A 104,971-nucleotide genomic window follows, 5' to 3' on the forward strand; every position below is an offset into this window, starting at 1 on the left:
GCCAATCTGAAAAGCTGGGTCTCGACTTCTGGCTGGGTTTGTGTCAAAATCCAACTGGAACGCAGCACCGTCACATGAAATTACTCAGCGTCCACATCCACCACAAAGTCCTCGCCACGCTGATCCCAGCAGGCATGGAGGAAGGACAGAACTCCCCCTTCCCCACCTTCCTACAGGCTAGGAGCCTCATGAACCCAGGCAAAGCAAGAAAGAGAGCAGTCTAGGGAAGGACTCTGCAGCCCTCTCCTGCTTGTAGAGGACAAGCCAGTTTTTGTGTCATTGGCCATGCTAGAATCAGGCTGCTGAAGCAATATTCCCAAAACCACAACATGTGCTGACGGGTGGCTCTGACTGAACGGGGAGACTTGCTTCTTGCCTCCAGGAAGACAACAAGGTGGCCCATCATAGGCACATACTTCAGCCTATGAGGATAAGAAAAAAGAAGGATGCATAAGGAGGCACCAGCTTGCCCAGAATTCAGGATAAAGGTCACTCTCATGGTATTACTCCAGGTGCAGAGAAACCTGCTCCCACAAGACTTGTTTTCCACTCCCTTGGTGACCTCAGGTGTGTTAGATGGCTTGGAGAAGTTTCCAAAGTTCGCATCCTTATTCCCATACCAAACAGCAGTAGTCCATTTGCCTCTCTTTCCTCCAGACCCCAGCTCCATCCGAGGCCTCTACAGCCAGTGACTAATGTCTTCCACATATCACAGTTCACATCTGAGGGGAGAAGAGCACAAGCAACATAAGTGGCTTCTTTAGACACAGGAGGCACCAGCAACTCTTTGCAGTGCTGTGAAGCCTGAGAAAGTTTCATCGAGCCAAGATGCTAATCAGTACTACAGCAAACTGCTGAGTCAGGAAAACAGAAGCACAGGATTGATTTGCAGGAAGCAAACTGCCAGATGCCTTCACATGTGCTCCACTTCCACCCAGCCCAACAGGTTTCATGACTGTTGTGACACATTCCTCTGGGGTCCCTGAGCTCCGGCACCATCCCATGGCAGCCTCATTCCCCCGGGGCTTGGGTCCATTCAATTAGTCAGCCCTGCAAGCTCTCCATGCAAGTCTTCATGATAGACCTGTATCGATCTGCCCCAGCTCTTAGGTTTCTATCTCCATTTATCAGGCCTTCAGGTTCTTTTAATCCCATCTCAGCCCTCCCCAAAGTAATGAGATAAGAGGCAGGCTGGAAAGGCTGATAAAAGCGAACTGAACAAATCCATTAATGCTGTTTCTGTGCCAGGAATTACAAATCCCAGCCCTTGTTAATTATGCTTGCCAGCCCAAGACAGCAAGGCCAAAGAAGAAAGTCAGGCTCACTAATAACTTGTCCTGAGAAAAAAGCAACACCTGGAAGCCCAGAACTCTTTGGTTCTTATGCCATGTGTGGCATTGATTTGTTGTTTGGGCACAGAGGTAGGTCAAAGCAGGGTGCTCAAACCTGAGCAGCTACAGCATCGATTCCACAGAAGCCTAAACCAGTGCAACTGCTGGCTGCCCCAGTCCTGCCCTCTTGGCTGGACATCCGCCCTGGCCCACGCCCTCATCACACCCTGTGCCGAACCATTTCAGCAAGCTAAACCGGCAAAACAATTCACTTTGGCTTCCGTGCAGTTCAGCAAAAACTTTATTCCAAAAAGGGTATATTCTGCAGAGCCTGCATAGACCTGCTCAGTAACACGGTACATGCATCAGGGTACGAGCCTTGGCCAGGAGGTGATGGTGATGAACGAGAGCCGCAAGACATAGGATCTGACGCACACCGGGAAAATGTGCAGAGACCCTAACAATACCGAGCTACTACATGTCCTCTCGTGAAGGGACACAATTGTTACCCTGCAAGATGTTTCAAGACCTCTGATGTAAACCACCAAATCAACTCACCAAACTCCAAATCACAGGAAAAGTCAAACCCAGGACATTTTTTCAAGGTACTAAATCAGAGAGTGGAGGACAACTTACCAGCTCAACTGGAACATGTTTTAATTGTGACCTTTGGAAAAAAATTTCCTTGTATAAATGGAGATGAATGGATATTTCAAAAGAGACAGTTGCTTTAGCCTAACCCCTCCCCTCCACATTTTCCTTGGTATGTGGCCTAAAGGATGCGTCAATAATGCAAAAACCAACAAAAACTAATAAAATAAATAAATAGAGACACTCATCCAACCAACACCCTCTCTGGAACACATTCAAATTCTGTTTTAATTTATATCTTCTAAAAAACAAATCCTTTCTCAGGAAAAATAAACCATAGCTGCTTCAGGGAAAAACATTCTAAGATTTGCCCAGGATCCCCCAGTTTATGGGAGGCAGAGGCAGGAATCCAAGTCACTGGTCAGGACCACAACACTGAGCACGCTGACACAGAAATGCACAAAGCATTGGTGAGTACCCGATTTCATCCTGACCCTGAAGGTTTTCATCACTTGGGGCTTTCCTCCTTTTTGAGCAGATATTTGGGCTCCTGATGTTTGTTGGTCCAGCAGCTGGGATTTTGCAACCTGCCCTGGAGCCAGCCCCAGCACCGTGGAAGAGGCTGTTGGTTCTTCTCTTTCCTGGAAGCGATGCCCGTTGACAAGGCGCTCTGTCTTCCTCTCAGCTCCCACTTGAGCAGTCCAAAGGGTCGTCAGGAAATGGACCTAATTATGTTTGATGGATGGCGACTGGGGACTATTACTCATCTCTGTGCAGCAGACAGACCATAAAGGATACTTCACAGAAGAATTCAACTGCAAATGCTGCAACTGCACAGCATGTACCCAGCCTGACTCCACAGACCCAGAACCTCTACTGTTCCCAAGGCTTCAAATCCTGAGCAAAAGGCCATGGAGTGGGGAGGGCAAATATCAAATCAGTGTCCTGACATCCAAAATGAGACCAGGACCTTGCTGTGGCAGGAACTGCAGGGCCACAGAGTAAGACATTGTTGAAGGCAACGTAGGCTCTGGAGCAGGAGCAAATTAAACACACCAGGAGCCAAAAGAACACAGAGGCTGCAGAACAGAGGAGGGAAACACAGGTCTTTGAATAAAAGCAAGGACGCCCAACTCCTGTTCCACTGTGAATACTTAAAAAGCCTCTATGGGTTCTTCACAGCTGTTGGAGCATCTCATGCCCTCAGTACAACTGCCTGTGATGCTGCCTGATGACCAAGGCCGGGCACTGTCAGGGCTAATAATCCCTGTCTGGCGGCAGGTTTCTTTTTCTTCTGAACCAGTCCAGTTCACTTTGTAGCCTCCAAACACTTAATGCTTTATTGGGGCCATTAGCAGTGGCCTCGGGGCAGAAATAGGAGGTTTAATAGGGAACTGTTGCAAAATGAGAAGTTCATGGGCTAGGCTGGTTTTTGATCCCATTGATACTCCTCCCTGGACTAGCCCTTGCTTTAAGGTGGTTTGTTGGCTGAAAAATCTTTGGGCTCACAAAGGCACATAACAGGTGTAGATCACAGGAAATCGCAAAACTGAGTCCAAAATTTTAAGTCCACTGAACATTAAGTATTTTCCCCTCAAAGAAAGAAAAGGGTTTCCTAATTAGTGTCCTTTTCTGTGTTCTCCATCCCACCTTCTCTGATGGTGGGAGAGAATATCCCATGCAGGAAGATATTCAAACATCCAAGCCCTTGCTCAAGCATTTTAGTCTCTGCATGTGGGCATGCAGGTTGCAAAATAGTGGAAGAAAGCAACAGAGAAAGCCCAGAAAACACCACAATAAACCCCACGCCTCTCAACTCCCATTCAGTATTCAAACAACTTCTCTAAGCTCTTTGTACACGTATCTACCTCAACGACTTGCAGATCACCTAGCACGAGAAATTAGGGCTTTTTATATTACAGCAGAGAGGTACAACAGAATACGCTAGGATAATTTAGTTTCAGTTCTATTGGCTGCAGGTAGATTAGCTCAGACCCCAGAATACAACATGCTCAAGCAACACCTGTGAAGGAAATACTCCTGTCCTGGGAAAGGGGGAAAAAAATAAATAGGATCAGCCAGATCAGTTTCTTAAACTGGTTTTCTGCAATCACACAAATAGTTGCATCAGCGCAAAGAAAAGAACGGTACGGGGCAGTGGAGGCAGCTCACGGGGAAAATACGTTCAAGGAAAGTGATGCTTAACCAGACTAGAAGAGGAGGGAGGGTGTGCGAAGCATTCCTTACCCAGATTGCAGTCAGGAAAATCACCTTCTGCTTTAGCTTTCCCACACTAGGTCATCTGGGAGCAAGACTCTGTGGGTAAACAAGAAGGACTGAGCTCCTCCCTGCCAAAAGTGCTTCAGTCTCACCATTTGCCTTGCGGCAGGTGCCACAATTCCTGCTAAACACCATCCCACTTAACCATCCATCAGCACTTATCAGGCCTTATCACATTTTAATCCACTGTCATCCCATCCTTCACAGGGAAAATGGGATGAAGCTGCAGCGAAGTCTGCAGAGCGAGATAAAGGCGCCTTCTGCAACCCATCCCCACGGCAAGACTGCACACCGGGGTGGCCCCAGCAGGCTGAAGCACACAACAAAGCTGCTCGGTGCAGCTGGAGGGTGATGCCCATTCCAGCAGGACCTGTCAGTGCACCCTGCCCTGAGCCATAGCACCCTCAGCACCCATTCCTCCTGGGCTCTCGCAGGCTCATAACCCCCTCTCGTGGCAAACACACAGCCCGCTGCTCCCTGACCCCACGTAGGAAAGACTTTTCCAGCAGTGGATCCCGCTCCGGATTTCCAGGGCCCTTTAGAGGCTCTGCTGATGAAGCACATGAATATTGATGATTTGCAGAGATGCAGCAGAAAAAGCAGCTGCAGGGAGACAGACTCTCCAGAGCCACGTTCAGCAAATGCTGCCTGGTGCAGAACACCTCCTGGGGCAGGAGAAAGGAGGGGGAAACACAGAGCTTTTGTGGAGAGAGACGGATCGAGCTTTTCAATAGCACTTAGGGGACCATGATTCTAGCCTTAAAGGGCACCCCATTCCTTAAATTAAAGCTTTGGCAAAAGCTTCACCTGTTCTTAAAACTGAATGACTCGATGGAATAGCAGTTTTACAGCTGGACAGACTTGCATTGCTTGTGTTAGCAATCCTGCTTGTAGGTCAAAACCAGCAGGAACAGGCTCTGGCTACTTATCCCTGACTCACTTTAGGTTGGCTTTCGGGGATTTATTTAAAGCAAGGTTATATTCTTAGTTTTGCCATAGACCCATTCGCACATTTTAACATGGAACCTGTCCTCTACTGCTTTACTGAGCAGGGGCTGTACTGGGAGTGGGAGAAGCCCTTATGGGCTGATGTCCTATAGCTCCTGTATCTCTCCCCACACATCAATAATCACAGCTCCTTCCCAAACCCATTAGAGCCCCTGTGCTGCTGTAACATCAGATTTCAACACACATACACCCTTCCAACATCGATACTCCCCCCAGGTATCCCCTGCTCTTCCCTGCAGTGTCCCCCATCACCCTATACCTGTTCCTCACCTTGCCGCCCAGGAACTGGAGTACGCTGCAGCTGGCTTTGGAGCTGTATGTGCCGACTGGCTACTGAGCTCCCACTCTGTCAGCTGGCCAACCGCCCAAGACCTCCCTTAGAGGGGGCACAAATTTGGGTACTAAACCAAACCACCCACCTCTAAGAAACTTGCAGGAATTCAGTGCTTTTGAGACATCTCCTCTCTGCCAAACGCTGCTGAAATTAGCCAAGGGATTCAACCGTCATTAGCAGGGGGAGGCTGCAGGGGGAGGGAGCACACATACTGATACACACAGATGCAATCTTGTGTCAGCACTAAGCCAGCCTAGAAAGCAAGTGTATTAGTCCCTGCTGAGAAGGGATACGGGGGTAGAGGGGAAAAGACAAATGGGCAGGAAGTTTTCCAGTTCAGGAAGGGGAGTGTCAATGCTGATTGCAAACATTGCAATCTCCTCACTACCCTACCAGTACAGTGAGTTCTGGTAGTGCAGCTCACGTTCAGGCTCCAAGACTCCAGCCAAAGCCCATTTGCTTTCTTCTGGACTTTTCACATCCCAGGGATTGCCAAGGTCTACTTGGAGAAAGCTAATGGCTGCTCTCAGTGCTGCTCTTCCTTCACCCTCCAACAGCATGAGCAGAGCTGCCAGCAGCTGTTCGAGTGCAGCAAAAAGCCAGAAGGGATAGTTTGTCCTGTATAAGCACCCTAAAGCTCACATATGATATTTATTAGGACTGCTAAACCAAGGCTGGTTCACTCTCTCTCCCTTGTGCTGTGAGAAGGAAGAGTGAAGTGACAGCTTTCCATCTCAAAAGCAATAAAATTTTCTGGGGACAATACCGCCTGTTCCTTTGCCTCTTTTCCCACTCATTTGCATGGGACCATGTCCACAGTATAGGGACGGCTGCCTCTTTTTCACGAAAGGGCTGAGCTAGCCTTTAAGTTACAGTGATGCTGGCCAAACGCATGCTCTGCAGTTGAGCTGAGTGCAAGCGACCGGTGCAGGAACGCTGCAGTCACTGCTCTAGTGTGATCCCTCCGAGGCACCTCTGAGCAGCCTGGAGTGGCACAGCTATGCAGGGCACAGAAATGAAACCATCCGGCTACAAACCCCTTAAGGCAAAGGGGACCCCCCATCAGCTGGGCAAGGTCCTTGACACAGACAGGAACATCTCTCACTCAAGGCAGGCAGGGGCAACTGCCTCCAATACTCGTTTTTTAAGGCATATGGTGAGTCTTCAAGAACAAAGACAGGATGAAAAACTGGCACACCATCATACCAAGACACAGGGGAAAACTGGGGGGATGGTTCTAATTTTGCAAAACCTCATCAGCTGCTGCAGCATAGGCTGCTCCAAGTTTAGATGACATTGCATCAGTCCTCTACCTTTTAGTCAGGAGCAGGAAGAAGAAAATACATCTACCCTAGTCTGCAAAAACTCAGACACTAGGAAGGGCTTTAGATAAAACTAGCACTGTGATTTTATTTTTCCAAAACTAGATGAAATTGCAGGCTTTTTTCTTGTAAATCCATATTGCCAGCAGGATGCTGAAGAGGACTAAGTGAGTGAAGTGGCATGAGTGACCTACCCTGCTTATCTTTAGCAGCATCTGCTCGTCCCGCAGTTACAGGCTCAACAACCAACTCATACGTAGAAGGGGTCAGGAGAGAGGCGATTCAAAGCAGTCCCTTCATTCAGGTGCCCCAGGAAGAAAGGTGAACAAAAGGGTACAAAAGGATGCTAAGAAACAACTGACTCAAAAATTCAATATAAGGGAGCTCTGAAAAGCACTGTACTTTTAGACAGTGCTGCAGAGCCCTCCTCCTGAGGCTGAGCAGTGCACAAGCGCGAGGAGAGAGACAGGGCTCTGCCACCTCTCCACTAGCCCTGGGACAACATCCGTCCTTGAGCAGGGCAATTCCCTGGGCCACTGCATGGAGTGAACCACGGTTGAGGCGAGGGAAAGTCCAAAACTGACCAACAGAAGAACATGCTTTAGCCTTTTATTTCTGACCCTCAGTACCCACCACTGAAAGCAGCCATGTGTCAGTCACAGGCCATGCTATCACAATTAACAAGCTAAACAAAGCCATCTGTGACCCTAAAAATCAACAGATGTTGTTCCTCTGACTCATGCAGGCAGAGCAGGCACGAGGACAAACAGAGGCAACAGCAAAGATCCCAGCTTGTTCACCATTCCTCAGTTTGCAAGCTCCCCAGCTCATCTCCAGGACTGCTGCTGAGCTGCAGAGGCAACATGCTCATAGCAGCCAGGTTTTGGGGAGAAAAACGTTGCTCACCTGGAATCCAACAAACATGTTGTGCCAGCGACTGGGAGGAACTTGGCACAGAGGATCAGCCCAGGTATGTCATGGGGTGCAACTGCTAGGACAGCATGGGATCGGTCTTGCGAAAAAGATGCTGCTCCAACACCATGCAGCACCGAGGCTCCATCCACATGTAAGAAAGACACACAGATAAGCAAGAGTCTTATGGCCTGAGCACGCAAGAACACCCAACATGCACACATGTGCATTTCGACATGCATCCAGCGTGGGAAAGGGTAGAGGCAGCCCCAGTCTGCCTGGGGGAAGGCAGGCAGCTGTGCAGCCACGCAGCTGCTGGAGTCACGGTGCTGGGGTGCCAAAGCAGGTCCCAGTAGCAAACCTGAAAGGAAAACGCCTAGGGGTGAATGGGAACATGCACGGCGCTGGCGAGCAGGGCAGACATCAAACTGTTATTCATCAATGACGGGAAAAGTCACCAAAATAGGAGTTTTAGAAGGTTCCAAAACTATTTGTGAAGTGGGGCCAAATTTGACTAATAGCTTCAGCCAAAATGGAGAAAATAATTAGAAAAACATTGAAACGTGTAATTTTTAGTTGTTCTTCTTTTCTTATTTTTTTTTTTAACTGAAACATTTCACTTCGGAAATGATGAAACATTTTAGTCACAGCAGGATCTTGGAGTCTTTGTCCCAGTGAAACAGGAATGTTTATTCGGTTTGTCACTTACTGACTGAGTTAAATGTCAGGAGGAAATCTCAGTGTTGCTTTTTCACGTAAAAATAAAAATAAAAAACATACAAAAGATTTTATCTTGTGGTACAGGGCATTAGAAGAGGCCAGCTAAAGGGCTGAGGGCAAGCACCTTTCCTGTCCAGATTCTCAACTCCCCTGAGGTCACAACAGAGGACGGAGCCAGGAGCCAACCTGCATGGAAAAGTGACAGGGTGACCTCAGGTGACAGGGGATGTCAGAAAAGAAGGGTCCCTTCTGAGGAGCCTCTCCCCCGACCAACCCAAGGAGCTGCCCCAAAATGTCCCCAGGAACGGCGAGGTTGAGGGTGATGAAGGCTGGGAGGGACATCAAAGGCTGGTGTGAAAAGCACCCCACAGCTCCCGGAATGGGAGAACTGGGGCCTTCCCCTGTTCCCGTGCCCAGGGGCACTGGGGAAAGCCACATCCTGCCTCTTCCGTCACGCAGAGAGCCCTCTGCCAAGAAATCAGCCTCTCCCGTGACTGGTGCCTTGGCTTCGTCTTTTTTTAGGGTCTGATGAAAAGACTTGGGGTCTTCTCCAAGCTTTACTAATGAAGGGCTGAGTGCCACAGCCAAGAGACTCAGGATCCCACACTGCTCCCTCGCTCCCACCACTCCCACATGAGCCCAGATGTCCTGTGTCTTTCCTTCCCTCGCTCCCTCCTCTGTTAGAAATCCCTGCCCACACACCATGTAGATTTTGCAGATCCAAGGGCTCGCCATCATGGTTCATTATCGCAGTTTCAGGAACAATTGTTCCTGCCATAGGTGATACAATGTCCACAACAGACCCCGAACTCCAGTCCACTTTCAGTGCATTGACAGCTTGTCCCAAAACCACAGGCCTTGCCCAGATAATAACCTTTAACTGCTCCATCCATGGGCCAAACGCTAAGTCAGCGCTCTGAACAGCTCCTAAACTAGTCAAGAGGGAACTACGGCAAGGGATATTTTTCTAAACGCCATTACAAATTGCCTGGCCAAAGCCTGGCTCGGCCATTTACAAGCATTTGAGGAGCACCTTCCATTTCCAAAGTGTCCCACCACAGGTCTTCTTGGGGCAGACACAGCATGGTGGCTTTTGGGGTCTTGGTGTGGGGTATGGAGACCCCAGCATGTGTCCCCACAAACCAGCTGCTGGGAGGAGGCTGAGACCTGGCGATTACGGCAGGGAGGGAATTGGGAGCTGGGGCATGAAACTAGAGAGGGGAAACATTTAAGCTTTAATCTTGGAAACAGCTTCCTGATAGTAGATTTATGAGCAATGGGAATAGTCTCCTTTGCAGAAGGCTGAAGGCGCTGTTGCCCGGGGCTTTAAAAACAAGACCGGATAAAAGAGTAGACAATAGACATGAGGAATGGATTTTGCTTTGACCAGAAGATGGATAGGACCCGATGGTTCACTTCCAGTTCTAGCTACCCTGCTCGTATATCAGCGGCAAATCTCACACCTGCTTTCTGTGGCATTTGCCCATTTACACGATTAACCAGCAAAGGTTGTCAGAACATTACTGCACTGCTATGAAAGGCATCCAAACAAATGTAACTAGCCCAAATTTCTATCCCTGCTCTCACCCCGCTGCAGCTGTGGAGGTGACCTCTTGGGGCTGCTACAGAACCTCATTTTTCAGCTAACGCCTGGGTGTAGTAGCCAGAACCAGGGGCTTGACACATCCGACTTTTGTGCGGGAGCCTGTGGAAGGGGTATTTTCATTAATACATGTGTCTTGTTTAACTTGGACGTTGAAGTAGCTGAACTTTTTCTGACTTAGTTCTCCCTGTATATATCTCACACTTTCCTGTAATCAACCTTTCCTTTTTTTCCTGAGTTGGCCTTTCCCAGTGAGTTCGCGGGTATTGATTTTCTTAAAAGTTGCTTTAGTGCTGCTGAAGGATGTTGAAGTGACAGCTCTAGCGATCCAAGCACTATACTCACCCACGAAAGCCACCCAGCTCAGGCAGCCACAATGCAGGCTTCACAGCTCCTCGCTCCCCTGGCCCCGCTTCCAACCTCAGCATGACCTGATTACAGCAAGGGGTGAAAAAGCTAAAGCAGCCGACAAGAGCAGCACCTCTCCACACCTAGCAGAGATTCCCCTGACTTCCTTCGTATACATCCTCTAGCAACCACGGGTGAACATCAATCTGCTCAGCTGCATGCAGCTAAGCCCCATCACATCGGGCAGGAGCAGCTGTGCGGATGCACAACACACAGACTGCAGCTGGCTCCGATTCTGTGCCCAAGAGGCTGTGGCAGAGCTGACAATCCCAGGGGCTTCGTGCTCCGCTCTCAGACCCTTCACCAGGGTCTGTTGGGAAGCTTGCCCAAGGCTCAGCCTCAAAAAACTGCCGAGCCAGTGCCCTGAGAAGGGACTAGATGTGAAAGTCTGTGACCTCAGCTGAGTACAGCAAGTCAAAAGCACACTGACTTCAGGCTTATTGCCCCACAAAAACATCAGTGAAATCATTTCATTAATCCCCAGGGCCTCGTTTCCTTCCTTCCTTCCCTCAGCCAAGCTGAAGCTTAAAATAGTATTTTGCATTCCTCATATTTCACTCCAAAACTAATTAATACCCAATCAGCCAAAAGCTCTTCTCACAGCAGCCTGGCTTGATCATGCAACCTGCCCACCCTTGGCAACAGCAAAAGCACCCTACCAGGCTCCCAGCTCCTCCCAAAAGACATTTCTGATGGAGCGTCCAGAGAGAACTGCACTAAGGCAATAGAAAACAGGAAAACAGTGAAATTAAAGCCCCACGTGTGGTCTTACCTCTGTCCCACGTGCACATACAACTCTTACGTGCCCATAAACAAACTCATGCTGTGGTAATTCCCTGATGCCGCAAGCACAGCTGCTCTTCACCAGCTTCTAGCAGCCCCTAAAGGCAAAAACACAAGTTACTTTCTGCCTCCTCTTGTTGGTACCTGCGATACAACATGGGGCTGAAATTGCACTCCAGCCTGCTTTCCTGGGCTCATGGAAACAAAGCGGCAATGTTTTATTCGGATAAAGGCAAAGCCCTCAGACTCACTGCAGGGCAGGGGACAGGAAAGAAGATGGAGCACGGGTCTTTCTTCATTTGGGCTTCACAGCTACTTCTCACCCTCTTGGTAGCCCAGGCCAAGCATGAGTCAAACAAGGCTGTGCAGATGACGGAGCACAACTGCGAAGGAAGGGATGTGAGCCCAAGCTGGAAATGAAACCTCATCCAGGAGAGCTCTGAACACGTTACCCCATGAGACATCAAGCCCCCTCACTACAAGATCTTTCTTGCTGGAGACCCACGCGCACCAGGCACGGGCTCAGAGGATCACAGACGAGGTGCTGGCTGCTTCTGGCGTGCAGGGACTATGGACCAGGAAAGGCTGTAACAAGCGTCCCAAAAACATGGAGAAGACGTGGCAGCTACAGAGGAGGGAACGGAGGTCACTGTGTGCAGTCTCACACTGAACACCCCACACTTCACACGTCAGTTTGTTTTTCAGCCTGAACTTCCACCCACAGACCAAACGCAAGGGCAGACTTTGTGCTCCCGCCAGTCTCACGAGCGCCAGCCCTCGCTCCCTGCGTTAGCAGGGCGGCCTCATCAAAGCAGCCATCAGGAATGTGTGGCAGCACCTCAGATCTGGAGTTAGTTTTGTGTTGGCTACAGCCCATGCCAGAGGACAACCTCAGTCCCCAGAAACAAGGTGGCCTTGTCTCATGGCCCCTCCATCCATCCTGCAGCCTGTGCACGGCAGGAGGACGGTGTGACGGCACACAGCCTGCTGCGAGGGGCACAGACTGGTTCTTCCCGTGGGCCATCAGCGGTGGAAAGACGAAGCCCTCCCGTGCCTCAGCTGGGTTAGGCTTGAAAATGTTTCCAAAGGGTAATATGGAAAATCCTGTTGCCGGAGCAGCCGCAACAAAATTCTGCCCGTGGGACAGCTCCAAGGCAGATTTATAGCTCCGTGCAACGGGAGCTGGCTCATCCCCTCAGTTTAGACCGAGCACCTAGCAACCGGGCCTTGCATTGACTGCTTCAATAAAAACCCCAAACATACAAAAAACCCACACCAAGAGCCCTGCATCTCTGCAGAAAGCTCCAGCTGACAGCTATGAAGAGGCAGAAGAGCCAGGCCCTCTCCCCCAAATCACAGAACACCTCAGAAGCCATGAGACAAAAGCCCATGGATGTTTTTTTTCCCGTCCCTCAAGCCCTGACTAGCCCTGCTCCCACTCAAGAGCGAGGCCTGGGACAGCAGCTGGTGTTAATCCCTGTAAACCCTGGATCCCTCACAGGATGCCACCCAGGAGGTGCCCAAAAGCAGAGAGAAGAGCCACAACAAGGGATGACACCTCTCCCGGGCACAAGGGCCGCACACTGGCCTCTTCTCCCCACTCGGGTAGCCCCAACACAGGGGGCTGCAGGCAGCCCCTCAACCGGCCCCGAGCTCTGGTGCTCCCCCCGCAGACAGGTCCCAGTCCCCCCAGCAAGCCCAGAGGGCTCAGGGCCTCCCTCAGACGCACAGACACGACCCTCAGCGGCGCTGCGGCCCCTCACAGAGCCCGGCTCGACCCTGGCGCCACACCCACGGCCCCAGCCCGCCCCGCCCGCCCGCCCGCCCGCCGCTCTGAGGCGGCCGGGCTTCAGCCGGGCCTTTTATACCCGCCCCGCCAGCCTCGCGCCCCCGTCACGTGGTCCCTCCCCGCCCCCGCGTCATCGCCGCGTGCGGCAGCATGGCGGCAGCGGCTGTGGCGGCGGGGGTGGCGCCGGTCCGCGCCCGGTGAGTGCGGGCCCAGGGCCGCCCCGCCCCGCCCCTGCCCCTCCATAACCCCCTGTACGTGCCCGGCCCGGCCATAAGCCCCCGGTACGTGCCCGGCCCCTCCATAACCCCCCGGTACCTGCCCGGCCCCTCCATAACCCCCCGGTATGTGCCCGGCCCCTCCATAACCCCCGATACCTGCCCGGCCCCGCCATAACCCCTCGGTACCTGCCCGGCCCCTTCATAACCCCCCGGTACGTGCCCGGCCCCTCCATAACCCCCCGGTACGTGCCCGGCCCCGCCATAACCCCCCGGTACGTGCCCGGCCCCTCCATAACCCCCCGGTACGTGCCCGGCCCCTCCATAACCCCCCGGTATGTGCCCGGCCCCTCCATAACCCCCCGGTGCCTGCCCGGCCCCTCCATAACCCCCCGGTACCTGCCCGGCCCCTCCATAACCCCCCGGTGCCTGCCCGGCCCCTCCATAACCCCCCGGTATGTGCCCGATACCTCCATAACCCCCCGGTACCTGCCCGGCCCCTCCATAACCCCCCCAGTACCTGTCCGGCCCCTCCATAACCCCCCGCTACGTGCCCGGCCCCTCCATAACCCCCCCAGTACCTGTCCGGCCCCGTGCCCAGCCCCACCACCCCCCCGGCAGCCCCCCCTCCCCGCAGGCAGCCCCCTCTCCCCCATCTCCCCGGGCACCCCGCTCCCCGCTGGGCGCAGGGGTCTCACGGGTGCCGTGTCTCCGCAGGTTCCTGGCCTCCAAGGAGCAGTTCCACGCCTACCTGCGGGCCAGGGGCGAGCCCAGCGGCCAGGCGGGCGGTGGGGGTGAGGAGGAGGAGGAGGTCGAGGAGAAGAAGGAGGAGGTCGGCAGCTGCCAGAGCGAGCCCCCTGCCAAACGGGTGAGGTCGGAGGACCTCGCTCAGGACGGGGAAAGCCGAGAAGATGCTGGAGCAGCGGAGAAGGAGCCCGCGGAGCGGAAGCGGGCCCGGGGGCAGAACAAGAGCAGGCCGTGTATGAAACCCAACCACTACGAGCAGAGCAGGCTGTGCCCGTCGGTCACGCAGGTAGGGTGCGGGGGGCCCTGCTTCGCTGCTGCGGGGAATTTGGGACCCCGGTGGGTTCTTCCTGCTCAAGGGCTGCATTTATTTTTAAGTCTAGGAAAGCACGTTGAAGATAGAGCCGCACCAGGGCAAACTCCCAGCAGGGAGAGCGTAGCAGGGGGCTGTGCTGGCAAAACCACCTTCGTTGGCTGGCTGGGAGAGGGTGAGGCGGGATGAGCTGAGTGGGACGCGAAAAGTGGCAGCTTCCCTGAAGCAGTAGTGCTAAAATGTCCCCTCAAGTGGGTACGTCGCTGCCCTTCTGCGGCACATTCCAGCAGTCTGGGAGCGTTTCTTGGGGTGCCCGACGTCACCCGGGGAGCGATGGGTGCTCAGAGCAGTTCTGGCCCGTCTCTGAGCCGGGGCAGACCCAGGCTCACCTCGCTTGTGCTGGCAGGTGCCGGCCGGGCAGGCAAGTGGAGGGCAGAGGTTTTAACCTCCTCTCTATTTTTTTTAGGGGTGTGCAGAGAAGTGCTATTTCGGTGCACGGTGCCGCTTTCTGCACGATGTTGGCGAGTACATGGCCGCGAAGCCGGCTGACCTGGGGCACAGCTGCGTGCTCTTCGAAACCTTTGGCAAGTGCATTTACGGCGTCACCTGCCGCTTTGCCCAGGCCCACCTCGGGGATGGCTACCAGAACATCGTCAACACGGACTTGGCTAAGCAGTGGGAAGGGAAGTCGCTGGTGAGGAACAACCTCTCCAAGGACCTCCAGCACCAGCTGCGCAAGAGGAAGTTTATCTTCAAGAAGGCTGACGAGTACCTCCGTGGTCTAGCCAAGCCCCACGGCAACGGTGGGAAGGGAGGCAATGCCACGGGGCGCTCCATAGAGGAGCAAGAGGTGTCCAACTGCAGAACACACCAGGAGGCTCTGGGAGACAGCTCTGAATGTCCTGTGCTACCAGAGCAGGGAGAAGATCCTAAACCAGACGCCTTGCAGAATCCCAGCCCCACAGGTGGCGAGGAGGCTTCCTCCGTCAAAACAGCGGGCCCAGTGACAGATGAAGACATGATAAAGCTGCGGTCATGTGAGAAGAGGAAGGTGAGAGCTTGGTCGAGGGTTACCGTCTCTCGTGTACCTGTCAAGGGGTTAAGATTGTGCTTGGGAAGACAGAAGAGACCTCTCAGCTGGGTGAGAGGCAGGCAGAGGACAGAGCTGCCTGGCGACCACGTTACTGTCATGAAGGGAAGGATGCAGGAAGGTGAGCTCTTGGGGCCATGGTGTTGACTGTGGAGGGGTGAGAACCAAGAGAAGCTGCGGCCCCGTGCACGTGAAGGAGGGTAGGGGCTGAGCTGTCGGTGAGGGTGGATCTGCAAGGAGAGCCGAGGCTGGGGCTGTTGGTTTGTGTGTACTGCACGGTGCTCTCCTGGGGCGAGAGCATTGCCTCCTTCCTCTCCTCCTCGTCACCTCCATCCTTGCATCCATTAGCCAGTCTTGCATCCCTCTATATCTGTAACTGCTTTGAGTTTTCTCCAAGCTAAGCAGTGAAAACAAATTGAGCAGTTCAAGTCTCTGGTTCTTTTATCCAAACAATATGTTCTCAGGGAATAGTTAAGGTTCTTGAACAAAACCAGTGATTTTCTGGGTTTCCCACTGAGTTTTACCCGAGGCAAATGATAAAATTCCTAACTGGAATATCTTCCTCTTTAACCACTGCTGGTTCAGCTCTGCTAACATGCTTCTCCATCCTTGTTGTTTTCCAGCTGGAAATCCAAGGAAAGCTCTACTTGGCTCCACTGACCACGGTAGGTAGATAATTCTCTCCTTTTGTCAAAATTTGCCATTGCCAGATTTGGAACAGAGCAAATCTCCTGACAAACCATCTCTCTGCTGTCTCTTTCAGTGCGGTAACCTCCCTTTCCGAAGGATATGCAAGCGCTTCGGGGCAGACGTCACCTGTGGAGAGATGGCTGTGTGCACAAACCTGCTTCAGGGCCAGTCCTCCGAGTGGGCTCTCCTCAAACGGCATCACACCGAAGATATTTTTGGGGTGCAGGTGAGTGCTATCATCTTGATAACCAAACAAATGATAACTCACTTCTGAGGAGAAAAGCTGCTGCTTGAACTTACGCAACCTGTCCCCCCTTGGTAGCTGGAGGGAGCATTTCCAGACACGATGACCAAATGTGCAGAGCTCCTGAACCAGACAATTGAAGTGGACTTTGTAGACATCAATGTCGGGTGTCCCATTGACCTGGTCTACAAGAAGGTACGAAGACGTTCTGCAGCGCGTTTTGCTTCCTTCAATAGATGCTTGTCTTTTGCCTCATCCCCTGCTACCTGATCTGCTCCTGCCAGTCTGATCCAGAGCTCCCAGTTCATTTGTGGGCGCTAGACTTCAGCGAGAAGGCAAATAAGCTGTTCAAAGAGCAGGGAATGGTTAGCTGTCTCTGCCTGGCAGCAGGCAGAAGTTGGGAGGGAAAAGGGCTGTGGGGTTTTTTTTGTTGAAGAGTCCCAGGTTGTTTCTCCAAGTCTTGAGATGCTCCAAGTCTTACCTGCATCCCCTGAGTAGAGGGCTGCTGTTGAGCAGCTCCACGGAGGCTCTTCACTATGCAAGGAAGCAGAAAGTCTTGACTGCCACCTTTTGTCCCCCAGGGAGGAGGCTGTGCTCTGATGACTCGGTCCAACAAGTTTGAACAGATCGTCCGAGGGATGAACTCGGTGAGTCAGAGCACCCGCCAGCAGCGGGAGATGAGCTGATGGAGCCGGCTCCTGCCTCAGCCTGGCCTCACTCTCCCATTTCTGCAGGTGCTGGACGTCCCACTGACTGTGAAGATACGGACGGGAGTGCAAGAAAAGATTAATGTGGCTCATAAAATAATCCCCAAGATCCGGGAGTGGGGAGCATCCATGGTCACGGTACAGGGATACTTGCTGTGGTGTGAGATTGCTGGCTGGTGTCTGAGGAACTCTGCTTGCATGTCAGCCTAGAGCACGATGTGGGGGTGACCTTACCCTTCTCTGCAGCTGGGCAGCTCTTTCAAACACCTTTGACCAGCTGCGTACTACCTTTTAGTGTTTTCTGCTAATAACAGAGAAAAATTCAGATGCAGAGAGCATTTTCCTAGGTGCTCCTGAGCCTTGTATCCATTACAAAGGGAGATGGTTCCTGCGGTGCTCTGAAACAGAGGTTTCAGCCAAGTAAGCCTCATTATAGCGGGGCTGGGGAAGCGATGGGACCATCTCATTTGCATGGGGATGAGTAGTTCCTGCCTACAGTGAATATTCTCCTTCGCTGTGAACAGTCACTTCTTGCTCTGGCTCGCAAATAGCCGAACCATCACTCAGAAAGCATCCAGCCCTTTCTCAGCTCCGCTAACCATTTCCGCAGCCTGGTCTGTTAGCACCTGGCTGGGCTGTAGATCCAGAGGGATCCTTTACCCCAGCCTGGTGTCGTTGCCTTTGCTGAAGCACCTTCCTCCAGCCTTCCCGTTCTACCCTGCCTCCTCTGGTGCATTCGGTGAGGTCTCACTGCGATTTTCTTCCCCAGCTTCACGGCCGATCCAGAGAACAGCGGTACACGAGGGGTGCTGACTGGGACTACATAGCAGAATGTGCTAAAATAGCAAGCCCCATGCCTCTTTTTGGTAGGTGTTTTGGTTGTTTTGTCATATGGACTGAAAGTACCGCACGTTTGATTTGAAATATCTTTAAAAAAGAAAAAAAAAGGCTCCCAAGGACATTCAGCCTGGGGGAAAGGTTAGGGTATCCCTCGTGCTGCTGGTGACTCGACGGAGTGAGTTACCAGCAGCTCTTGTGCAGCCCAGATTTGCCCGTGTGCTTGGGGCCAGGCGTGACGAGCACTGAGCAGAGTAGGAGGGGAAGGGACAGGCAGGACACAAAAGACTTCGTTTTCAGCAGGTGCTTTCTCCCTTGGGCACCATGGCACAGACAGTCCCAGCTAAACCTTCAGAGTAGGAGTTGGGAGTGGAGAAGAAGAGAGAAGGCTCTCCTTTTCCTTGTAAGGGGAACATTAATCAGAAGCATCCCTGGGAATCTCCAAACAGGAGCCCCAGAGCCTCTTTGGACAATCTGGCTCTTAGACCCTCTGTCCATTTTGAATTTTATCCCATGCCTGGATTAACTCATTTTGACTTGCCCTCATGTATCACTTTGACCTCTGGCTTCTGCCTTCCTTCTGGACAGGAAACGGTGATATTTTGTCTTACGAAGATGCTAATCGAGCCATGCAGATGGGCGTTTCGGGAATTATGATTGCAAGGCAAGTGCCTGTGTTTCCCCTTTGCTTCTGAGCTCTATTGGTGCAAGAGTAAAAAAGGAATTAAAAAAGACCTAAACAAACTGAAAACACGAGAAGTTTCCTCTTGGTGAAACTACTCTTTGAAACTTGGTAAAATCAGTTTGCATCCGTGGGAACTTACTGCAGCTTCCTGTTGAAATTGAAAAAAAAAATTAAAGCAGCATTGGCTGGCAAGTTAGTGCTGTGAAGTCTCTTAAATTAGTTGGCATCTTCAGAAGCATCAGTCATGGGAATAACAATGCACCTTTTTTTGGGCTACAGAGGGGCACTCATCAAACCGTGGCTTTTCACTGAAATTAAGGAACAGAGACACTGGGATATCTCCTCCAGCGAGAGATTTGATATCCTCAAAGACTTCACCAACTATGGCCTTGAGCACTGGGGGTCAGATACTCAGGGAGTGGAGAAGACCAGGAAGTTCCTGCTGGAATGGCTCTCGTTCCTGTGCAGGTAATTCTCCCCAGCTGAGAGGAACGCAGCAAGCCTGTACCACGCGAACAATGCGCACACTGCCGTTACATTTCATTGCAGGTATATTCCAGTTGGCTTATTAGAACACCTACCTCAGAAAATTAACGAGCGGCCGCCTTACTACATGGGGAGAGACTATCTGGAGACGCTGATGGCAAGCCAAAATGTAGACGATTGGATTAAAATAAGGTAATAAAGCATTGAATTTCATTTAAATTGTTAGGAAGGGACATCGCAGAGCCCCACAAAGTCACTGTGCCTGCATACATCCTCCAAAGAGGGGGTGATGCCTCTTTCCCATCAGTTTAAGATGTTGTAAGAAAGCAGCAAGAGTTAACCAGTGCTTTACTTCGAGGTTTTAACTGAGCTTGAAGAGCTCTCTCAATCCCTGTATCTGCTTCAGCAGGTCATCCAGTACCCGCTGCAAATCTAGAATAGCTGACCTCTCTCATGACACGCTGTTCATCCCAGGACGGTCGTAGGAACCAAGAGGGGAGAGCGCAACGATGGGACGTCTCAGGCTTTCAGCGTCAGATCCCTCCGTGCTCTGCCTGGACGGTCCCACCCTGCCAGGCCCATACAGACACCAAGCAGGAAGGCAGTCCCCATCCCCAAGATAGGAGAGCTGAGCATTTTCCCCATTTTTTGTTATCTGATTTCTGAGTTTATGCAACAAAGTGCAGGAAACTGTTTTTCCCCACATCTACGAGTCCTCAGGCCCTGGCTTGAAATGACTTTGCAAGCTCAAAGCCAGCTAAAATGAGAGCTGGAGCGGCCAGCTGCTATTTCCCATCTCATGGAAACAGAGATTAGCAAAAATAGAGCATGGCTACAGCCTTCTCTGATTTTGCTAATCCTCATCCATTTTGTTAGTACTGGGAACAGCTGCCTAAAACCCTGTTACAAGTACATCAAGTTTTGATCAGAATTTTTAAATGCCATTTTTCAAGCGGAACCTGCCCACATTAGGCCGCACAAAGCTTTGTAACCTGTGGTCTTTACATGCCATGTAATAGCCATTTATAGCCGTAAGAACTCAAAATTTTAAAGCAATTTAGTTTTATTCATTAAAGCTCATTTGGAGGAGACGCTAACCAGAAGCAGGGTTCTCTCAGCACACGCTATTTCTGCTTTTGTGCTGTAGATTCAGGCTCTTGCTATGCAGTTCTGTGCCCTGCTGGGATACTCTCTCTGACATGTCTTATGGAAAGTTTTAGTGATGCTGTATTGAACTAGCATCCAGGAAATAAGTTAAACCTCCTTGACTATAAAGAAAATTACTCTGCACTGAAAATACAATGTGTGTTCCAAAGCGTGAAATAGTTGAAGTCTTAAGCTAGGATAAATCTGATCGCAATAGAACTGGCTTACATCATTTTAGGATCTGACCTTAATACTTTTTGGCACTAACAGGGTTTTGGCTCTGCACAAGCACAGCGAGAGGTGGGGAGGAGCTTTTCAGAGGCTCGTGTTGATTTTAGGCATGTCATTGCCAGCGGTGAGGCTGGTGTTCAAGTCACCAAACTTAGGAACCCATTTTGGCATCGACTCTCGGTGACTCCCCAACAAGAAGGACATTGCCCTTATCTGGAGGCTGCGTCCCTCCAGTACTGTGGTTCAGGGTTAAAGCTCAGCACCAGAGGTGGTTTTGTGCAGCAGCCCTGAATTTTTGGGAGCATAACGGCTTGATTTGACACATCTGACTGCAGTCACCATCGCTATAGAGCCACAGGGCCATGCCACAGCCGGGTACCGGTGGCTCTGTTGTACTGAACACAAACCTCTCCTTGTTTTTTTGTTTTGGTTTGGTTTTGTTCTTTTCTTTCACTCTTCCAGTGAGCTGCTTCTGGGACCTGTACCTACCAGCTTCACCTTCCTGCCTAAACACAAGGCAAATTCCTACAGATAGGGCTGCTGAGGCCCTTTCCCCTGGCATCGAGTCAAGAGGAGGCGTTAGGACGGTGTGTGTCGAGGAGCAGGGTTGCTCAGCTGTGCTCTGAAATGAAATAAAGTTTTATGTTTTTAGAAGCGCGGTTGCCTTCACGCCCACAGCATCGGTCCCTGCAACCAGTTACGCAGCAGATGGCCTTGCACAGTCTTGCAGCCAGAGGTGCCTCACTAACAGAGAGCAATCTGTTTAATTAACAGGATACAGGCCAGGAGAGATCTTTGGCCTCCAGTTCACGGCAGGAGTTGTCCCGACTCCCCCACGCCACACACTGTTCACATAGCGGGAACGAGGGGCCTCTGTTCCTACCAGGATGTCCTTGGTAGTGCCAAATCCTCCAAGTATGAGGAGGGGATGTACTAACCCAGTCCCTGGGGTCCTGTAGAGCACAAACAGCCCCAGCGTCTCATCATCGGATGTTGTGCAGAATCCAGTCCTTTTCTGGGAGCACGCAGCGGCGGGTACCGTCTCCTCCTGGATGTCACGCACCCGGGGAAAGCGCAGCCGCCTCCGAGGGGAATCCAGAGCTGCTTGTTTCCCGATGGAGACCAAAAGACCTGACAGCGCTACTTGAGCGAGGGCTGGGGGAAAGCATGCCACCGAGTGACACTGCATGACCTTCCCTTGACACTCCAGGTCCTTTTTCCTATCTCTGCGTCACTCCGGTTGATGCGGCATGCAGAACCACAGGCAACAGTCACAAACTCATCTGCCGTGTGGCACGAGGAGGCTGCGGATGCAGCTTGGTCCCCACACAGCTCGGCTGGATCAACTTGTTCTTTTCCCTCTTGAAAAATACTGTTTAAAGCAAAAAGCATTTGCACCCATAGCCCCCGATAACTACCTGTAAGGGCAGGGGGCACCCCAGCCCCCCTTAACGCTTTCCCTCCCCAGGAGGAGCTGGGAGGCTGTTGGGGCGGGGCGGAACACGGGGAGCCCCCACATTCCCTCCTGGGAGACGCCGGAGAGTCCTTAGCAGCCAACAGCCAGAAGGGACCATGGCGCAGCCACCGCTGCGGCTCCCACTGCGCGGCCCCCGGGCCCCCCGGCTCCTTCAGCCTTTTCTGCTCCCCGAAACCTTCTACCCCCAAGGTAGGGACCGACCCCGACCCCTGCAGCCCGGGGACGCTCTTGGGGCAAGGAGCGGAGGTGACCGCCGGCCATGGCTCCTCTCTCTCTTTCAGGCTCCCCCAACCTGTGCCCACTGCCCGGGCAGGAGCAGCCCTTCCCCGCAGGCTGGGCACCCCCGGTGAGGGGGGCACCGCTGGCACCCCAGGCACCCCCAGCAGGTATGGCACCCTGTCTGCTCTGGCACCCCGACCCCCGGGCACTCCCAGCATCCCCACCACCCCTGTGTCCCCACCAGTTTTGGCATGGGGGTTCAGCAAGCCCGGGCGAACGTCCCTGCCCTCGCCTGGGTGATGCACGCTCAGTAAATCCAATTTCCAGAGAATTTCCCCAATACCTGGGGCCACCTCTCCTAGGAGCGAGTCTCCTCGCCGAGCTGTCCCGCTGGCACAGCAGCTCACCCCGCGGGGAGCGCCCCGGCCACAAGCTCCCCATGTGCCTGGCGCAGAGCCGGGGGCTGTTGGTGATGGGGGCTGGCTCGGTGGGTGCCCCTGGAGGGTCCCCCCCCACCACCCTCGCAGGGCTGCAGCGGCTGCTGCTTCAACCCCCGGGTCTTCCACATCGAGTGGACGAGCACCACCCTGCCACCACCGGCCACCGCCACGCTCGGCCAAGGCGCCGCTTCTTTGCTGGGTGCTGCCTGGTGGGGCTTCGGGACCCCTCTGGGCGGCCCTTGGGGCCCCCCAGGGCCCGACGCAACACCTCCTGCCCTACAATCATCAGGGGAGACCGATGGCCCCAGCGCCCACGGTGTTGCTGATGTCCGTCCCCGGCCACCAGGACATCGAGGGGCAGTTGGCATGGATCAACATCTCCAGCACGGCCACCCCCGGGCACCAACATCCCCCCGGGCAGCGACGCCCCCCCAGCCCCTGTGCTGCCCCCCACAGCCAAGGCCCTGGGGACCCGGCAGGTGACCTTCTGTGTCCGAGGAGGTGCCTCTGGAAGAGGCCCTCAGGCTCTTTGGTTGCTCCCTGGACACGGTGGGGGTCAGCCAGGACAGTCCCGGCAGCGGCCCCGTGCCTGGGGACTCCGGTGGCACCGGTGCACCCATCCCCCACTGCGACTTCACCTCGCTCTCGCTGCCGGAGGAGCTGCTCACCCCCGACTACAGCGTCCCCAAGACCATCAACACCATCCCGAGCCTAGAAGAATTCACCTCGAATTGCACCTCGAATCCTGTGTTCAGTTCTGGGCCCCTCACCACAAGAAGGACATGGAGGTGCTGGAGCGTGTCCAGAGGAGGGCAACGAAGCTGGTGGAGGGCCTGGAGCCCAAGTCTGATGGGGAGCGGCTGAGGGAACTGGGGGTGTTCAGCCTGGAGAAGAGGAGGCTGAGGGGAGACCTCATCGCTCTACAACTCCCTGAAAGGAGGGTGTAGCAAGGTGGGGGTCGGTCTCTTCTCCCAAGGAACAGCAGTAGGACGAGAGGAAATGGCCTCAAGTTGCACCAAGGGAGGTTTAGATTGGACATTAGGAGAAATTTCTTTACTGAAAGAGTGGTCAGGCCTTGGAACAGGCTGCCCAGGGACGTGGTGGAGTCCCCATCCCTGGAGGTATCTAAAAGCCGTGTAGATGAGGCCCTTAGGGACATGGTTTGGTGGGCATGATGTGTTGGGTTGAGGGTTGGACTCGATGATCTTAGAGGTCTTTTCCAACCTTAATGATTCTAAGGGCATGGGGATGGAGCCCCAGGAGCCATGGGGGGGACCCGCCACCGTCCCAGCCTGCCATGGCGGAACAGCGGGGGAAGAGGCAGAAGAGCACCTTGTCAGGGCCACCCGGCGAGCGCAGGGCAGCATCGGGGGGGGATCAGACCCGACACAGGGATGAGATGGAGGTGGGGGAAGTGCGGGAGGAGGGGTGGTGTATTTTGGGGGGAGGGGAGGGTTAGAGTAGCTTTGCTGGGACCTTTGCTCTTGTTCTTTTTCAACTAAAAGCTGTTTCTCAGAACCGCTCCGTGCCCGTGTGGGAGGGAGCGCAGGGGGCACCGGGAAATGGCACCTAAGGGGTGCCAAAGCCCCGCTGAGCCCCAAATCGGAGCTGGCGAGCGCCGAAGGGCACCGAGCCACCCCCAGGGCTGAGTCACCGCCAGCAGGGCAGGCAATGGAGGAGGGGACTCCCCTGTCCCCTTCCCCGGGGGAAGCAGCCCTTTGGCGGGGGAGCCAGGACAGACGGGTCCCTGCAGGACTCACGGACACGGCCCCACGCAGAAAGCAGCACCGAGCCCCTGGGACAAGGGCAGATGGACCCACACAGACAGCAAGGGCTGCAACGCCTTCGTCCTGAACACAAGCAGCGGCCCCTCCAGCGGGGACAGGGCTCCGTGCAAAGCCCTTCAGAGCCTCAAGACAATCGCGCCCTTCCTCGGGTCCCACCGCGCTCGGCTCCAGAGCCCGGCTTTGCCTCACTGCCGCAGCAAAAGAACCCCAAATCACCCCAAGAACGGCAAGGGAAGGAGCTGCAGCCCAGGCAGGGACCCTCTCCCCTTGTCTGGGTGCACCCTGGGCAGCTGCAAGACCAGGAAGGGGGAAAAAATAATAATAGAAAACGACTGCACCTGCCAGAAAGTGCCTGGAAACTTCATCTCTCTTTATTGCCCATTTCCCATTGGAGCTCCACAACTGGGGCCAACGCAGCCAACGGCACCGTCGGGAAGCGGCCTCACCTTTCCGCATCGGGCTCGCAGGAGGTGCGGGGTGAGGTCCCCGTCAGGACAGTCCCCCAGCACCGGGGGTCGGCGGGGATCAGCCCCTTCCTTAGGGCAGTCCCAGTGACGCCGCTGGGGCGGTGGGAGCCGTTCTGGACCCCGGGCAGGCGCAGTCCCGTTGCCGTCGGCACGGCGCAGCTCCCGGTGCCGCTGCTGCTCAGCGTCTCGCCTTGCACGCTGACCGCCCCGAGCATCGTCCTTGCCCCAAACCTCCTGTCCCCTGGAGCAGCTGCACCGCCGCCACCCGCAGCTCGCGGGGGCCGCAGAGTTATTCTGCTCGAGAGAAGGAGGAAAAAGAAAAAAAAAAGAAAAAAAAAAAAAGAAAAAATCCCCAAACCCAAAGGTAAAGGAGCCTCAGTGCCGGAGGACGAGCTCTCCTCTCCTGATGCTGCTGCAGAAGCCCTTGGTGCCATCGGGGCCGTGGGGCAGGCGGAGCACCCCGTCCCGCAGACCGAGGGGCTCGGTCACCCGCTTCGCTGTCAGGGGATCGCCAGGAGGAGGTTTGGCGTCCGGAGAGGGGCTGCTGCGCCAGGGCACCCAGACACCCGCCCCGCTCCCCCAGCCGCAGCCGCGGGGGCTCGCGGTGCTGCAGCAGCGGCCATAGCAGCTGCCGCTGCCCAGGCCTGTCCCGAGCGGAGGGAAGACTCTGCTGGTGAGGAGCGACCCGGTGAAGGCGTTGCCGAAGTCGTCGGGCTTGAAGTCGCTGCCGGGCCAGGCGGGTGCCGAGGGGTCCTTGTTCAGGAGGAGGGGGGGTGACGCCGGGGCACCATCTGACTCCAGAGGGCTGCAGAGCAGGGAGTCCCCAGGGCCGTAGGGGAAGGTCGCGGCTGCCGCCTGCTCCTTCCAACCCAGCTGGTCCACCAGCTCCTCCGCCACCTCCTTCTCAGCCCCGGGTTTCTTCTTGGGGCCCTTCCCGCACAGCCGGACCACCCTGATGCTTTCGCCGCCCGGGTGGCTTTGGCGGCCGAGGTCCTCGAAGGCCCTGCGGGCGCTCTCCAGGCTCTCGTACTCCACCAGCGCGCAGCACTTGCTCAGCAGCTCGGGGAAGCGCGACGTGTATTTCCGTACATCCGAGGGCAGCTTGCGGCCCGGCCGCAGGATGCGGATGGAGGCGATGGCGCCGAAGGGGCTGAAGGTCCTCGTGATGGTCTCAAGGAAGTTCTTCTGGAGCGGTGGCAGCATGTCCTGCGCCTGGGGCAGCAGCTGCCAGGCCAGCAGCAGTTTGCTGGGGGGGATGCTCAGCAGGGACTGGGGGACAGGGACCCGCCGCCTCACTTTGGTGCCCTCCTCGTTCACCTCCAGCAACTCCGAGAACCGCAGGGCATAGAGCGTGAGCCGCCAGTCACGCGTCAGGTATTTCACCTGCGGGACAGAGGGGGCCACGGCGTCCCCGTGAGTCTCTCCAGGCAGGGACCACCCTAAACCCGTCATCCAGGCTGCAACCCGATCAACCCAAAGTCATGGCAAGGCAATATACCCCTTTCACGGGAGCATCTTCGGGGTTTGCAGAAGGTCCCCAGTGCCCTCTGGACTGTAGCAACAAGCTACAGCTTCCCTGTACGTCACACCACCAGCGCTTCCCGCAGGTTTTTGGTTAAGGGATGATCTCTCCCAGAGCAGCCTGGGGGGGACCATGGGCAGAAGAGGTGAATCCAGCCCTGGGGGTGGTTTGAGGACTCTTCACCGCTTCCCCAGCCACCCTCCCTGGTTGGAGAACGGCTGCAGCACATTGAAGGTCAAGAGCAGAGCCCAGTTCTGCACCACCAGCGCTTCGCCAGGACACAGACAGCCTGAGCAAAGCCTGGACCTCCCAGTACACCCCACTGGAGACAGCCAGAGAACACCCAGACGCACAGACATCCTCCACACGAAGGCCACGTCCCACCCGGCACCATGGGCTGCCTACCTTCTTGAAGGACGTCAGCAGTTTGATGCTGACAAAGCCCATCTTGTTCTTCTGGACATGTTTCAGGAGGAAAGCATCCTTAGCCAGGTTCTCATCGGAGAGGTAGAACTCCACCTGGGACACGATCCTCCGGACCAGCTGCGGGTCGGGGACGGAGCAATTGCAGTCCAACAGATCAGCCCCCAAAGCATCGCTCACGTCACTGAAGCTCCTGGCAGAGCAGCAGGGACACAGGCGTGAGGTGGTGGCCTTTGGGATGTGCAGCCCTGCCTGGTCTCAGCCGCAACGGTGCGGACAGCAGAGGCACCGGGGAGACCCAGGGCTATCAGCTTTGCCCTGCCTACAGGGGAGCAACGCCAGCCCACACGCTGCGAGCCTCCTGGTGCCGGGAGCACCAGTGCCAGACCATGAAGCTAAACCCATCCCAGGCAAGGGACACGTTCCCTCGGGGACAAACACAAGGCAAGACCAGGGCTCAGCCCCCACGCACGTGCCAGCAGCCACGTACCCGTCGAAGCTCTCGAAGAAGTCTTCCTGGCTGAGCAGGGCGAGCGAGCGGCTCCGCGGTGGGAGGAGATGCAGCGCCGGGAAGGAATTTCGTTGCACGGGCAGAGGGGTGCTGCAGCTGGGCTGGGAACCGAGCCCTAAGGCCACCCCAGAGCTACGTGATGACATCGTCCTTCATCTGGGACATTACATAGGAGAAGGAGAGTGCTGGGACGCTTCCTGACTGCAGCCAGCCCCAGGGCAGAGCCCTGCTCTGGGCTGCAGCCCCCAGCCCCTGCCCAGGGAGGGGGGAGCGGAGGCAGCTCCTTGCTGTGCCCTTACCTGCTTGGCACTGCTGGGAAGGGTGGAAAGTCCTGGCACTACATCCTAGAGACCTGCAGGCAGCAGACCTCAACCCTCCCCACCTCCAAACTAAGGCTCCTAAAAGACAAAGGGAAAAGAAAGGAAAAGAAAGAAGGAAAAAGCCCCTGGGACAAGCAGGCTGCTGGTTTATAAGAGCGGCCACCCAGGAAGGGCCCCAGCGAGACCCACCAGGCTCCAGCTGAAACCTGTCGGCAGGTTAAACGGCCCCAGCTGAGCCCCGGGAGCAGCCCGGCTCCTCCTGCCGGGACTGCCGAGCCAGAGGGGCAGGGGCCGTGGGGAACCGCTGCCATGAGGCATCTCGGTCTGTGCCTCAGTTTCTCTGACTTGCAAAGGGACAGTAACAGTCACATGGAGGTGGAGGGAGGGGTCAGTCCATCTGGGCTCTTGGTGCTACCAGAGTGACAGGCAAAGGTCCTTCTTCCTGCAGAAATACCCCCCACCCCGATGACAGGGAGCAGAAGAGCCCCAAGAATGGGGTGAGGCCCAGGCAGGGCATGGGTCCCCTGGGAGGGGGTGATGCTGTGGGGCAGGACGGCCCATAGCTTCACTGCGAGATGGGGAAGGAGGCCCGGGACGATGCTTGAGCCCCCAGTTGGGCAGCAGCGGGAGGGCAACGTGGCGGTGGGGACGCGGCTGTCAGAGCAGCAGGGGGCTAGGGCAGGCGGGGGCGGCTCTGCCGGGCTGGGGGCGATGCCAGGGCACGGGGGGGCTGCGGAGGTGGCCGAGAACCAGAGCTGATGTCTGGAGAGATCGATCCGGGAAGCCTGACCCAGCTGACCCTCAGCCCATCTGTCCAGGCATGGGGTTTAGCTGATGTTTTGTGCCCCGTGGCCACAAGGACCGGCCAAGGGCTCGTCACACGTCCACCCCGAGCTCCCCAAACAACCCGGCACCGGACGGGCAGCATCTCCCACAGGGGCAGGCCGGTCCCCGGCTGCAGCTCTGCAGGCAGCACTGCAGTGTCCCCTGTCCCAACACCTTGCCCCAGGGCTGCTCCCGATGAATCCCCGGGCTGTGCCGCGCGGTCCAGCTTGGAGCTCATCCTTCCGGGACGAGTCACAGGGACCGGCAATGCCAAACCGCTTCTGGGACGTTGCACTCCCCTGGTTTCCCTGGGGTTGGTGCACTCGGTGTCACCCCCCTGCCACCTCCCCGCTTTCTCTGCTGGTTGGAACTGCGTGGCAGTGCGATGGTGGGTGGAAGAGAAAGTCCTGGGATGAGAGAGGTGGCCAAGAGCCGCCCGGCAGGGGAGCTGGGAACAGCCACGGTCCCTGAAGGGTGGTGGCACTTGGTGGCAGGTGACAACGAGGACACACCCCACCTGTATTTGCAGTGGGAGGCAGACACCAGTCAGGACACTACAGGGCTGCCCCCCCCCCCAGTATTCCCATCTAAGTTGTCTCTCGACTGGAAGTACACACGTTGACGCTGCTGCAAAGCACCCTTTGCCCACGCACGGGCACTGCCTGTCCCTGCAGGCAGCAAGGGGCCGCGCAGGCAGCCCACCTTCCCCGGGCTCCCGTCGCCCGAGCCCGGCAGCTCTCCAGCCTGCCAGCCCAGCCCCGCAGCGACGCTCGCGCCGAAACCTCTGCAGGGATTTGCCCGTCTAGGAAGGGCGATGGAGCCAGCGGCAAGCCAAAGCTGGGCTGCGCGTGTGTTTTAATGGGAGCATCTTGGGCTGTGCTTTGCTCTCCGCTCGCAGCCGGGTATGCTCGGGGTCAGGAGGTGCTGCTCAGCTCCCCAGGGAGCCGGGGGGAAATAACCCCCTTGTTCCAGCCCCGAGACTCAGCATCCGAAGGAAGCGGCTCAGGCTGGTCCAGCCATCCCCGTAAGACTGGGCATAACCCAGAGGGAGAGTGAAGTGAGCAAGAAGGACACAGAGGAAGAGAGGCTGAAGCTAAACCTTCCCCTTCCCGAGGGGTCAGAGCAGGAATGATCTGTCACTTGTCACATCCCTGTCTCACTGCTCCCATCCTCCACAATTAGTCTGGAAGCATAATTAGAAAATGCTTCTTACAGCCCCGTGCTTAGCAGCAGCCTGATCTTTCAGCCTCTTCTCCCCTCCGTGAACTCTGGTGTAATGGGCGTATTACCCCTACAGACCGGTCGCTGTTTCGTGGTGAATCTGCCGCCCTGCAGACAGCGGGTCCCTGGCCAAAACTGCTTTAATTGGACCGCACTGGGCAGATCCTGCATCTCCCCCCGACGCTGCAAGGCTGCAGCATCTGCCTGACATCTCCTTTCAGCGATTAAAGAAGAAATGGGACCAAAACAATTATTGTACAGGCCTGAGCATTTGATATATGTTTATTGCTATTCAGGTTTAGCTAGGAATTTTGTGCATATCGGGTTTAGGTGGTTATCCAGACTCCTCGCACAGTGCTGCAGAGCTCCAGAGCATCTTGTTTGCACGTCCGTGGTAAGCAGAAGGTGGCTGGGTTCGGTCGGTAGCGGCTGCAAAGAAGAGCCAATGCACCAGCTGAAGTTAATATCACACTCAGTGGGAGCAGGGGAGTTTAAGACTTGGTTGCTCAGTTGTTTTTTTAGACCATCGTATCTCATCAGCAGGATCTGAAGTGCGGACTCTGACCCAGGGAGTATTCCTTGTCATTATTTACAAAAAAATCCAGCTTTCTCACTTGTCTCCTGCTAGTTTGATATGAGACATTTACAGACAAACATCACCCTGACAGACAACAGCACAGGACAGTAAGAGGGAAAGATGTGCCACTATACACACTTTCTTTTTACTTTCCATTAGCAATATTTTTCCAAGTGTCACAGCTACCTTAGTACCATTCGGAATGCGTAAGTAATATATTTGGATAGAATATACTCTGATATGCAAATGTACACGAGGCCCCTGGAAAAGCTCACATCAAATACTGTATCATTAGAAATAATAATAATAAAAGCTATTTATGACACGGCCTTTATTCACAGAAAGATTTGCCCCGGGGCTTTGTTTTTGCAGTTTGGCTTGATGACAGATTCCCCCCCCACCTCTGCCCTGCAGTCCACATCAGCCCAGATCCCCACAGGACACAGACAGGGAGAATAAAACCCCGCCGGGGCAGAAGCTCCCCCAGCTCACCACCGCAACGACGCCGCAGGAGAAGGCGAAGCGATACAGCAAGGGGAAACGCCACCGTAGCGTTGAGCATACCCGGGGCCCGTGAGAGCCCCTCGCTGCTACACGGGACGGGCTGTTTTATCAGAGTCTGAGCTGCGCCGGCTCGCCCAGAGCCGGGGGGAAGCGGGCACGCCGGGCCCACCCTAAGGCACTGCAGTCACACACCCTCGCCCATGCTCCCGATGCAGCCCCCCGGGCAGCTGCACCCTACCTTCCATGTTTTAGCAGGACATCAAACGAGAATTTTACAAAACCCAGGACGCGGGACCAGTTCCCCCTTGCCTGGGTACCCTGGTGAGGATGGGGATTTGTCCGGGCAATGGGATTGCCCGAGGGATTGCCCATGGGCATCAGAGCGCAGGGGGCAACGAACACGCTTTGCGACCAGCTGCCGCTTCCTCAGAGTCCTTTGGTATCTTGAGTTGGCCCGACAGCGTCCCAGGAGCATTTGCTGATCAGCGATGAAAAAACCCAGCTGGGGAGCCACGGGAGCAGGTGGGAACGCTTGTCCCGTAGTCCCAGAGCGAGCACGTATCAGTCCCAGAGCACGGATGTGTCAGTCCCAGAGCGTGCACGTGCACCACTCCGCCAGGACCAGATGGATGTGCAGCCCGGAGCTCGCTCTCCAGGCTGGTGCAAGAGAGACGAACTGTCCGGCACGAATGATTTGGCAAAGTCAGAGCCAGGACAGCTTGTCTTGAAAGGCTGGAGGAGAAGGGTCAGGTATTTTTCCTTCTTCTTGGGCACTGATTGGTTCAAGTTTGTATCACAGTGAAGTCTGAGAAGTGGGGAAGAAACCCAAACCACCTTCCCTGAAAGAGAAAGCCTCGTTTGCCCGCCTGGCTCAGGCTGGAGAGGACAGCCTCTCCCAGCCAGGCACGTCCGATCCGCTGCTGAGGGAGGCTTCCATCGCTCGGTAGCAGACTTGGGACCTTCGCCCTCCAGCCAGCAGTCGCGCCGGAGGAAAGCAGGCGGACAAACCAGCCCTGTCCCACCGCCCGCCCAGGCTCACCCCCGAAGCCCATCCTCAAACACGAGTAAACGTAAAGAGAAACTAAGAGGCACTAATAACACAGATACGGGGAGACTCAGGCTTGCGACTGTCAAACCTGGCTCCGGGTGTCTTCGTCCAGCTGGAGAAAAGCCGAGTCCCCGTTTCAGATCTCCTGCAGCGAGTGGCCGGGGTCGCTGCGTTCCCGTTTCACCAGCGGCTCCCCCACGCTCCGGGAGTCCGTGTCCACCTCGCTGCCCAGGTCACTAATGTCATCTGCAAAGGACAGGTCTCAGCATGAGAGCAGCGACCGGAGGGGAAGAGGTCCTTTTTCCCAACAAAGCAGGGTGGAAGAGCCAGCAGGAGGTTCCCCCTCCCACAGCGATTCAACCCTGACCCAGTGGGACTTCCCTTGAGGGAGAGGAGATACCTTTGTCCAGCAGTGTTGGGGACAGGGATGTAAGGTCACCGAACTGAAAGAAAAAGGAATTACAAGGTAAGTGAGGCTCATGGAGACCCGAGGCGCTAGACCTGCAAGTTGGCATCTATTTCCAAGCAATTCTAACAAGAGCTTAAGGGCTCAGAAGAAACCACAAGCATCAGTAGTGCCGCTGGTGAAGAGCAGAAAGCAAAACCAAACCACATGTTTTGAGGAAAAGTCTGCCGCTGGCATTTAAACCTCTGGGCAAACACCGCACAATCCAGGGCAGGGTTGAGCTCTGGAACGAAGGGAGAAATTTTTCTGTCTCCCAAGTCACGACCACGTGCTGTCACAGACCAAAGGATGGTGCCTTTTCTCCAGCCCCCTGCTGTCGGGCAGCTGCTCGGACATGCCAGCTATTCACCTCTCCTGGGACTCTACCATCAATCCACCTCTGTGCAACTCTCGGCAAAGCCTTTGCATTCACGTCAGGAAAGTACTTTGGCTTGCAAGGCCACGGTGCCAAGTGTAACCAGAGAACTGGTTCTGGAGATGCGTTGTCTCCCGCTGTGACAAGGTCTGAAACACTAAATTGCTATAACAATGATGCTGAAAAGTCACGCAAAGTTGGGCAGCAGAAAGAACTGAGGAGAGCAGGAGTTATAAAGCACGCAATGGAAATGGAAGGACACGATTCATCCTCTTTTGCTGGGAAGAATCAGCCTCCTCCTGGAGAACAGAAATATTGCAAGAGTTTGAAGAAGGAAAGGCAAAACCTGAAGGATGAAAGCCTCCCACAGCTAGGTTTTGCTGGAAGCCACTCTCTGCCTTTCATGTTCCTTTAATATCAATAAAGACAGAGGTTTTGCAGGGAATAGCGGGAACTTGCAGCGCTGCTGACTTGGGGCAATAGCATGGGTCTAATGGGAGGGGAAGGGAAAGCAAAAGGCATGCAATTGATTTGTCTGGCTCCCCTACATGAGCTCCAGGGAAGGAAGAAAAGCTACGAGCTTCAAGGAGCAAATGAGATCAGTTTTAATCTAGCAGTAGTTTCTATATTGCTGTCATCGGTTGATCTGGGCCTTTTAAATTTGGGCATTTCAGAGTGAAAAATTGGAATTAGCTTCAGCTAGGCACCAGATTTACTGTCTGATTTCTTAAAAAAAAAAAACCAATCCCCTCCACCCCAACACAAACAACCCATCATTTCTCTTCTTCAAGTCAAAACCAGAGAGAGTGGCTGACTCTGCATGTAACTCTGGAGCTTGCAGAGGCCTGAAGAAGTTCAATGAACGGTACCACTGAAAGTTGCAGGGAAAGTAACTTTTGGACCTTTTTATGCTTGGTTTAATTTTGTGTTTGATGGGACTTTGCCCCAGCGGGAACCCCAAAGTCAGGGTTGGTACCCACAGGTTATGGAGAGAAGTGGGGAGATCCTTTTCCTCCCTCCTCCAGGCCTCCGAAGCCCAGCTGATGCTCAACTGCCCCAAAACCCACCAGCTCAGGTATTAGCGAGCCAGGACGGAAGACGCTTAAGGAGCTGGATCCTCCTGCCAGGCACTCAAAAAACTCAGTAAATCCTTTGGCAAAGATGGTTATAAAAACACGTTCAGGACACAGTGTGGTTTGTGAACCACTCGTGTCTTTTCAAGCGCAGCTTAGTTTGGGTTTGTTTCTAGGGAATAAACAATTCTCACCTCTCCCATTACAGCAATCGGCGTCTCCCCTGTTGCCTGGGCAACACGATGCTCTACCAGATAAAACATGTATTCATCATAGAGCAGGCGAATCAGGTGGAAGGAACCAAAGCTGGCAGCACTGCGCAAGGTGAGGTCACGGATCACCATGGAGCTGGAAAATGGCCGGGAAACAAAATATTTGGGTTGTGTTTTACACTTGCATCACGGCTGATGTGAATCCTTGACCCTGAAGGTACCTTGGGACACAGTGCTCTGTTGCTACCTCTAACCCAAGAGGATCAAAGCACTTTAAGAAATTAGTTGATGGAGTATCCTATCCCCATCCTGAAGGGATACAGGAGACACAACACTCCCTTCCGTACCAGGGCGGAGCAACAGTTAACCAGAGTTGCATGGGAGTAAAGAACTTGGCCTTGGCTTTTCAAGGAGCTATTTAGGCAGAAATATCTCCAAAATGAGAAAGAAAATGTACCTATAGAAAGACCATTTCAACAGGAACTGCCTGGCTGCCTTGGGGAAGCTGGGACTGCCCTCGTGATGCTTCAGGACTTGAGTAACAACATTATCCAGCCAACTAGCCCACTGGTCCAGAGAACTCTGCTGCTGCAGAGTGAGCTTGAAATCTTGCTCCAGCTTCTGTACCATGCCTTCCTCGCACTGGCACACCCACGAGGCTTGCTCCTGCTCAGGAAAAAGGGTTGAGAGTTACTCACGCCAAGTCCGCATGGTTGTTGCATCCCAACCCAGGAATTCAACTTCATTTCTAGTAGACAAGGACTCCAAACCAGCTCTGAATCACGGCTCCTCCGATCAGCCCAGGCCACAGTACAATATTATTATTAGAACTATATTATTGCTGGTAGCAGTACTTCTTACAGAAGTTCCTTAGTACCTTCTCCACTATTCACAGTGAGATGGCAGACTTACCTGGAAAAGTAACACCAAACCCGTTAAATTGTTCATTTAATTGCTTCTTAGTATTGGAAATAAGATGCTGATTACCAGCAGACAACCTCATTATAGAGGTCCTGTTCTAGACACCACGACCTAGGAAAAGATACCATAAATTACCTGCACATTGGCGAAGTCGACCCGATTGAGATCGCTGAGCATCTGGTTTATCTGGGAAGTGTTCTGCAGCACCGCACGGGCAGCCTGAGCCAGGTGGTTCAGGGACGTGTATCTCCGTAACGTCTGCGCAAAGGCACTCACTACCCCGACCTGCAACACAGCACGCAGGGCTCCGCGAGCAGGAGGCCACGGGGCTGGAAGGCAAATCCTTCCCACTGCTGAGCTCAAACACGCAGCACACGTCAGCTGGGGTAACCTGCACAGTCCCACCCGTGCTGCTGTCCAAAGCATACACGAGCGCTCCAGAGCAGCACTTTTGCAGCATATGTTGCATCTTACAAACCAGCTTCTGCATTTCTTTTCTTTAAACTAACAGGTTTTCACACTTTGCAGAGTCCAGCAAGGTGAGAACAGGCTGCAAGAATTCATGGCTTTAGGAAAGGGGAGTAGGAGCCTTAGGTTCCATCTCTGCAATGCCATTCAGTCCATGAGCTGTCCTGCACTTTCTAGCAGGACAGCTTCATCCCAGTGCAGAGATTTTCTTCCAGAAAGCTTTATCTGCAATTTCAGGACATGGGAATGGCTTACTGGACAGAGCACCATCAGGTTCTGGTACAAAGGAATCGCCCTACCTGTCCTCCCACTCCTTGCTGATTTTGGTTCATAATTATTCATTACATCCTGTTAGTCTGGAGTACACGTGGCCAAACCCCAGCAGTCATTTCCAGTCTCTGTGGAACACTGCGACACGCACACACGCACTCAGTTCATACCCCGACCTGCACTGTGCTTACCTTGGTCTGGACAATCTGGGGGGGAAATTCACTCATGGCGTTCATCAGCCACCCTTCCAAACTCTTGGCAAAATTACGAATTGCCTGTGTAAGTGTGCCTGCAAAGAAGTCTGCAGAGTTAGAAAGGCTGCTCCGAATCATCTTTGGACACCACTTTCTAGCTGAGGATTGCTGTGGAAAGCACAGCCTCTGATCTGGTTAGCTGTGATCTCGATTTAGCATCAAGGAAACCAGCTGGGTCCTGAGATGCACTCAAACTAATTCTTATTCTTATTCTTATTCTTATTCTTATTCTTATTCTTATTCTTATTCTTATTCTTATTCTTATTCTTTCTTATCCTTTTCTTATTCATGGACCTTCTGAGCATTTTCCAAACGTTGAAATATGCTCTTTAAAGACACACATGTGCCCCAACATGTAGACTGACAACAGCAGCTCAGCGGGACATGGCTTTCCAGTACTGCTCAGCCCAGTCTATGGCTGAGTTGAGGCCTCCAGGAGACTGACGCACGCACTTCATTGAGGAGCCAAATCAGAGAGAAAACCCTCGATATCCCATCACTGATCTCCCAAATGAAAGTTGACCCCAAATTCTCAGGAGGTGTAGTAGGGGACAGGATGGGCCTACATAAATAAAGATACGATCTCCGAGGAAACATCTCACAAGGATTAGCTGTACTTATTTGTGCATTAAGCTTATGCTTTCACCTTGGCTCCTAGCCAAAGTCAGGAGATGTGATATGTAATAAACCAAATTTTAAAAAGCATGGGAATTTCCAGGGGCCACAAAGTACCGTCGACGCAGAGCAATGCTGCAGGAGAAATATTGCTATTGCCATAATTTAGCTTGTATTCAAAACAAAAACCTCTAAATCAGCTTTTACCATGGAAATCTTTGTGGCAAGTGGTAGCCAGACCAAGGGAGTCATGGATCGCTGTTTGTCAGACACAACATCCCGTGACTCAGCCCAGCGAGGAGCAGGAGCTGAGCAGGAGTTGGGACCACCCGTGTCCTCCTGACCACGCCGCAGGATACTCACTGGGCACCGGTCTGAGCACGTCTGGGATGAGAATCTCCACCAGGGCCTGGTACAAGATGTGATCGCAGCTTCTCATCCATTTGAGGATGGGTTCGTATTTGCACAGAGTGATCAGCTTATCTTTTGGGAGAGTCCCTTCGTGTTCTTCATCGCTGTGGGAGGAGGAGGAGGGAGGCAGCGTTAGCAGCAGGTTTGCATTCAGTGTGTTCACCCTTCCTCTCGACTTCTAAGCCCGGCTTTCAGCAGAAAAAAGTCATTCATGTTTCTTTCAAAAGGAAATGTTTAATTGTTTATACAAGTCTTTGCTGACCCTGCAAGCACCTCTCTCTCTGTGGGGTCAGTCTTCCCTCAAATCCGTATCTCCCGGCGTTTGGCCTTCGCTTCTTCTGTCTTTAGGCTCAGTTGCCTTTCACAGACTCACGTTCACGTGTATGTGGGAACTGTGCTTCAATACAGCCATTTCAGCAAGCAAAGGCTTACCTGGTGCCTCCTTACAGACCCAGCTATTTCCAAAACCTTCACACCTCTCTCCTCTGCTCTAAACCTCCTCAGCTGTAGCAGTAGGGACAAAATGTTTGCAGCAAATGTTTTTTGAGCAGATTAGTCGGTATTGACAGATCCTACAAATGGTTTCGAGGTGTTTAACACCTTCAAATGCCGAATGTTTTCAGAAGGAAAAAGATTTGGTGTTTTGATGAGAAGAGAGCATATTGTCTCTTAACTGAATCAATCAAGCTTGCATTATTTTCTTTTTTACTACTTTATCTACTTTATAGATGTATGGGAACTTTTTCTGCTTGATTAAGGCATAAGATATTTGGTTAAACAGCAAGCAGAGAAAACCAAAGCCTTAATGCACTGCCAGAGCATCAAAGCGGAGCTGCTAAGACACTACGCTGGGAACTGGGAATTTGCAAGGGACTCTCCCCATGCATTACATCAAAGCCAAGCCTTGGACATACCATGAAGAGGTACTTATAGCCTCTGCCTGAGCGGTTTTTGTAAATGAACTCTACAGGCATACTCCTGGAACACTCACATGGAGAAACTGGCCATCAAGTACCTAAACTTTCTGTTAAGTGGAACTATATTCTGCATTTTATCATGCTTTCAAACAGTTTTCCACTTTGATAACATTTTGGTTTTCTTTGTGTATATATAAAGCAGGGGGAAGGAGTGCTTTATTTACTTATCTTGATTATTAGCAGTGGTATGGAGGGTTACTAGAGCGCACAGCCTTAGCAAGATACGCTAGTTTAGACAGAGCCCTGCAGAAATGCTGCCTCCAGTACCCAGTGAGCCTATTTGTACCTAGCACCGCTCTCTCTGTGGTGTTGCAATACGCCTTGGAGATATACCCTTAACTAAAAGAGATTTTGAAACAATCAAACAAAGCTACAGTGATTCTTTGTGGGAAAACATCCATTGGGTAACATCTACTGAGGATAACAGGGCCGTATTCTACCGATTATTATGGGGTATTTGCTTATTAATCAAACTTTTATCATTTTTCTTCTGAATATAAAATGTCAGTATCGGAAGTCCTTATATAATCTGTAGAAGTGGACAGGACAGACTTTTAATACAAATTTTTAACAAGAAACCTTCACCTTTTCAATTTTCTCTGTTTTCATTTATTTCCATTCCCCTGTCTCTTGGCAGCAGACCACCAACGCATAAAGGATGAAGAAAAGGCAATAACAACGAGCCAGGCAGCAGTACAAAGATCAGAGCAGCTTCATTTGCCATCATCTGCCTCAAAACACGAGGCACTTAAAGATCTGGATAGCCATCCAAAGCAGCGAGTCAGTCTAGATGTCACTCAAACCTCAGAGCCTGAGATGTCACTCAAGACCGATACCTAAGGACATGGAATCGTTACTGTCTGCTCCTGCTGACCATTTACGAAAGCATCATCCCATTCTCATCCATCCAAACGCTCTCTGCAGTTTGGATTAGCACTTGTTACAGGAGGTACAAGGCACATAGATGTACATAATCAGAGCAGATGCTTTCCTTGGAGGTCTGAACTTTGTGCAGTCATTACGATATCAAACACTTCTGACACTCTTTGTAACGATTCTGCAGGGAAGTAAATACTTTCAAGTCCCACGAAGCACTCAAAATGCCTAATGAAGCTGAAAACGCTTCATGCATTTTTAAAAGAGAAAATACCACTAAAAAATGGAGCATTCAGAAAGAATCAAAGCACAGCAGTGTACCTGGACGGCAGGGCAGTAGAGCCATCACTAGATGGTGTTTTAGGACTCCAGAAGGATTGCCACAGTTTCTCAATATAATGAAATTGAAGATTCATAACAACATCCAAAGTCGCCTAACAACAAAGAGTACAACTCATTAGCTGCTCTGCTAGCGTCTTGTCACGCAGTGTAAGCATAAATTTCATGTGCTGCCATTTAGATTAAATAATTTACAAGAAAAATAATGGAAAGGGCATTGTTTTAATAACCAAGATAACATAAAACAGGTCACACAATGAAAAAATAACATAAAGCGCAATATTTGAGTTGCAATACCTAGCAAATCAAGCATCCCCTATTATATTCTAGCTTTTCCTAAGAGCATGCTATGAGATGAGCGCATGAATTATGTCCCACATCAATCAATAAATCAATTAAAAATATTCCAAATAATCACCTCGCAGTGTCGCCTGTAAAGAAGCTGCAGAGTTTTCACATCATTCATGGTGACCCCTTCGTGTAAGAGGACATTACCTAGATCAGGGGCTGGGAACTCGGGAAAGACATGGGTTACATCTAGGGAAAAAAAAGATAGGGAAAGATGGTGAGAGTCAGGAGCACTGAGTTACGCAGGACTGCAAATGGGTGCAAGGTGCTGCTGTCGCTGGTGGCTATCTTTCATGTCTCAATGGGGGAAGAAACAGGAGAAATGAGACCGATAATCTAGGACGTTCCTATTCATGCTGCTATACTGGGCAAAAAGCGAACAACCGCAGCCCGTTTTATTCAGTGCGGAAAGGAAAACGTTTTCTTTCTCTCTGTAATAAAAGAAACAAGAATACATTGTCCTCATCTACTGCGCTTCCCATTAGATTTTCTCCGAAGCCTGAAAAATGTCCTTCTGGTATTTTGAGAGTACAATGGAAAATATAATTGGACAGCAGACGCATCAGGAGCAATTGTATTTCAGAGAAGGCTCAGAGCTGGCCAGGATTTGGCATCCCTACTGGAGGTGACGGAGACACGTAGATCCACGACCAGCAAAGCCAGAAAGCTTGTCTCCCAAGGGGAAGGTCCGTATGGATCGTCTGCATCGGATACATATTGCTGCCTTTGCAATGAAGAGAATTGCTCTTCTCCCTCCAGCTGCCCGTCTTAGCAAGGCTCTTCAGGACCTCCACTCCTTCCATCCAATTTGGATAAAATCAGACGGATTAAAAACATACTTAGAGGGAACCAACAGACCTGACGGTACAAGGGAAAAACCTTCCTGTGGGTTTAGGAGTTAGCAAATAAACTTAGCAAGTGTGATGTTACAAGAGCTTATTAGCTTATTACTATATATTTTATATACAGTATATATAATACTGTAGACTATTATATATATTATATATATATAATATATATATAATACTGTAGACTTATTAGAAAAGCACACAAATGCAGAACAGATGGGGCTTGCTGGACAAGACCTTCCTTCCTCTTAAAGTTATAAGCCTAGACGTGAGATATCTAACACATTAAAGAAGTCTCCTCACCTATGAATTGCTGATGATGTTGACTTTGAGCGGCAACCGATTGCTCCGGCGTAGCGTGCGGGTTACTATTGGACCCACTCTCTGCCATGCCATCCATCTTCTGCGCTGGTCTATACCTAAATGTAGAGCGTGGCTTGGGATTTACACAGGCATGAGCAAACACGTATTTGTAACCCAGTCACGCAGACTTTTGTGTTACATGTAATACATGAGGTTACACTGAAGGCCAGCATTTTCAGGGTTGACCATTTATATCACCTACTCAAGTGGAGGGGGAAAATGGGAACCTCCTTTTGAAAAGCACTCCCCAAGACAGAATTAAAGGGGTTAAGAAGTTTGCCCAAGGTGACATAAAAGAAGAAAACCAGAAGCAGAGCTGGAGGGGGTGCCAGAGTGCAGACTCTGTTTCAGGAGCTGACTTTGGCATTTACTTTCTGTTTGCAAACTGAAGAAATAAATTCTTCTGCTCCTTCTTCACTCCAGCAAGAACCGTGTGTGTCCGTGCTTCCAGGAGACAATTCCAAATTTCTTTGCGCGTTGTGTTTTATATTCAAAATTACTCAGATACAAGACTAACCCCAGCGCTATTTAACTTGCACTGTTGCACAAAAAAAACAACAAACAAACAAAACCCCAAACCGACCCAAGCACAACACAAGCCCCCAAGTCCTTTGCACTGATTTGACACAAATAACTCCATAGGTGAGGTCCTAAAACAGTTCGGTCAGAGGGAGGCAGTCAAAAGCAGCACATACAGTGGCATTCTCCGTAGCAGCAGGCTGAATCGAGCCGCTCGCAAACAGAATAGGCAGATAAATGCCATTTCATAAAATCATAGAATCATGGAATCATAGAATGGTTGGGGTTGGAAGGGACCTTTAAAGGTCACCTAGTCCAACCCCCTGCCATGGGCAGGGACATCTTCAACCAGATCAGGTTGCTCAGAGCCCCGTCCAACCTGACCTTGAATGTTCCCAGGGATGGGGCATCCACCAGAAGTGGTTTTGGACCCTTCCACCACTCAGAGTGGCCAGTGACTTGCAGCCCCCCTCTTCCACAGCTCAGCTCTGGCACTTCAGCAACCCTTGGGTTTGAACTGTCCCAACACGCTCCCTTTGCTCCCAAGCGAGGCCAAGTCCCAAGATGGGGTCTGCCGCGTTCTTTGGGAAAGGAGCACCTTTCGGGGGCACCGCTAGTGAGCCCCAAGATGCTGGGAGCACCTACCTTTGCTTCTGGTGGATGGGCTGCTGCCTCATTGCCATGTACTGGGTGTCCTCCTGCAAACGGTTCAGCGGAGACTCCGGTTTTAGACGGATCCCATAATAATGATATTTGGAGTTTCCCCTGGAAGTAGCAGCATTGAAATCGCTCAGTGTAAGCTAGTCAATGGAAGGGACATCGTAGCCCTGCAATTTTACTCTTAGGCTTGTTTTGACAATACACCCTACTTCTGACAGCACACATCGGTTTGCTGCCAAGTGCTATTTGAATGGCTGAACTAATGAATGCCATCATCCCCTATAAAATTTAAAACCACATGTCGCAAAGTTCAGTGACATCCACATTTAAAACCCAGCAAGGTTTGTTCCAAGTAACCCATGGTAACTGGAGAAGAGGAGACAAGTGTTACAATACAAAGTGTTATTAAACAGAATGACAGAAAGACCTCAGGGGACACTCTGCTATTTGATTAGGGTTTAAGGATTTGTTTTTTCCATAAAAACAAACTTCCATCTTTATCTAGACTTGGATAAAACAAGCCTGACTGAATAGCCAACTATGATAAGAAAAATGTCTTTCTGTTGCCAGCACTTTCACAGCAATGGCAACAGACTTTGATGTGGCTTTGTTCTTGGAGTTGCTTATTTTTGTAGTTTTGTAAAAACTGAAAGCTTTTTGCAAGCAAAAGATGCTGTAATTCTTTTTCCTTTGCTGGTCAGTGAAGCTGCTGTGATGCTCCTCAGGCGAATGTCTTTCCATCACATTAGACAGAAGTGTCAGTTAAAGTTTTTCCACCAAACTGGAATTTTTCAACCCCCAAGCGTCTGCTTTTGGGAGCGAGAAGGACAATTATGCAGCCATGGATACATGACGACAGTATGTCCAGCTTGGCTTTAGCCAATTGTCGCGAACAACGGTTGAGCCGAGTCCTCAGTGGGCGAGGAGACCGAGCCAGGGGAGCAGCAGCAGGGTCTCCAGAGCCCTCTTATTGGGGATGCTTAAAATTCATTTGCTGTGTCACTACGACAGGGTTTGGAGGCACCTTAAATCCAACGATGCTTCCCGTTGGAAAATTACATAGAGAAATTTAAAAGAGGAATATTTGTCAAAGAATTAACTCTTTCTTCCTTGTTGGGGGAATTTTCCCTTTTGAAGGGGAAGGTTGAATCCTTCAGTCTTTGTCACTGTACCAAAGGGCTTTACACACACTGAGTGCCCAGGTACGAAGTATGCTTCAGCCATGTCTTAAGTGATTTTAAGTGCCTGCAAATTAAATAACAGCTGCATTTATAATCTAAATGAATGAATAAAAAAATAATGGTGGACAGCGATTTCCATATTTATTGAGGTTTACTGTATCCTTCCCAGCCTGCACATTTGCAATTTTAAGTGGGTTTTTTGCTTGTTTGTTTTTTCTTTAATCCTTGATTGGATTAAAGAATTTCTCTCCTCTAACGAAATTATTTCAGAGCTCTTGCACTTGAACCAATCTACAGAAATCCAAACTCTCCCCTGCTCTTCCTACGGCTGTTGCCTCCACATTCCAGCTGTGGAATGCCCTGGACACATCTGGTTTTGTTCTTGTTTTGAAGCTCAAATATCTAAGCTTGAATTTTATTATAAAATGTTACACAATCAGAGCAACCACTGTTTCTCTAGTGTATTAGCTATTTTTTTTTAAATTAGAAGCTGGGATAAAATGCAAACTCAGCTGTGCAAGCTGTGCAGATACTTTGGATGCTCCCTTGAAGGACACATATGTAATTACAGCAAGTATACTTTCTTATGTTACGCTTTTGTGGTAACATCATATGGATCTTTGATGTCTTAAAAGAAAAAGATCTGTCACAAGATTCAGCCTGCCGCTTTGGGAATTTAAGAAATAAGCCATTTACATCTGTACAGCTTGTCTACATCAAAGATGCGGGCACAGGTTCTGTTCTCATTTGTGATGGAGGAACTTCACTGGACCCAAAGGGAGAAACTGTTTCACTGCACCAGAATTTTGGGCTCTGCAGCTGACAGCAGCAAGACGAGTTACTTCATCTTTTTGAGCCAGTAATGGAATGAGAAGAAGCCTGGGTTCAAATAAAATATTCTTAGACTCCTTAGGAAATAGCCTTAGACCAAATTCCAGCGTGGCTGGACAAGACACCGTCACCAGAGACCTGGAGTGTGTCTGAAATTAACTGTATTGTCAAGCCTCTCACACTGCTGATTCACGGTGAGAAAGCAGCTTTGCCTCACAACACACGGAAATTACTTCTGTGCCTCAGAACAGCAATTTTTTTTCCCCACAAGATCATGGTTGGTTGTTTCTGGAGATCTCAGAAGAAAGACCTGTGTCTGCTAAATGATGCTCAGTAGGTTCTCAGTATGCGTGAGAGAAGTTGTAGGAGCTTTGTGGTTTTTTTTTTAAACGTAGATTCATACCAACCTGGTTCCCAGGCGGCGAGTCCTCAGCCCCATGAACACTGACCGGATCAGTTTTCCAAAGGAAGCGGCGTTTACTGGATCCAGTTTGTGCTCCTGGCAGTGCCGCAGGTAATGGTTGTAGAGAGAGCTCCTGGGAAGGCTGACGCCTTCCGCCGTCTCGTAGTTGTCCAACAACCACTGGAGCTTTATGTATGGAAAACATAAATAAATAAAGAACACATGAAAGTCTAAAGAGGGCTGGAACGGGCTGTGTAAAACCGTGTCAATGCTTAAATGTCAGGAGAGCCCATCTGACATTAAGAGTTCAAGAGAACTTAATGCTGGGTAGTTAATTTATATAAGTTAATTTATGTAATTTATGCCAGTTGCATTTTTATAAAAGTAAAAGGACCCCCAGCCCAAAGCTAATAACCCAACAAAAATGCTGCCAGATTTTGCAAAAGCATTAAAACATATTCCACCTGCCATCTCAGTGTCCACCTCGGATTCGGATTAATTTCTGCAGAGCCAAAATAAAGCTGTAAGAACTCATGTTTTCCAAGAATAAAGATGTTAAGATACTGCCTAAGAGGAATCAATTTTAGGGGAACCAAATATGCTGCAAAGTCTTTATTAATTTGAAGATTGGCATGTCTGCAACTGTTCACTTAACAATAAAATTAATAGTTACCAAAGCAACCTTAAAAATTGGAGGGGTTCCATCTATTTTTCAAAATTTACTGTCTGAACTTCTTCTGACATTTTTGTTGATTTAAGTTTGCAATTCGATATAAATTATTTATACCCAGCCAGTCTGAAAGGGCAGGCCCGGCACACAATGTCAGCACAGGAATTAAAAGACAAAAGCAAAAAGACAAAAACCCCAATCTCCTTTAATCAGCTAAATGACTTCAGCATCAATAAAATAAGTGTTACATTACGTGAATTTTTGAAGGAACTAGATGTACAAATGGACTAAAATCAATAGCTTTGGTAAGAGCCCTTTCATTGTCGTTAGGGACATTTGGGATTAACATTTCCAAGACTTCCCTCTCCACCCAGCCCTCCGTCCCTGCATGCACAGGAGGCACCGCTCTGCCAGCAGCAGCTGCGTTCGCACCGGATCAGTGGCAAAACAGACTCAGGTTATGGATGCCAAAACATTAGCCGCGTCATCTCCTTACCACAAACAGCTCAAGCACAAATTGTAATTAAGCACAAACTTAGTCTAGAAATCAGCGGGGTTTAACCATGCCCATGGATGTACAAGTTGGCCTACGCTTAAGTCCTCTCCACTCGTACTCCAGTATCTGGCTCTTTTCTACCATTTTCTCTTGGTGAAACTTTGGGGTCCCAATTCACCACTATGCTCGAGTTTTATATCAATAGCTCTGTGAAAATACAACTGAAATGTGCAATGACATCTCTGACACCTCCCTCCATTGAGTTATTTTCAGTTTATGTATTTCATATCCAACTTTGCTCTTACACAAAGGCTTTTCAGCACCTACGAATGTATGTTCCGTGGTTATCATTCACATATGCAAATTCAAACTTCTGCTACATAAAATGAGCTGAATCCAAAGCTGTATAGTTAAAACTATTTCATTCATTAGTTGGGTTTGATCCAAAGCAACCACAAGTTCAAATGACTGGATCCATCAGTTTTGGTGGCCTTTAGAGCAGACCAGGGGCTGCCACAGCTGGAAGAAGAAAAACCTCTTGGCCATTTTCCTCTCCGTCCTGCTTTTCACAGAGCTGCTTGTCACCTTCCCACCTTCCTCCAGTCACACTAAGACACTCTTCGATGTGTTCTTCTGCCGACGAAGACCTTTCTGACCTCCAGACCCTGCAATCCTAAGAGGTGGTGTTTGCTAATGATCCGCGTCCCCTCATGCTCTCGTCTGCAGAAGAGACATCCCTGGGAAGCCCCAAAAAGCCGTTCTATAGCCCTGAGCCTCCCCCACCCATTAAGCTATCTCTAACAAAAGTGGACCCCAGTGTTTTTGACATAAAAGACCAACAGGAGCTCAGTTTTTAAGTACTCCACATCTGTGCTTATTTTGGCCCATCCCCTGTATTTAAAAAATTAATAATTAAGAAGGTTCTCTTTTTTTTAATCATTTATTTTATTTATCCTATGGAAGATACGGAATGTGGATCAGCTATTTATTTTCTAAACCTGTTCTAATTCCAAGTCTTCAAAAAAAGAAAAAAAGTTGCATGTTACTATGGAAAGTTCAGATATAGGTAAAACCCTCTCATTTAAATTTGATCCTGGACATTTTCAGTCTAATGCCAGATATTTCTAGAATATTCCCTTCATCTTCCAGCTTTCTTTTTCTGCAAGTGTCTTTTTATATTCCTTTGAACATTACAGAGTTTCACAATATGAACTCCCACTATTGAATTCGAAATCTATTACGAAACGCACAAAAGAGCTTAAAAAAGAAATCTGTCAGAATATAAATAATTTTCAAAACATGATTTTTGCTCTTCCTGCATTAGTAATAACAGACTGGGCACTTAAAATGAGAACATTAAAGATTCTTTCCATTTGTATCCATTAATCCATTTACTTTTTGAATTTTGCTCAGTTGTGACAATGACAAAATATTCTACAGTTTCATTTCTGTTTATACTACGATCAGGTTCCAATAAAATCACTATGCAGCCGTATGCTGTTTTGTTTGTTATAGGCACTACAGGGGACCATTTCCATTTCATTTCTACTTTAACTTTATTTCTATTGACTGTTTTGATTTAAAAAAAAAATAATCTTCAGCAAAAACCTTGTCCTTGTTCGATTCAAGGATGCCTCTTTAAGGATGGAAAAAGCCATACACGGGGCTGTCTGAGAAAAGAAAAAAACCTTTTTTTTCTGAAGGTCCAAGTTTGGAGAGGTTTTCTTATGGACACTTCCATGAAAAAGAAACCAATGAAGACACACATTTGTGGTTCATATTTAAGGTGTTTTATCTGAGACTAAGAGGAGCAGGTTCATAAGTCCCTGCTCAGCCCAGCTCAGAGGTAGGACCGACCCTGGACCACCTGCATGAGCATCCCGAGCTCAGCGACGGGGAGAAACGCTTCCCTTGCACCAGGAGTTCCCTGCTCAACCCCACCGATCTTTTGCAATTAAAGTTTCATCAAAACCTATATATTTTCTTGAAAAGTCTCTTTTCTAGAATAAGTGCCTGTCAGCTCCGGTCCCGGGCATAGCTAAGCCCCGAGCCATCCGTGTACGTGAGCACAAGCTCCAGCATCACCCGCCCTTCAGGAGGTTCATCCTTCATTAAGTCATTACATTCCTCCCCCGGCCAAGGGAGAATTATTCCCTTTCACCGTTTCCCTACTTCTCTGTTCAGTCTCATTTTAGGTGTTTCCACCTAAATACCATTTGGGGGCAGGATCTGTTCCTCGGGGGAAGAACTCCATCAGCACCTACCTAAGAGCCATTCACCCCCAAGAAGTCCGATGGGTTTTGGGGGTTTCTTTTGGGTTTTTTTTTGTTTTTTGTTTTACAGGCAGTGAGGAAAAAATACATTTTCCCCCTACTCCATGAGTGCTATGGACATCTAGGAGCCACAGGGCCTCAGGCAGGTAGGCTACGGCATCCAACTACTTCCTTGTGTGCCTAGCTTTAGGCACTCGTGTACAAAAATGGCAGTCATTTTTCTCAAATTTCTTTGCATCATCTGCAAGCTCATAATTGGCAAAGAAGTAATCCTCTGACCCAGTGACTCTGGAGTGCACTTGTGAGCAGAGCTTTTTCAGTAACAGTGACATGATTTCATTAGAAACATCATGTGTCACTGGGGTATTAACATTAGCTTAGGCTTCCAAATTTGATATTTCAAGTGCACTTAAATAACCTCTCAGAGAGTTTTTGAAGCTAAATTAAGTTATCAAGTGTGGCTCCATTTCACATTGACTTTGTTTAAACAGCATTATGTAAAAAATTCCCTCTTGACTGAGATACCTTTAGTTTTCCTTTTTTTTTTTAAAAAAAAAACCAAAGATTCCTGCCACGAAACATCTGCTGACGGCAAAAAAATAAACCATTATCGACGAATTTACAGATTTGCAAAACATGAAATTTAAAATGAGGGAAAGAACACAATGAAAAACACTACAACCTTAAGACTAAAAGCAATTAAGTCACAACTAATAGTGCAATTAGCATTATCTCACAACTTCCTCGGCTACTAGCTTTTGTCAAGCTCACATTTTGCTTTCAGCCTTGACAAATCAGAGTCACCTGCTGCTTCACTTTCTGGTTCTCTTCCGCAAGCCTAACAATATCGTGTGTCAGTCACACAGGCATTTAGGATAGGTAATCCTCTGGGTTTTTGTTTGTTTTTTTCTAACATAAAGAGGTGGGAACAGCAACATCCCTTGTAGCACGGCACATGCCAGGGAACATGTGCAGAGAGGTTCAGCGCTCATCATCATGTCCCATACGTTGTGGTTGGGAGCAACCTCTGGCAGTCTCCAGGTGGTGGACGCCCCATCCCTGGAAACATTCAAGGTCAGGTTGGATGGGGCTCTGGTTGAAGATGTCCCTGCCCATGGCAGGGGGTTGGACTAGATGGCCTTTAAAGGTCCCTTCCAACCCAAACCATTCTATGATGATTGTGTGATTCCAGTCCAACTTCCTACTCAAAGCAGGGTTCACTTCCAAGGGCGGTCAGGTCCCTCAGTCCAGTTAAATGGCTTCAGTCCAGTCCTGAAAACCTCCCCAGGCAGAGGCTGCGCAACCGCCCCAGGCAATGGCACCGACCTTCCTACAGCTCTGGAAAGAAATTGCCTGCTCCAGTTCTGCAACGTGCTGTGTTTCCTATGGGCGCTGCTCGTACCATCGCCTCCTCGTTATTCCCACATGTCCACAGACACCGCTCCGTGCTCTGGGAAGGCAGAGCAAGGACACTGGAGGTGCACGGGGCAGCAAAGGCCCCGTAGGTTTCCTTGGCTCAGGCTCTGTGCCTCGGCAGAGGGAATGGCCCCTGGAGCTGCCCGGGGCAGCATGTTGCTTGTGTCTGGGCTGACATCCTCAGCGGAGAGCTGATGTGTACACACATGCTCAGGAAGTAGTTTATTTGCTTTAGAATTTGTAAAAGAACTTAAGCCTTATGCCAAACTATGAACCATGACCTCAGAAGAGAGACGTTATGTTCTTTACTTCTACCCTGCAAGACAGGTGTGGGGAAGATCTGATCAGAGGCTGGATCGGGCCCCAACTCCATCCTGCACAGCCTGCGGTCAGATGAAATCTCTTTTTGATCTTTGCTTTCTTTCCTCTGCCCTTTTCCTGCTTCTTTCCAAACCTCCTTCAATACCACACCATGACCCACCCTGGTCTGTTCTGCTCTGTCCCTTTCTGCACTGGGACGAACAAGAAAAATTCCGCGGAGCAACGTTATCCTTAGACAAATCTGCGCGGCACTCGGGGCACAGCACGGGCGTGTGAGCACGGCCACAGCCTGGGACAGGGAGGATGCACAGAGATGCTCAGAACAGGAACTACCAGCCTGATTCTGCAGGTTTATGTTTCCCCAACTACAACAAGGAACCTTCAATTTCTAGAAGCTGAAATAAGGATCGAGCTCATCTAGGAGCCCTGGCTTGGAGTTCGACATCAGCTTAAGAGAATCAGACCGTTAGGCTTAACGTTCCTTTCATTTTCTCAGGCTATTTCTCCAGGGTGAAGAGGGCAAAAATTTTTTTTGCAGGACCTAAGAATGACAACAGATCTGCCCCCAAATACAAAGCAAAAGGAAATCTGTTAGAATAAAGAAGTATCACTTTGTACACTGCGATTTATCAGTGCAGAACATGCTTCAGCCTAATCCAAAACACAATGAAGTCAAGGCAAGTTCAACGACTTCAACAGGACTTGAATTTGACCCTTCAAATCTCACACAAGCATGTGCTCACTGTTAAGCATTACTGCACGGGAGCCATAAACCATGATGCAGAAGGCCCAGTAGAATAGTGGGAACTGCACACAAAGCAGGGAAATCATTGGCATAGTGAGAAGAGAGAGGTCTAGCAAATGGATTTAGCATAGCATTGTAACAGTAATGATCTTCCTGAGGCACGGAAAGAGGCAATAAAGGCATTCACAGGAGTAGGCTTTTGATACGTGCGATCTAAGGGATATCTGTCATGATTCACGCCAAGTTATTGCTGTAGAATTGCAAGTTATTTTCCAGCCATCTTTCAATTGCAGTGAAAGGAAAGAACTTCCTCAAATGTGTTTATCTAATTGCCAGCAATTTCCATTGCAAGGCAGATGAAATAAATAAACACAGGGTAGAGGCAGTTAACAGAATCCAGAGTATTTCATAAACAAACATTAACATCATGGTACTTCTTGCAGATTCTTATTTCTTGGGAATGGGCTGCTTTGGGCAGCACAGCTGAATCACAGAATGCTTTGAGTGGCTCGTGCTGTTGAATACACCAAAGGGCTACAAATAATGCTCCTACCAAAGCAGGAAAAAGGTTGTAAATTCCGATTATAACTTACATGGCTGTTGAGCAAACTGCTTTTGTGTGATGTAATCCCTTCATTTTTTTGTAGGTTTTCAATCGCCATTTCAAGCTAAAGAAAATGTGCACAGGGGAAAAAAAAAAAGAAAAAAGAAAAAGAAAGGAAATCAGATAGTTAGCAACAGCCAGGATTATTATTTCTTTATTAATATTTGAATGATTAATGCTTTCTATCAACAGGCTTGTGAAAAAGAGGCAAACAGATGAGGCACAGTCCTTATGGGATGAAGCTGCAGAGACATTATTGTATGGCATGCAAACTAACAACACAGCAAGAATCCCTATTAGGGTGAAAGAGCAAGGCTGGGGCTTTTGATCTTCCACTATATGCATTGCTCATTTATAAAAGAGAAGCAGTTTTCCTTCTTTCCCCCTCATGCCTAGACCAAAACACCACCAGACAGATACACTGCAGCAGGTCACAGGAGACTTGCTACAGAGAAGGTCCGTTTTACCCAGATCTTTCAAGGAAAACTGGAAGTAATGACTTTGGTTATTATTACTCCTTAACATTTTGACAAAAAACTAATGGCAACTAAATAAAACAGGGGCACAAGGAGGGTTGACACTCAGAATGCATAAGGTGGAATGGATAAGAGCTCTTTGCTACTGAAGAGAACTGCAAAGGGACTCTGAAGGAAGAAGACAGGTTTCTTCCCACGAAGACAGGCTGGCACATCTTGATGCTACTTGTGCTCATTTCCACTGATCTCAGAGCTTCTGCAAGCGGAGTGGTGGTGAGGCATTCTGGCTCTTGAAGAGCCCCCTTGCTTCCCTCTGTGTAGCTTCTGTCCTACACACAGCCCAGCTACGACTGCTGCCTTGTGCCCCGACCCTCTCCTGGACCCTTCTTGTCTTCTCCTTTCTGCTACTGGGGCTCCCTTGGCAAACTACTCTCTGGCAAGAGATGGCTTAGCAGATGGCTGCTGGTCCCAGAGCTCTAGCGCTCCTGAGCACAAGCGTTTTGCAAGTGAGGAAGGAAAAAAAAACCCCAAAACAACAAAAAAACCACGTTAAGGGACTGGCAGGAGCAGACCTGCTATTTCTCTCCAGTAGAGGTTCTCAAAACCCTGTTATCTGTGATCTGTTAGTGCAGGCAGGACAAGGCAGCACACATCAGCCAGTAAAACTTGCAGTCAGCAGCTATCTCTAGCATCTGTCCTCATTTTACATGCATGGTCGCGCACTCCTCTGTAGGCACATGCACAAAGCATCTGCACAATGATCTGTCAATGGCCTCCTTCACATACTAGCTAGCTCCCTGTACTCCTTTGCGCTGACTCATAGCATGGTGAAGATAAAGGTCGAGATAAAACCAGCCATTTAGAAAACCCAGCTCTGTCAGAAAGGTGAGAGAACAGAACAAATCCGATCTAACTTCTGAAGTAACATTCAACCGAAGACGCAGTCTGTGCCTCATCCATGTCTGAACGTGATACTCTGTCCAAGCACCTCCAGCACACGGCCCTTGGTTTCCACCCAAAAGTGCCATCACTGTGGCACCTCTCAAGAAGTCATTGCTGAATCCAAAAAAGGGTCAGTCTAAGACTACGTGTCAGTGGTTTTTTTGAGAAAACTGTCTAGCACACCATGATGTACCACGAGGAACCAAAGACTGATTGCTGAGGCAGCCTTCAGGAAATGAGTCAGTGTTCGAGGGAGACACCATTTCCTTCCTCTGTTCAAGGAGCAGCGCAGTGCCAGTTGAGCAACACCTCTTACACAAGCACAGAAACACTGCCTGTCCTTTTGGCATTTTGCTAAGTGCCCCATCCAAATGGACACCTTGCATCTGCAAAAAAAAATAGTACAGGGGAAAGACAAAAAGCTCTTGAACAGCCCTGCACGAAGGTGAGGAGCTCTGAGGACCCACTTATGGGAGGTCTCAAGGATCTCCTCTCTTGGTATAGCCTAATTTAAATGAAGATTAATAGTGCTCTATTGGCACAAACATTGAATGCGACTGCTTCATGTGCTGTTTCAGCCCATTCGATAGAGCAGAACATCATTATTGCAGCAGATATGGAAGACGGGTTTCTTTAAATATTTGAAGATTTTCTTTTAATGTACATACAGTCTTTACCAAACATCCCTCAACCTCCTGAGGCAGCTCTTACACCATCGCTAATTCTGAAGCACTACCTTGTTCCCAGTCTTCTCTGAAGATACTCTCCTTGCTTTCGAGGTCTCAGTGCCGGCTCTGCCTCAAGCATTCAACACCCTCCGAGTCCTCTCGCTTCCCCACTCCTTGCAGCTGCCTCTCACCTTGCCAAGCCCTCACGTTGCTGGCCACTTTGACATCCACCCCCTTTGAACTATACCCCCAAAGCCACATGCAAACACTACGGCTTCCTTGCCTACATCTGCACGAGCTGTACTTTTCTTTCTCTCCACAAAGCTGTTAATCCTGCCCCAAATACATTTTACCAGGACTACAGCCTCTCCGGCCTCTTTAACACCAGCCTTTCCTATTCTCTGTTTGAGCAAGACACTGCAACGAAAAATAATGTTCCTACCCATTGTTTTGATTTAGTCATTGCTCTCTTTAAGCCTTCCACTATCTGTTCACCCATTATTATGTGAAAATGAAAGCAGTTATCATGGCTCTCTCTATTCCCCTCCAACTTTGGTCTGTGCTGAAAGAACTGAAAGCCACACATAGACACATCCCTACCCTGTCTTCCAGGCAAGAATCTATGCACTATTTGACCCTCTTGAGCCCCTCCACAAGAGCCACAGACATTTTGTGTTAAAATACCTTCTGAAAGTTCATTCCTACATGCAACAGAGTGAATTTATTTCAGATGCATTTTCATAAAGGTCACTTCCTAAATTCTTTTTTTCCTGAACAGCTTTATCCCATGTGATAGACAGCTACAAACTAAATCTGTTCATGGGACATTTCTGTTGACACATATTCTACTTGTGCTTTGTACATTGTGCCCATCACCACGGAAATTTAAAAAAAAAAACCAAAACCCAAGCCAAAACCCAAGAGTAATGTTGTGCAGTTTTGCAAGATGCCATCCCACGCAGGTGACAAGATCAGCAGCTACTTCCTTCAAGATAACAAGCTTGAGCAAAAATCAGAGGATGGTCCAATGCTAGTTTTTAACTATGAACAGTTAAAATACACACAGACACACTTCACACACAAGAAATGAACCCCAGCTAATCCAGATGCATCTGTCATTTTCTCTTCCACCCAAAGCTAAGGACTTTTCCTCACAGATAGCTACTTCTACCTAAGGCAGAGCACATTTACTCCAGGATCAAAGGCAACATTTCAAGGCACAAAGATTCAAAAAAATGTGAAGTCTGTATTCTAAAACTCTGTGGAAGAAGAAAATGCAACCTAACTGGCCAGATTTTCAAGAGTACTCAGTAGCAAACGGCTCCTGTTTGTCTCCCTGGGTGGTGCTGTTCACATTTTAAAATCTGGCCATGTACACTGAATTACACCTACGTTTGTAACATGTTTACATACAAACGTATAAACACACATAAGTCAGTCTGGAAAGGAAGGTGAGCAGAGCTCCAACCCACTCCTGGCTACAGCTGCTACTAAGGGCTGGTAGATTCTCAGATAAAACCCCGGGATGCTTGTAGCTGCAGAAAGGCTGTTTTGGGTTAATACTTGTATCCCCCTGAGCCCCACACAGCTGTACAGCTGTGCTTCTAGAAACCTGGCACCTCAATTGACAGTTGGAGGGACGTGATTAAAAAAATCAGAGCTTTAAAACATTTGTTTGATCAGTATTATCCCTAAAATACATTTTCTGTAACACACGGCATGGACAGAATACACAATGGTGTAGGAGATATATACGAAGGCTTTTCAATCACTGTGCATTTGGCATGATCAGCTTGACACACCTTATGTGCTAATTATCCACTGTGTTAATAATGGATTTTTCAGGTCTCTTCATAATTAAAAATATACTTATATATTTCTTTATTTTGGGTAAACCAAGCCCCGTGTTCAGATGTTGTACTTATCAGAAAATGTAAATACAGACAATTCTTTTGAACTGGAAAGCCAAAACATTTTGCTCAGGGAAAAAAAAACAAACCCCCCGAGAATTTTCTCTTATCTCCATGCTGCATAATTTCAGTGATCCACTCAGAAAGTTTGACAAGCCTCTGCCCACCAACAAGACAGACATCCCAAACTCCTGTTGAAAAATATCTGTAGTACACCAGTGTCTATTCTCTCGCTTGCATTTGCATGGCACGTTATACAGACATATACACAGTCATAACGATAAGAAGTTTTATTTTCTGAAGGCTTTTCAGTTCCCTTGGAATAATTCCTGGCCCCCGAGCTGCAACATCTGCAGGGCTACATACCGTTGCTGGAGAGGAGCGTGAAGTATGTGACAGAGAATGTCTAGTGTTTTCCATCCCCCCATGAATGAGATAGGCTCCCGAGCCGGAGAGGATCGGACTTCCCCCAATGTCCATGGTGATGCCCACCATGTTGTGAGAGGGAATGGCTGTAGGAGAGGATGCCGCTGTAGTCACCTGAGCTCCACCTCCCTGCGGTTCGAAATAGGATGCTGCACTGCTGGGGGCGTAAATCTGAGCCTCGGTGTTGTAGGAGTAGGCGGCTCGTCTGTCAAAGGAACAATAGGGTCAGGAGGTGGAGCACACCTCGGGTGGAGAGGAGCTGGCAGAGCTAATCTCACGGACAATAGTTTCCGCAATCTGGATCACCTTTTAAAAAAAACCTCGACTCCATTGTTGGTGGGATTTGCTCCATTGAAATTGAACCCTGTGCTGTAAAAGTCACTGCTGACAATGTAAATCAGTCCTGTGACGGCCCGGGAGCAAAGGCCCACAGCCACAGCCAGAGCAGAGCCCAGGAGCTGCTCTGCAACCATTGCAGGCAACCTCGGTACCGACGGCTGAGAGCATCCCGGGGGGCAGCGGGGCATCAGGCCCACAGCAGAGGGGAGGAAGAGGAAACCTTACAAACCCCCTTTCTTCCTCTAGCAGCTATGCTCTGGTTCCTAAAGATACCCCACCTCACCACGCAACGGGCTGGGCAGAGGAAAATACCGGACCCTTTTACGTAGCAGGACTCCCTGGAGAGCAGTCCCTCCGGGAAGACAACGCCTCCCCCAAGGCTGGAGTCTGGCTGAAATACCCCCGCCCCCAACGTAGCATGTGAAACCGTTCCTCCTCTTCCTCCTTTTAACGGCGGGCAGTGCCAGCAGCAGCGCCGGGGTGGAAGGAGCCTGGGAGGACCGAAGGGCTCAACCCAGCTGGGAGGGGAAGAGGGGCTCTGCTACAGCCAACAAGAGACTCTTACATGGTTCCATTGGTATAAACAGCTTCTCCTCCTTCCACATACTGGACCTGGGATGGATATACGTGCTGCACGGATTGCACCTGAAACAAGCATCATAAACTCGAGTTACGGATATGTTACTGCCTAGGAACAGTGGGAGAAATTGCATATTACATCCTTAAACAACTTTCAACCTTACCTTGACATTTAGGCTTTCTTTTTAAAAGAAAAAGAAAAAGAAAAACAAAACAAACAAAACCCCCACATGCTTAGGAATCCCAAAGGACACATTTATTTCAAAAGGTCAAATCAAAATAAATAAATAAGTAGTTGCTCCATGAGCGGTGGAAACAATGGAGCTGGGTTTCCTCTGCATATGTCTTGGCTGGTTCTCCGCTGACTAAGAAGGGTGAGATCATGCTGCAGCCTCTCCCTCAGAGAGGAGGTCGGCAGTGTCCATCTGCACCCCAGCCCCCTTTTTCTTTGGTCTGGGAGGGACGTAGTTGCCCTCTGTCAAGTCTTTTTTCTGAAACTGAGCAACCAAATAAAAAATTGCTAGAGGAAAAAGTTAAGAGAGCCAGGCTCGCTGTCCACATGAAGCAGCACCACATATGCCTGGTTTCTTAGGAAACAAGGACTACAAAAGGCAAAGTTCAGAATAAATAAAAACATTTGCATGGCTCTCTGTCGCTTAACCTTTCTATGAAGCCACATGCAGTCAGTACATTTATTTGTGTAATTAAAAAAAATCCTAAACACTTTGCCTCTAAAAAAATCTTTACAGGGGAGGACTGCTTTTAAATGGCAGTTAAAAGCATCCATCAAATCTTCAAATGTATGAAAGACAACTGCTACAGTAAAGGTTCTTTCTAAACTTTAAATATCTTGAGAGTTTCTTTTGCCATCAGTCTAAGAAAGGAAGAGAGAGATGGAGAAAGCTGTTCTCACAGTGATCTCTAGCTCTCTAATTGCACACAACTCTTTAATTAAGAGCATGGGTTTTTCTAAGCAGCTATCTGGCACAGTTTCAAATGTCGTGTGGGACGTGGGGTCCTGTTGACATGGGGGTCCCTCTGTGGTGTCTCACCCCAGAGATATTACCTGTTGTGGAACCTGCTGAACTCTGGGAACAGAGATTTGCTGCATCTGCGCTCCTTTGGGAGCGGAGCCTGCTGCTTGGACCAAAACCCTCTGAAAGAAGAAGATATAGTAACACACACTTACTTTCAGTCTGTAACACAGGTGAGTTAGGCATTCTCTTTCAAACTTTCATGGAAAACTTGCCTCCTGCTCCAGAAGCAGCAGTACCCCTTACTTAGCATCCCTGCAGTTCCCATCTTTCCAATGCAATCTACACCGGACAGCAGCCTGAGCTCAGTACCCTAAACCCAGGAAAAACAGAGAGCTGAATCCACATTTTCTGACATGGACCATCTTTACGTCTCCACGCAAGAAAATAACAGCAAACAGTTGATTGACGAGAGGAGCTCAACATGAGGTTCAGTCGCCACCTAAACAAGAACCACTCCTGACACATTCACATTTTCCTCCTAGGGCTGCAAAGTTTCTTCTCTTATGGCTGCCATACCAAACTACGCTCTGCCTCCTGCGACATGAAATCGCATTCTCCAAGGTGCCACAGCCCTTGGTTTCTACCAGCACCAAAGCTCAGATGGTTTTGCATCTCCCTTCAGTGCCACCAAGGGCGCAGAAACGCTCTGTGTTGCCTTACGGTGGTCGCTCTGTCCTCTACCTCTCCACTGTCATTTCCATCGTCCCCCTGTTCTTTGTGTTATGCTCGGCGTTCTGTTTGAGGTTGGACACATGTCTCCTGAAGTGCTAAGCACCTTGCAGATCCAGCAAAACAAGCATAGGGACATGGTGGATGGAAAGAAACGATTCAGTGAGGCCAACGGGAACAGAGCCTGGGTACCGGCACAAAAGTAAGAAACGTTCAAGCCAAATATCAGTATGGCCTTTTAAACCGATGAGGACCTTCTCCAAGGAGACAGTCATCCTCTGTGGCTTGAGGCTTTAAAAATACCCAGCAGATTGGGTCAACTGAGCAAAAAGCTGCAGAACAATCCCACATGAATGCTAGAAGAGACCTTGACAATTACTGGCTACCTTATATGTATGTTTTTATGATTTTTAGCCCTCTGATACCCTCCCAACACGCCCTTTGTAATCAGCCAGAAATTCTATTCTAGCAGAATTATAGGAATATGACAATTGCCCAGATTTCTAGGCAGCCTCTATGTCACCAGTCCCCAGGCTGACCTTCAGTAAGTCTAGATACATTGGAGATCCTGCAGCTGAGCCAGCGATAAGGACACGTACATTTATGCCACCCATCACTTTGTCCATTTTCTCCCTAAAAGGGGCTGTAACCAGTGCACGATGGGAACATTAAAAGCCCTTTTTCAAGTCAGGCCTTGGCAATGCCACCTACATCAAAGTCTCAGAAAGATCTGTTCCTTTCTCCTACTTTTTCCCCATTCTCTGTCTTTGCTTTTACCAAACGACACATCTCCTCCTTTGGCACAGCTGCCCAGCTCAGCTACTTGTGCAATTTGTCACCGCCTGTCCGGTTACTCCTACTACCTCCCAACCAAAAAAATTAATCATCCCCAACCTGTAAGATGAGGCCATCCTGTTCATACAGCCTTCTCTCACACTGAAAGGTAGACCAGTGATCAACAACACCAAAGGCTTCAGCTTCACACCACTCATGCTGCCAATAGTTCATTCCTAGTATTTTCTTTGTGCTGCTGGCGAGAAGGGAAGGCTCTGGACCCTCCTCCTCCTCAGCAATCTTCCACGATCCTCTGGGTCTTCCTTAATCCATGGAGTTCCACTCGATACTCCGTGTCATGATGACAGGACTGGCAAAGACCGGATGGGTAATTTCATAATCCAAAGCCAATGGGTTTTGTAAACTTCTTTAACATGTTGTCACAGTCGAATTCACACTAATGACTGACGATCCCTAAGATCCTTGACACTATTCATCAGCGACATCCACATCGTTACAATACAAACAAGAAACGTCACCCAGAGAAATCGAAGATGGGAAGGCTGAAAGATGACAGAGAGCTGGCCAACCACACACCGAATCACACGATGTGAGTGTCTGCGAATCCTGGTGAATCAAATGCTCCTACCAATTCACAATTTTTAATTGTTCCTTTTCGTCAGCATCCAATGGCAGCTACTTCCGCTCACTTGGGAGTTGGAGAAGGGTGTAGCTAAGTTATACCCACCCATCCTCTTATCCCTCCAGCTTCCTGCGACAGAAACTTCTTTTGATAGTTCCCCAAATGGCATAAAAAGGAACCAGTTTTACTTAACCCTTCCCGTTTTGCATTAGGTAGTTTTCATTCATCAGCTGAAGCTATCATTTCTCTCCTATCAGGAGACCTCCCAAGTGCATCGTAGTCACGTATAGGAATCATGAATCCCCCCTCCCCAATTTAAAATGTCAGGATCCACCTACCAAAGGAAGAGACCAGCACGTGCCTCCTCCACCCTCTCCCCTCACTAGCGCTCCCTCCAGCTCTTCTCTGTTGAGCTCGGTACCCTATTTGCAGAGATGCTTTAAGGACAGTTTCATTTTCTCCTGCTTTTATTGACACACCAAACAATGACAGCAGGATATTATACTGAAGCAAACACCAAACTGGCATGAAACTACTTCCTTGGGTAGCTAAGTTAAAAAATCCCATGTTTTAAAGCTTGCATATTCGTAGGGCTAACACCTGGAATATCCATGGCCTTTAGCAATACAAAGTCCAGGAACAGGTTCTGCCCACTACCTCAACAACCTGATTAACAATCCTCTCCCCCATATAAAAACCCTGGATTAAAATACATCTGCCAGTAAAACAGGTCTCTTCTCCATGGAAACGACATTCCCAGCTGTGCATACGTTACCTGCTGAGACGCTGGCACCGGCTGCACTACTGGAGCTTGGGCTGATGCAGAAGCGTGAAGTGCCACAGATGCTGCTGAGTCTGATCCACCCTCTGAACTCTGCATGCTCACTGCTGGGGAGAGCAGAGGGGACATCAGCCAGGGAAAGCACAGCTACACACCGCAGCGAACGCCCGAGGAACCCGCGTCTAACAGGAATAAAATCCCAGTGGAAGATCCAGGGGAAGTGCTAGGAAGGAAGGTAGCTACCTTCCTACACAGAGGACTCTTTTTAGTCTTGGAGCTAATTTTAATACAGTATTATATTAAGAAAAAAGAAAGTTGCACAATTGTTCCACAGAAAGGAGAGGGAAGGAACAGAAAATGCATTTCTAAATATAACCGAAAAGTAGCGTTGGAAAATTATCATGTCATAGTGAGGATAACTTCAGATCTGGAAGAGTAAGAGCACATTTTAAAAACCATTTTTTCTCCACCTCTCCCTTATCATGTTTAACTACTGCAAAAAAAAATTTTAATCGAATCTAAGTACATGCCTGGAGCTTAGCTAATGCTTTCATTTGAAAAGTGAAGTGGTCAATTTGGGTTTATAATCACAACCGATAATCAAACATGAATAGCAGAGGAAGAGCGATTGACCATCATTTTAAAACCCGCAAACCACCCCCACAAAGAACCACCTCCACTCTCCCATCCATGCCCTTGCCCCAAAACCCCATCAGCCTCACCCAGGTCCCCACAGACAGACACGCCATCGCGCGCCGGTCCTGCTCCCACGCTGCTGATGCTCTCAGCACCTTCGAGTCACCCTGGTCCCCCTGTCCCGGCACTCACCCAGCATCGCTCAGCCACCTTGGGAAGCATCCCAAGGGCCATGCAGGAATGTCCTGGGGATGGAGAGGCGGCACCAGAGCAGGGCCGAGCGCCTGCCCTGCAGCACAGGCTCTCCATCCGCCGGGTCTCCTCGCTCCCTTACGGCATTGCCTGGCCCCCCGTGTCTGGCCCCCGCATGTTAAAGCCCAGCCGCCCGTGGGACACCCAGGGTTGCTGCGATGGTGCTTCCCAAGAGCAGACAATGTTGTTTGGGGGGTTTGGATGTAATTGGGGGGGTGGGAGAGCCTTTTTTCCCCAGTTTCTTGTGAAAGTTCCTGTTTAAAAAACTATTTTAAGAGGGTTTCTGCTGTCACTTCAAAACCAAAAGATTCAGAAACATCCAGGTTTTGAGCAGTGTCATTTCTTTCTCAGCCTCGCCGCTGAGCGTAATGTAGCTTCCAAATAACAGCGTGAAATCTTTTCTGTTTTATTTCCCTTCTCCATCCAATATTTAAACTTTTTCCTCAACTTCGTGCAAGTTAAGAGGTAAGAGGAAAAATGAGAAACCGAGGGACCCTGCTCATTTGATAGCTCTTTGTGGTAGAAAGAAATGTAAGGGAGAGGTGAAGTTACAAAAGTTACCTGTTTATTCTCCTTCAGCTACTGAAAAAAGCCCCAAATATTTAGATTTTTCACAAAACAGGTTTTTAAGATTTTTTCCGGTCAGTGCTGACCCCATATTCCCATACTACCCATTAGCAAATTACACCAATTACTCTCCCGACTTCCCTGAAAACCCCACAGCTTCCAAGTAATTTTCTCTTTCACATCATCTTTCTGCATCCAGGAGAAAAAGGAGATACAGAACCCACATAGACACTGCTCCAGATACAATTACTAGATTAATTTAACAAGTCAGAAGCAAGGTAAAGAAATTTAGTCACTATTTATCACCATTGGTCCCTTCGTAGCCCTCAAATCTGCCCGCAGCAGACGTGCAGAACCCCATTCCCTGCAGCTCCACTATATAAAGGCAGCACCTGCTTCTCCCCATCACCGCCTCTGCAGGGTTTTTAGCCAAAACCTCTTTGGCAGAAGATACCAGTTGCAATAGCGCTGTGGGATCACGAAAAGAATAATTCTCGCAGTAAATTCACGCAACAGCCTGTTCCAGCCCAAAATTATTTGCAACTCAACATTTGGCCAGCGCTGTTGGCAAAGGAGGGAGGTTTATAAAGCTCACGTGAAGATGCTCAGGCAGAAGAGGGGTCACTTTTAGCATACGTATTCCCCTAACTTTTGCGAGGGTGTTTTATTGTCTGTCATTTGTGCCCCAGGCTCCGGTTCACAGCTTTCTAGGGTTTTGCAAGTGGAAAAATATAGCATGGTGAGGTTACAGAAGAAAGTTGGGTAAGTTGCCAAATATATTTTAATTATCTATTTGAGAATGGTTCTGGCAGGGTCAGATCTCAGCATTTCAGGTCTACAGAAAGGTCTCTTTTCAAGTGTAGTTATAATCAGAAAAGGACACTCAGAAGTGATGCTATCTCGAAATTACCACCTACTCATCTCTGCTGATAAATTTTGTCTTCTGGTTTCCCTCAGTGACCAAAAGAGACTGGAGAGAGGCAGGCAGGGTGGAAGATGAATTGTCTCCTGCCAAAATAAATCATAAACTTTGTTTTTGGATTTGTTACAAAACGCAGGCTCTGTAATGATGACAACCAAGCCAGACACAAAGACCCCGATGAAATCTGCAGCTGGTACTTCCAGACAAGGTGGACAGACACAGAAGTACTGGACCGCCAAGGCACACGTACAAGACTTCTTATTATTTTGTTTATCAGTGAAACATCCTGGATAAAGAATAATTCATTTCCCGTTAAAGCCATCCTGCGCTTCCTCAGAATTGGAGAGACAGATACGTGTACGCCATCTGCTAATATTAATTTGCTCTGATGAAAAGCTGACAACATAAACAGTATTCCTACGCTCTGAGAAACCATCGCAAGGTGCTACAAAGCCTTCCCGACATCCTGGGAGCACCGGCGCCAAGGCTCCAGAGGATGCATAAAGCATCAGCTTTCAAGGAGGGGAAACGTGGCATCCGAAGTCTTGCTCTTCCCTCTTCTTGGGAGTTGTGCGTGCAAAGTAAGGAACACCCTTGTAGCTCCTTAATGAACATCGGCTGCTGGAGCTGGGCCGTCTGCTTGTGCAGATCTTTGGCAGTTCTGCCACATCCCTAAAGCAAATGCCCATGAAAGGACTCGCTGCTCTCCTTCGATCTCATTTTTCACCTCCCACAGGGGAGGAAGTTTTACAGCGTTCTCGATCATCCTTTCCTAACAGAGACTGGGTGGCTCAAAAGCGAGCCCTCCTGTCTCCCAAAGGTCTAAGATTTGCTGCCTTCCTCTTAGATCTGGTCTAAGAAAGAGAGGTTTACCCCAGCCACGCTTGCTTCCCACTCCTGGCTGGGGGAGAACGCTGTAGCTCTCTGGTAGCAGAAGTGACCGACAAAGCTATTAAAAGGTGTCTCGTGGCTTCTGACAGCCAGTGAAAGCCTGGCAGCTTGGCAGCCCCCCTGGGACTGGGGAGTTTGCACAAACTGAGAACCTAATTAGTAGTCAACAAAGCCGCTGGTGGGTCACAGAGAGAATCAGCATCCACAGCTGACTTTCTCAGCTCCAGGGCTCCTTACTGGGTTAAGAAGAGCAAAAATTATTTTTTAGTCAATTATTTTTGCCAGGAGAATGAGCAGACAGGACCTGACCATGCATAAAGAATAAAATCACGGTGAGAAGGACCTTACTCAGACATTGGCGTTTCAGGTAGAGACAAATTTAAAACTCCAGTTGCTCAACGCGGCCAGTGATGTCACGTGCAGCATCACGACTGTGGAAAGCATTGCAGAAATCTGGATTCCAGGTTGCATCATCACTGAATGAATCAGGCAGATAACAAGGCTGCTGTGCTCTGGAAACCTTCTGTTTACACACAGCTATCTCGGTATCCAAGCAAACAGCGGTGACGGGAAAGGAAATACAGAAAAAACGAATAACTTCTGGGTGCTATTTCTGGTTCTGCCACCAGCTTGCTCTGTGACCTTGAACAGGATGCTTCCCCTTCCCTGTGCTTCAATTTTCCCACTCCTAAAAAAGCCACAATACTCCCCTAGGTAAGGTATTTTTCGAGCACTGGTCTCGGAGGGCTGTCAAAGTCTGAATGCATTTGAGAAAGACAAGTAGTAATATTACAAGCCTTGAGGGTTGATAAAAACTCCAATTGTCACCGTTTCATTCATAAGCCACATTGCCTTCACATAAAGAGCCTTGTCTTTGTTAATCTCTCCTGCCTAAACCAGCTCCAAAACGCTGGGAAAACAGAGATAAGAGGAGCATTTCAAAATATTTTTCACATTCAAGTTTGCGGCGAGAGGGGGGAGAAAAGGAGGGGGCAGCAGAAGGATATCACACAGCTTTCTCCGAGTCGCCTTCCAGTGCCGAGAAGGGAAAGCAGCAGCATCCTCTGCACCAGTTCCCAAGCTCCCAAAAAGAGTTTGGGAAAGGAGGGGGGGCTGATGCGAGAGCCCCCGGTCGTGAGGAGGGTGCTCCTGGGTGCTCGGTCTGTGCTGCAGCCCACGAGCTCTGCCATCCAGGAGATAAGGAGGAACTGCAAGTATTTTTCCACAGCATGTTTCAATATCAGCTCCTGAACACTCGAACAAAAACGTTTCGGAGCTAAACGCCGAGACCTCAAACGTCTGATAACCGCTGCTGATTAGAGCCAGAGCAGGGACCCTGCCCCAGGGAAGTACTTGGTTTATTTTTCTCCGGTGCTCTGGTCCTCGCTCCGCGGGACATGCAAGCACACGGCTAGCTGAGCACCCCGGCCGGCTCCGAGACTTCAAATAAAAGAGGATTTAAATCCCTGCCTTCCTCAGACCCAAGGTCACTTCTGTTGTAATTGTGGGTCGACCTACTTGGTGTTTTTATGTTCAAATGTCACCATTTGAAGTGACTCTTCAAATAAATCTCTCCCCCCTCCCCTTATTTTTATTTTTTAAGAGCAGCCTTACATAAATCAGGGGTGGGACTGGCACAGTCTTGGCTCTCATGGGGTATTTAGGTCTTGTATATATAGATCTTTAAATTTTTAAGGTGCAAATGTAAAACATTAGCTACCCCACGCTCGCAGCCAGTGAATGCTTTTTTAAATCCAGAATCATCATACAATCATACTAGTGTTGCTTTCAAAATATTAAAATTGTTACTGTTTCAGTGAATCTCTTGCTCATTTGAAGACAAATCATGAACTATTTTATTTAATTTGCTTTTCAAAGCTTACTTGATCATCCTTTGATCTTATTTAAACTTTTAAAATTCCTTTATTACATCCTTTTTTTCTGGCAGAACTTTTGAAATAGAATATAATACTGGGACATAAATGAGGGAAAGGAAAATGTCTTCGATGAGTTTTTTGTTGTTGTTTTTAAGAAGAACAGTCAATTATTCTATTTCTGGGACAAAGTTTCTCACAGCTACTTATATTTAAACTTCCCAGTAAACCTTGGTGGGTGGTATTACCTCTACTGGGTAAGTAATTCCCTTCATTTGCCATTTGTAAATGGGCTTAACAACTTCTTCTCAAAGAGTAATTTACATGTGGGGCATAAAAATCCACCAGGAAAAAGACGGCCTTGAAGTGCAAGAATCAATGGTAAATCAGATTTTTGATGACTGAAGGATGTACTTCGTGGCTTTCATTTCAAATTAAGATATAACTGCAGAAAAAGTTTATTTTTCCACGTGAACCTGCTATAATTATGCTTGCCTTTTTATTAATGAGATTTAGTACACCCAACAGCCAGGATGCTCAGCTGTGCACAGTTTGTGCTCCAAGTTTTCTTTCTGTTCAATAGATCTCGGCTGACCAGAGGGTAAAATAACCACGGGGGTAAAATAACCAGGGAATCACATACGGTCACATTTCCATATACCAGTTCATGATACAGCTATGAATTTTTTATCGAAATCTCCGGATATCTGATATTTTATTGAAAACAATGGGAAGGTTGTAGTTTAATTAAAAAAAATGAATTATTTCTCATCCATAAAATTGACTTGCTAGGATCAAAATTCAAACCCAAGTTTTTGCTTTTTTTGTTTGGTTTTGTGCATTTTTTGCATACTTTGAAAGGAAGGTTTACATATAAAAATAGTTATTTGGTTTCTGGAACTTTTACTCAGGTTTAGTTGGCTTGGAGCTTAGGTAAATAGGAAAACCAGAACAGCAATAACTGAATTCAGAAGAAATGAAAATGCTATTTAACCATCACATTCTATATGGGCTTTAAGTGGTATTTTCTCCCCTGACTACAGAAAAAGGAACTATGGTCTTTACATTTAATAGATTCACCACTGAGAATCCTCAAAGCTCTCAAAAGTGAAAATAATAAAAGAAATGCAGGGAATAGCAGATTTTGACTTTCTTTTCCAGCAGATGCACACTATCCATCAGCTTTATCTACCATACTCTAGGCCACTTTTATTTTACCAAAGAAAACTTTCTTAAATACTTTCCATTTCATTCAACATTTTTGGCTTAGTTTGTATTTAATAATTTGCATGAAAGGCATTAGTTGTGTTTTAACCAGAGCATAGAAAGAAAGTGTTTCGTTCTTTGGAAGAACAAACTTTTTTATTTTATATGAATGAAAATGCAATCGAGTGAATTATACCACCTTAGACCAGAACTAAGGCAAATACTTGTACCAAATGCAGCTTGCCTCCTGCCTCCACATGCATCCTTTATCCCCGCTGCGCATGCCTCCAAAGCATGATATCTCCAAGAAACAACAGACATTCCCCTGAAATTCCAATCAGGAAAATATTAATTTTTTTTTTCGATTGCCCATAGAACTCAGAAGCTGGAGGAGCACATGAGTAGGTACTTGCAGATGGCCAGCACGTGGCTCTGAACCGAGACCAAGAGCCAAATATGACCCCATCTTTGGAAAAACATGATTCCAGCTCACCCATCAACGAAACCAAAAGAAACTCTTCACTTTCGGATGGCTGAGCCAAAGAGAACCTGCTCTACCAGCATCCACGTTTAGGAGATATCTTTTCCTTCAGCCCATGCAAGCGATGCTCGGAGAACAAAGCTCCCAACACGGCTGTTAGCAATGGGTGCAGCTCAAAGCATTGGGAAGTCTGGCTGCTTAGCACCCGAACTTAACCCTTGTCCAAAATGTTGTACAACTGGCATCACGATACTTGCTTGACTTAGGAGAGCTACAGCATTTCCTGGTTTTTCAACTGCTCTCTCCTGGGAGAAGAGCCTGCTATTCTGGCTTTCAGAGGGAGCAGGTTAGGACTGGACAGAGTCTGGGTTCACCAAAACCTTGGCCTCCGCACCAAAACCCCTCATCCCACGCCTGGACAGTCCGTAACGCCTGCACCGAGCCACCCCACAGAGCCCGGGACACTGCAGCAACAAGCACTCGTGTACCGTTCGCATCCCGAGGGCTGGAGCAGCATTCGCCTTTTGTAACCAGCCCCTCCTAAACCAGCATCCCCTTCCAGCAGAGGATGGGGGAGAGGTTTGGGCCATCTCTGTGCTCCGAGCAGTGTGAATGTGCCCTCATCCTCATCGCAGCTCAAAGCGAGCTCTTGCAGACTAACAGGAGCTGGCATTTGAGCTGGCTCATCTAAAGAGTGTCCTGAACCGCATGTCATAACCTTTAGCCTTTTAATAAGCGGTGGTAAGTGGAGGGGATGGAAGGGGGAAGCAAACATGACAAGGAACTTCATAATAAGCTGATTCTGGAGAGGCTGCTTATTACATTGCTTCAAAATGTTATAAACAGAGAAGGCAACAGAGCCTTCCACTGATTAGGTTAAATTAATTTAAAACAGAAGCAAACACTGCTTGTCTAAGAGCTCTAGTTACCTGGAAACACAGATAAACCCAAAACACGCGTTTCAAGGGCAGCAGGCAGTATAGCTGTTTTTTTCAGAAACATGGTCTTCATGGAAAAATACAAATTTGGAAATGGCTTTTATTAGCAATAGTTAATAATATACCGAAATACAAATATAGACTCAGTCTTTAATCAGATTTCATGGAATCAAATCAGGTAATAGATATATACACACACAGAATTGTTGTGTAACAGCAGTTCACTAATCTTTGCTGTTTCTTTAAAAGTAACTTTCAGAGAGGCCGAAGAGAGCGAGGAATGTATCTGTGCTGGCCCTATAATTTGGAGTTTCCTTAAGAGCCAGCTGAGACTGAATAGCAGAAGCCGTGATGGTTTAATGTTGCTGGCAGCAGCCTGTGGACAAATCCCATGTGCACGGATCTCAGACCTGAACACGGGCAAAGTAACATTGCGAACCTCCCTCCCATACAAAAACCTGTCCTATTTTCTTTCTGGGTTAATAATATGAACACTCTCCAAGGGTCAAAAGCCAGGACTGGATTCCTTCAGATCCGAATGCATCCCTTCTAGTGCTCAGAAATGCAGGGGCCAGCATACCGCCTATTTACTGCCATGCTCAGTCTCCCACAGACTTACCTGCACGAGTCCCAGCTATTTGCTCTTAAGAAAAAGTCCAACAGCTTCCAGATTTTTAGCCTAGCACAAGCCTGTCAACAAGTGCTTGGAACTCCTTGTTTCTTTCCTATTAACTAGCTAAATCTCGACTTCAGAAAAGTTTTGCTACAATAATGGCAAATAATGCTACCCAAAATAAAAGTCTTGGTATCTGCTGAGCGGTAAGGAAGCTTTCACATCTGGAAGGAGGAATTAAGAGTCACACACTACACTGTACTCCATGTCCAGGCTTTTCAGATACCGGCTGCAACATATGCATTGGTGCTATCTGGCGAAAGCAAACACAAGTTCTGGGCTCAAATTAATAATTTTCCCAATTTTTAGTCTGTGTAGTGTAGGGGTTTCCCAGGGCTGTGATTCAACAGGGGACATACAGTGTGTCAAGCAAAAATCTGGCACAAAAGCATTTCAAAGGTTCCTTTCTAGGACAAATCTTAAAGTTTCAATCATCAACCAAACCAGAACATCTGGTTACTTGACCCCTGCGGTCTGTAGCTCTGCTTCTGCATGCTCCCAGGACGATCCCAAATACCTGGGTACAGCTAATCCTCCCCCGACTGAACGGGGCTCATTTTGGAACTGCAAACCTTGGTACTCGACTGCGTTTTTGCAAGACCCGCTTTTATAACTTGTCCTATGGCATATGGAATATGTCACTTTTTAAAAATTAATTCCAAGAGATCAGCTTAATTTGAACTGTATGTTCATCAGCCATCACTTTTTACTTGTTTAGACTAGACAATCCTTTCAATGGCCTTAAGGCTAGCCAGCCTTTTGACGATTTAAGTGTGAAGTAGGAGATTTGCTGCAGTATTTCATTTAGATGTGGGGCGGCAGCAGCAGCTGTTTCCATCATGTCTCTCCGGTGAACAGCGAATACAGAAGTAACCGCTGCCAACACAGTCCAGTATATTGTTATTTATTTATATAGCACCATTCACAAGCATTGTGGTACTTAACAAAGTTAAGCAGAACAAGCCACAAACATAAACTGTGGCCGTTGAGAGAAGAGACGATTTCATCTCAGATTTTACAGCAGCAGCTGAGTCAGTGCTCCGGAGGTCTCTGGGAGAGATTCCACCATAGGGTGGACTGAAACATGGCACGAGGGGATAAAAAAGTGGTCACGAGCGTTAGTGTTGCTGTGGGTGTGTACTGAGAAGCCAGAAAGGAGAGTTGGAGCAAGGAGAGAACCATTTTTCCCTCTGAAAGGCAGCTAGTGCCTGGGTGAGCATGAGGAGGAGGAGGGCTGGTTTGCTTTCTCCTGACACTAAGGACAAGTTTCTTTGTCTCTCTCAAATGCCTGCACAAGCTCTGACTCCACCATCCTTCCACCTACACTCGAGATGCTCTTCCAGGCTGTGCTAACTCGGCATGCTCCTGGGGAGCATTGCCCTGACCAGCGACTGGTGTTACTGGGGAGGAACCACCATGGAGGTCTGGGCTCTGCTCCTGCACTCCACAGAAAATGGGGTCTTGCCTTTACCTGATGGTGCCACACCAAAACATTCTCATGGGGATGTGCAAACTTTTCTCACGAGAGTTTGGGATTTGCTTGTTGATGATTCTGCTTCTACACGTGCAGTAAAACTGCCCCAAGTTCAAAATCCGCATTGCCTAAGTGCATTTGCAAGTGAGCTCATCAGAGTCACAGGCTGGCATGGGGCGTCCCAAAACTAAACTCACAGTTGTTGTTCGGCTGTTCCACCACAGTATTCAGTGCATGTTTCAGCAAGTAATGGGACAGAAGCAATTGCTTTCCAGACCAGTGCACTGCTACCGGCGAAGAGGGGAAATGAGCTGGGTTTTTTTCCTGTGGAAATTTAAAGTTCATACAGCCATGGGTGACTGGTACTGCAGACTCCAGGAATAAAAAAGACCCCAAATAGAAAACACAAACTATCTAGAGACATGCAATTCTTCCTGGAAAGGCAAAGAAATGAGAAGGCTGCTTTAGATGCCCTAGAAACGCAGTTTGGGAATATGTATTTGAATATTTTGCACTTGGAGAAAGACACTGCTATATTTTTGGTGAGGACAGTAATAAGACAGACCGTATTCTAGATGAACGGGAGAAGATAAAGGCTTGCAACAACTGTACACTGCTCTAATAGTTTGCACTTTCCCAAAGAGAGATAATTGACTGTTACCGAACTAGAATTAACCGAGTTATATCTTTTATCCAGGCAACAAATTCCTGTGGGCAGTATTTTTGGCCTGGAGACATGAGTGGGTGGCTTTCCGACAGACATCTCAGCCCACGAAACTTTCTGTCTGTAGTCTGGCCAGAGAGGGGTTCAGATAACACCCAGAAAACAATTTTTTTTTAATCCATTCAATAAGTGGGCAAGGCAAAACTGCAGTTTTAAAAGCTCGTCCTCCAGCGCTGTGCTGACAGATCAGGACTGTGCTTAGGGTCGAGGGGGAAGATTTACATCTGTTTGAACCATAAACTAATGGGGGGGGAGGAGGAAGTTGTCTTTAGCCCTAATTCTGAGGGGTACGGGGGACCCCCCGCGCCCCGCTCGGTGCGGCTGACGAGCCCAAGCCCACCCGAAGCGCGGTGCAGGCGGAGGAAGAGGCCGATGCTGGGGGAGGATGCTGAGCCCACGCTGTTTGGGGAGCAACAGCGGTTGCCAGGGGCGACGCGGTCCACTCCCGTGTCCAGGGCGCGTTGCTAGGCGACGCGGGGAGCGCTTCCCAAACCAAACATCCCCATCCCCGCCCGCCGCGAACGCACACTAAATATGTCAGCGGGTATTTTCAGAAGCCCGGGAGGACTGACAAATAATTTCTTTGCTATAGTAACTGTGAGGGCGGGGAGGGGGGGAACTGTGGGGTTTGGTGCTTTGTTTTGGTTTTATTTTATTTTATTGTTAGTTCAGAATAAACGGATTAACAGGCTGGGCAGTGTTCTTCAAAGCAGATGCCCAGGAAAGGAACCTTTTTTTTTTTTAAAAAAAAAATCCTTGTTTTTAAAAGTATTACTAAGGAGTTAACCTCTTTTGGAGCCAGCAGTAACCAGTCATTACCCAAACCCCCGTGTCCCCGGCTCGCTGCCCAGGGAAGCACCGCACAGGCACCAGCGGAGCAGCAGCACCGCACGGCCAGAGCTACCCGCAAACACACAAGTCCCTAAGCAAGTACTCTTTCAACTTTTTTTTTTCTCCCCCCACCTATTTGTAGATTCCTAGAAGTTTCCCAGCAGAATTTAGATCCCTTTAAAGCAGGCTTTAGCTTACTTAAAACAGGTTTGCTTTTCTTGGTGGTATTACGAGTCCAGGGAAAGGTTGGCTGGGAAAAAAGCTTTCGGGAGAGGGTGTGTGTGGTTTTCGAGTGTCATCTGATTTGATGAAGAGGAGAAACTCTCCACAAAGATATTTTCTTCTAGTTCCACGAACACAGGAAAGTAATTTAAATTCTCTACTTTGCATTTTTTGCATTAAAATTTGAGGCAACTTATCACAAGCAAAGATTTATAAACACTCAGAGGATTTTAAGGGAGAGCTTGCTCTCTGTGGAAATAAAGAATAGAGATAGGCTTTTGCTGGGCTGGTGGAAAGGGATCATTGTCCTGGGTGCGACGGTACGATCTGAAACATAAAAGTTCTGCTGTGCTTGCTAATCATCCTTAAGGCCACATGCTGCTGTCACAGGCTCCCACATTCAATAGGAGCAGAATTTGGGCAGAATTTGTCCCTCCAACTTTTAAATCTAAGCTTAGGCATTGGCATCACATCAGTCCACCTTCAGAGTGATTAACGACAAAGCTTATTACTGAAGTTGCTGATTTCCAAGTGTGGGGTGCTTTTAGTGCTTCCTTCACAGCACCGTTTCTCTGGCGTTTATCTACTAATGGCACAGTCCTCCAGGGCTGCAACAGAATTGCAGCAAGGCATTCCCTTCTCTGAGGCAGATGAAAAGCAGAAATCACTCATCCACTGGATGAAAAATAAAAAGTCATAGTACTGGACGCTTTTTAAATAAGGTCCTTAAAAAATTGTGGGGTTTGTTTTTTTTTTTAAATAAGCTGTTGCTGATCTCAGCCCCCAAACTACTCCTTGGTCTTCTAGCATTTGATTGCCTTTATCTCCTTCGCAGGGGGACTCGCATGCCTCTCGCATGAGAGCAGTAGACCCAGGAACATTTTGAAGGAGGCAGCTGATCTTTTTCTTGTGATGTTCAGAGCCGCATTCAAAAGAGAGCAGACACTCATGCAAAGACAGCCAAGAGTTCGGCATAGCTTGGCAACTTAAAAATGACAACTGAAAATTAAGAAATGTCATAACTTGAAGAATCTGCCCAGGAAAGGGATAAAATACACACCATTTGCAGCTATTTGAGGTGATCTGGTAGCATTTGCACTCAGTACAGAAAAAAGTAAACTCAAAATAAGCTCCTTTACTTAACAGTATCCTTGCCCATCCTACCTATTGCCTTATGGTAGACTTCAGCATTGAAATCTCCAAGCTGTGTGAAATATGGTTAAAAGATGCTTTAACATTGCAACATTTGGCCAAGTAAAGGACTTCCAGAGATAATTCTGGCTAAGAGGAACATCTCTGCCACGACAGCCGAAGAAGCAGAGATGAACCTGACCAACCTCTTGATAACTCTGGTCTCGCTCAAATGCCAGCCTGCGAGGGAAGCCAAAACTCGCTGTCTAGACTCCCTCGCTCCTTGGTCCTTCCACCAAAATTACTAGAGTGAATATCTTTGCTGGCATTGACCCAAGACCTATCAACTCATTTCAGAGTGTAAAAGAGGCTAGCTGCCCTGAAAAAGCCACTATTCTTATTCCTTATTAAGATGGGCAAATTAAGTCCAAGATTCTTCTCATTCCATTCCTTTCTGCTAAATGCCCTCATTCCTGCTTTAATATGCTAAAAAGTTACCGCTGGGATGAGGAAAACACATTAAAATTGAGAGCTGACACCTCTCTTATCTCAAGTGAGGATGCTAGTGGGGGGTTTTAGGGTTTCAGTTGCTGGAGTCCTGTTACTCCCACAGAGCTATGCCTGACTAGAAAAAGGGTTTCAAGCTTTCCGACTTTTCCTGAAAAAATAAAAAGAACCATGCAATTTCAGAAAGTCACTATTTAAACAGTCAGCCTTTCTTATTTTTATCCCCTAGTGGTTTTTAATCCAACCTTATACTTTGGGGAATTTCTGGCCTCGTGGAAGAGGGGGCAGTTTATTTGCAATCATATAGCGGCTCAAACCGCCCTTCTTTTCAAGGCATCGTTCTACTTTTGCTTTCCAGAAAATGAAATGTACATCCACTTCTTGCAAGAATGAGAGCAATGTTAGAAGCGTTAAGTGTGACTGCAGGAGCTATTTCCAGTCTATACAGCATTTACTGAGCAGTATATTGAAGAGACTGTGAAATGCTAATGATCTCCAGACTTCTAGAGACACAGTCCTAAATAGAAGGAAAAAGTCACTTTGAGAGATTTTTTTGCCCATTCCATCTCCAGAAACCATACAAAACTTTAACACCTCCCTTTGGCTAGAGCTTTCCAAGTTAAACTTGAAAAACTGAAAAGGAAAAACAGATGGGGGTGGGGGAGTGGATAGAGATGATCCGACAGAGCTAAAATATCCATTAGTGGTAAATTCCACCATCTCCTTCCCCCTCCCAAAAAAAAAAAGCCGACTGCATGGGTCAGATTCCACACACAAACCAAGAAACCAGCTCCAACCACGTTCACTCAGACAGCCCTTTCTATTCTCTTGCTTGTCTAACTGGCTGCTAGGCAACCTGAGCAGCATTGCTGCTCATATGCATTAAGTATTAACTATTATTTCATTCCTTCCCCCCTTTCTACAAAAAGGCAGCAACCTCAATTCAGAGCAGACGGATCTTTTCCCAAAAGCAAATGCTGGCTAAACTAAGCTGGAAAGAGAGTTAAAGCCATGTAAGGGTTGAATATACCCAGTTTAGCTATAGGATGCTCTTGGTGCAGGCACTATGGGATGCATAGGATTTCCAGCACTCAGCATTAGCCACCTACCCCAAGCACCCTCATTAGGGGCTGAAGCCCTCATTTTTGGTATACCAGGAGATGCAGCTACTCTGAGCCAACCTCTGGAGGTAACTGCCTCTGCGCTGCCTACGCAGGGAGTCTAAAATCCGGATTTAAGTTTAGTGCCCGGAGTGAAGCAATGCAAACATCCCTACTGCTCCTGCTGCATCCAGCCCTCGAACGGCGAGAGGCGTCTCTACGGAGGTGGTAACCCTCCTGCGATAATAAAGCCCCGATTTTGCCAGGAGGGGTCACAAAGCTGTAAAGCAGAGGAGACGGACAGCAGAAGGGATGCAGCTGCCCTGCCCAAGGGCAAGCTAAGGTAGAATTTGAGAGACTACACAGTGTGCAAGGCTTTCTGCTCTCCTCCCTCCAGTGATCCAGTTCCATCTTTGACAAAAGTAACTCTTCCAGCAATTTCAGTAGACATTTTCCCTGAAGAAACAAAAAAATCAAAATCGGAACAGGACAAAAGAAAGCAGCAGCTGCCGGTGTTTAGAAATGGCAGGGATACTTCAGCTCAGCAAAGAAATTCAGCAACATGTTCAGCTCCCCTTGAGAGCCTGGTCCCAAACTTGGGTGACACTCCTGTATCCAAAGTAATTATCAGAATCCTTTACAACAGAGGAGGAAGGTGCTGCTAAGGACAAAAAGGCCTCAGGACAACAAATTTTTCACCTGCAGGAAGACTCCAAAGGCAGGAGAAGGAAGCGGCTGCACACCGCTGCCCTGGGAGGAAAGACTGCTGACAGGCAGAGCCCAGCACTCTTCCAGCCCAGTGACATTTTTGAGTAATTACAAAACCTTAAGATCCATTATAATGTTAATTTGCTGGCTAGTTGTTGTGGAGAAGTGTAATTAGATGTTGTGTAGCTACGATGCAGACTGGAAGGAATGCTAAGAATGCCTCCACTTGCAAACTGAGCAACAGCAGGAAGACCAGGAGCAGAGAGGAGCATCCACGCACCTCCAGAGCCTGGGAAGGAGTCCAGGTACAGAGCAGGTCCTGGTATCAGAAGGTCCTGGTATCAGACCCTCTCTTCAGATGCAGAAGGCCCCACTGCAGTCAAAACACAAGCTGCCAAGCAATGGCAGTGTTCAGCCAAGCCACCAGCTAACGAGCAATGAGAACATCGGGCACGCTTCGCTTTACATCTTTACACACTCCTCCCCGACGCCTGCATCCTTTCAGGGACTAGAAGGGTACCACTCTCTACCACACCTCACATCGCCATGTTCCAAACAAATTAGTATTTGCCTCAGCTGAGAGCATCCTGTTAATTTATGCCACCGTCTTAATTTAAGTTTTCAGGCTAAATGTTTTCTATAATACAGGCCAGCCAGAAAATGTTTGTTTTTCAAGTTATGAGACATTTTCTGGGTTGGGGCTGCTCTCATAAACAACAATAGTGGGCTACAGCTGAGGATGACAAAACCTTTTAACATTAAAACAAATCTCTTTATACACAATGGCTCTGCCCATTTCACAATTAAGAGAAGCAATAATTGTGGGACTTGTTTTGGGCTTTTTTTTTTAACACCAATCTCACAGCACATTTGGAACCAGAATCAGACATCATTTCATTTCTGAAACATATCTATTAAAAGGATTGCCAGATTTGATATAAATTTTCCTCCACAAAATAAATTGATTAAATAAAAACTAAATTGGAGTCCCTAAAGCTTTGTAACAGTAAACTTCATGTAGCAGTTTTGTAATTTGCAGGTGGAAATACAGAAGGGCATTAATTTGCTGTCTAATGCAAGTACCTAGTTACTCTGCAAAACAATATTTTTAAGCTATCAATAGTATCTAAATTATTCAGGGATGGAAAAAACAAATCCATCTCCTCTAGAAAGGAAAGCCATCAGCTGCTGAGAACAAAGTAACTACCTCCTAAGACCAAATAATCAGCAAAGCAAATACTAGTATAAAAGTGCAGCACCATTAGCAAAGAGAAAAGTTTTCTAGGAAACCTCTTGCAGTCAAGAAGTATTTTGTAACAGAGCACATGTTATATGATACGGCATTTTACAAAGGAGCAGAAAAAGCAGAGTGAGGAGCAATGTCCTAAGCATCACCGTCTTCTCCTGGGTGACTGCAGGGGACAGTGCATTGACCTGACAAATAAAGTGAGGGACCACAAGGCTCAGCAGTTGGGATACCTGCTTATTCTTTTTCTCATAGATATTTCAAATGGCAACAGCCTGCCACACTTGCTCGCTCAGGCAGAGTTTAAATGGAGAGAGACCCCCCAGATGGGGCGGAGGGTCTCTCCTGTGCCACTCCATCACCGAAATGGCAGGCGCTGCGCTCGTGTTCAGCCCACCGCGATGGTCTGAACGTCAGTCAGAGTTGCACAGATTTTAATTCTTAAATGACATGAATGAGATGGGGGGGGGGGGGGGGGGGCAATCAGGCCTCTTCTGCCAGGTTCCTGGAGGAAGGTGGAACTCCCTCGGCCGCCCAGATGTTTGCAAATTCACACAAAGAGCCTTATTAACAGCGCAAGGATTAACAAAACTTGTTATTGTTATAAGCAAGGTCAACCTCCCTCACAGGGACACCACAGCTGACTCGAGACTTTTGTAGCAAAGTTGCAAAAACCAGGAACAGCCATTTTCTTTCTGGAACAACTATGGAGGTGCGAGGATGTTGTCTGGGCTGTAGCACCTGGACAGCCGTGCCTCCAGGAGCACCAGTTGAATACTGCGGTTTTAAGCATCCTCCAGAATTGCCTGAAGCATCGACCCATTCTGTTTTTTGCAAAAAGCACAGTGCAAGAAACACTGAATCGCTCTGAATCATCAGCAGCAACTTTTGAAGAACAATTGAAGATCTGTCATTATATGAAGCAGAGGGAGATCAGTCTGAGATATTAAGAGCCAAGACCCTGCTCCTCTGTGTGGGCTGTGAAGCTTTCAATGGATTTTTTTTCCCTAAGAGAGATTGCACGGGTAGCTTGATTAAATCACCTCAAACTGATTCTCCTCTCTGAGCTGCGCCGCTTCAAAAGCATCAGAGGAATCAGTCAGCATTCATATCTTCCCGTGGTATTGGGGATTCTTTTTTTTTTTCCTTTTTAAATTATGAGTTGTTTCGCTATCAACCCATTACTGCTCTCTCTTAATTTTCCTTTCATTGACTGAATTGCATAAACCTGTCTTTAAAAAGAAAGCCAGAAGACATGTTAACACTAATCTCCCCATTCCATAGGGTAAATTTGCAGCATTCTTCCCCAAAGAGACAAAGAAGGAAAAAAAGGCATTTATGAAGGGGAGAGAGGACAGGTCGAGGAGCATTAATTATGGATGGGTTTTGGCACTGTCAAATGAAACATCAGTTTATTCTGTTACTTGAAGCATTGGGACTGGGGTTTCTACACAATCCATACTCGACCCTTTCTTACTCCCTGACTCATAGGTCTCTCATGGGCTATGATCTGTAGGTATTTACGAGCCAAACGTGCTTCAAACAACTTGAAGCATTTTTAAAAAAGCTTCCAATAGCTCTAGAGAGCCTCAGTTCAGCAGGTAGCCAGTAAAGACCATTGCAGTGCCAGTTTTAAAAGCAGAATGATTTGTTCTCTTAAAAAACAGTTAACCTTTTCAGTGGCTCCTTTATGTACAGAGAAGTGTGATTCGGGTGGGGCATAGAGGGAACAGTTTCTTCAGTGCAGCCACATGGAATTCCAAATCCAGACAGTTTAGGCAGGGAGCTAAGGGGAAGATGTCAAAACATGCTTTCCATTAACGTAATAGCAGAAAACACTGGTTTAAAATACTACATACAAACAATTACTCTTCTGCTAACAGAACCTTTGCCAATACGAGTGATTTTATAACCATAGTTAGTTTAAACCAACAGCAACTGGAGTTGTAAGTCAGCAATATGGTATTTTATTCTTAAATATTTGCTTGGTATGCTACTTGACATCAGACTTCAGTCAAAATAAACTTTAGCAAATGATACATTAAATCATCCCATCTGCCTGTTTCAAAGGCAAAAAAGTAGATTTTGTTAATCCTGAATTGCCAGTTCAGTCTTCCAAAACAGAAGGGTCAGCTTCTCTTCTTATTTAGCATGTTGTAAATCAAAAGTGAATGGGTTTAGTTCAGTGGTATAGCTCAGAGAAGTGCACACAATCAAGACATTAACAGCAGTTTTCAAAACTCAAGTATGACACTAATTTTCTTAGTGGAGAAGTTCTACTTTTTGCAGATGGAGAGAAAAGAGAAAGCACCATCATCTTCTCTGCATCGGCACTTAGGTTGCTCAGGCAAAAAGCACTCCAGTAGAAATAATGCACATCGTTCAGCTGAGCATTCACATAAGATTTTTTTTTTCTCCCACAACCACTCTATGCCAAAAAAGTCAGCTAGCTCACCCTCCAACACTGACACGAAGCTTCAGAGGGATCCTTCAAAGATACAAGTCAAGAAATGGTCTCAAAGAAGTACTACAAGCAGTTTATATTAAGTTCACAAGAGACATTGTTGTCTCTAAAGAGGCAGTTACAGCAATGATGCCAGAAGCCATTTGCAAAGAGGAAAAAAAAAAGAAATTAAAAAAATTGTGTTTGCAGCCTTGATTTCTAGTTCTGCGAGTGTGTGCTCACGTGTGTCCAAGGGAGAACGCTGTTTGTGCTTCTGCAGTGGGAAAACACCCACTGTTGTTATAAACTCATAAAATGGCATCAGTACAGAGATTAGTTTACCTTCCAAAATAGATTTTCAACACACTATTGTCTCAAAGGAATAACGCAGTCAACTCGCTGTACCCAGCCGAGTATGAGTTCTGGGGGGTGGAGAGGGGGGCAGACTTGTAAAATTAAAATCCTCTGTTATTACATTATTGGACCGTATGACTGCATACCTTCTTGAACTGATCAGCATATGCTACTGCTGATTTGGGGGAAAATCATACTTCCAGGGAACAGACAGCAGCTCAACCCTTACCTTAATTTTCTGATGCAAGAAAATTAGTGAAATTTTCATAAACCTGATCGAGAAAAAGCTATAAAAATTATTGCATAAAGGCCACAGGCTGTAAGTTCGTACCAACTTTCAATTCACTATTAGCCTAGGATGGCTATAAGCCCGAAGTGTAAAGCAGAAATTAATCCATAGACAATTTACTTTTCTCCAGCAGAAATATTGCATAATGTTCTGGCTAATCATGTAATTCAACCCGTATGTATGAAGAAAGCAGCTAGAAATCAGGAGATGCATTCAAAATGTTCACTGTGGAACATTTTGTTGTCCAGCATCAGAATATAAATTCAACCAAGTAGCTGCCAAAATGAAAGCTATCACAAAAATTCCTTAATGATAGACTAATAAGAGACTCATCACCAAAGTATTAAGTAATTCTTTGGGGAACATGAATAAGAATTGCAATGTATGATGTATTAATTTAGTTATTTGGTGGCATTTAAGAAAAAAGCTTGACTTTTTAGGACATGAGGTTAGAATACACTGGAAAAATTCAATCCACGACATAAATTGTCTCTTGAAATGTGCAAAGAGAAGGAGTGTCACTGAAACTATCCTGCATTTCTCATCGGGTGCTGCAAACAGAGCAACATGGAACAACAGAGTTGAGCTCATCTACAGTTAATCTTCCCAAATATTTTTGTTCCAAAATTCACTTTTTGAGAGCACTCTACATGTGTGTTCACTTGGATTGTGAAACAGCCTGAAGAATGATATTGGAGTCACTTCAGCAAGAAATCCCCCAATCGCTCTTTTCCCCAAAAGCATTTCTCTAATTAAATAATTTCTCCAGGGGTTGGTCGGTTGTTTTCCCTCTCTCAATTTTTCAAGACCAACATGGCTCTGAGCATGGTTTCTGCATCTTCACCAGCTAGCACCCTGCAAGATTGCCAGCCCTCTGAAGAAGGGAGAGCAAACTGGGGGCGGAAAATCCACCGAGGAGGTGCTTCTCCTGGAGGACCATTCCCATGCACATCCAGGGGAGCAAAGAGAAGCCAGCAACTGCATCGAGAGCTTCTCTTAAGAGGACACAGAGCAGCCAGAGCCGTGCAGCATGCATCCCCGTTCGCAGTGTCCAGAGGGTAAAAGGCAAATGTCTCTGCACAAAGTATTCTGAAATGGCATGAAGCAGCGATAATCATAGAATCATTTAGGTTGGAAAAGACCTTTAATAATGACACCATCCAAAAAAAACGCGTATGTGTTTTTGATCAGTGAGTAAAGCAGCAATCACTTAAGGATTTCAAAGCTCTTTACAAATACTAATCCTATGAGTCTACCCATCTCAACTTTCTGGCTCCTGGAAAAAAGGCAGGTTCCCTAACGGAAAATGTAAATGAAAGCACAGAGCAAATAAAGCAGGGTTTCCCAAACAGACTCAGAAGTACCGATAGATAAATCTATCGGTAAATTCTGGACCAGAAAAGATGGGACTTGCTAGATCAGAGCCTAATTTATGCCTCAGAGCACAGTCCCGCAGGGGAGTCTAAGGTGGCACAGAAACCCCAGCGAGGACTGGGTCCAGAGGCAAGGAGGTGCATCAGAAATGTGGAATAAACATCCTTCAGCATGGCGTGCTCTTGGAACTATACTCTATCATAATGTATATGTATGTACGTATACAGGTATATATTTTTACATATATATGTGTGTGTATATATATATAAAAAAATAAAATATACATGTATCTTCACAGATACAGATACAGCCTCAAGGCCTGCATAAACACACAGAGAGATTTTATTGTGATAGACACACCCTCAGATGTTTTGATATTAAAATGTCTCCTTTCAGTCCCCATCAAGGAAGTAATGATTGGTGCTTTTTACAAATGAGAGATGAAGACAGAGCTTGCTTGGTACCTGTGGAGCTAAAGACAAAGCACATTTCCTCACAGGGCAACAGTAGGGGACTTCAAAATTCCTGAGCATTACAATATGGCAGATCATGTTTTTGTGAGTGATTTCATCCATGAAAAAGATGCAAAAAAGTACCCGGTCCATAGTTTATATTTAGGAGGGACTTACTCTGCAATCCACTACCTGTAATCCACCATGACAACAGACACAGTGGAATAAGCAGAAAGGCACTGCCTGGCCCATACTTGTGTCCTTGCACCGTGTTAAGAAGCAGAATACTGACCCCCAAAAATCAACTCAAAAAATTAGGCAGTTATAGTTTGTTTATTAAGCACCGACATGATAGCTCGCACGTCATGCATTTCCTCCGTCAAGGCATAGGAGGGTGTTTGCTCTCAGTGAAGTTGATCTCTGAAAGGGTTATGTATCTTAAATAGCCTAAAGATCCTTTATTTGAAGGCACATCGGGCTCTTCCCTAGTAACGAAAAGCTGTGGCGACAGCCCTTCCCAACAGTACGGAGATGACGCAGCAGCAGCTGATGAGGCACCACACTGGAATGTCTTGGATGGGGACTGCAGAGGAGGTTTCCGTGACGGATAAAACACGTTGCCAGCACAAAATAATTAACCCCCATCTTTGTCGTAAGACAATCTTTGCTCTGCCCGTCCCATGAAACCACTGGGAGCACTTTGGGGCACAGACCGGCCCCCACGGCACTGCTGTACTGCACCCAGGAAAACAGATTATCAGGGTACGTCGGGGCTTCCTGGCACTGTAACAGCTCCAACATTCATGGTTTTTAACTGATATTAGATAATAAGTCTGAAAGAAGCTATTTCTACTTAGTGCCTCTACCTCAAGAAAGATTAAATAATGAACTGACTCAAAATTCCAGTAGCCAGGTAAACGTCTGGGAACACATAGTTTGTTAAATGTTACAGAAATGTTGACTGCATTTTTAATCTAAAAACAAGTTGTTTGTTTGGTTTTGGGTTTGGTTTTTTTTTGTTTTTTTTTTTTAAGATTTTTAAGTTCTGAGCAGCATCTAGATTGGGAAGAATGAAAATGTGGAAAACAGCAGCGGTAAGAATCAAAAAAGCACTTTTGCTTCTCTGCTATAATTTGAACCACAAATTATCTGGCGTACAACTCCTTATCTTACACAATTATCTCTGATGGGTGCAGCATACAAGACAAATACTCTGAAATTTAAATAAGTCCATTTATTAGCACAGCAAGCAGCAGTTCTAACCATCTAAGTGCTTCCTGCCTGCCAGTGGCTCCTATCTGGTGAATATTATCTGATCATGGTGTTGGGAGCAATCTTATGGAAACGACCATAATAAATGCTATTCTGAAGGAAAACATCGACCCCAACAGATCTTTAGGCTAAGCCACGAGTAGGAACAGCCTTTGCCCTTGCAATGCCCAAGTCAGAGTGCTGCAGGTCATCAGTCTCAGCAGGTGAATATAAGAGAGCTGGTGCCTAAAACATGAAGGGTGAATTGGGGGAAGGTAATTAATACAGAAAAATCTGCATTATGAATTCAAACAGCTGTGGAGGATGGGTAGCCTGCAGGCAAGCCCCAGTTTCTTCAAGGGTTTTAGGACCTGGGTGAGGGATATTTCACTTTCCTGGCGGGTGCAAGTCTTCTGAACAATGGTGCACATCTATCATATTAAGAAGAATAAATATTTGCTAGGAAGAAGGAAGCTCTGAAGATTAGCTTGGTGACCAGAAGCCATTATTTCTCTCATTATCTGTACCTATTAAAGAAAAATTTCCTCCCATGATTGGTCATTTAAGGTCATGAATATTTGAAAAGATCTGCATTTCATCTTCTTTGGGGGCAAGGGGGTGGGATTTTAAACAGCACATAAAATATTTGTTTAAATGCAAGGACTGAAGATAAATCAGACAGAACTAGTCCATGTGCACTTACTCACATAAACCCCCACGTTTCACAGCCCAGAGATGGATTTCAAGTTGTTTTTTTGACTGTACCATCCAAGACAGCTCCGGGGAGGAGAAAGAAGGAGAAAGATATCCTTGCACAGACCAGCGAGGTGACAACACTGACGAGCGGTGTACCTACAACACACTGAGAGGTTGGTCTTATCTCAGAACTTGCTTCCTCCCAGCCTTCTGCAAGCTTCATCTTATCAGAGGCTATGCACAAATTCTTTTGACTACCCAAACAAGAACACAGTCTGGGTAAGAGAAAATACGAGACTACTGCCTGCTTGCCAGAAAGGCCCCAGATCTGGCTGAACCAACTGGAATATCCAGCTCTGTGCAGAATCCGGCCGTCAGCCTCATTTCCCGTGAGCATCCCCTAGCTGCACGGAGATGGACCATTTGTCCACCTAATCACACACATCTCCAGATGCCTCCTTTTGCTTCCCTTCTCCAGCGTTGCAGCAGACTGGAAAGGTTTGGCCGAGCAGCGAAGAACAGGTACGCTCGCCCGCGGGAGGCAGCGATAGACCGCTTGGCAAGGGCTGCCTTCTCCACCCTTCTCAGCAAAGCCCTGCCTTGTCCAGGACTCAGTTCTGTCCTCGGACGCTGGTGAAACCCTCTGCCGCCACAGCCATGGGGCGACGGGGAGAGGAATGCCATTTGCAATGGGAGTTACTGTCCCTGTGCCTTGTTAACCAGTCCCACAGCCTCGTTTATACGCCAAGTAAAGGATACTTAAGAAATTGTCTAATTGTGAAATTGTCCATTACTGGCCAGTAAAGGCCTCTGAACCCATTGTAGGCACAAGAAGCACTAATCCAACCCACACATCATCAAACACTGGTTCAGCTCAGGATCAGATCTTGGAGAAAACCAAGCAGGGAAAAGAAAGAAAACGGCCTTTTCACATGAGCTGATTAGAACTCCACTATGTCGGCACCCAGTCCTGCGAGCAACAAAACATGGGAAATCCTTTATGCGAAAGCTATCATCAGATGCAACATGCTCAGATCATCTGGACTATGCCATTCTAGAAGACAGAGGCATCCACCGTGAATAACCTTTCCAAATCAAGTGAATAGAGTAACTTCAACCACTGTTGTATTCAGGCCACCACTGCATCGCCGTGTAGGGCTGCTGGATGTCTATACGTGATAATAATAAAAATTAAATGCTCAGTGCTCTGGCTTCTCTAATCATTGTAGCACTGTTTTAGGAAAAAAAAAAAGTCCTTGTAAAGTGTCCTACTGTCTACCTGCTCAGCTACACAAAGGCAGGCTAGTCTAACTCAAAGACCCATAAAACACAGTGTATTTGCTACTCAAGACAGACCAGCAGAACAGGATCTTTACAGGCAGTTGCTCTTCAATTTGAAAACATCATACTGAGGTCAGACAGGTCCTCGGCCTGGTACCCCACCGTTCACACCCCCCCCACTAGCAAAGCATACAAAATAGGTGAGCCCCTCTGCCCAGCTGGCTAGCTGTGGACTAATATGCAACAGCAGAATTTTCTTTACACTCCCAATTATGCTTGTAAACATGAAGATTTAAGTTCCTCCTACAATGTTGCCTTATCTAGCACAGGTAGGGGTGTTACCTGTCAGCACACAGTTCCTTCTTCTAAAACCCACTGAACTCCCAGCATCCCAGGTACCCTCCACCAGGGATGAGAAGAAATAGAATAACTAATGTAATTCCCAAAAGAAGATGAATGTTTGATCAGCTGTGTGTTAAGCCAGAAATTATCCAGAATAGTCCCAGGGTTGTCATGGTGGCAATGGGATCTTAAGCTGATACTAAAGAATAGTCTCACAATGACTAACTAGGTGGCAGCTAAGGAAATTGCTTATTATGTTTAGGTTGTTTGCTTATAATCATTCCACCCGCGCCTTTTCCTTGTTCTCTTCTTCCCCTCATGTTTCTTGTCAGTCCTAGCTAGTGACGTCTCCAAAAGAAGGAGCATCTTAATTATGGGCTTAGTTCAGTGGGGCCCTCTGCCTTGTGTTAACCTCGAAGAACCACCAACCACGGAATCCCAGACAAACTCCTGAAAAACTGGTGCATCACCGCATAGATTCAGCATTGATTTCATCCTAGCACTTCCAAATGAGTTGGGCGCTTATAAAACTCAGTATCGAGACAGAACCATTTTTCTTCACACCCAAATTCACTCAGGCCATGTGGACTTTACAAGGATTTTACAAGGATTCACTCGTCCATAACATGCCTGCCGAGGAGACGTGCACGTGTTTGCAGCACACGTCTGCTGCTGCTGCATACGAGCGTGGGTTCAGTTCCCGATGGGGAAGGCAAAATGCATACTCCAAAGCTGTATGGGAGAAAAGTAAATCCAGCCATGAACCTCTTTCTCTAGGAGGGACGGAGAAAATATAATTCCACATGCAAACATCTCCATCTGCATACGACACCAGGAGCCACTTGGTGGCTAAGAGAGGAGGCAGCAGGACTGAGGCAGGTCTCCTGCTGCCCCTGCATGCTCCCTGCCCCAAACCCTGGAGCTTGGTGCCACGTACCACAGTACAACCCGAGTCCTTTCCTATGAGGGAGCTGAGCAGGCGACGTTTTGGAAACCCTGACCCACACTGTGAATTTCTCACAGCAGAACAGCATCAGCTGGCAAGGGCACAGCAGGGAAACACACCCCTTCGGCACCACATAGCTACGGTAGCAAAATTCATGGCATAGATGTAGCAAGCAACAGAAAAGTGCTTTCGCCAGCTCAGCTTGGGCTGCCCCGAGAGGTGCGACAGGACAACTCCTGAAGAGCAGGTGCTGATCTCCACGGAGAGACGCTGCTACACACGTCTTGGAGATGGTGGCATCCGCAGAAGACTTCTTGCCTCCTGCTTTCGCTTTGTTTCTGATTGTGTTCTGCATTTTCTTTGTAAGGTCTAGAGACTTTGTAAAAACCAGAGATGTCCTGAAGAAGTCTGAGCATGAAGTCACTCTGCCACAAAAGACAGAGAGGTGTCTCAAACTGCTGGTCTTCATCGTAGCGTACATACAGGTACCTGCTGTCGTTTGTCCTCATACACATTCAGATACATAAAGCCAGAGAAGAACCACCTCAAACAGAAAAAAACGATTTGTGGAGACTGGACGGTCATAATATGCATCAATGAACTAAATGATGCAGCAGTGAGGAATATCGCTGCAGTCAATGCAATTATTTCTTCTGTCAGCTTCTTGCTAGAGACACTGAGGATTTCCTTCAGCAGACTGTTGATTTGTGACAAGAAAACAATCCGATATTTTTTTTTTTTGCATTTGCTTTAGATAAAGTCATCATTGGCGCAGCATTCTGTGACCCCTGTTTCTTCGAAAGTAACTGCAATGTTCAATTGCTAATCTCTTTCAAAGCTTCATCACTATGACACATTTGTACTATGCTGAGACTTCTTCGGCGTTTATTAAGCTCAGAAAAAGAAATTCTTAATTTCTTAATAGAAATCTAATTTAGGAAAAAAGCAAGCATCAGTTGCCTTTAAATTACTTTTCAGATGCCTTCATTTGGCATTTCTACAGCTCTTAACTCCTGTGTAATACCAGATCAACAACACAGAACAGTTTATAAAGTTCTGTTCGGGAAGACTCTTGCTTCTGTTGCAATTTAAAATTCTCCTTATAAATTTAATGCTGGATAGATACTGCCTAGCCCCCCCAGTGTCCTAAGTAAGCAGGAATATCATCGGAAGAGGAAGATTTTTGCATTCATTGACATGAAATCACATGTCTATACATAACTACATATTGTTTTAACAAGTCAGCCGAATTAAGGAAATTTAAACTTTTCTAGCCCTTCTGGTTTAGCTGGGTGAAATGCAGACATAGCCATCTTTCATAAAAACATGACCCAAAGCTGAAGGTGGGTCTGTTTTTTTTTTCCTTTCCCCCCTAACTGGAAACAGTTTGTGTACTGATGTGTCCTGAAATAATTTCCTCCATGCTTTCTGTGTTAAGGAAAGAGATTTTCTGTAGGTAGTGCCCCATACGAAAAGATTCCTCTTTGTTCCGTGTATTAATGGGTACATGGCTTGCGCTGAAGAAATGTTTTGTTGTCTGTTTATGTATTTATGGCATAATTAGTTCATATGCTACTTCGACGGAAACAGCCTAACGTGAGAAAGCCAGCACATTCTTAGACAATAAGGCGGATTTGTGAATGTTTGAACAGAGGAATAAAGAACTGCCAGTCCAAATAAGACAAAATACCGAGTCTCAAAGCGCAGATTACAGAAAGAAACCTTGCATATGTTTCAAATATCAGAAACATAATCCCGAATCACCGAGCTGCACGCGCTGACTCATGGGGAGGTTAGGTGCTCCTCCCCGCAGCACCCACGGCAAGCCCTGGCACGCTGGTCCGGGCAGCTCCAGCTGGCGGGCGTCCAGACGTTAACTGCGCTGGCATTCGTTTCGAGGGAGGGAAAGAGGGGAAAACTTGGTTTAAATATAACTCGGCAGCCTCCAGCAGAAACTTTGGCTGAGAAGCCGAGTGGTAAGATACGCCTGTTGAATCAGCACTGCTCTCCCTGCGCTGTGACCCTGCACGCCACAGGACGCTTTTAGCTCTAGAATACTAAAACTGAACAAGGAAAATGTGCTAGAATACGTTCAAACAGCTATGTTTACAGGCCTGTATTAAAAGCGAAAACATGTTGTGATTAAACACAACAGCTGTCAATGCTCTGAGGTGTTACAAGCATGAGACTATTTAAAGACAATGACTGGCGCCATCTATTTTACTGCGATCGAGCTAGGGAAAGCTACAGTTATTAACCACTGACTGAGGCTTTACATTTATGGCAGCCCTGAAGAAGTTGTCACAGAAGAGGGTAACAAGTACAGAGGTGATTTTAGTGGCAAAGAAGACACCCAGCTGGAGAATTTACCCCAGCAGATAGCCAGGACGCACAACATCAGTGGCACTGGCTGCTCATGTCTTCAACAATTATGGCCTTAAATTACCATTTCAGATTTACACATGCAAAAATATACAGACAGCGTATTTTTAATGTACCTCCACGTACATAACACATGATTTAACATTTTACTCTCTCTAGACCGCACTCAGCCTTAAGTCTTGAGATGGGCGACCCCTTCCGTCCCTCCCACCTCTGCTGCGGGGGACTCAACGGGACACGTGGTGCCAAGTCCCTTGATGAAGATGGGCCTCCATTTACATGCCAAACCTACAAATTTATATGCCAAATCTACAAATTTATATGCCAAACCTACAAAACACTCTTTGAGAGGGCAGATTTGATGCTAAGGAAGAATCCTCTACACTGGGCCATGGCCACGGCACCCAGCAAGTTGCCTGCACGTCTTACACCCTCTCCGGTTGCTGTAGCACAGCGTTGGGATTTCGCACTTGCTCGGACCCTTCGGCAGCAAACCGAGCTGGCAGGCAGGGCCCCAGGACAGGGACACGGTACTATGAGAGGAATTCATGAGATGCAAATGGCACAGCAGGGAAATGCAAAGCAGGGACTGTCTGCGTGAAGTCTGACAGACCTGGCTCTTGCATTCCTCTGTGGCAGTGGATGCTCTTAGCATCATCCACGAATGCATCAGGATCGTTCCCATTTTGCAGAAAGCAAGCAGGGACAAAGAAATTCCAGTATTCAACCCCTCACTTGCTTTTGTGTGCACTTTCACCCTTAACGCCAAGATCCTGCAGTTACCTGAGAACCCAAATTCCGTTTGAAAAGATGAGTATTTCCAAACCTCACTGTTACGGGAACAGCTTAGAGAGCATGAACTCTAAAGGCTTAAAACAAACAAAAAAAAACACGGAGCATGCCCACATCTGTATAAGCCAAAAGCAAAATGCAAAACATCTCTCAAAATTCAAATAAATTTCATGTCCCTTGGGACAGCGATACTGAGAGGTAAAGAACCAGTGGGATGTGCTGGGTTTTTAAAATATGAACTAAGATTTTCAAAATGAAACAATAAGCGTCACTGTCAGAGCCACCGCATCCCAGTCCTGATGTCAGATATCCAACATCCACAATTTGATCCTACATGTGTTTTTTTCCTCACCTGACTTCAGCCATATAGAAGTCAAACTTTGCTCGTCCTAGACTCCCTCAACAGAGAAAGATACCTTCAGCGGCTGATTCAACCCGTCTTGAAATAGGTAACCATGAGAGGGCCTTCCGAAATGTCTTCCCCTCCATATTGACTGCCTTCCACTAGACGTGTAACTTTAAAATAAAACCTGAGATAGGACTGAATTCATCTGAAACTGACTGAAGCAAACTCATGCAAAAGTCAAACAGCAGAGGCACAGAAGGAACCCCAGTGTTTGAGAGCTTAAGGTTTGTATTTTGAGACTGATTTTTCTTCTTTTTTTAAGCCAGCAATTACTCTCTGTTCTCAAGTGATTTGTAACTGAGATGGAGAGTTGAAAAGTTTGGGCAGAAGCAGCTGAAAAAAACCTTGAATAACAAATGAATCTGAAGCTGAGCATGGTCAGTTTAAGGATATTCCAAGCGCAAAAACATAAAGTAGATTTAATAAAATTATTATTTATTCCACTTCGCTCTTTAATTAGTAAGATTTGCTTCTTTCAATAGCAAAACCAAAAAAAGACTTTAGAGTAGTATCTAAGTCAAAGAATGGAAAGATTTAATCACTGCAGGAACTCACGCTTGAAATAGGCACATACACAAAATCCTGCTTTAACAGGAGACGACTCTAGTTTCACAACATAGTTTATTCAAAACAAACAGGAGAAACCAAGTCAAGAATAGTCGGCAGATGCTTAAAAATAGGTCTTATTGCAATTTTCGCTCGTTTCTAAGACCAACAAGAAAGCAAGCGCTGGGATTTCAGAGCTCTGGCAAACTCAAGGGATGAGCTGCAGTTGAAACCAACCCCCCCACCCCCAGTAAAGACTAGGAGTGCCCGGGGGAAAACGGAGACAACACGAGAGGTATGCAAGCTTCTTAACATGAAGGCAGAGGGGCTGGCTGGCCTGTCCCCCTCTTCCCAGCTCTCACCAGGCACTTGCAAGCTCACTCCGCCGCGGGAGGGGGGTCGGAGCCCGCCGGGGTTTGTAGTAGCCGAGGTTTGTTCCGAACCAAACCCGATGCTCAGAACAAGGAGTTAAAGGACAAAAACGAACCGGGGAGAAGTTGGTTACCGCGGGAGCTGCTGCCCGTTCCCCCCCCCGGGAGGGATGCGGTCCCCCCGCCGGGACCGGCACCGCCACGCCGTAGGCGAGAGGACGGTTCGGATCCCCGTTGCCCGGGCAGGGCGCGGAGCGGGGCCCGCCGCGCTGCGGGCGGTGCCCCCGGGCAGCGGCACCGGCGGGCGGAAGGCGGGGGGGGGGGTGTCGCCTCCCCCGCTCCGCCCGGGCGCGACGCCGCTCCCAACTTTCCGGGGGCGGCGCGGGGAGCGCCCTCAGCCCCGGGCGGCACCGAGGGGTGGCGGACCCCGGGGAAACGTCCCGAGGCGCGAAGCCTGCGGCCGGGACGGCACGGAGGGACAGGACGGGACGGGGCGGGGGGGTCCCCGAGTCCGCTGCCGCCCCCCGCCTCACCGACCCTCGCGGGGGCCGCGAAACGCCTCGCCTCCCTCCCCCAATCCACCCCGCCGCGGGCCCCCTCAGCGGGCGGGACCCCTCGGCGGGCGGGACCCCCGCGGCCAGGCCCGCTGCCCCCCCGCCCCGGCGGGGCGCCGCGCCCCCGCTCACCTGCCCTCCCCGCCGGGCGCCGCGGGCTGCGCTGGGCTCCGGCCGCCGGGGCCGCGCGTTGCTCCCGTTGGCAAGTAACAGTCTCCAGGGCTACGGTCACTATGGCGCCTGGCGCCGGGTCTCGAGGCAACTGTTGCTACCCTCTCCCCGCACGTCACCGCCCGGCCCCGCCCACCCCGCCGCGGGGCGCCGCCGGCGATTGGCGCGACGGCTGTCTGTCGTTGGAGGGGCGGGAGGCGGCGGGGATGAGCCAATGGCGGCGGGGAGGAGGCGGGGCGGAGAGTTGGCGCGCGCTTTGGCGCTTCAGCGCGGGGCGGGGGCGGGGGGGGGTGACGGGCCGCCGTGGGACGGTGCGGGCCCGCCCCGGGCACGGGTGGGAGGAGGGGGGCGGCCGTGGGAGGGAGGAGGTTGGCCGGGTGCGTGACACGGAGCGCGGATGGGCACAAAGCTGCGACCCTGTGAGCTCCGCGCGTTGACATCGAAAAAAAAAGTTAATTTTTCCGCTATTAAATATTAATATTTAATATTAAATATTAAAAAGTTCCCGTTGGCTCCCGGGCAACGGCACAAATCTGGTCCGCTCGTGGTTTCTCCGAGTTGCCGCTGGTTTCTCCCTACCTGAGCTCCCAGTTCCCCCTGACATCAACCCGTTTCCATAGCGACCAGCTGTGAAGTCACAACCAACAAAAGGGGGGGGACACGGGTGGGAGCTGATGGAGAAACAAGGGTTGGGGGTCCTGGTTTAGTGCAAATTTTAGAAATATAAGTGAATTGCTGCGCAGCATCCTTATGCACAGGTACAGGCTCCCGCTTCCCGCCCCGGCGCAGGCGAAATGAGGCACCGGCAGCGCTGGGAGTTTGGATGGGGGATGCGATGGGTAAGGATAGAAGCAGCAGCATCGTCCCATGACACAAAATTATCCGTCTAACAGCAAATGCTTCCCGATGGAGCGTCCGGGTTTTAAAGAACGGGCTAAGTCCACAAAATGCTGGGCTCGAACCCCGGACGGCTGCAGCAGCAGCAAGTGTGTTTTCCGGTGAGCTCCGTGCGGAGCCGGAGCGAGTCCGGAGGAGACATCTGCCAGCAGCTTGGGAACGGCTCCCAGCATCTGCGCTTGGCCGGAAGATGTGCAGAATACAGCCACCCCGCAGATATATATATTTGTACATGTGCAGCATGACAAGGCTTTGGGATACCGCACTGGGGAAAATCATAGACTCACAGAACAGTTTGGGTTGGAAGGGACTTTTAAAGGTCATCTAGTCCAACCCCTGCCATGGGCAGGGACATCTTCAACCAGATCAGGTTGCTCAGAGCCCCGTCCAACCTGACCTTGAATGTTCCCAGGGATGGGGCATCCACCACCTCTCTGGGCAACCTGTGCCAGTGCTTCACTACTCTCATAAAAAATTTTTTCCTTATATCTAGTCTGAATCTCCCCTCTTTTAGTTTAAAACCATTCCCCCTTGTCCTGTCACAACAGGACCTGCTAAAAAGTCTGTCCCCATCTTTCTTACAAGCCCCCTTTAAGTACTGAAAGGCCGCAACAAGGTCTCCCCAAAGCCTTCTCTTCTCCAGGCTGAACAACCCCAACTCTCTCAGCCTTTCTTCATAGGAGAGGCGTCCATCCCCCTGATCATTTCCGTGGCCTCCTCTGGACCCACTCTGTCCATGTCTGTCTTGTGCTGAGGACCCCAGAGCTGGACGCAGCACTGCAGAGCAGTGCTCTCACCAGAGCAGAGCAGGGGGGCAGAATCCCCTCCCTTGACCTGCTGGCCACGCTGCTGGTGATGCAGCCCAGGATACGGTTGGCCTTCTGGGCTGCGAGTGCACGTTGCCGGCTCATGTCCAGCTTTTCATCCACCGGTACCCCAAGTCCTTCTCGGCAGGGCTGCTCTCCATCCCTCCATCCCCCCGCCTGTATTGATACCAGGGGTTGCCCCAACCCAGGTGCAGGACCTTGCCCTTGGCCTGGTTGAACCTCATGAGGTTCACACGGGCCCACTTCTCCAGCTTGTCCAGGTCCCTCTGGATGGCATCCCGTCTCTCAGGCATGTCGACCGCTCCACTCAGCTTGGTGCCATCTGCAAACTTGCTGAGGGCGCGCTCGATCCCACTGTCTGTGTCTTTGATGAAAACCCACAGAGCACCTGCTTATGGGCGGGAAGATGTAACTGATGTTTTTATGTTGGCGGTGGAGAGAAAACGAAGCCTAAACTATAGTCTCTGAATGCACAGAATTGCAAAAGCAGCAGCTACCTCAGCTCTACACTTTCTCCCCTTAAATGAACATCCCCGCCACGCCTGCGGTGAGAGTCGGTGTTATCCAGCACGGACACCCTCTGCCCTCCTGGAAGGGGTTCAGGCTGGAAACTCAGCAGATTTCAGGTGGAGTTTCCTTGAAATCCCTTCCCTGAGCGACCAGGAGAGACACGAAAGATTGTGCTGGGTGAAGAAGGGGATTTGTAGCCTTAAGCTGACATTTCCAGTCTGGACATGACTGCCCAGCCTCACCAGCAAGGCAGTGGCAGCTGTCCTGAACGCATGCAGACTAAAACCTATCTATAAGGATAGCCTTTATTCCTTCATTTTTGGGGAAAAAAACAGGCTTTTTGTAGTGGGCATCACAAATTCTGCCCCTGTAGGGTTGGGATGCTCCTCTGGATACAGATTTCTATAAAAACAAATCAGCATGTACAAACCTTTCCAGATAGTTAAAGCAACTGCCTTGGAAATAAATATTAAGTAGTTGCAAGAACCCCAGCTCATGCTGAGCCATCTTGTCCCGGTCTTTTTGCAAAGAACCGCCAAATTCTCTGGTTTTCTGGCATTTCATGCAGGCCGAGTTCTGTGTCTGTCCCCAAGAAAGATGGTGAAGGAAACACTGACACCGCTATTAATGTGATTTTTCTCTTTTTCACCTTGCTTTTGTAATAGGTGACAAATTTAAACATACCTGAAAGTTAAGATGGTTCTGTTGTTCAAATTCTCTTTGCAACCAAAGGGTCTTGATAGTATGATGATGATGATGAGCCTGGTCATGGCTTTGTGGTTAAGGTTAAATACATTTTTGCTCCTAAAGAAGAAATTATGAATGGAGGGATAGCTTTAAAAACGAGTGGGGATGTGTTCTTCCTCTTATTGCAAGTAATTACACCTCCCACCAACACACAACAACCTCGCTGCTTTGGAGCTGGCCTGACCCGTGCAGAGTTAAGCCAGTCCTATATCCTGGACATTTCTTACGTTTAAAATGACTGAGAGATCTGAGGTGGCTAAGACACTTGCTTTAATCACAGGAGCGGGAGGTGCTCCGCTCCCCACCTCCTCTCCTGTTTATTTTAATTCTGGCAGTAAGAGCTGCATAATGAAAACCAATACGTGCTCTAGGTCGGTCTCAGTTCTTCTCTATGGTTTTTGAAAGCAGGTGCTGCCAAGGAAAGCAGTGTTTTTTATAAAGCTTTACGGAATACTTTTGTTTGTGGAGGTTTTATTGGTTTTTTTCCCCAGTTAAACCCAGCAGAATCACCACGTGCACTTTTCAATTGCTTTGAAAAATCCCTGTCAGACATTTCAAGATTTCAAGGATCACCTTATTGACATGCAATAAAAAGCTTTTATGATGTATTTTTCTGTAACGTTTTCTGAAAAGTATGTCCCAGCCTAAGCCAAGGAAGTGTGTGGAATTTGTACCCATGGAGACTCCAATAACACAGCCAGCTCCAAATGCCGCAGGATTATTAGTTTTCTTACCTAACATATCAGGAAAGGAGTTACTGGAAAAGGGAGAGACGGAGAGAAAGTGACTGAGTGAGGCAATATAAATTGGAGAGACTGGACTCGCTGGTTAGCATTTGGTCTGTCCACAGATTTGGGGTTAGTATACTTGCTTTCGATAGTTATCCTGGAAAAATTCAGTGTTGTGTGTCTGAGCACCAAGGACGTGCCGGGCGAGATTTTGAGAAGCTCCAAAGAAAAATAAGTTGCTCTCTTAATGAGTTGTAGACCCTTAAGCCAAGGATATTTAAAAAGATCAACTTTTACGTGAGGGTGTCATTGCTTAATAAACAGTAAAACAGAAAACAGAGATGGAACAGTTTTTGAGAAGCCATCGAATGCACATAACCATCCACCTTTACCATGGGAAATTGAGACCAGATTAATCTTTTTCTTAATAGCACCTGCTGATGTGTTTGAAGATTGTTCTCATTTCTTCCCTCAATCTCCTGTTTTCTAAATGAAACAACACACTGTTTTTTTCTGTAAGAAAAATCCAGGCCTTTCCTACAGGACTGCTACGTAAATAGTTATTTTTGATCCTGCAATACTGTGGTCACTTATTCCTGCTTAAGCACCGTACTTTGCATTTGGCCATATTGAATTGCATCATGTTTATTTTGAGTCATCACTCAAATTTACTAAGAGCTTAATGAAATCCTTCAGAAGTGCCTGCAGTCCTTACCAGTTTAGTATCACCTGCAACATGCTGTTGTAGATCTGTTATCACTTTAGTTTTTAGGGTACGATTCTCCACTGCACAGCATCTGTACCTCTGCAAAAGAAATGTAAAATACATTTGGATGTGCTCTTACTCCTTCTAAAGTGTCAATTATTGTATGAAACCCAAAGCAGAGGTTCCCTGTCTTCTTGTACCCTGCCAGCAATATCCAGAAATTTTTGATAATGCCCAGCACACAACCTTCGACAAAGTCCTGGGAACCGGGGGAGTAATCACAAGGCTGTTGTTTTTAATTAGCGACCTGTCTGTCACCTCTTGTGTCAAGCTGATCACTGGAATTAATTTTTCCTTGTTTCTTGCAACGTGTTGCATAATCCAGATCTCATCCCTCTCAGCCTGTACACTATCGGGGTGGGTCTGGGTGAAAGAACCTTATTTAGAAAAGCTGCTGGTAAAGAAAAAGAAGAAATGAAGCCTGCTCACAAAGGAGCACGTTTGCTGCAGCTGTAACAGATACCCACAGGAGGGCATGATCCTCAAAGCAAACTGGAATTCAGCTAGAATCCAATCCCGCTCAAAGGATCCGTTTGACTTGATTTCACTAAAGGGAAATTTTGACAAAAACTAGTCTTTTGATGGAAGCAAATGCCCTGCAAAGGTAGTGGGATCCTTTGAAAGTTCATGTTTATCCATGAAAAATACTGTTGTTTTGGTTGCTGGTAATGAAACCTTAAATGAAGCTATTCCCTTGAACTGTTTTACTGAAAAAATGAAAAAATTCCCAGAGGATTAAAATCAAACCAAAACAAAAAATTGCCTTTGGGGTTTTTTGCTTAAAAATAAATTTGCTTGAGTTCAGCCAGTTTCAATGTGGACAATCCCTATTTTTACACAGGTACCAACCCACACAGCACTCTCCTACCTGGAAGCTTTCTGTGTCAGGTTCCCCCCTGTCCGTGCTGTATTTTACTGCTGAGTGATCCCAGTGCATCTGGTGCAAAATATAAGGAGCCTGAACTTTATACCAAAGTATAAACAGCATCATCTCGTGCGAGTTAAGAAGATTGTCTAAACAGTGATAACGGATTTTCTTTTAATATATCAGCAATAAAATTTAACTTAACAATTATTTTAAATTGTGATGCAGATGGGATAGGTTCTGGTTTTGTAGGGAGGTTATTGCTCCAGAGAAGCACTTGAGAACAGAGTAAATCTCCATACCCGCTGCTCCTAAGGGAACTTCTTCAGGGGTACTGAAACAAACTGAAGCGATGGCTTTTCCTGCACGGAGCTGCCGTGTCCCTCGAGCCCTGCAGCGTATCGATAATGCTGGGTGAGAGCCTGCTCCCACCACGGCCCCAGGGCTGTTGTCTTCTGCATCATACATTTCTGAATTTGCTACTGGTCAGACAACAACCCTCTTCAGTGCTTTTGGCTGGGCTTAAGAGGATAAATCTGTTGAGTGTGGTTGTGCCAAGGCCATGCTGGAATTTCCCACTGGCATTGTAGCACACGTCCTCCTCTGCCCACGTGTCTCTTCATCAGGAAAATGAAATCCGGGCTGTCGCTGCTCCGGTGTTAGAGGATGCTCTGTCCTGTCCTGACAGCACACCAGAGCACTGCTTTCCTTCCAGCCTTGCCCAGCCTGAAAGCAAACAGGTGAGTGCCAAAGATGGGAGAAAGAAGAAAGGGCGTTCAGCCCTTCCCTTGCGCTTTCTTCTATCTCCCTTGGGTGGCAGCAAGTACTGCAACAGGCCCCGGCAAAGGCTTCCCGGCTTGCTTTTTGAGGACGTGGACTTTGAAGAGGTTACTCTTCTCAACCTCGCGCTTTTCCCCCTAACAAGTTTTTAGCACAGCTAGAAACCCAAATGTTCTCTTCCCCCCACCCTGGAAATTTCCTTTTAGCAGAATTAAAGGCATTTATCTGGAGCATTATCTGTTTGGTTTGGCTGCAGCTGTCTGGAAATTCTGCAAAAAACACTGGGTATGGTCATGGAAAAAACAGTGAATGTGGGTTTTTGTGTGCCACTCCCTGCAGGGAGCTGTAGCCTTCTCAGCTCACAGAAGCTAGAGGAGGATGTGTCCACAACTTGGACGTAATCAAAGATAGTCATATTGATATAACTAAATCAATATAGCTTATGTCAACACAACTTTTGTATGGAGGCAATGTCTGTGTAATTAAACTCTCAATGACTGAATAGCCCTGGCATAAGGTTTCAGTGGAATTTTTGTACTATGCAAACTTCTTTTCTAGTGCAGTGAGTTTAAATGAGTCTCCCCGTTTCCCAGAAAACCACAGGCACGAAGAACGACGGGGAAGGACAGTAACCAGCAGCCTGGGAGGGAGTGACAGACAGGGTCAAGAAGCAAAGGGCTTGGGTGATGTGACAGAGAGGGATCACAAAATCAACAAAACGGCTGAAGTGGTGTCATCTTCAGCATTTGCATGTGAGCAAAGAGGTGCTTACAAGGCACTGTCATGGAGAAATCCCCAAAACCATTTCTAGGAAGTCAGTGTGCAGGGGTGCCTTTCTGAAGTGCCTGTGCAGTCATACCAGCAGCACGGGGAATAAACGTGAGAAGTTGGAGACCTGTGTGCAGCTACAGGGCATCTGGTTGGGATCACGGAGATGGGGTGGGATGGATCCCATGACCAGTGCTGCAACAGGGCTCTTTAGGAAGGAGCTCACCTGAGAATGGGTGAGGATTAAAGAGGAGACAGGTAAGGGTGGCATTGTAGTAGGTGTTTGTTACAAGTGGCTGAGGACCTCTACAGACAGGTAGGACCAGCCTTGTGTTACTATGTCCTGGTTCTCATGGGGGCCTTCAACTGTCCTGAGAGCTGCTGGAGGGACAGCACAGCAGGGCACAAGCAATCCATGAGGTTCCTCGAGATCATCATCAATGATACCTGCTAGGGGTGAGGCCAAGGAGGACCTAGTTTATATTTCCATGTTTAGTCAGTGGAGCAATGTTCTCTGGGAGTGCAAATAAAAGAAACCCCAAACACAAACCCCTTACCTCCAAGTTCTTACTACCATTGCTTCCAAAAATGCACTGTGTGAGTGCAGCTATGCTAGCAAAAAAAGTCCTGTTTTGGGGTTCTTTTTTCTAGTTAATGTTAGCAACTGACAACTTCTGGTTGAAGACGTTAAACCTTCATCAGTTTGCTGTCCCCAGATAGGTAGGGTTATTTTCCCCACCGCTCTCCTGGCAGAGCAGCATGTGTGACTACGGCCCAGTCTGCAGCCATGCAAAATCAGTCACTAGCTCAAACCCCTCTTTGTGCGGCTTACACGAAGGCTGTTTGCCTCCCAGATATAGATACGCTGATGGAAAGATTACTGCCCTAAAGTCATACCACCTTCTCGTGCATTTTGGAGGTGAATGTTACCAGCAGTGAAGTTGAGAAATGATCCCTGAAATTGCTATCAGGCAAAATCAGCTACCCTAATTTAGACAAGTTAGTTTCATGATTTAAGCCATATCAGTTGCTTTTGCCTGCAATGATTTAGCAAGCATTTGTGCATCAGCAAATCAACGGGGCTGATAATCAGCAGGTGTGGCTTGGGATGGGAACTTCACTCCTCATCTGCTGGACCTGACAGCAGTGGGATCTGCTGTTTAAGATGCCTGACTCTGCACTCAAGTAGGTGGGAAGAGACGTTGGGTTTTTGTATCAGTGGCCTGCTGGAAGAAGGATCGCAGCAAACAGCTTCAGCTGTATTTAAGGGAGTGTAGCTGAGTCTTTAAGGTTTTGATGGACAGGCTGTAGTGACCTGCCATGGCTGTCCTCACCTTTCCCTTCCAGCTCTCTGCCAAAAGCCATCATCTGCCCAGGAGTGCCAAGAGAAAGGCTTTTGCTTTGGCCACCTCCAAGTAAAGCCTGGCTTTGCTGCCTCGACCAGCAGCAAAGTGTCTGAGCTGTGACACTGTGAACTGCAGCAGCTAAGGTAAAGGGGGAGCAATTTACTGAGAGGCAATAATTACTTCAACTGCTATAGCATGATTTCCTCAAGCCATTGCACGAGGGACAATTTTCTTCTACAAAAAAATCACCGTTGGGAATTGTGCTGCAGTGGCTGCATGGGTGTAGCTGGCTGTCCTGCAGGATGGACGAGCAATAGGGCAAAGACCATGTGGCTGGGTATAGTGTAACTCGCATGCTGACCAGGTAAGCTGGGGTGGAATTATTCTGAAAACCAGACTTTGGGAGGACAACCACTTTCTATCCGCCTACCTTGTGAATGTTTTCAATGTTTCAGGTCACTTCTTCCATCCTGAACTGGGACAAAAAGTTGAAGTCTTATGGAAGTTTGGAACCTGAATATTAAACAGAAAGATTCAGCTTGTTCAGTGAGCATTTTAAAATTCTGTAACTTTTTTACTACAGTGAGTTTATGTTTAAAAAACACAGAAAAATATTAAGTAGCCCTGTGGATTATTAACACTTCAGACTGAATTACGGGTCTTGCACCGCACTCCAACTACAGTCAACCATTATCAGCAACTTCTCTGCTTGTATTGTCTCATGGCACACAGAATGGTATCTGGACTCTGTGTAATCAAGTGATAGAGCATGTTTCCGTGTTGCTGTCTCTTACTCTGGTTACACATTCATCCCCTTCCTGGCTACAACACAGTTTTTAAACGGGGAGGACAGACAGGGCACAGCCTTGTTCTGCTGTGGGTTGCATCTGCCTGGTAAACATTGTGATACCATTGCAACGAAGTCCCTTGACTTGGGAATGGGGAAGCAAGCCTGCTGTTCCTGTCCTACAGCAGCAAGAGAAAAGATATAATTCTTTTGTTTCTTGAAGTTCCGGAGACACAATTGGGTTTTTTTGTGAGCTGCTGGAAAGAACTCTTCTACATGTAACTTCTGTATGCATCTTATTTTGGAGCAAATGGCTTTCCATCAAATTCTTTTTCAAAAGTGGAATTACCTCTGGGCATAAATAGCATTGCAATTTGGTTTTAGCTTTAATGTTCAGAGGATATAGGCAAGACCTCCAAAGAGAGGCGATATCTAGCATCAAACTAAATTATTATATGGGTTAGAAATTTTAATTCTCCACTGCCTTTCACGCTTTATAAATACATATGCCACATACTTTGCATGCTGTGTAAAACAACAGACAGCTTTTGCCTATACTGCATTGTTTCAAAATCCATTAGTGTGCAGGTTTTAACAAGTATTAAAAAAATAAAAAGCTGTTTGTGCCTATAACAGACAGGGCAAATACTGTTTGCTCCAGTTTTATTTATGAGAACAAAACTGCAGAAGAGTCGTGTTGTTACAGACTGAGGCAGATAAAGGTCAGTTAGCAGCTGGTGTGTTCTAGTGAAGAATCCTTGGCTTTGGTGAAGCTATGTTGATTTGTGACAGCTGAGAATTGGATATGAATCTAGAACTTAATTTAGTGTGGGATTTTAGTGTGTGTGTGTGTCTTTTTTTTTATTGTGTGTGGGGTTTTCTTTGTTTTGGGTTTGTTTTTTTTTTTTTCTTCCAGAGACACCTACACCTATTTGCTGTAGACCCTTTCACATGAAAAATGCTGCAAGTCCTTGGTAGGAAAGATAACATGACTTGTTTAGGTTTAGAAATGACTATGCTATAAACAGACTCTTCCATCTCCCTTCCTTCCTTGTGACTGCATGTTTACCAGCATATTTTCTCAGTGCATTCATTCTCCTCTTGTTGCACTTCATGTGGAAATTTCTGAACTAGTGTATTGCTCCCCCCACCCCATTATCTCTCAAGTCAATGTCCTGAGGTGCAACTACATCTCGGGTTGAATCACTTGCTCCCAGTGACTCCAGAGTTGGAAATTTGTGAGTGTTATCAGAGGAATGCTAGCCCAGAATAGCTTACAGATCCAATGCCAGGGCTGGATGGAAAGGGTGATAAAAGTGAAAAGTTGTGTAAACTGTCTTGGGTCATCTAGGTGGGCAGATATGACTTGTTCCATATGGGGAACGATTAAGCTGGAAATAAGTTTCTTCTTCACTCTCTCTCTGTGTCCACAGCTGTATGAAGAGACGATTCTTTGCTTGAGATAGGAAAGAACTTGCAAATGGAATTTCTTCTGTTTCACCAGAAAGCAGAGTGATGTTCTGTAGGTCACAGGAAGCCTGCGGCCAAGATGAAGAACGCAGCTCTTGGCAGCAGCCAGCCTGTGCCTCACTGACAAACTAACCCCGGTCAGGAAGAAGTGTGCTGTCTGTACACCAGCGTTTCCAACCACAGTCGGGTGATTTGACGTGCACAAGCCTAAAGTACCACGGCCCCAATCTGCATTTATCCCGGGCCTTGTCAAGTCACTTATCCTACCGCTCTTGTCTTCTGAAGGACACCTCTGTCCTCAATGGCATCTTCTTCCACCTTAGTCTTCTGCTGCAGCATGTTAAATACCTGCAAATGTCAAGGGAGCATAGAAACATGAAGGAATCAGAGAATCATTTAGGTTGGAAAAGACCCTTAAGATCATTGAGTCCAACCATTAACCTAACACTACCAAGTCCACCACTAAACCATGTCCCTAAGAACCACGCCTACATGTCTTTTAAATACTTCCAGGAGTGTGTCTACACTCAGGAAAAGATGACTTATATCGCAGTAGTCAACAAGCCGTAATGTCCCAGGCATAGACAACCAAGATGCTGCTGTCCTACTGTAAGTGATCCAAGCAGACCATTAACTGGAGGTTTTATCGAAATTATGCATGTATCTGCATTTTCAACTCGCTGCAATATCTGGGTATCCTCACCATAAAATTTAGCAACAGGAACAAAATGGATTCTGCAGTTTTTGGTCCTCCCTTTGAGGTCAAGCCTGTGTGATCAATAGAGCTTGAGGCTGTTTAACCTGCAGCCATCTCCCCCTCTTTCACAATCTCGCATCACAAGCACAATTTAAAGGTAATGTCAAACTTTGATTGTTAAGAGTGACTCTATAACAGAAAGGCATCTTCAAAGGGGAAGGTTTTTTAGTATTTCTTGAATACTCCACATTTGCCCTGTATCTTCTGGAAGCTTGGTCCACAGTCAGACTCTGTAACCAAGAACTCTTCCCCAGCTCTCACACCTCGTGACCTGCCTTTTCTAAGGGCAGCAGATGTGACAGTTCTTCAAACCTATGTCAAACTAGAATTATAACTTTATACCAGTATTTGACAATTTATTTTATTTGGATAATCTATAATAATACTCCAATGTGGGCTGATCATTCAGACAAAGCATTTCAATTGTTAGGTCTGCTTTACAGAGCTAAACACCAAGGCACTATGCTTGCTTATCCGCTCCTTTACTGTAAAATACACAGCTTTGCTTTGGATGTTGATCTTGGCAGGGAGCACGCTACAGGGCATGGCTTCTTCTGCAGAGCTATGTTGATTGGCATCAGATGAGAAGCTGGCCTTTATTCCCTTTGAAGTCCCAGAGACTGAAAATGTCTATGCAGACAGTAGATACTATTACACTCTTCTTCACTTGCCTCTCTCCTCCCTGTAGCCAACAAATGCAGGACTAAGACATGTATTTAATGCTTTTTTCCTCCTCCCCCTCACCCCACCTGTGCCAGTATACATAACTCATGCTGGTTGCAATTTTCATGGCATGAAAACTTAGTAAGATCAGTCATGAGCTGGTGATTGGAACAGCCAATACCTGCAAAGACTTTCCAGTCTTTCCTGGCCTAGCCAGCCATTGCTAAAATTCACCCCAGCTGAGCGATTCTGTGTTAATATTTCCTGGGGCTTCTTGGGCCACTCTGCTCTTGATGCCTCGGAAAATGAGAACCCTGGGACTCTGCTCAAGTTAATTGCTAGTAAATAGAGAGCCAGCAAAGGCAATGCTTGACAAAGACTGCAGTCACTCTGGTGCATTCGCTAGTTCAAACTTAACAACTCCGTGTTTGTTTATAAAGGGCTGGGCTGTGCTATCACCAATCAATAATAAGGGTTCTTGTAGTTACGCCAAGGTATAAGCTGATCCCCCGCCACAGTTCCTCTCCTCCCCATGGCAGAGTTGCCTGAGGACCACCTGCACTTATCTTTGCTCTTGTCTGGCCCTTCACCAGTAACGTTGTCCCCTTTGGTCCCACAACCACTGGGAGTTTTGCAAACACCGTGGCATCTACCTCGGTAGTGATGCAACCTCAGTTTGGCAGACAAGGACACTGGGAGCACAAAAAAGCAGCTTGCCCAAGGTAATTTGTTGGCTCAGGGCATCGCCAAAAATAGAACTGGTTACTTCTGCCACTTCAGTTAACCTTTGGGCTGTGCCATTGAATCTTTTCTTGGTTCGCTGAGAATTACATGCCCCTTGTCAGCACAGCAGGTACTGGCTAGCGACCAAGGCATGACTGGAGTAAGAAGGTTAGCGGTCTGCTAAGTTTACAGATCTCTCCGACTTTCCGCATGCCATTTGTATCCTTGCTCTTCAGAATAAATTTCCCATCGAAACGGAGCCATCCAAAGGATTTGGACAGGCTGCAGAGAGGAGCAAATGAGATAGCTGGGGCAGGGAGGGGAGGGCAGTGGAGCTGCAGGGAAAGACTCAGACTGCAAGAGATGGCAAAGAGCCGACAAAGCAAGAACTCTTGGGTGCCTGGACCTGCAGACAGCACGGTGCAGGGCTCCTGGGACTGACTTGGCAGTCACCGTCTCACTGTGCTGTGGCTGTTCTGCAGCTGCAATATCCTCGGTGCTGTTCTGTCCTCCGGACCTGCTGCTGCTCCAGCTGCAGCCCTGACCTTCTGGCAGGAGCTTCTCTCATGACATATTCCTTAGGTTTGCTCATCAACTAAATGGCATGAACCATACCCTCCCCACCCCGTGTGAGTGGGGAATATCTGTGGGAGGAAAGAGAAGAATTTGCAGGAAAAAACCAATGTTTAGGAATTCCTGATCAGCACTAGCAAAATTCATTTGACGGATACAGCTGTTTTGCTAACAGGATAAACAAAATTCTGGCTTTTCTGCAGCTTTATCAGCTAGAAACAACTGAGAACAGTTAGGTGATCTACCTGACCGTAACTTCAAACAAAAAAAAAATTAAAAAACGGGCCATTGGATTTCAGTTTAAATAAGCAAGACCCAGGGGGGGGCAGGAGATGGTGGAGCTGGCACCAGACCACAGGTTCTGCCCCAGGTCTGGTAATGGCGTACCTGCTGCCGCCACGGCCAGAACTGCCCGATGCCTGTGCCTGTAACGCTGTTCAGCACAGATCCAGCCCGTTTCCTTCGCTTGTGCTGACCGGAAAACAACAGCGCGGGGCTGGTTTTTTCGGGGCCGGCCTCCTCCTCAGCTGCAGCACCTCAGCTGTGAGCAACCATCGCACCGCTCCCCTTCCTCTCGCTTTTCTTTCTCCTTGCTGGGCAGCGCAGGCCGCGCAGCAGCGTGCTGCGCGCAGGAACGCCTCACGCTTGCGGCTCCTTATCCATTTCTGAGGCCCAGCCGCGCTCCACGGTGTCGGGGTGACTGTGAGGGGACTCGCGCCTCTCCCACCGCCCCAGTGGCCCAGCCCGTCCTGCCTTTCAGCC

At 48.1% G+C, this 104,971-nt stretch overlaps 3 protein-coding genes and 1 long non-coding RNA gene across 11 annotated transcripts; 1 reads left to right on the forward strand and 3 right to left on the reverse strand.

Annotated features, from left to right (window-relative positions):
* The first annotated feature begins 13,213 nt into the window (after nucleotides 1-13,213).
* On the forward strand, nucleotides 13,214-21,117 carry DUS3L (dihydrouridine synthase 3 like). Of its 2 annotated transcripts, none has more exons than XM_075175190.1 (13): nucleotides 13,214-13,362; nucleotides 14,014-14,329; nucleotides 14,820-15,404; nucleotides 16,067-16,108; nucleotides 16,207-16,359; nucleotides 16,456-16,572; nucleotides 16,959-17,024; nucleotides 17,112-17,222; nucleotides 17,854-17,950; nucleotides 18,510-18,585; nucleotides 18,886-19,074; nucleotides 19,156-19,284; nucleotides 20,932-21,117. In XM_075175190.1, exons 2-13 carry the CDS (start codon nucleotides 14,279-14,281, stop codon nucleotides 21,002-21,004), a joined length of 1,689 nt encoding a protein of 562 aa, XP_075031291.1. In that variant the 5' UTR covers nucleotides 13,214-13,362; nucleotides 14,014-14,278; the 3' UTR covers nucleotides 21,005-21,117. The 2 variants fall into 2 exon arrangements, with proteins under 2 accessions (XP_075031291.1, XP_075031292.1); XM_075175191.1 differs by having other exon boundaries at nucleotides 13,217-13,278.
* A 3,173-nt stretch (nucleotides 21,118-24,290) lies between these two features.
* On the reverse strand, nucleotides 24,291-27,461 carry LOC142093841 (la-related protein 6-like). The gene is made up of 3 exons (XM_075175389.1): nucleotides 27,295-27,461; nucleotides 26,787-26,997; nucleotides 24,291-26,242 (listed from the first exon to the last, which is right to left on the reverse strand). Exons 1-3 carry the CDS (start codon nucleotides 27,459-27,461, stop codon nucleotides 25,235-25,237), a joined length of 1,386 nt encoding a protein of 461 aa, XP_075031490.1. The 3' UTR covers nucleotides 24,291-25,234.
* A 2,481-nt stretch (nucleotides 27,462-29,942) lies between these two features.
* On the reverse strand, nucleotides 29,943-91,147 carry RFX2 (regulatory factor X2). Of its 7 annotated transcripts, XM_075175515.1 has the most exons (19): nucleotides 63,586-64,264; nucleotides 59,964-60,073; nucleotides 57,132-57,221; nucleotides 56,052-56,131; nucleotides 55,088-55,352; nucleotides 50,715-50,789; nucleotides 44,205-44,386; nucleotides 41,771-41,890; nucleotides 40,547-40,662; nucleotides 39,466-39,584; nucleotides 39,030-39,142; nucleotides 36,808-36,959; nucleotides 35,767-35,864; nucleotides 34,973-35,122; nucleotides 34,374-34,582; nucleotides 33,899-34,052; nucleotides 32,211-32,253; nucleotides 31,899-32,056; nucleotides 29,943-31,601 (listed from the first exon to the last, which is right to left on the reverse strand). In XM_075175515.1, coding segments are annotated over exons 1-18 (2,187 nt in total). In that variant the 5' UTR covers nucleotides 63,587-64,264; the 3' UTR covers nucleotides 29,943-31,601; nucleotides 31,899-31,946. The 7 variants fall into 7 exon arrangements, with proteins under 7 accessions (XP_075031616.1, XP_075031619.1, XP_075031617.1 ...); XM_075175518.1 differs by lacking the exon at nucleotides 63,586-64,264 and adding an exon at nucleotides 90,964-91,147 and having other exon boundaries at nucleotides 29,943-32,056; XM_075175516.1 differs by lacking the exon at nucleotides 63,586-64,264 and adding an exon at nucleotides 90,964-91,135 and having other exon boundaries at nucleotides 29,943-32,056; nucleotides 59,964-60,076.
* A 2,779-nt stretch (nucleotides 91,148-93,926) lies between these two features.
* On the reverse strand, nucleotides 93,927-99,997 carry LOC142093692 (uncharacterized). The gene is made up of 3 exons (XR_012677493.1): nucleotides 99,667-99,997; nucleotides 95,427-95,516; nucleotides 93,927-94,040 (listed from the first exon to the last, which is right to left on the reverse strand). It is a non-coding gene; the product is annotated as an uncharacterized LOC142093692 (long non-coding RNA).
* Between the last annotated feature and the right edge of the window lie 4,974 nt (nucleotides 99,998-104,971).

The sequence above is a fragment of the Calonectris borealis genome, chromosome 28 (genome assembly GCF_964195595.1).
Source record: "Calonectris borealis chromosome 28, bCalBor7.hap1.2, whole genome shotgun sequence".
Taxonomy (NCBI): domain Eukaryota; kingdom Metazoa; phylum Chordata; class Aves; order Procellariiformes; family Procellariidae; genus Calonectris; species Calonectris borealis.

Coding starts and splice junctions, on each gene's coding strand:
- DUS3L (XM_075175191.1), top strand. CDS start 13,232: ATGGCGGCAGCGGCTGTGGCGGCGGGGGTGGCGCCGGTCCGCGCCCG. Junction 16,109..16,206: donor ACTTGGCTCCACTGACCACG/GTAGGTAGATAA, acceptor TGTCTCTTTCAG/TGCGGTAACCTCCCTTTCCG. Junction 16,573..16,958: donor TTGACCTGGTCTACAAGAAG/GTACGAAGACGT, acceptor TTTGTCCCCCAG/GGAGGAGGCTGTGCTCTGAT.
- LOC142093841 (XM_075175389.1), bottom strand. CDS start 27,461: ATGTCATCACGTAGCTCTGGGGTGGCCTTAGGGCTCGGTTCCCAGCCC. Junction 26,998..27,294: donor TTCTTCGAGAGCTTCGACGG/GTACGTGGCTGC, acceptor CTGCTCTGCCAG/GAGCTTCAGTGACGTGAGCG. Junction 26,243..26,786: donor TGCTGACGTCCTTCAAGAAG/GTAGGCAGCCCA, acceptor TCTGTCCCGCAG/GTGAAATACCTGACGCGTGA.
- RFX2 (XM_075175515.1), bottom strand. Junction 44,387..50,714: donor GCAGTTTGCTCAACAGCCAT/GTAAGTTATAAT, acceptor CCATACATAAAG/CTCCAGTGGTTGTTGGACAA. Junction 35,865..36,807: donor CGTGCTCAGACCGGTGCCCA/GTGAGTATCCTG, acceptor ACTTCTTTGCAG/GCACACTTACACAGGCAATT.